General features: G+C 35.0%; 3 protein-coding genes across 5 annotated transcripts in view; all 3 read right to left on the reverse strand.

The window, feature by feature from the left end:
• Positions 1-23,152, reverse strand: part of UBA6 (ubiquitin like modifier activating enzyme 6) — a 68,230-nt gene extending 45,078 nt beyond the window's left edge. The window contains exons 1-6 of one of the 2 annotated variants that reach the window (XM_037530724.2): positions 23,037-23,152; positions 19,515-19,577; positions 5,834-5,928; positions 4,986-5,014; positions 1,565-1,659; positions 941-1,052 (exon numbers count right to left, since the gene is read on the reverse strand). In XM_037530724.2, the coding sequence (XP_037386621.1) occupies positions 941-1,052; positions 1,565-1,659; positions 4,986-5,014; positions 5,834-5,928; positions 19,515-19,577; positions 23,037-23,107 (465 nt within the window). In that variant the 5' untranslated portion in view covers positions 23,108-23,152. Of the gene's footprint in view, positions 1-940; positions 1,053-1,564; positions 1,660-4,985; positions 5,015-5,833; positions 5,929-19,514; positions 19,578-22,699; positions 22,856-23,036 lie in introns of those variants that run through there. The other variant, XM_054688494.1, reaches the window with a different exon arrangement.
• Positions 23,153-28,955: 5,803 nt separating this feature from the next.
• GNRHR (gonadotropin releasing hormone receptor) lies at positions 28,956-40,209 on the reverse strand. 2 transcript variants are annotated; one of them, XM_037529821.2, is made up of 3 exons: positions 39,661-40,209; positions 32,563-32,782; positions 28,956-29,359 (listed from the first exon to the last, which is right to left on the reverse strand). In XM_037529821.2, exons 1-3 carry the CDS (start codon positions 40,174-40,176, stop codon positions 29,115-29,117), a joined length of 981 nt encoding a protein of 326 aa, XP_037385718.1. In that variant the 5' UTR covers positions 40,177-40,209; the 3' UTR covers positions 28,956-29,114. The 2 variants fall into 2 exon arrangements, with proteins under 2 accessions (XP_037385718.1, XP_037385719.1); XM_037529822.2 differs by having other exon boundaries at positions 29,117-29,359; positions 32,563-32,654.
• An 8,664-nt stretch (positions 40,210-48,873) lies between these two features.
• On the reverse strand, positions 48,874-103,111 carry LOC119260304 (transmembrane protease serine 11C-like). Its single transcript, XM_037529290.1, has 10 exons — positions 103,056-103,111; positions 92,182-92,304; positions 79,448-79,562; positions 73,672-73,739; positions 69,840-70,003; positions 56,759-56,797; positions 54,025-54,196; positions 52,639-52,898; positions 51,481-51,623; positions 48,874-49,035 (listed from the first exon to the last, which is right to left on the reverse strand). Exons 1-10 carry the CDS (start codon positions 103,109-103,111, stop codon positions 48,874-48,876), a joined length of 1,302 nt encoding a protein of 433 aa, XP_037385187.1.
• Between the last annotated feature and the right edge of the window lie 8,772 nt (positions 103,112-111,883).

The following is a 111,883-nucleotide window of genomic DNA, read 5'->3' on the forward strand; positions in this document are numbered from 1 at the left end:
TCTACAGGGGGAGGAATCTTGTGAAATTGAGCCCTTAACATATGGGATCTGATGTTATATCCAGGTAGATAGTTAAAACTGAACTGAATTACAGTTAATATTAGAATTGTATTGAGATCCGGATAAATATCAGCAGAGTTGGAAAACTGCTTGGTGTGAGGGAAAAATTCACACACATATGGTCTCAGTAATGCCATAAGTATTGACAGTAGAGGGAAAATACAGGAGTGTTCTCTCCTAGACAAATGGGAAACATAATTTCATCACAGGGAAAATCAGAGTCAACCCAGTCACTTTTAGAATATCCAAAATGCTGAAAGTTTTTTGTTGTTACATAAGGAAGATTGAATTACTGATCCATGTGTTTATTTCTCTGTAATCACATTATGCATCACTCTTTCCTTAGGAAGAGCAGAGTGTACTTTCCTACTCTTGACCTTGGATGTGACATATTAATGGAACTAATGTGAACCAAGTCTTGAAATGTGCTTAGTTGGATTACCATTTTCCATTTTTGCAAGTGCCAAAAAACCATGTCCTAGGTAGCCTCCTGATCCCAGAAGAGAGGCACTTAAGCAGATCAGTGTCTGGAGTTCAAGTTCAGTCTACAACAGCTGAACTCTAACTCTTGTAGATGCAAAGAAAGAAAGAAATGCATGTTGCTATAATGCCATTCAGTTTTGGGCAGCTTTTTAATAAATAATACTGTGAAAATGACAAACTACTATAATTGCTTTGTACATAGCCTTTTCCTGAACTGGAGTATTTGAAAGGTATTATTCTAATAGAAGTCTTTTTAACCTGAAATCTTTTGTTCTGGATCAATAGATTAGGTTTAATGAGTTATACCATTTTAATATTTAATTAATTATACCATATTAATATTTAATGATTTATTTGGAATCTGCTAATAACCTCTAATATAAAATGGAGTACCAACCTGGTATTTATTTAAGAGGGAGAGATCTGTGGTTTCATTTAAAGGAACAGAAGATGATGTGACATGAACGTATGGATTTAGTTCTGCAATATGTTGAAGTACAGCTTCAGCCCTAAAAAAATAAATAAGTGACCTTTGTTATTCTTTTTTTTTATATACTCAATCTCTCAAATTTGGACACTTTGCTGACATCAGAGGAAGCTAAAAGTTACAAAATTTCAATGGGACCATAATGAACTTCAGAACAAGAAAGTGGTCAAGATTTATTTATCTTTACAGATAACTACATGATTTTGGAAAGTAGCATACAACCACACTCTATAAAAAGCCACACAATCTCAAAATGTGCCTTTTATAGTTCCAAGGCCAAGCTCCTTAAGCCTTCTAATGATTCACCAATAATAAAGTCCTCCTTTAACAATCTTACAAAATATTCATTCCTAGGTAGCAATGTGAGCATATCAAAAATTTGAAAAACATAAAATAAGTATTTGTCAATACTTATCTATCTATAATAGCACAAATTTATAGTGATGAGTTCAATAATGAACTCAATTAGATAAAGAAAATATTCTAATTGTAAGAGTAAAAAAGAAATCTTATAATACAACAAAATATCTTCACCTGTTTCTCATATTAACAACATCATCTTCACAGAGAAAGAAATTGGTTCCTAGATCCCATGCCTGACACTTTTCTGTATCATGAATTGTAAGTGCCTTCAAAAAAAGAAGAAAATATCTGTTAAAGACAGGAATAAGACAAAGATGTGCAATCTCCCCAATACTATTTATACTGTAATAGAAGTATTGTAATGTTACACTAGATAACACAAAATATTATGAATTTCCATATTAATGGAAAAACTACTTTATACAGCAAGAGAATTTAAATTTAGGAAAGTAGCATGCTATAAAAATCACCATGCAAAAATGAAAATAATTTACATAAATGAACATTTCCAAATACTCCATGTTCAAACTAAGAAAGATAAGTGGCTAACTGAATAAAAATTTTTGTCATTTATATTACAAACCATAAATCCTATAGAAAATGGGGCAAGGTATATGAATACGGAGTACACTGCAAAGGAAATACATAGGGATCTTGAAAAGATGTAAAGACATTTAACCTTTCTAGAGAGGAATAGCTTGTCTCATTCTGATGAATGAGAAAAGTTTGACTATACGCTCTATTGGTGAGAGTGAGTTTAACTAGGCATTCTTATACATTCGTGGAAATGTAAAGGTGCAGAGGAAGGCATTTGGTAATTTCTAGCAAAATGACATTTCCATCGACACAACAAACTCATTTTTAAGAAACTGTACCGAAGACACACTGGGTGATATACCAAAGACATATGTACAAGAGGATTAACTCTAGCACTATGTCTAAGAGCAAAAAGACTGGAAATAATCAAAATGTTCACCAATGGAGAACTAGGTGTAATAATATATGATACACTCAAACAATGTACACATAGCTATACAAAAGAATAAAATATTTATGAATCTAAAGCAAGCAAATATTAATAAGTATATGTAAATATACATAAATATAAATAAATATACATGAATATATATATATTTATCACTATGGAGTAATTCCAGATACACTGTTAAGTGATAAAGCAAGGTGAAGGAAAGTATAGCACTTTAAGAAAGACAGGTAGGAATAAATATGCACACATACATATACAGATATGCACATTGATATGTATGCTTTTTTTAATGTTTAAAAACCGAATGAAAAGATGTACCCTAATAAGGGAAGGAGGACACATGGGAGAAATAAAGTTAGACTTGTTTTAAAAATTTTACCTGTAGAGGCCTCCCTGGTGGCTCAAGGGATTAAGTCTTAACACTTATGAGGCTGTCCGCAGCCAGTGCTGCACCAGTTTGATACCCGGCCACGGAGTTGACCCACATGGCCCAGCAGACTTCTCCTGTCTCACCTGCTGTTCCCCTCAGTCTGCCTGATCTGCTCCCCACTCTGTCTCTGGTGAATCCTCTCACTCCCTGCACCTCTGGCTCCTATTCCAGTTATTGTATGCATAAATAAATCAATCTTTAAAAAAAAAATTTGACCTGTGAAATTCTCAAGTAATAGTAAAACTAAACTAAATTAAAAAAAGAAAACCATTCTTAAAAATCCAAAGCAAAATGCCATCAGGACCCAAATCCATATAGTTAACAGGAGAGATAAAAATATAAAATCAAAGAAATAAATGCCCTATAATCCTAAATGTGAATCAGGAAGTTTAGGGTTTACTCATGATAAATATTCTAACTCTGTTCAACCTAGAAAACTTTATAAACATTGACAATCAAAGAGCACTAGGATTGTGTCAAAAGGACCCAAGAACTTGAATATCGCAACAAGATGAAATCATTTGTGTATCAACAAGAACTACAATGCATCAAAACATATCAAATAAGTTTAAAAAATGAGCTTCAGAAAGACCATACTCCCACCTCTAATATACAAGTATACTGGTCACTATTGCGGAGTGATCACAAACCACTTAAATTAGAAACTGGTAAGAGAAGTGGAGAAATACCCTGCTTTTTGATCATGTATAAACTATAATGAAACCAAATAAATGACAAACAGAAAATTTTCTTTCTAAAATATTATTCTATTCCAGCTAATAAATGAAGAAGCAATGATAAAATTACAATATCACCACTATCACTAATAAAATAAAAAATCCAGGCAATGATCACTAATGACTAATAATAATTACAAAAAGAGGGAGAATTGAGTATTATATCCTCCCAATTCAAAGTACACAGTATCACTTGTGAAGCATTCATGTCAAAAGAATCAAATCTAAATCTGACTCTCTGGATATGACTACCAGTTTATAAGAAATATAGGGTATAGATACATACAATAAATGACCTGATTTCTCTGGTAAATCGCAAGGGAAAAAAAAAAGTCAGGGGAAAAGAAACCTAGGTGAAAAGAAATCAAGTTCAGCATAGACTTTACTTGGATCCTGACTATAACAATTTTAAAGTAATTTTGTAAGACAACCGTGAAAACATGTAGCAGGCTTCTAAGAGGGCCTCAATCAGTCCTACTTACTGGTATTCAGGTTTCTGTGTAATCCTCTCTCAAGTATAGGGATTAGTGACTTGCTGTTAAAGTGATGATGGACTGTTACTTCTGAAATAAGGCTATAAAAGACTGTGCTTAATCTCACTAGCACATTCCTTCTCTTGCCTTCCTGCTTAGCGTACTCTGATGAAGTAACTGATATTGTGAGCTGGTCTATAGAGGGGACCACTTGGTAAGGAACTTAGAGTCACCTTTAACTAACAGCCTCAGTACAACCACCCATGAAAAACATGAGCAAGTTGGAAAACAGATCACTCTCCAGTCAAGACTGGAGGTGACTACAGGCCTGCCAATATCTTGACTGGAGCCTTTTAAAAGATTCTCTAACAGATGAAAACTAGCTAAGTCATGCCCAATTTCTGACACTGAGAAATGAGATAATACATTTAAGTTGCTAACTTTTAATTATAATTTGTTTTGCAGCAATAGACAACTAATACAACAACATTAAGGAACTGTTAAATTTTGGGGCATGAAAATGGAAATATGGTTCTGTTTTCGAAAGGTACTCTTATCTTTTAGAACTATATATGAAGATATTTAAGAGTGACATAAGAGGATGCCTGAGATTTACATCAAAATAGTTTGTTGGTTTGGGTATAGTGGGGAATGGGGGTGAGATACATTAAACAAATTTGTCTGTGGGCTAATGTGTGTGGGTTTGGGACTAGGTAAGATTTGTCTATGGGATGGGATTGCAGCTGTGTTGGGTACATAGAGTTGTTAAAACTAATCTTTAGTTTTGCATATGCTTTAAATTTTCTATAATAAGTTTTTTTAAAAAGAGGAAATTACAGCATTGAATTTGCGACTAAATGGAGAAGCAATAATTAAGCCAAAGTGTAAACAAAATGACAACTACTGATTGGGGGAAGAGGGAAAGACATAATTACAATTCTTACCAAGGACATTTATCACTTACCTTAATCCCTGCAAGAACAAGATTCTTTGCTACAAAAGAAAAAAGAAATTGAAACAGCTTAATGTGTTAGTTTAGATATCCAATTTAGATATGTCTTCAAGGAGCTTGATCACATCTCTGACTGAAAATTTTAATTTTTCACTACTCAAGAAATATAAGTTCCTGGGCCTCCCCGGTGGCGCAGCGGTTGAGCGTTGGGTTGCGAAGCTGCCCGCAGCCTCTGCGACGCCGGTTTGATCCCCGTCTGCTCCCCGGCCACCGGAGGAGGGTCCCACATGGCGCGTAGACCTCTCCTGCCGCCCCGCTGCTCCCCTCAGCAGTGTACTTCGGTCCTTCTGCCTGTTCTGCTCCCCGCTCTGGCTCTGGTGAATTCTCTCACCCTCCCGCACTTCTGACTGTACCCAATGCATGTATAAACAAACGAACAAACAAAAATAAATAAAACATGCCTCTACTAAAAAAAAAAAAAAAAAAGAAATACAAGTTCCTTAGAAAATACAGACAAACAAAATGGAAAAAATGTTATTTTCCACAATCATAATACACTCAGATAATCACTCTTGAAATTTCATTCTTCCAGAATATATAAGTATGCTCTATCATAATGAATGAATGGATAGGGAGAATAACCATTAATGGTTAATAACATTACAAAAAGAGAAACTGATGCTCAAAGAGTCAGTACTGGTTTCTTGTGGAAAAATGTAACAATATAATAAATAGCCTTGCCAAAAGAACCAAAACTGAACCTCATCAAAGTTCTGAAGCTAATAAAAATATAAAATGGAGTTAAATTCTTTAAATATTGTTGCTCAAAAAGTCAAATAAAATTATGAAAAATTGCTCACCAATTTCCAAACCAAGACCACCCATACCACTTAAGAAAACATGGGACTTGGCCATCTTCTGCATTGCTGTGTCTCCAAGAACGTACCTCTGTCGACTACATGTAAAACACAAAGAAAAATACATAATTATTTCATCAAAATTATATACCCTTTTAATGTTGTTTGCAAACTAATAGTGTGGTAACTAGATTCTTAACCACAGTCTTGATTTGTATTACTTGCACAGTGTTTAAAATTTCTGTATTGACAAATATACGACATATTTTGAAAAATAAGATCTGACACCATGGATCCACATTCCTTCATGACAACAAACAGATATAGTTTCATTAGGAGGTGGCCTGTTAGACAATGAGGATGACTACTTATGATAGACCTGCAACAGTTTCCATTCTGCTCATTAACTCATTGGCAACTACTGGCACTTGAGTATGATCTCCACTTAAGGTATTCATTGTAAACATGATACCTTCTACTGACTTCCTTTTTGAGTAACCATTATATTTTGCAGAGCATCTGAGTCATTTTTGCTGTGATTTGTTTGTGAAGCATATCTTTTAATTTCTAACTGTATGGTTACCTAATTTTTCTACTTATCTTTTGTATTGACTTCTAGCTTAAATGCACTGTAAAAAGACATCATAATCAACACAATTTCACCCTTTAATATCTGAACACTTCTTTGGGCATTTTACATTACAAATGTTCCATGTACTCCTGAAAGAGTATGTACCCTCTAGTTGTTAGATACAACATTGCTTATATGTACAATAGGTACATATTAATAAACATGTTGATAAAACTGGCATCTCCTCTGATTTTTTGGTCTGTTTGTTCTTTTGATTCCTAAAAGCAACATTAAAAAAAAAATACCCCACTAATACTGTAAAATTGTCTGTTCTTTTTTATCAGTACCTGAACAGTCTTGACATATGAAACTAATAGCTTGGGCCTCCCCGGTGGCGCAGCGGTTGAGCGCTCCGTTGCGAAGCTGCCCGCAGCCTCTGCGGCGCCGGTTCGATCCCCGGCTGCTCCCCGGCCACCGGAGGAGGGTCCCACATGGCGCGCAGACCTCTCCTGCCGCCCACTGCTCCCCTCAGCAGTGTACTTCGGTCCTTCTGCCTGCTCTGCTCCCCACTCTGGCTCTGGTGAATTCTCTCACCCTCCCGCGCTTCTGACTGTACCCAGTGCATGTATAAACAAAACAAACAAACAAACAAATAAATAAATAAAAACATGCCTCTGTAAAAAAAAAAAAAAAAACAAAAAAAAAACCTAATAGCTTGGAGAATTACGAGTGCTTTAGTAGCAGACATGGTATGGCAACATATATTTGAAGAACTGTGAACCTATTCTCCTAAAACCTATTGATGTTATTAATGAACATTACCCCAGTAATCAGGTAATATAAAAAACAGAAGAATTAAAGCTAACACTTATTGAGTGTTTATTATACAGTCACACATTGCTTTAGTGCTTTACTTGTATAATTCATTAAATCCTCATAAAAATCCTATGAGCTCTGTCATTCCTCCCAGTTTTATAGATAGGAAAACTCAAGCACAGAAAAATGAAATAATTAATAGGTAGTAGAGACAAGATTCAACCCAGGCAGTCTACCTAAGCATCTATACTCTCAACCACTATACAACACAATGTGAAAATCAAGAAAATTATATAATTCTACAAGGTTTACTGGAGAAAAATAATGATCAGTGCCTCTATCCTGAGTTCAACTCCCCCAAAACAACTTCTTTTTTTAGTTATGTCTTCTAATATTTAACTGCTTATTTCTCAATCACATATACGTACTTTTATTTCTTGATTTTTCAGTTTTATATATTACCTGTTAACTCCTGACTAAGAGAATTGAATGATCTTTCTTAAGTACAAACCCGGTCAAATGATTCTGCTTTAAAAATGCCGACGGTTTCCTACTTCCTTTATGATAAAGTTTATACTCATTAATATTAGTCACAAGACCATGTTCTTAATCTAATCTCTGCTTAACTCTCATGTTATCCTCCTTTGTTACTACTCCATCAAACTCCATGTTCCAGGAGTACTAAAGGTTTTTAGTTTCTTAAATGTGACATGATCTCTTTGACCAATAAACCTTTTTCTGGATTATTCCTTTCCTCCAAATATTTATCACTGAATAACTGTCTTTCAGGCCTCACTTATAAAATCTTTTCCCATGAGGCCTTCCCTGATACCTCTATCCATTCTAAAGACAGTGTTGAATCACATTTTATGTATGTCCTTAATATCCTCTATTCAATCTATCAGAATACTGATCATAGTGTGTTACCATTTTTTATATCTAATTTTCCTAGGGGATTGTAGATTCCTTAAGGCAGAGTTCAGCATTATTATTATATCCTCAGGGGCCTGCCACATTTGTAGATACACAGAAACAATTCGTTGAATGAATGAAATAAATGGTCTGGCACCCAAGAACAACACCTTTATGTTCCACTAAGCAGAAGACCTGAATTCTTTTCTTCTATATTCACAGTCAGAGAAAACTATGTTAAAAGTATTTTTTCATCTCATGCCCTTCTCATGAATTATTTCTAAGATTACCTATACAAATAACTATGACATAAGTGCCATTACAAAGGACAAAGAGCAAACAGAGACAAGAATAAAATTAAGATACACGAATCAAAGTTTTCTAAAGAACTGTAATCTCAGACCTACTCTCATCAATCACCTCACATCTATCTTCTCAATGCTTAGCCACGAAGGAAAGGGCACTAATCACATTGTGCTGGGCAATAGGCACTTTGCAATTAATTGACAACTAAATCCCATGAAATTCATACTGTCAGTAAGTAATAAAAATGGGATTTAAAGAGCTGAGAGTATAACTTCAAGTCCACCATTATTACAGTAGAACTGACTCTTTTGAGTAGACCTGTAACATATTGGTTAAATGCATTCAGCGAAAAAGAATGACCAAAGCTGTCTACTTTATTTTTACAGTCTATTGATTAAAGAGTCTCCCTTTTATGAAGGTACAATGTCTCCCTACAGTTTTCACCCACTAATCCTAATTTTACCTCTGTGGGGTCAAAGGAAACTCGTCTAATCCCTCTTCGATGTGACAGCCCTCCAAACATTTGAAGATGGTATTAAGTTTCCAGAATCTTCTTTCTCCAGGCTAAACATCTCCAGTCCCTTAAACAATTCCAAACATGACATTATTGAGTCCTCCTCAACACTCTTAATTACTTTCTTCTGGATGACTTCAATTATCTTCTTCACACATTCATAACTTTATTAAAATATCTATTTCAAGTCAGGTATTGGCACTGTGGAGGGATCATAATAGCAACCAGTGGAAGTAATGGAAAACTTCACAAATGAGGTTTATCCAAGTTAAATTCCTAAGACTTAACACAGTTAAAAATTAATAATAATTTAAAAAAGGGTAAAGCATTCTAGGCCAGGAAAAAAGAAAACTTTGAAAAGAGCATATAAAAGACACTAATACATACCTAAGACTTCTACTTGCTATGAAGAAGTTATGGGGCCCAGATTTACTTTCTGCCTACCTTAATAATTCACAACTGGACAACATGAATGAAACAACAGATTTCAGACAATGGTCAACAAGCAACTGAGGGTACTAATCTGAGTGAAGAAAAAACAAATGATGTGAAATTTATGATTGCCCTAACAACTTCCAGTGGTTTCCACCACAGGAAGAAAAATGCAAACAAGAGCTGGTTGTCTCCCTGAATTGAAAGGACAGAGCTGTGAATTCAAGGAGGCTAGAATTTGTGAGTAGAGGCACAGAGGGCTAGAGATGGTTCTTCCTCTACTTCTGTTAAGTACAAATCAGCATATGCATATGATGAAACTACCTCAAACAGGTGAAAGAAATACAATGGGTGGAATTAACAACAGATTCAAAACTGCAGGAGTGAACTTGAAGATACAGCAACAAAAACTTTCTAGTGAGACACAGAGATTAAAAAGACTTAAATAAATAAGAAAACAAGCGAGCTGTGGGTAACTTCACTTAGTCTAATATACGTGAAATTAGAATTCCTGAAATAAACTGGAGGAATGAAGAAACAATATTTGAAGAAGTAATGGCTAAACGCAGTTAAAATGTCAATATTCCCAAAACTGAAATACAGATTCAACACAACTGCAAACAAAATTCCAGGATTTTTTTTTCTTTTTAAAGAATTGACAAGCTGATTCTAAAGTATATGCGGAAATTCAAAGAACCCAGAAAAGCCAAACGAATTATGTAAAAAATTCAAAATTGAGAATTACACTGCTAGATTCTAGACATGAAAAAGCCACCGTAATGAAGACAGTGTGGTACTCGAGTAAAAAGAGATGTATGAAACAAAAGATTCCAGAAATAAAGCCACAGCTATATAGCCAACTGAATTCTGCCAAGGTACCCAGAGAATTCAAGAATGGATAATCTTCAACAAATGATGCTGAAACATTAGAGAGTTCTTATATAGACAAAAATTATACGTTGGTCCAAACTTCCCTTCATATGCAAAAATTAACTTGAAACAGACCACAGACTCAAATTTAAGAAATTAATACTTTTTAAGAAACTTCAAGTAGGTAACATTAGAGAAAATCTAGTGTTCCTAAATTTTGCAAACATCTTAAAAACGGGACCAAAAAAAGCACAAATTACATATAAGATTGTGCCTTAAAACAATTAAAATTTCTGCTCCAAAATAGTTATAAAACAAGCCACAAACTAGAAGAAAACATCTACAACCACACATATATGTATCAAATGATTTACATATATATTGTGTGCAGAACTCAACATGACAAATAACCTAACAAAAAAAGAGGTAAAAGATTTATAAAGACATTTTACTGCAGCAGATAGATAGCCATTAGGCTCTGAAAAGATGCTCAAGATCACCAATCATTAGGGACAGGCAAATCAAGATACAATGTAATACCACCACACTTACAGTAGAATGCTAAAATTAAAGACTGACCATACCAGGTGTTAAGTGAACATGAGAGGCAATTTGATCTTTCATACACACTGGTGGGAATGTAAAATTGTATAATCACTTTGGAAAACATTTTGGCAGTTTCTCAAAAAGTCAAAAATACACCCATCATACAAGCCAGCCATTCATCACTAGGTATTTATCCAAGAGTAAATAAAAGCACATGTCTACCCTAAAACCTGCATAATAAATTCTCATGGTAGTCTTATTTGTAATTGCCAAAACCTGAAAATAAATGCTGGCCAATTGTTAATAAATGGATAAATTATAGTGTAGTCAATATTCAATAGAATACAATTGAATAGAATACAATTCATCAACAAAAAGGAACAAATTACTGTTATGACAATATAAATGAACCTCAAAATGATTAGTCAAAACCGGAAATAAATGTTCATCAATTGTTAATAAATGGTTTAAATGTAGTTTATCCACATAATACAGTAAAAAAGAACAAATTACTAATGACAATATAGATAAATCCCACAATTATTATTCTGAAAGAAATCAAACCCCCAGAAGTGTATATACTTTATGATTCCATTTATGTAAAACTCTGGCAAATGAAAAATTTCTATAAATTTTCATTTTTTGAAATGAAAACAAGCAAAGCAGTGGGGAAATGGGAGCTAGAATGAGAAGGGAAGAAGGTATTGCCAAGGGACACACAAGAAATGTTTGCGTATAATGGATATGTTTATTATCTAAATTTCAATTTTTTTCAGAAGTATAAACACATGTCAAAACATATCAAATTATATTTAAAATATGTACAGTTTACTATACAACAATTATACCCCATTAAATCTTTGAAAAACATATTTATGAGAAACCCCCTCACGGGTCTTCCACACTTCCACAAGTCTTTCTAGGTATGCCTAGAGGGCAAAGTCCTGACTGTCTTGTACATGGGCCACTCCCCAGGGTTGTGTTTGTAGCATGTAATTCTGAAGGATGAAGTTAAGCCTCCCAGACAAAGAGCAGGCCTGCTTGCTATTTGCCATAAAATAATTGTTTTTCTCCTTCCTAGCGCCTCACCCCCCCACCAGTTTTAGTGTTCCTTAGATGTGATTTAGTATCCACCTGGACAAGGCATAGGCCCCCTGCAACTTGGCAGCAAAGGGAACCTAATACTATGCTGATGCCTAGTTGCTGTGTCATAAGAAATGAAATATTTTGTCTATCACTCCTAAGTCAGCATCCATTAAACAACAGTTGGCCAGCTTTTATTGTAAATAGAGTAAAATCAAATCCTAGTAAAATCAAACATGCAATGCTTGGCAAAATTAAAGAACAGGATTTTGTAGGATAGAGTGGTGAGAAGAGACAGAGACTGACACATAAGATATGGCCCTAACTCAAGGTAAATAAGTAATAGAAACTATTGTTCTCTTAGATCTTATTCTTCATAATTAATTTGCAATTTGTTCATTTTTCTCATTAAATATTGTTGAATAAGTAAATGAAAAAAGGAATGAATGAAAGTAAAGATTAGACTTACAAGTTTAAATAACTTGGCTAAGATCACACACATAAATGGTGAAGGATGATCAAACTGAGCTCTAATACCAAAGTCAGCCAACATGTTATGTTGCAAAAAGGGAGCTTAAGTGGATATTACACAGTTTGACTGCACCAAAGTAGGGAACTATTTAAACACTTAAACTGAGAAGTCATGAGCTCTAAGATAAAATTCAAAAATATCACTTTGGATAAAGTATGGAAGATGGAAAAGCAGTAAGAGCGGTTCTAAAAGAAAGAACACTATAATAACTTGATTGAGAAATGAATGAAGTAGATGAGAATGAAAGGCTGTTTAGCAAGAACTGAAAGCATTTAAAAAAACTAATAGAATTTTGAAGATGAGAAATAAGAGAAAAATTTGAGATGACACCAAGTTTCTAGCTTGGGTTACTGAGTGGATGTGGCAGTATTTAATTAAGCTTGGAAAGGTGTTCAATGCTACTTTACAAGTCCAAAACGTTTTATATGGACTGTTTTTTACAAAAAGTCTTTAAGAGTAACATGCTATTTTAAACATATGCTATTATTCTTATTTACACATAAAAAATAACAAGCAGCAAGATGTAATAAATATAGCATATACATCATAAACAATAAAATGACAAATAACCAGTTTCAGTTTATATAAATGTCAGAATTGGGCTGTGAAGATTCACCTCTATTTCCACAGACCATTGTCCCACAATGTTCCTCTAAGCAGGTATTTTTTGAACATCTTCCTGATTTACATTTCAAGTAGTTTGTATGCATTTAAAAACAAGATGAGTTTGAAAGAAGAAAGCCCCCATAGGAAGAGACCCAGGTATCATTAGCTAAAATCAGATAGTTAAAATCATGGGGATGGATGATACAGAGAAAGAACAGAAAAAAACCTGAAAGGTGGGAACAAGTATTTTGCAGGCAAAGCAAGAGCAGTGTAAGAAAAAGTCTGAGAAGGAAAAGTCAGAATAAAAGCAAACCCCAAAAGTCTGATACCCCAGAACCAGAGAAAAGTTTCCAGAAGTATTCCACTAAAATAACCACAGGTTTTTGATACTATTAAGATTGTATTACACAGACGGGCCTCCCCGGTGGCGCAGCGGTTGAGCGCTGGGTTGCGAAGCTGCCCGCGGCCTCTGCGGTGCTGGTTCGATCCCCGGCTGCTCCCCGGCCACCGGAGGAGGGTCCCACATGGTGTGCAGACCTCTCCTGCCGCCCGCTGCTCCCCTCAGCAGTGTACTTCGGTCCTTCTGCCTGCTCTGCTCCCCGCTCTGGCTCTGGTGAATTCTCTCGCCCTCCCGCGCTTCTGACTGTACCCAGTGCATGTATAAACCAAACAAACAAACAAATAATAAATAAATAAATAAGACATGCCTCTAGAAAATTAAAAAAAAAAAAAAAGATTGTATTACACAGAAATTCAAGAATGCTGTGATTGTTTTTGATATTCATCCCTTCTTCACACAGTGATCTCTACACAGAAACCTATATGCAAGGAACACAGATCACCACAGTACCATTTATTATTATCTAAATGAGCCCTAATATCCTCCAGAGGAAAGCTCTAGAGTTAGAAAGCCAATGCTGGGGTCCTAAATTGGGACTCATTCATATCTTCAGATAAATCTTGGGGTCAGTACGTTTAAGCACATCTTCAGAGGGCAAGAAAGAAATGGTTAAATCTATAGAATTGGCTTGAATCTAACTCACCCAACAACTTATAGACAATAAAGACGAAAATAAACAGAAAGGTGGTACAGAATACTGTCAGAAGTGGTTATCCCTCAAGAAAAAATTCCTCAAAACCCTTTCTTTTTATTGTAAGAAAATTAAAAAACAAAAAATGAAATTCAGAATGACACTTTGTTCGACTAGGTACTGAAATTATTTAAAAAATATTTCCTACCTAAATATATACGTACACAAAACAATTAGAAACATATTAATAGTCAAAATTTGTAGATTTTGGGCCTCCCCTGGTGGTGCAGTGGTTGAGCACCGGACAGCCTCTGTAGCACCAGTTTGATCCCCGGCCACCGGCAAGGGTCCCACATAGCGCCACAGACCATTCCTGTCATGCCCGCTGCTCCCCTCAGCAGTGTATTTTGTCAGTCTGCCTGTTCTGTTCCCTCTTCTGGCTCTGGTGAATTCTCTCACCCTCCTGTGCTTCTGACTGTACCCCCAGTGCTTGTATAAATAAATTAAAAAAAATATTAAAAAAAAATTTGTAGATTTAAAGTTAGTTTTTATAGGAAAGTCTAACTGCTCAAAAGTAATTATAACCTGAGAGTTACTTTTATATGGGAAAGCCTGCATATCGAGTATTTTTTTTTAAAGATTTATTTATTTATGCGAGTATTTTTTTTTTTAAAGATTTATTTATTTATGTATACAAGAAGAGGGCAGAGGTGCTAGGGCGTACAGGCCAGAGGTGCTGGAGTGGGGGCGGGGTTGGTGTGAGAGGATTCACCAGAGACAGAGTGGGGAACAGAACAGGCAGACTGACTGAAGTACACTGTTGAGGGGAGCAGCGGGCAAGTCAGGAGAGGGCTGCTGCGCCATGTGGGTTGCTTCCTGGCTGGCCAGGGATCGAACTCGTTCTGCAGAGGCTGTGGATTGCTTCATAGGTTGTGTCTTAACACCTTGCGCCACCAGGCAGGCTCCATATCAAGTAAATATTAACCAAATTTCAATTATGGTATTTAGGAGGAAAGAAATAATATTTCAAATACCAAAAATAAGATGCAAAAATGTTACACTTTCTTTTTAACTTTTAGGTAAAAATGAATTTACATGCTATCTAGTCTGTTAAAAAGATACTTACTTGCTCAAAATGCCCCAGTTCCAGAGAAAAGAGAAACTGTTTTTCTATCCTTTCCATATGTAAAAAAAAAAAAAACAAACAAAAAACAAACCTTACTGTAGCAGTGTAATTCCAGACACCAGCAGAGGATAATGCTTGATACTGGTTTCTGCTTCTCAATGAAATGTGAAAGTATCTTCTTAATATCAGTAACTCATAGTGTTTGTAGCATATGCACCTTTTTCAGACTTTTCTGTCATATCTTTTGATTTCTAGTTTTGGTTTCTGGCCAGTCTCTGCATTGCCAATCATCCAGGCTGCCACACCCAAGTTAATCTTAATCCTCTTGTCTTGCTCTAGTCATTCAATAATCCTCTAAGGATAATTTAGAATTAGATAATGTACTATGGTCCTTGATTTTGGGAAGCTCATAGTCTGAGACAGCTAAGCAAATACTGTGAGACAATGCAATGAGATCTTTAATATTTAATAGCAACAAGAATGATGTGCTTCAGGACTGAGCAGAAAGGAACAGAAGTAATTCAGGAAAGATATCAGAATAGATATTTGGGTCTTAAAAGTTAAATCCCCGGCTGCTCCCCGGCCACCGGAGGAGAGTCCCACATGGCGCGCAGACCTCTCCTGCCGCCCGCTGCTCCCCGCTCTGGCTCTGGTGAATTCTCTCACCCTCCAGAGCTTCTGACTGTACCCAGTGCATGTATAAACAAAACAAACAAAAAACAAACAAACAAATAAATAAATAAATAAAACATGCCTCTATTTAAAAAAAAAAAAAGTTAAATAGAAAATGCTTTTAAGCACCAAAAGGTGTTCTAGGAAAAGACAACTGAACTATAAAGGTATAAACTGTGCATGGTAAGAAAGTAGCCTAGTATGGTCATTATATTTAGAGGAAAAGGTAATTTGGGGGTTTAACAAATGGTGTCAAGAAAACGATTTCTGTGTGCAGATGACAAAATCGTATCTTTATCTTACACTACACAAAATCAACTGAAAATAAGTTAAAGACTTATACATTAAAACCTGAAACTATAAAACTCCTAAAAGAAAGCAGGGGAAAAGCTTCTTTACACCTTGACAAGCACTTCCTGTATATGAAAAAGCACAGGCAAGGAAAAAAAAAGACAAGCAAAACTTTTTCAAATTTAAAAGCTTCTGTACAGTAAAGAAAACAGTACCAAGTGAAAAGGCAACTTATGAATTAGGAAAAAGTATTTATAAACCATTAAACTGATAAGGGGTTATTATCCAAAAGATAACATAAAAATCCCAAACAACCCAAGTAAAAAGTGATTAAGGACAAAAATAGACATTTCCTAAAGGTAACTAACATATAAATGGCCAACAGGTATATAAAAAGGTGGTTAACATCATTAATCAGCAGCAGCAAAAAAAACAACCACAGTAAAATATCACCACATACTTGTTAGGATGACCATATTTGAAAACAAAAAGCAAAAACCTTCCAGAAAATAACAAGTGATGAATTCTTGTACACTGTCATTGGAAATGTAAAGCCACGCAGTTGCAGAGAAAAACAGTATAAACATACCTCAAATAATTAAAAACAGAACCTTGTGATCCAATAAATCCCACCTCTGGGCTTTTATCCAAGAGAAATGAAAATAGGATTTTAAAGAGATATTTGCACTCCTTCATTCATTGCAGCATTATTTACAATAGCCAATAGGTGGAACCACCAAAATGTCTCCTGACTAATAAAAAAAATGTGATATGTATGTGTGTGCATATACATATATATTTACATTCACACACACACAAAGACATAGACACTGAAATATTATTCAGCTTTAAAGAAGAAGGAAATTCTATCATAAGTTAGGGTGTGAAATAAATCTTGAGAACACTTTAAGTGAAATAAGCCAATCATAGGAGGGGAAGTACTGTATGATTTCATTTACATGTGGTATCTAAAGCGATCAAACTCCTAGCATCAGAAAGTAGAATGGTGGTTGCCAGGGGAGAAATGAGATGCTGTTGCATAACAGGTATAGTTTCATCACTCGTTCAATATGAAAAACATTTTACAGATCTGCTGTACAAATGTGTATACAGTTTACAATATTGCCCAATACACTTAAATTTTTAATTGTGTTTTACCACAATTAAAAAAAAAACAACATTAAGTTGAGGTCATATTATGAAATAACCCTGTTATATTAAAATACTTAGATTTGTATCATAAAGCAAAATGGTCAGAACTGTGGTTGTGTGAAAGACAACTTCTGTAAACTATTTTTATTTTACTCTATCTTCATCCGGCTTACTACAGAATCCATTTCCCTTAAGCTGGTAAAGGGTTAAGGATTCTCTTTTCACGCCATTTCCCTAAGAAAATCACTGTCTGAAGTCCTGAATCTAATGAAAGTTCCCACAAAACATCATACATTTAAAAATTTTTTAAAATTTCATGAGGGCCTCCCCAAAGGCGCAGCTGGGTTGCGAAGCTACCCACAGCCTCTGCAGCACAGGTTCGATCCCCGGCCACCGGGTGAGGGTTCCACTTGGTGCGCAGACCTCCCCTGCCGCCCACTGCTCCCCTCAGCAGTGTACTTCATCAGTCTGCCTGCTCTGCTCTCCCCTCTGGCTCTGGGGGATTCTCTCACCCTCCTGCGCTTCTGACTGTACCCAGTGCTTGTATAACTAAATAAAATAAATCTTTAAAAAAAAAAAAATCTCATGAGTTTTCAAGTTCAGTCACTAATAGTAAAAAAACCACAAGTCAGTAAAAATAATTTTTAAAATCTAAGAAAATCAAAGCTATTATTTTGATGTGGGAATTTCACATTTTGGCCTTTGTAATAAATTTATCTTTTGCATTTTTAATAGTTTTTTGATTTTGCACTCACTTTGACAAATTCATAGGAAAGATATTGAAATTTAAATAATCACATTGGTAAACAAACAAGATGTAACAAACCATGCATTCAAAGTGCAAACAAATGCATCAAAAGATAATCTCTATCAGGAAAAAGAAAGGGCTTACCTCTGATCATAACAGAACTGCTATATACTGTTACTTTCAATGAAGCAAAATGTAGTCTACTTATAAAGAACTGCAAATAATCTCTAGTTTACTGAAAATTGTGTTCATTAATTAGCCATTACTGGTTAGCAGGATATAAAAACAATTCACAAAGATTCTAACTAAATAATGAATAAAAATTACCCAACGCTATCTCAAGGAGCTGCCAACTGTAATCCTAATAATATAACTGAAAGGACATTAACGGCATCATAATTATACCTGAAGAGTCCAAACTTAAGGTGACTTCTGAGTGTATTTATCAGGACTCCATATGTTAAGCAAGTTAAATTCCGTCTTTCATCACCTTTTCTAGGTGTATAGCACAAAACATTGAAATCAACACACCAAGTCCCAATAAAGTGTTGAAAACTGGCTGCAACCCACATAAAAAAATAAAAAGAGGAATTCAAAATACATAATGAAACCATCTTTCCAAATTCTACCTACAATAGAATGTATTTTTATGATTATATATAGAGAAAATTTAAACACATTCTAAGACTGTACTATCTTCTGGTGTGCATGTATACACCGGTAGAGCTTTGAACCTACAACTCATTGAGCAGACACTAGACTAAATTGGAAAAAAAATTCTTTTTTTTAATGATTATTTATATTAATTTTTTATTTTTTACATCATTGTTCATTTTTAAACAACATTTCCTCCCTCCCACCCACTCAGGTGTAGTCCCCATAGAGTTGGAAAAAAATATTCTAAGGTGTGATAGTATTTTTAATTTCTCTTTCATTTTGTAAAGAATATTTTGATTTTATCAAAAAATATGGTAAAAAATGTCACACTAAATTCCACTTAACAGCTCTTCAATCACATGCTTCTTCACTGTCTCTCTCTCTCTCTCTCTCTCTCTCTATATATATATATATATACAGCAAACATGTAATATTATTAATGATTATACTGATGTAAACATTCTCTAGATGTTACTGTACAACTAAAACAAGTGAAATAGATTGTTTTTCAAAAGAAACATATTATCAGAGCATAAAGTATTCTTACCCCAATAGAACAGGTATATTTTTCAGTGGAGAACAAAATCATTCTTTGTTATATTTCCTAAACCTAAAGCAGTTGAGATTTAAATATTATTCAAGCTTTTGGACTTAGGGGGAAAAAATCACAGACATCCTTATTTTAACTTGAAAGGAACTCTGAAGATATACTTACAATATTCTGCATAGATATAATTAAAGGTCTTCTTCAAAAAGAACACTCCATTAATTGAGAACAATGAATGGGGGAAATAAGTTTCAGTTTCCATAAGTTCTTACCTGTATAAAGCATCATCAATCTCCACCGATTCTGTTGACATGATGGGTAAATTTGTATTTGTACTGAAAAATAAAACATAACTTATTAGGACAAACCTGGTTACTGGATATTCACATTTTATAATGTACTACTTAATTATACATGGGATCAAACTTACCAGTTACGAAAAGAGGTTTTATTATCTGCCACTTTTAGATTTTAAAAATAGGTCAAAATTAAATTCACTGACTCTCTACTCTGTATGTATTATAGATAGCTATTTTATTGTCAGGTGTTGTTATATCATTGTTTCATATATTCTCATATATTTTAGCAATTTTGTTGTAGTTGCCCATAAATTTTCTCTAATATAAACATTCTCCCTAGATAGTCATTCTGTCCACAGAAATCACCATATACTGTGACGATATTTAAACTTATTTCTCCAAGTTTGATTTTACACCTGACTGCCAGATTTTTACACATCTGCAAAAACAATCTCTCTCCTGTATCTAATTTGTAGCACAAACATAACAAGTGCAAAATAAAATTTCCCTTGCTTAATCTATCTTACCCAGTCTTTCCCAACTCCACTTCTGGTAGCACTATTTACTTAGTTGCTCATGCCAAAAATCTGGGAGTCTTCTTGCAAAATTCAGTCAACTAATTTTCTCCATCTGTGAGACCATCAAGATATCTCAAATCTGATCACTTCTTATAACTTCAACTAGTAAAATGTCAGGTCAAACCATCACAGTTCATCTGAAATACTTCCAAGGCTTCCTATTTCTACTCTCGCCCTTCCCCTTCAGTTTATTCTCTATTAAATAGCCTAAGTCTTTTAAAATGTAGTCAGACATAACTCCCTTAGAATTCCTAACTCCACTGAATTCCCTTTACTCTCAGAATAAAATCAAACACCTTACCATGCTTAAAAGGGTCCACATGCTGACTCCCAATTACCTCTCCAATATTAAATCCCACCTCTCTTCCTCTTGCTCACAATTTTCACACTGGTTTGCTTTTCAAAAAGATAAGTTTGCTATCATTTCAAAGTTTTTTATACTCACTCTTCTCTCTGCTTAGAATGTTCTTCCTTTGTATAACTAAGTAGCTGACTCCCATGATTTAAGTCTCTCTTAACATGTTGCTGCACAAAAAATTACCATTCCTGATCACCATCAATGGAATGGTTCCTCTATGTCAATCCCTAACTTATTAACCTGCTGTATTTTCTTCTTCAATCACTAATCATTAACTGTTTACTGTCTGCCTTCTTCTATAGAATATATGACCCATTAATTCCATTACGAATTCACTACTGTAGGGCCTCCCTGATGGCGCAAGGGTTTAAGACACAACCTATGAAGCTAACCACAGCCACTGCAGCACAAGTTCGATCCCCGGCCAGGGAGAAACCCACATGGCTCAGCAGACCTCTCCTGATTTGCCCGGTGCTCCCCTCAGCAGTGTATTTCAGACATTCCTCCTGTTCTGTTCCCCGCTCTGTCTCTGGTGAATCCTTTCATCACCCCCCCACCTCTGGCCTGTACCCCAGTTCTTGTATGCATAAATAAATAAATCCTTAAAAAAATTCACTACTGTAATGCACATATCTGGCAGTATCTGACAATTAGTAATGAAAACAATTAACACTATGGCACACATTGCCTTAAGTGTTTTAGATGGGATAACTCAGAATCCTTACAACAAACTTATGAGATAGGTAGACACTTTTAGCATCGCCACTAAACAGAGTAAAAAACGAAGGCCAAGAAAGGTTAACTTAAATAATCTGACAAGTCAGAGCAGAGTCAAGCTCTGAATCCAGGCAATCTGAGTTCTTAGCCACAATGCCATGCTGCCATTTATAGTAGGCATAAATAATACAACCAAAAATTACCTCTTGAATGAATTTAAAAAATAAAGATGGACATACTATTGAAACAAGATATACTTACAGAGATGTATGATTTACATCAGCTCATCCCATTTTTTTTTTCATATCATGGTATACAAAGAAAAATGATAAACACTGGGAAACAGATGGCTCATGGGCAGAGGGAACCAGTTTGGGGCACTTGAACTTGAGCCACTGTCACAGCCAAGATCAAAATGATCTTAACAAAAGTATAATCCATTCTAGATTCTAGGAATCTCTAATTATCATTTACATGATTTTCTAAAAGCAATGTGACAGTATGAAAATCAGTTTTGGAATTCAATTTCCTAGACATGGTAAACACTGATTGGTATCATCAAATGGTATCAGCTTTGAGTTAATTAAATGTACAATTACTAGAAAATACTCCTGACTACAGTTATGAAAGCAACTACAAAACAGCCATGTCTAAGAGATCACTTATCTAATAAACACATACCTATATCCTGTTTTGGCATTGTAACAATATGTGAAAACAAGCAAAATTTCTTAGTTTTCTTATCCCCACTACACGTTCATTTGTTATCTGTTTGCAAGGAAGGCAGCAGCCTAGGGGTAATGCCTTTTTTTAAAAAAAAAGTAATTAGAAAAGCTATATTCTAACCAACTCTATCACTAAATGACATGGCTAGCACTTACTTTTCAGAAAGTTCCACCCTACTGGAAGGTTTCAAGAATCATTTTTATAAGATCAACAAGTAAATCAATGATACTTTAAATAATGGGTGGAGCAGAATTTGCATCATATCTGCCAGTTTTGGCAAAGGCAAGCACTACCGTTGTCCCAAAAGTATCCGTTCAATCTGAAGCAGATAAAACCACCACAGGTTTATGGTACAGTATCACATTAGGTCAAATGTCATATAACTCATTAACTTTTATCTTTGGAGTATTGTATTGAGGTAGTGTGTCCTGGCAGTGTGTTCTGCTAGTATTGTATGTGACCACCTGATTGATCAATTATGAAATGACTGAAACAGGACCTACACATCCCCCCTATCCCTAATTTTGTAGGAATAGAAAAGACGTGAAGACCCTAAACACCAACTGGAAAGTAAAAATTGGTAGATAACTCATGCTTTTTTCCCCCTGGCTATGTTTTTTTAAAAAGTGTAGGCAAAACCGAGGCCTCCGGGTGTCCTGATTCCTCATTACCAAGTTCCCTCTGGTAATAGTTTTCAAAGGAGCTCAGTGGAGGATCACGCACAGTAGAGGTCCCGGCTTTCATTTTAGCAAGGAGGGGTAGGGAAGAAGGTGTCTGACCGGGTCGGGGAAGCTCACACCAGGTGTCCCAGGCCACAACTCTCCACCCGTATCTTTTGACTGGGAGGAAGGAGGACCGCAGAACCCAACCGGAACTGAGAAAGAGCTGAAAGAGGCGAGGGCGGAATTTCTCCTTAGCAGAGCCGGGGAGCCGCAGAGGCCCCGGGTCCCCCCCGCCACACCCACCCCGCACGCTCCCCGGCCTCCCGGGGCCCGCCCGGGTCAGCCCCGCGGCCTCTCGCGGGATCCCTGCCCGCCCGCTGGACAGAAGCAGAAAGCGGACGCCCCGCTCCTGCCCGCCTTCCTCGTTGCTTGGCGCCCACACTCGACTTCTCACCTGCCGGCCCCCCAGGAAGAGCAGGAGGCCTCGCCCCCGCGAGGGGCAGTCACCGAATGGGATCCCTCCATTGTAGCCGGAGACGCCGCCGCCGGCTACCGGGAGGCAGAGGAGAGGGCGGGACCGCGGGGGGGGGGGTCAAGGGGCGGTGACGTCACCGGAGGGGGCGGGCCGGAGGAGCGTGCAGCCCGCCGCGCCTTCCTGTCTGCACCGGGGCACATCCGGGTTACTGGTTAGGGTGTGGCCACGGGGCGGACTTTGTCGCAGGTGGGCAGCGTGTGCGGCGCGGCCGCCTCCCGCCTCCCGCCGACGTCGACGGGAGCAAAACGCTCCACTCTGAGTCACCTGTACCTCTACAGCCCAGCGCGAAGGAGTCAAGTGACCAGAGAAATGACGGCATTACGTGGCAAAATCCCTCAGTTTTGTAATAAAAAGAAAGGCCTTTATTTTAAAAATAAAAGAATCAATATTTGGGAAGAGTCCCAGGTTTCCAGTCTGGGATCCCATTTTAAGACGTTTTATTGTTTAAAAAATTGGGGTGTCTACTCTATGTCAGGCACTGACAGATTTCATGTGGTCACGTGCTTTTTTTAGAACTATAAATCACATCAGGTTATCTAGTTTGACCACTTTATGCACTAGAAGCAACTTCAGTGTAAGTGACTTGGTCAAGGTCACAGAGCTAATTGCTGTTATATATAACACATGTCTAAGGACGTTTCGCCTAACTCCTCCATTGATTTATTACAAAGAAAGAATTTACATTCCAGGAGGTCCATGGAGTGCCTCATCAAACAAAAGAAAAGACGAGTTTATATTGCAATTTCAGGAAATACAGAGTTTGGGGGAATTAAAATGTGAAGTAGTGTTTTGAAAGTCTCAAGAAAGCAATACTATGAGAAGAGGTTACTGTTAAGTCTAGACCATAAGGATGGACCCAGAGCACTGTTTTCGTGAAAACTTGTTATATGTACTGAAATTGTAATGACGCTAACTGATTAAGAGATGGGCACAATTGAGATAGAGCTACTTAAGTTATTGATTAAAAAGCAGTCACTTTTTAAGATGATGTTGATTATAAGACATGTCAAAGGAAGGGAAAAATAAAAACCTGGCTGGGGGCCTCCCCTGGTGGCGCAGCAGTTGAGTGCTGGGCTGCGATGTCCGCAGCCTCTGAAGCACCCGTTGGATTCCGAGCCATCATGAGGATCCCACATGGCACACAGACCTTGCCTGTCGCACCCGCTGCTCCCCTCAGCAGTGTACTTAGTCTGCCTGCTCTGCTCTCCCCTCTGGCTCTGGTGAATTCTCTCACCCTCCCGCGCTTCTGACTGTACCCAGTGCTTGTATAAATAAATAAATCTTAAAAAAAAAAAACAAAAAACCTAGCTGGGCACAAACCTTGTCTAAAATAAAATTAGTAGGTGGTACTGATAATATGCATCTGAAAAAGTGATATGTGTACTGAATTAAGTCAACTTGAGATGCTTATGGATTCCATGACCATTCCACAGATGGACAACTGCCAGGAATTCTCCAGAACCAGGCCCCATTGGCTTTAGGTCCACAGTCTCCCAACCCTTGCCCAAAGGTTTATATCCCTCCCCACTTTTACTGCTAATTGAACTGTATGCTTATATTGTTGAAATGTGAATGTCCCCAATAAATTCATATGTGATTATATGCATTTGGCTTGCATTGTGTATTAAATGTCTCTGCTGTGGTGGTATTTAGCACTTTTGAGATGTGCACTTAATATTACAAAACTGCAAAGTTAAAATAGATATGGAATGTGTCCATGAATCCCTTCTCTGAAGTTCTGCCCCTATTTGGAAGCAGAGGCTATGACTCTGTCAAAGTGACTTAAGAATTCTAGTCAAAAGAGGAATATTTCAATTTCAGTTTTAAGAATTTCCTAGACCAATTTTTTTGACAATCTATAATTTTAGAGAAAAGGATACTCTGTAATAAAAAAAAGCAGTAATAAGTGGGAGTTTTTGTGACACTATAGCATATTCTTGATAGAAATCTTTTCTGTTACCTTACAGATGGCCTTGTCTGTACCTATTACCTATATCTAAGGAATGACAAGCAGATTTTTACTTGTCTTAGGCCAAGTTGATTTTTCCTTTCTTTGGGTGCCAGGAAAACTTTTCTAAACTTAGAGAGCTGCTTGTTCTGTAGCTTTTGTGTAGTGTTTGGCTTGGTTTCTGTGATTTCTTTACTCTTTACCTGTTCACTTTGATCTGGATTCTCTTCTTCATTTTGTTGTCCCTATGCTGTATGTATATACATATGTATAGAAGAATGAATACATAGTTACATTCTAAAGGCATGTAAAACTAATTTTATTTTAAAATATTTTGTAATTTTTTAGGTCTTGAGAAAAGTTTTAAAAATAAGACACAAAATAAGACATTGAGCTTCCCTTGATGATAACATCTTCTATAACCACAGTACATTTGTCAAACAAAGAAGTTAATAGTGCAGCAATACTATTAACTAACTACACACTGTTAACCTTCACGAACAGAACAGCAAAGTTAGTGGACAAGCTGAAATGAATTTGTTTGGTAATAGTAGAGAATCTCAATTTAAGGCACACAGATAACTTAATATATTAACATAATACTTAAACTGATTATTTAAATGATTAATTTTAATTAGAGAGTAAACTGAATAATATTATTTCGTTTCCTATGCGCATAATTTATAGTAATCAGACAAGATCAAGGAATTGGTTGAAATTAGGCTAAGGGTAAAATAGATGAAATTCTAAATATATTTTTACTGCCCATATGTGTTACTACTTTGTGTCTATCAAATAAATTCTGAGACCTGGTCACTTTAAGGAAATTCCTAACTCACAGAGATTTATGGCCTCTGACAGATAATTTTTGTGAAAACTTCCTGCCCTGTATTTTTCCAGTTATTTCTTAAGATAAAATTGAGTTAGTGAAATATTTGTTCAAATCATTGTCACTCATCATATCAGTTCTTTACTAAATTGAATTGCAAGAGGAAATCAAATTTTAAACCAGTTTTATACACTAAGTAAAGGAGACAACCAAGACAGAATATTAATTACCTACTATATTGGATTTTCTCTGCAGGACATAATATTCTTTTTTATAAGGAATTTTCATCTTTTATATGACTGGAAATAGAGTAAATGACTAGAATATTGAGTATTAAATTCTGTTAAGAGTTATATCTTTAAAAGTCAGATTTACCTTCTGGTCTATGAATTTTGCTTTGTAATTAATGGATCACAACAGTCATATTATTATTTCTGCCAAATTTTTCATTATATTTGGAGACTTACAGTTTCTAAGTTTGAAAATAGTGATTAAGCAAATTGTGACACTAGTTTCTTCCAGCCTGGCTCTATCTATAAACTCCTCTTAGGGTGATGCATAACATGTGTAAGATAATACAAATAGGAATAAAAGAAATGTAGTTGCTTTGAAATACAGTTTTGTACGTGGGCCATAAGTTAAAGAGCCCAGCATTCAAGATTTTGAATAGCCCTTTAGGTAATATGTCAAAAAATGCATGAGATAATGTCTAACTAGCAGAGTTTGTTGAACATATAAGAGCCAAACTAAGATACATTCATTAAATACGTATTTAACAAAGCCCTTAGATTGTGTCTTGTATCTGTGTGTGATGAGGAAAACAACTTTTGAAAAAAATAATTTTTGAGCAAATCAGCTTTGCTTTTTCTGGGTTGTTGCCTAGTCAGCATCTTATAGTACAATAATGCTATTCATACCCAGAGTATGGATGGAATTTAGTCTTTAGGAAGTTTGTCATAAGTTCCCATTTTGTTTTCCCCAGGGCTACTATCAAAGCAACAAGTTAAAGTTAAGTCCTCAAAAAATTAGTAATCTCTGCTGCATATACTAATTTGAACATATATAGGCACCTTGCTATTCATTGCAGCATTATTCACAATAGCCAAGATATAGAAATAACCTAAATGTCCATTCATGGATAAAGAAGGCAGAGTACATATGCACAATGGAATACTACTCAGCTATTTTTTTTTAAAGCTGAAATTTTGCTGATAGTGACAACATGGATGGACCTGGAAAGGATAATAATTTGTAAAATAAGTCAGACAGAGAAAGATAAATACCATATGATTTCACTCGTATGTGGACTATAAAGAATGCAAGAAAGCAAAGAAAAGAAATCAAAAACAAACTCTAATTACAAAGAACAAATTGGTGGTTCCTAGAGGGGTAGGTGGTTGGGTATTGGGTAAAGAAGGTCAACCGTACAGTGGTAGATGGAAACTAGACTTTTGGTGGTGAACATGATATGTACACTGATGTTGAAATATATGAGTAATGCATACCTGAGCTTCACACAGTGCTATAAACCAATGTTCCTTTGATAAAAATATATCAAAAAATATATAAAATGTATGCTTGCTGTCTTGTGCTCTATCTCCTGTTTGCAGTGAGATGGTGCAGAGGATGCCCTTTCCCTTACTTCTTGTATCTCCCACTCTTTCTTCTGCGATCTGTGAATAATGAATCTTTGTAACTCTATAGTCTCTTTTATTTTAATACACTCTGCTGGATGAATTGAAATGGTGCCACACAGTACAACACTAAAAACTGAATGTATGATAAGAGAAAAATAATGTGATACCTACCATGAGTCTATTTAGCATTTACTTTTCATAATTCTACAGACCCTGAAATATTTAAAAAATACATTTTATCTTTGTGTGACACTCTCTCTATATAATATGAATATGATAATATATTAATTTTTGAAATGTTAGAAAATGGTTGAATTTCTTTTGATTCCCTTAAAGACTTGTCTCATTCAATGGATATTATAGTTCCATTATTTTCATCCTCTCCCCTTTTTCATGGAATATGTAGAAAGAGGCATTTTCTGAAAGCTATTGTGTGGACATATCACAGTGTGACTATCAGGAAATGTTATTTACACATTTATAGAGAGTTTTTCCTTCTATTTTTTTCAATACTCTGCTGTTTTCTTTGACCTGTATATATCAAAATTGTTGTTTTCAGAGTTCCTTTTACATATCAAGTAACTTTTGGCTTGTGCCTTGATTGATTTCTTATTTATTTTGCTCAATGACTTATGGATTATGGACTTGGTAATATCAGAGTATAGAAAAAAATCCCTTATGTTAAGAGAGAGGACATATCATGTATAAAGCATAATCAGTATAGGTCTTTTTGTAGTTATATTTTAAAGCATTTATTATTACTAAAGTTAATAATCACAAATTCCATTGACTATACAGCCTAGAAGAATAGTCTACTCCTATGTCCAAATTCTAACTCCCTTTCATATGACAGCACTTCATGACCTGTAGTAGGTAAAGAATGGGATGAAGGAAAATTAGTAAGTCTTATCAGATTAGTGGAGAGAATGGTGGTTAGGTTACTGAACACCAGAACCAAATACCAGAAAACTTTTGAAAACAAAGAAAGTTAGATTTATTTATTAAATCTATTAGATTTAATAAATTTATTGTATTAAATTGTATTTAGATTTATTGTATTAGATTTATTGTATTAAAAAAACAACACAGAAAGAGGTTGATCTATGGGCATGGGAAACACTGCCTCTGTGTTCTGTAAATTATTGTAGTTCAAGATGGTAATTGCTGCTAAGCCCTTTTAGAAAAAAAAGCTCTCCCAAAAACATTAACGTTGAGATCAAGACTGTGTTGTCCTTTGTTAGTCTTACTTTCTGGAATCTTTTGCTTCAGGCAATGGCTGTTTTCAAAATTTGTACATTGTTATTCAGGGAGAAAGCAATAAGGAACCTGTGCAATGTGTTACAGTTCACAGAGATTAATTTAGAAGTTATGATGAAGGAAACATATTCTATTATTATTTCTCAAGAATTTTTCCCCCTTGATTTGAGCCTCAGACTATGCAATTTCTTAAAGAATAAAGTTGATAACCTTAAACCTTGAGTTTTTAATGTAGCTGTGGGGCACCTTTTGTGTTTATCATTCCCAAATATAGAAATTCATTATCTTTGTCTTTTCTTAATAGGATACTCTATGAAGGCTATCAATTACAGAGAGAAATATCCATATATAAGTGGATCAAAGCATGGGTTTAAAAAAGCAAAGAGAAAGAAGAAGTGATTTACTGGATCTGAGACCCTGTTTAACATTTCAGGATCAAACCAATACCAAATTCCCAAGACGTAGTAGGGGGTCCAGCAGACAGTAAATGAAGTGGCAAATGCAACTGTCATCTTTAGGGTCCTCAGCCGAGCTCTCGGTATATTGTTCATGGATTGATTCAATTGTAGTTCTATTAGAGAAAAGAGCAGATGTTTAAATATTGGTTTTATTATAAAACCAAAATGGATAAAAAGGAAGAAATAATCACTAATTCAAACTAATGAACATAACGGGAGGAAATTTCCATTATTTTAATAAATAATAATAATATGTTTGAAAATATAAGGGAAAACTTTATGGGATTTCTCCCTCCCCTATTTGACACAAGAGAGATTAGGGAGAGAAAAGACAAGTTTAATTTTGTATGCATGGGGCCTCCCTGGTGGCACAGTGGGTTGAGCGCTGCGCTGTGATGCTGTCAAGCTGTTTGCAGCCTCTGCAGCGCAAGTTCGATTCCTGGCAAGCCAGGGAGATACCCACAAGGCATGGCAGACCTCTGCTGCCTCGCCTGCTGCTCCCCTCAGCAGTGTCTTTGGTCTATCTACGTGTTCTGCTCCCTGCTCTGTCTCTGGTGAATTCTCTCACCCTCCTACGCCTCTGACTGTACCCCAGTTCTTGTATAAATAAATAAATCTTTAAAAAAAAATATTTGTATGCATGGAGGTCCATAAAACATGGAACCTACTAAATGACCGTAGCAAACCATTTATGTGGTTTGTAGACAAAGAAGCAATAAAGCATCAGCTTTTTCTTTAAAGAAATGGACAAATACATCACTAAAATTTTGTTTGGACAACTAATTTAATGAATTAAGCAAAGCTTGTTTAACTTCTTGTCCCTGTGTCTATCCATCTTCATGCAAGTGGGATACCTTTCACCTAAGATTTATTTTCTGCTTGCAAGGAGAATAGCTAGGAGGAAAGTCAAAGAAAAATCCTGTTTTTAGAGAAAGGAAGATTTAGGGTATCATTCATTCATTGACCGTTTCTTTATTTCAAAGTAATCAGTGTACTGTGGTGGCATATTTTGGGGCAATCTGATCTGGACCTGGACAAAAGGCATGTTTATATTCCAAATTCCCCCCCCCCTTCCCATGTCACATTAATGAATGGAAAAGATTAGAGATAATAGTGTTCTTAGAAGTAAGTTTCCACTAGACTAATTGGATTTGAAATATGGCGAGCTCTCCTGCCTGCCTGCATCTGTGCAGGCATCGCTTTTAACAGACCTGTCACTTTCAGAGGCAGCTCTTTCTGCCTGCTTGTGTCTGTGCAAGCGTCCTTTTCTTCCCTTCCCTTTTAAAAAACATAATAAATTTGCCTTTTTGGATATATTAAAAAAAAAGAAATAAGGGGGTGCTCAAATTCTTAAAACATAAATTTGAGAGTAGAATGAGTTTGAACCAAGTTGAATTTTGAATTTAAACAGAATTATATTCACTACGTAAATATATCTGACAGTAGAATAATGAGGGTCACACATGGATGGAAGTGTTCTGGCCAAAATTATCTTCTTTCTGGGATATTCAAAATAACTTCACTTTTCATATTAACATGTCCTTTGTAAAGAAATTCACTAAATTTAATGGAATTCTGACTTCAACAGAATCCTACATGGAGTTCTTAAATTTAGTTCTTTAAAGAAAAAACCTGAAGCTTTAAAATACTCAAAATCTGTTGTACTTCATAGTCCAAAACTGCTATTTAATAATAAAAAATTCACTTCAAATACTATGAGTTTTTGAGGGGAAGAGATAATGTCATTCAGAAATAGTCATTTTGTAACTTCTTATTAAAGATCACTAAACAGTAGAAATAGGGAGGAAAACAGTTACATGCATGATATTTTAATTATATACTTTTTTATGAAAAATGATAAGTAATTTATAGAGTACAGACTGATACTGAATTTTTATTCACACAAATGTAATTACCATTTACTATGGACCTTGTTCCTTTCACACATTAATTAATTAATTATATTCCTGAAGTTTTAAATCTGCACTACGGAGTTAAAGATGAAATAGTTAATTAATATTAATCCTTAATATCTGTAAACTGTAGTGACATATAAGTAATAAAGCAATCCACAGAGTGAACACATTAAAAAGGTGAACACAGGTTATAGACTCTCCTACAACACACTGTACTTCTGCCTTTTTTTGAACGGTCACTTTTCATGGTTGGATTTCAGTTTGCAATCTGACTGTTCTGCTATATTATAGACTTTGTGAAACCAGGATAGTTACTAAGCAGTTTTATTTAGCATGTTAGCCACATCTAGCACAATTTCCAGCCAAAAGGAGTAATCGGTAATTATTTGTTGAATAAATAAAAAGTTAAATGACTATATCTATGTTAGTATTATTTAGCTATTCCCCTTTTCTTGATTTTTTTTTCAGGTTTTGGATAACTCACATTTATTTAGATTAATTTTTATTTGAGGATATTTTTCATATTCACAATGTGCCCTTTTCAGTATGTCTTATAGTACTGAATTTCTCTAGGATAAGATTTTGAAAGCAAATTATTTTGCAATACAGTATACTTTTTAGGAAATATCAAATATCATTTCATGCTGGCAAGTGGGAGCTCCCCAAGTATCTATTAAAAGCATCACGATAATTATTTCTATTTGAAAGTGTTTACTGACAGTAATCATGCCATAACAATTTCCCTGTTAAGTGTACCAGGGAATAACATGCATTATGCTGCTGATAGCATGTCTTTTGGATATCATACCAATATTACCATGTTTACTTTGTATAGTTTTTGAGAATGTGCTTGATTATTTAACCCCAAAAAGGCACAACTACATATGTGATGTTGAACAGGATCAACTATATATTCAACGGTATTTCACATATCTAATGCGTGCGCACGCATACACACACACACACACAGACATACACGTAGTTATATTGGATGCAAAGAGGTATTTTGAATGTGAGACAGAATAGCTTAATTTTAAAAAGTCTGTTAGTAACTAGGCTTATTACAAAGTACAAAGTTGTATTTTGGTATATTTTAGAAATTACGTCTTTGGTACAGCAATGTGATGACCCAGCAGGAACAATTTGCCAATTCTTCATTGTCATTTCATCTTTAATACCACGGTACAAATTTAGAACATTTGAATATATTAAATTGTAATTTGGGGATAATGAAAGTATAATTAAAGTATTATGTCATGGGGGATTTTGAATACTAGTGAGTTAATATATGTAAGCTGCTTAGAACGGTAGCTGGCAGATAGTATATGATACTTTGCTTTCAGCATTGCTGTTTCAAAACCATTTATCCATAATTGGCATCAAATCTAAGGAATACGTACTGTGGGGATCCTGATGAAGGACTTGTGTCAGGGTGAAGATTATTTTTGCATTGCAGATCAACATGATAAGAAGAGGGATGATGAAGAGGCAGCTGAAGGTGAAAAAGTTATAAAAGGCTTGATGCCACCACTGGGGAAAACTGCAGTGTGTTACACATTGAAAGAAACCTTTAGTCTGTCCAGAGCTGTCTTCTAAATGGATCATCTTGAAGATGTATAACTGTATGGAAAAACAAAACTAATTGAAAATTGTTACTTTTTTCAAACACTATTTGTATGTTTTTTCTGTGAGTTTTCTCTTCTATATCCTGTTATTCTTTTAAGTTTTTGCCCAGAGTAATTACTAAGCCCTTGATAAAAGATTGTGGTCTTTTGGAAATTATTTTAACATTGCAAAAAAAATGATCAACCAAGGATTTAAAGTAAGAATGAGTTCCACACTGATAAAAATTGCAACACAACAAATAAATGGGGAGAGAAAAAAATTCTTTGTTACTGTACAAGAATAATACAAGGACTGTACAATTTGTACAAGCTGGTTTATAAATGTAAATGGAATAATGAAAGTACTGACTAACAAATGGTCATAATAATGTGATTCAGGTAAAATTTATAAATGGATGGCAAAATATTGTTGAAAATTTGACAAAAACTGGATATTTACATCATTTCAAAGTATCTACCTGCAGGATAATTATTCATTACAAGGAGTAAAATAGTAATTTTTCAGTTTCCACAACTTGATTATTGTAATTTGTACTGCAATGAACTTGAGTTCATTTTTACATATATCCTTTCCAGTTAATGCTGAGTTCCTCTCAATTCATTATATGAAGAAGCAGAAGTTGTTAAATACTCCACTTATTGGCAATGTTAACTTAATCAGTTAGGTTTCTATTGTAAAGTTACTATTTTACTCCCAGTAGATATTGAACTTCCATAATGCTTTACTGCATCTCTCATTCAGAACTTATCGCACAACCTAGGTATCACATACGTGTTAAACCTCCCCCCAGAGTATTTAATTATCTGATAGCAGGATATATCTGGTTCGTATTTTGTGACAGAGAACATCTAATATATTTCTTAGACAAAGGGGTTGCTTTAAAATAAGCATCTGTTTAGTAAGTAAAGATTATAACCAAAATCAAACCACAGTACAGGTTTTTCCATGTAATTTAAGAAAATATAATAAATGGTATTAAATATAAATCTTTTAAAAATTTGTAAACAAAATGTTGATTTTCAGTTTCAGAGCATTTTTTTTCAGCTTTCAAGGCAAAAAAGAAATCTAAAATTAATCCACTAGAGGGCGCCAAATGACCACATGATCAACTGTAAAGCCAGGAACCGCAAACATGCATTTAGCTAATTCTATTTTATGATTCAGAAGCAAATTGTCCCACAATATAAAGTGGACATTTTCGTTTCGATACTTCTTTGCAACCTGAAGTTATTTGAAATTCATTTTTGAACTTGAGCTGACAAATGATGGGATTTGAAGTCTTCTTTTCACATAGAACTTGAGTCTTACACATATATCTCTAAAGTCTTTACCCCTTCTCTCTTCACCTTCCCAATTGAAGTTGGGACCAGATGATGCAAATTTGACGTTCTACTCTGCATTGAGCCACATTTTCACTTTAATATTTCATATTTTTAGTCATAATAGGAAACTTTCAATAAAAGTTCAAGCTACTATCCTTCACTTTTACAAAAAAAAAGTTAGCATCTATTTTTGCTAACCAGAGTAGTTTTATTTTGCAACAAAAAAGGAAAAACTGTGAAACTGGATTTCAGCATTTTTTTGCAGCATGTGATCTAAAGGCAGTTGTGTGCTGAGCTATGATAATAGCCCACCAAGCTCGTTCCCAGGGAACTACTTCATTAAGGTTAAGAATATCACATCATTCTTGCTTTTACTATATATTAGTGTTGTAGGTTTTAGATTGTTTGCTGTGACGTGGTGGGTTATTTTTTATATCTGAAAATATGCAATAATTTTTCCATATAAATCAATAATAAGGTCCTCCCTCCTCTAATCCCCCACACCTCTGACCTATACCCCAGTTCTTTTTTTTTTTAATAGAGGCATGTTTTTTATTTATTTATTTAGTTAGTTAGTTTGTTTGTTTTGTTTATACATGCACTGGGTACAGTCAGAAGCGCGGGAGGGTGAGAGAATTCACCAGAGCCAGAGCGGGGAGCAGAGCAGGCAGAAGGACCGAAGTACACTGCTGAGGGGAGCAGCGGGCGGCAGGAGAGGTCTGCGCGCCATGTGGGACCCTCCTCTGGTGGCCGGGGAGCAGCCGGGGATCGAACCGGCGCCGCAGCTGCGGGCAGCTTCGCAACCCAGCGCTTAACCGCTGCACCACCTGGGAGGCCCTATACCCCAGTTCTTGAAAGCATAAATAAATAAAAATAAAATCTTTAAAAAAATTAATTAATTCCTGATAATTGCTTCATCACCTTAGGTCATTTTGACTGATGGAAGTTTTCATAGGACCATTCTCTTTCCATACAGGGTTAAACCTATATTGTGATTTGATTTTGGTTATCATCTTTACTTTCTAAATAGATTATTTTATTTATTTTTAAAGATTTATTTTTATGTATTTATGCGTACAAGAACTGGGGGGTAGGCCAGAGCAGTACTCTGTCTCACAAGAGACAGAGTGGGGAGCAGAACAGCTGATCTACTGAAATACACCGCTGAGGGGAACAGAGAGCGAGACAAGAGAAGTCTGCTGTGCCACGTGGGTCACCTCCCTGGCTAGGGATCAAACTCATGCTGCAGTGGCTGGCAATAGCTTGATAGCACTGAGACTTTAACCCTGGGCCACAGGGAAGCCCCAGATGCTTATTTTAAAGCAACTCCTTTGTCAAAGAACTATATTAGGTGTTCTCTGTTATAAAAAATGAACCAGACATGTACCGCCTTCAGATAATTAAATATTCTGTGTGTTGGGGGCGGGTAGTACATACATGACACCTAGATTGTGTGATAAGTTCTGAATGAGAGGTATAGTAAAGCATTATGGAAATTCAGTATCTTACTTGTGATAAACTAATTTGTTTCAGACTTACTTCTGTAGTTTGTTATTTACTCCAAGTTCATATTCATTTCAATGATTAGTTTTGGGGTCTGCTTAACTTCCAGTGGTTCTTTTGTCCTTGGGTCTTGTCTCTTTAGTTTTTTTATGTTTCTCCCCTTCATGCCTGGCTCCAGTTTTCGTCAGTGTTAGCTTAATGTTGCCATAAATAAGAGCAATCTGTTTTTCTTCTTTAAAGTCTGCAGAATTGAATATTCCTAGAATATTATTTTAACCCTCAATTTATCCTACATTAATTTTACCGTTACCTTATATTTTCTAAAGGTAATTATCCTGAAATGACATATTTCATTTTCTTCAGCTATGAAATGGAGATTTTAATAGTAACACCTCTAGGGGTTGTCATAACAATTAAATGAGTTAATATTGTAAAGTACTTAGAATAGGGTCTGGCACTTAGTTATTTATCTATCTGTCTATACACACACATATATATATGCATATAATATACATGCATAATACATATATAAATTTTAGCCATTATTATAATAAAGTTTTGGAGATACACAATTTATAAATGTTTTCATACGTATTTATCTATATATGCACAAATGTATGCCATATTTTTTTCTTGATTTCTCTTAACCATCTATTTTCAATTTGAGATTTTCTTGTCTTTTCTTTCTCCAACCTCCTGCAGGAAGAAATAGACAATATTTCCCAATGTGGTGTAGAATAGACATTAAAAGCTCTGGGTGTGTGGTTAACTGGTTGTGCTGACACCTCCATTTACTAGACAGTAATCTTGGTCATATTGCGTAGCACTCTTAGCTTTAGTTACTTCCTGACAAAAACAGTATAGTAATTGTACCTACGGGATTGTTGGGAGACTGACATGAAATAATGCATGCAACTGCATTAGCATAATTCCTGGCAGGTATTTATGTCTTCGATAATGATCATTTACCATTGCGACCATTATTTTTTCATTTTTGTTTTTACTTATTGCTATTACTATGTTTCAGTACAGTTTTTGGCAAATGGTACATATTGTACATATATGATGAGTAATGAATTTAATCTGGTCAGATTCAGCAGTACATTCTAGCCCTGTAAATTCAGTTTGTCAAGGCAAGCCTCCACACATCTTCAGACCACACATCTTTACACCAAATACTGAAGGAAGGCTCATACATCTTCCCTGAAGCTCTGGGGTAACTATAGAATTAAAGGCTGTCACTATGATAATGCCCTGTATTAACACAGATAAGCTGGTGGCATGAACTCTTTCTGCAAATAATCTGCTACTCTGGAATTCTTGTGGTCTTGGATGACTGTCACTGGAAACCATGTGATTTTTAATTAGATATGGACACACCCAATTAAAAAATGCTTTCCTCCCAACATGTACTTACCAGCCTAACCACAGATCATTGAAAGTCAGATCTCCTCTCATGACATGTTTATTGCCTTTTCCTTTTTCTTTTTCTTTTCTTTTCTGCCTAACCCTCAGTTCCCTTCTCCCTCACTCCTCTCTGTTCATTCTTTTACTTTTAGAAACAGTGCCTCCTAGACTTGAATTACTCTGCTCCGGCATATACATCAATAGTTTTCAGAGTAAAGAAGACAGTTTGTTGACTAGGCTTTAGGTTGCCCATGTTTTACTTCTCAGTTAAAATGAGTGGTATAATTTTGAGAAGTTTGAAATAATCAACCTTTACAATGCAATTTTCTTTGCTATATTTTTAAAGAGACATCTATGTTCATTCTCATATTTTTTCTGTTATTGTCGCTCCTGACTTAAAATTTCCTATTAGGATGGAAGGAAGAAAGGCAAGGAGCTAGGAAGGAATGCGCCTTAACTGAGGGTTTAGGTATAATGTCTTATTCTAAATGACTTTACTTATCTTATTTTTATAATTTATTTATTTTTTAAAATGGAATTTAGTCTTTTTCTTTTTTTTTTTAAAGATTTATTTATTTATTTATACAAGCACTGGGTACAGTCAGAAGTGCGGGAGGGCGAGAGAATTCACCAGAGCCAGAGCAGGGAGCAGAACAGGCAGAAGGACCGAAGTACACTGCTGAGGGGAGCAGCAGGCGGCAGGAGAGGTCTGCGCGCCATGTGGGACCCTCCTCCAGTGGCCGGGGAGCAGCCGGGGATCAAACAGGTGCTGCAGAAGCTTCTGGCAGCTTCGCAACCCAGCGCTCAACCACTGCACCACCGGGAAGGGGGGGGTCCTTATTTTTATAATTTATTATTTAAAATTACCCTTTAAACTTAAGTAATTTACTCAGTGTCACATAGATGGTAAGACAGTATGGATATTTGAAACCAACTTTGCTTAAATTCAATGCCCAAGCTATTTCTGCTATTCCCTTTCAAATTTTGTTGTGGGGAGAGCTGACGTTTAGAGACTATGACTGGGTGTAGAAAATGGCAGAGCAGAAGCCTAGGTCTTCCTTTTCCCCCATTTCATCAGAGCAGGTCTGCTTATAGCTGTTCCATTTATTGGGGCTCTACATAGAATTTTGCTTTTTTAAAAAAAGTTCTTGGCTCTCATATGACTTGAAAGTATGGCTGCAGTATCCTGAAACTTCTGAAAATAGATCCCAAACTATCATAGTCTGTATTTTCTGAGGTTACTAATCAGGAAGGTGGAAAATCAAAGCGATCACTATGAATTTTGGTCATTCTGAATTCTTGTAAAATGTCATCTATCCTAGATTCCCAGACCTGAGTTATGACAACTAGCTTATTGGTTGTTTAAACCAAGATATGAATTCCTCAAATGCTAAAAAATAAATATGTAGACAAAGGATGAAGATTAAATGTAATCTTTCTCCCTTTCAAGATAAATCAGCCCTGACAGGAAAGCCTTTGTTAATGGGCTAAACCATAGCATGTGCTGAAGCTTGAAACACAATGGACATATGTCACAGTCTATAAATGAAAAGCCCTCTTGCTCTCTTCTCCTTCCCCAACAAATGCATGTAACAGTAGTCACAGGGCTGAAACCTCTAATAAAAACTGGACTTAGTAAAAAGACATGAATTTAGCAGGCCAAGAGACACTGGGAAAGTCAAGAAATGTCTTTCAATCAGTAGTTTTCAAACTGCAGACTGCCCATCATTGATTGCAATCAACATTACAACATGAAACAAAACCAAGCAGATGTTTATTTCATGAGAACCTTTTCTTGGGCCTCCCTGGTGGTGCAAGAGGTTGAACACAGCACTATGAGGCTGTCTGCAGCCTCTGCAGCACAGATTCTATCCCTGACCAACCAGGGAGCTGCCCACATGGCGCAGCAGACCTCTCCTGCCTTCCCTCAACAGTGTATTTCAGTCAACGTGCTTGTTCTGTTTCCTACTCTGTCTCTGGCGAATCCTCTCACCCCCCACACCTCTGGCCTGTACCCTAGCTCTTCTGTGCATAAATAAATCTTAAAAAAAAAAGAATAATTTCCTAAACTGCAGTGACAGACTACTTGAAGTTTCCTCTCAAGAAGTCTCAAATATGAAAAGTTAGAAATACTTTCTATTATATAAAAAAATAAAGAATTTATAACTTTTCATATTTGAGACTTTAGAAAGTTCTATTTCAGAAAGTTCATAGTTCTTAAACATTCTCTCTAGCTACCACAGAATCGATATCAATCAGAGTAAAGGAAAAATAGATGGAAGAATTAAATGGGGATGAGGTCAGATTTGAAAGTAACTACATTTGGGGGAAAATTTACTATGTAGCAGAGACTATTAAAGGATTAAACACTTGAATACATATTTCATTTAATCATCCTATCACAAAGGTTGCATAAAGTAGGCATTACCTTCATTTTATAAATGAAGGAATTGAAATTCAGAGTGATTAAGAAATTTTCCCATGGTAACAGAGCAGACACAGGATGAAACTTAACTTTTTGACTTTCAGAGTCCAAACTATTAAAGATAATATAGTACTGCCTTTGACAAGACCTTCATGTAAGTTTAGATAGGAAACCGATACTCTCCACAGCTTAACAAATTCATGGCAATGGTTTACCTGTGGTCCAGCAAAAACACTACTGAGGATCCAAGCCAAACCAATCATGGACTGTCCGAGCTTGCTGTTGCTTTTCAGAGCTAGGGGTCTCGTGATGGCCAAGGAGCGGTCCAGGCTGATTACTACCATCATGAAGGCTGGGGCATACATGGAGAAAAGCTTCAGATAGCTGAGGACTTTGCAGAGGAGCTCCCCAGCATACCATTGGACAGTAATGTTCCACATTCCATCTAGTGGCATGACAATCAGAGTCTCTAACAGGTTGGCTAAGGTCAAATGTTTTAAAAGCACTTTCATTCTTGAGAGCTTTTTACTTTTCTCTTTCTTCTGAATCCACTTCTGAAGTTTTAACAAGAAAGATGCATTAAAGGTTGTGGAGAGTAGAAAAAGGAAGAAAGTAACTGTCACTCGGATCTTCCCAGACAGTGTCAAGGTGGGGAGGTTGCCCTCCATCAGAGGGCTGCTGCTGTTGACTGCTGAGCAGTGATTTTGATTCTGTCCAGAAGCGCTTGCCATTCTTCCTGCTTGTTAGAGCCTCAAGACTTGTGTTTCTGGCTCCTATGATATGTTATTATAATCAAACCCAAAGTCTCATTTTATTTCTGCTTTCTTTAGATAGAAATGTCATGGGTTTAGATTTATGTCAGATTTATCCCTGAGATATTTTGTATTTAATGTAAAAGATCAAGGTGAACTTGTTTTGTGGGTGTATAATTCAACAGAGTGCTAAAACAGAGTGTGCCAAACATCCTCTGAGGGCCAAGTGTAACTATAGTACCTCAGCAGATGGCCTAATTTTCACAATATTTTCCCTAAGACAAGGACATTTGAAGCTTAATTTTAATTTGAAAATTCACTCATGATAGCATTCAAAACAATGAGGCCATTTTATAAAAACTATGAAGTGTTAGTATTCTGTCCAACAGACAAGATGCAAAATGCAGAAAAATACTAAAGAGTAACTTGCTCTACTTAAAAATCTATTGTCGTAAGAATCGATACATTTTTCAAAATACTTTTTTTTCATTCAGACACTGAACATTCAAATACTAGAAAAATACATTCATTTAAAAGTGTTCTTGGATCTCCCTGGTGGTGCAAGGGGTTAAATACAACACTGTGATGCTATCTGCCGCCTCTGCAGCATGAGTTCAATCCCCAGCTGACCAGGGAGTTACCCACATGGCATAGCAGACATCTCCTGTCTCGCCTGCTGCTCCCCTCAGCAGTGTATTTCTGTCAGTCTGCCTGTTCTGTTCCCCACTCTGTCTCTGGTGAATCCTCTCATCCCCCCCCATCTCTGGCCTGTACCCCAGTTCTTGTATGCATAAATAATTCTTTTTTAAAAAATAAAACTGTTCTCCACAAAACACCAAATTAATATTTTAACAGAATCAATTTGATCCAATATAAATTACACTGCATTAAAATTTACCAATCAATCTTAATGATCAGATTATCCAGTGACTGGTTGGATCTGAAAACAGAGTCCAGCTTTCTTCTGTCTCCAGGAAATGCACCTGCGGCTCAAAATAAAGGGTTGGAAAACAATCTTAGAAGCAAATGGGACTCAAGGAAAGACTTGGATGTAAGACCTGAAACTGTAAAACACACAGAAGAATCATAGACACAACATGAGCTAGCCTTCAGTAATGTCTTGTGAATTCATCTCCAACAGCAAGAAAAACAAAAGAGAATGTGAAATTCAGACTACATCAAATTAAAAAAGCTTCTGCATTGCAGAATAAGCTCTCTAAGACCAAAAAGGCACTATACTGAATGGGAGAAAATATTTGCACACCATACATTTGACAATGGGTTGATAACCAAGCTCTACAGAGAACTCAAACAATTTAACAAAGCAAAACTAGCAAATTTCCTCTTCCTTCTTCTGTATGTACTGTATTGTCATAAACATTTAACTCATGGCTATTAGCACTACAGCTCATGTTTGAACAAAGCTCATCTAACACAAGACGTTGCATATGAACCATTTTTTTCTCTAAAGAACTTTACAGTCTTCTTGTGCTTAGAAATACCGGACAGCACTTCCAACTTTAAACAGGGTAATAAATAACAAAAGACATAAATTTTTGATAAAAATGTAGCAGCAAATAGATCACAGAGAAAGATGCTTGCTCTTAACAGTATGAGACTGAAATGAGAGGGCAGAGTACCACCTTGTTTGATTTCAGCAAAGAAATTGCATTTTGGGCAACTCAAATATTTCCCATGCTGTACATAAAAATGTCTGGAAATAATCATGAAAGCAATATAAATATTGATTTTGGAGTTACAAATAATTTTTTTTTTACAAATAAATTTTATCAAAGAGATAAATTCACAAGTATGGAATTTGCAAATAACAACTACAAATAAGAATCAATAAGTAAAACCAGACATGCTAAAGAAAAATTCCCACTAGAATTGCCAAACAAATTAAAACATAAAGCATTCATAATATCAAAAGACAGTGTTTTAACCCAGAAGTTCACAATAGATTGAAAGAAATACTCTTTGTTGAACACCCAGCTATTGAGATTGTAGGGGAAAGTGTGAAATTATATTGGATATTAAAGAATGTAACTTTTTCATATCTGAGATTTGTGACCATAAATTTGTACCTACAATATTAACTATAAGAGTTTATAATTGTCTATTATTTTGAAGAACTCAAAAGACATTGCATCTGCGGCATAACAGTTAATCTGATCTTGGGCCTCCCTGGTGGCACAGGCGGTTCAGCACAGTGCTGTGAAGCTGTCTACAGCCTCTGCAGTGCAGGTTCAATTCCCAGCTGGCCAGGGAGATACCCACATGGTGTGGCAGACCTCTCCTGTCTTGCCCGCTGCACCCCTCAGCAGTGTATTTCAGTACTTCTGCCTGTTCTGTTCCCCTCTCTCTCTCTGGTGAATCCTCTCACCCTCCTGCACATCTGGCCTGTACCCTGGTTCCTGTATACATGAATAAATAAATCTAAAAAAATAAATCTGATCAGAGCTCTATGCTTGAAACAAGGTAGTCACTGCATGGAATTGTACATATTTGAAAAGTTTTATATGAAGAAATAATTGTTAGGAAAGAATTCTGTGAATGCAAATGTAAGAAGTACATCAAGACTGGGAAGAATTACAGAGGAAGGAGGAACCAGAAGAGAAAAATGTAATGAAAGTTTTATTTATTTATTTTTTTTTTAATTTTTTTTTTTTTTTTTATAGAGGCATGTTTTCTTTTTTTCTTTCTTTGTTTTTGTTTATACATGCACTGGGTACAGTCAGAAGCGCGGGAGGGTGAGAGAATTCACCAGAGCCAGAGCAGAGAGCAGAGCAGGCAGAAGGACCGAAGTACACTGCTGAGGGGAGCAGCGGGCGGCAGGAGAGGTCTGCGCGCCATGTGGGACCCTCCTCTGGTGGCCGGGGAGCAGCCGGGGATCGAACCGGCGCCGCAGAGGCTGTGGGCAGCTTCGCAACCCAGCGCTCAACCGCTGCGCCACCGGGGAGGCCCTGTAATGAAAGTTTTAGAAGAAGAATTTTAGGAGGAAGAGAATGGTCCATCAAATATCTGAGTTAAAAAGAGTTAATATGATTTAGTAACTTGGAGGTCATTGATGACTTAACTAGAAGTAGTTTTAGTGCTTTGGTGAAACTAGCTATTAGAAGAACAAATAAGATTTGAGGGTGGACAAAAAAATTCAAAATAGATTTGTAACTGGAATTTTGTACCTCTTGCACCCCTTCACCCTTTTTTTGCTCCCTCCTTTCTAGCAACAAGCAATTTGTTTTTCTGTCTCTATGGGTTTGTCTTGTTTTTTAGATTCTGCTTATGGGGAAAAAATGTACTTACAGCATGGTGTCTATAATCAATAGTGTCGTGTTGCATATTTAAAAGTTGCTAAGAGAATATATATTGAAAGTTCTCTTCACAAAAAATATTTTTGTAACTTTCTGTGATGACAGATGATAATTGGATTTACCACAGTGATAATTTTTTTTTTTAAAGATTTATTTGATTTATACAAGCACTGGGCACAGTCAGAAGTGCGGGAGGGTGAGTGAATTCACCAGAGCCAGAGCGGGGAGCAGAGCAGGCAGAAGGACCGAAGTACACTGCTGAGGGGAGCAGTGGGCAGCAGGAGAGGTCTGCGCGCCATGTGGGACCCTCCTCCGGTGGCCGGGGAGCAGCCGGGGATTGAACTGGCACTGCAGAGGCTGCGGGCAGCTTCACAACCCAGCGCTCAACCGCTGCGCCACCAGAGAGGCCCACCACAGTGATAATTTTGCAATATATACAAATATCAAACAATTTTATTGTACACCTGAAACCAATATAATGTTAAATGTCAATTATACTTGGTTAAAAGTATTAACTTTGATGCTAAAAATTAAAAATAGGTTTTTAAGTCTTGAGGGGATTTAGAGATTTAAAGATGGAACTATAGAGAAGGGAGCAGGTCAGTGGATTAGAGAAAATGTAGCAGAGAGCAAGGAGGAAAGCCAATTATGCAGCAAGTCACTAAGGAGTTAAGGATTGATGGAGGAGGTGGACTTATGAAAGGGAATGAAAGTGAGACTAGGCCAAACAGAAAAGGGGGTTCAAGAGAATGATTATTTTAATGGAGTCAAGCCAAATTACAGTGAATTAAGAGAGTCATAGATGGATGTAGCTAAAACTTTTAATTTAAGATTCCAGATGTGAATTTGTTCTGATTAACAAGAAAATGCAGGGTGTGGCCTTGAAAGTGTGTAGATGAGTTAGAGGGTGAATGAAGTTAGATACATTTCAGAAGCTCAAAGAAACTTCAAGTGAGGCTGTTGGATGGGACAACCACTTGGATTTTCAATCTGTCAACAATGATACTATTAACAATATTTAATATTTATTGTGTACTTAATACATGTCAGGCACTTACCTAAGCATGTTATACATATGCAGATTAATACAACAACACTGGAAGTTGGTACTATTGTTATTTTCACTTTTTTGGTTGAGGGAAGTGAAAGGTAAAGAGCAGTTTACATACCTGATCCACGTACAAGTTAGGATTGCTGCTGCCTCTAATGTGCCTGTGCTTAACTACTTTGCTGTACTTTCTGGTAGGAGTGGATGAAAAGAAATAGTCAGCTGTCAAAGTTCTTAGCGAATGAAAGGCCATGTTCAGTTGCTCGTAGATAATGGAGGTCTGTCTCTTTATTCTATGCAAGGTCTAGAAAGTCAATTTCCTCTTAAAACAAGAATTAATTGGAGTCTACATTAAAATCCTTGCTAAATGAAGGGTTAAAAGAATGTGACAGGGTTATCCTATTTTCTGGCACTTGCAAATGTATGTAGTATGCTCTTTTTTTTTTTTTTTTTGTCTCTTTTAACAAAAGGATCCTCAAAAAAAAACCAAAATAAATTTTCTAGAAAGGTCTTTGTTTTCATTTTGTATGGTTTATTTGCAAAAAGTCTCAGGGAAAGTTATTGAGAAAGCTAGTCTTTTGCACTTAAACTATGAGATCTTCTGAGGGGAGTAAACAATTTATGCCAAGGTGAGTCAATGTCAAATGCATTTTCCAGCTGTATAAACAAATGTGGTGTGGTCAACAAAGAACCCTGAAGAGCAGCAGTCTGAGTAAAAAAATGAGAGAAATCAGAGATTAAGTGAAAATATTAATCTGTAGGAGGGATTGCTAATTCTAATAAAACTGGTTGTACTAGGTACTGAATTACCTGACAAGTGAGTCTATAAGCCACAGCTAAATTCAAACAATCACAAAGACGCTGAAAAAGATGCTAGATAATTCAGGTGGCAGGAGTCACAAAGGCATGGGGTTAAAAAAAAAACAAAAGAAGAAAACAATTGAGAAATGAACCTTAAGTTCATTAAAATATTACTCTCTTACTAGTAAGGAGGGATTGACAGAAAAAGTATACTTCAACATATAGTACTTACAGTGTTATCTGTAAAATATGTAACTCACCTACTTAATAAATACGGTAATCATGTATATTCAGTGAATTGAGTTTTCATTGCTATTTCAGAGTTCTCAGGAATTCTTGCCAATATTATGTATGGCAGAAATGCCTGAATTTAAATAGACTGAGTTTTTAGGACACGGTACCCAGATAGGAAGCCTCTGTCAGAATTGACATTACCTATTATTTTGTCTCTTTTGTCAGGAGACTAAGAAGTTGATCATTATATAGTATATCTCTGGGTAGAAAGGTTTCCTTAAACCAACACTATTTAGAAGAGGAATACTTCTTAGATGTACTTACTTAAAAAACCTGTCTTCATGTCAAACTATTTTCAAAAATAAAATTTAGGCGATTTTTACTTTTTCCTATAGGAATTTTATACATTTTCTACACACAAAGGAATGAAGTAAAGAGGTATACTGGTGGATTAAATCATTATTCCATCTTACCCTTTCTCTAAGATACCAGAATATGCAGGTCAGGATATTGCTTTTTGGACATCTGATTAAGACAATAGACATGAGGGCCTCCCCTGGTGGTGCAGCTGTTGAGTGCTGGGCTGTGGGGCTGCCTGCAGCCTCTGCAGCACCGGCCCGGAGGGTCCCACACAAAAAAAAAAAAAGACAATAGACATGAAAATACAGAATCTCTGTTGTAAAGTAATATGATTTTGAATATCACTGTAATGATTCAAGTGATAGAACATTTTTGCATTAGGTGATAGATAAGTATTATTATTATTTTTTTTTTTTTGTCTACTAGCTACATCTGTTTTGTTGTTGTTGTTGTTGTTTTTCTGGAACTGCCTCTTCCTGACTTGAGGAGTTCTCAGTCAGGACCAGAAGAGGTATCCTTTTCCAAACAGGGTCAATCATAGGTGCCTCCAAGCTTTTCTTTTCTTTTTTTTTTTCTGTTGAAATAAGTGGGTTGTGAGTGGATAAAAGGACTAATAGTTTAGTATTAGGAAAATCTAGGCCTGCAACCAGTAAGCTGATCTTTATACCTGAGGGAGTAGCAGCTGGTGAAGAGTGAAGACAGAGGAGAGGGGAGTTAAGATGTGGCTAGAGATTAAATTTGGATGTAGTCTAGCCTCAGCTTTGCCATATTTAGATTCCCTAGAATTTTAGTTAGATAAGTCAGTAAATTTCCTCTTTTCACTTACGGTGGTGTTGAGTTTTGGTCATTTGCAACCAAAGAATTATAAGCAGTATGCATATAGTTTTTTGGTTTACACTGAATTTCAGAAAATAAAAAAGTTGAAATATTAATCTTAAATAATCAAGTGATGATATTAACTCATCTATAAGTTTATGACAAATATTACGTTTTAGAATACTGTGCTTAATAGATCTTTTGTTATAACCATACCATATAACAGAGCTTACGTGTTAAAAGCATTCTATGATTTCCCAACCAGCAATGGAGTCCTCCTTAGTAAACTATAATCCATATATATTCATAGTAATACCTTCGGTCTGGAAAGGAGTAAAAGGGAAAATTGTATGCTCTGGTCCATTACTGTTACCAGTTCAGTCAATTATAAACCTTCTTATATTGTCTTTCCCCTCCTAAGTTTCTTTATCTGTAAAATTAAGATTGCAAGGGCACCATTCTTATAGATTATTGAGAATTAGTGTAACATTACAGGCATCCCTGCTTTTTAAAAGTTCACCTTATGACATATTGCTCTTATGAAAGACCTTCAATGAGTACCTGATTTTGCCAACCAAAAGAAATCTGAAGAGGATTTTTGCTTTTATGATAAAAAGCAAAAAGAGAAGCATCTGTTTTTCAGCAACTGCTAAAGAGTAGCATGCACTTGAGCAGCGAGAGCAGCATTGCTAACTTCCTTTCCCAGGAACTACTGATAGTTTATATATACTAGGCTATGTATGTATCATATTATATCACTATTGCTTTTACTGTATGCTAGTGTTATTATGGCTGTTTTAAGTTTTTAGGTATAATATGGTAGGTTATTTTGGGGGTTCAGGAATTCTCAAAAATTATCCCACGTAAATTATTTGTATTTCCATGTAAATTTCCATGTAATTGTTTCTTCATCTTATGTCATTTTGGCTGAATAAAGATTTCAGAGGAATTTACTTTTGGAAGGTGGAGGAAATCTGTATGTGTAGTGTGCCTAGCATATGGGAAGGGGTCTATAAATGTTAGCTACTTATTAATGCAATTTTTTGAGGGGTATATACATTAGCTATTCTTATTAATGAAATTACTTTTTGGGTCCATGAACAAAATTTACATCACAGTGAAGGATATTAGTAGTAGCTGTCACTGATGAAAAGAGATAGGTAATTTGTTATAGAGCTAAGTATAGACTGCTATCTGGAAAGTACTCTGTTGAGGTAATATTCTGGATAAAAGCCAACTGATCTGCTTTTCTGGCAAATTAACATGAAGATTAACAGGGCATTTATACACACCTCTGCTCTCAGCTAGGATGATCTGCATGAGTGGAAAAAAAAAGTAAAGTGAAAACAAAATTTTCATATTATTTCTAGTATTGTTGAGAAATTTTAAGAGATTAGAAATACGTAATAACACTATTTGCATAGTACCTTCAATCCTCTATAGTGAAAATTTGCCCATATGGGTCTGAGAATAATTTTGCTATTATGTGTGTACATGTGAGATACATCTTCTGGACTCACTTTCAGACAAAGAGAAACAGGGACATTTCAAACACCATCAGGATCTATTCAATGCATCCCATGGGATTATCATGCTATAGTATGTCTTTCAAGGTGTGTCAGCTGTAAATAGACAAGGGATTAGCATAGGCACAAAGACTAGAAAGAAAACAGGTAGACAGATATTCCTCAGAAATTTTTATAGTCAGTGTAACTAACCTAAAACACATGCTGATCTTGTGGAATCCATGTGGTTCCGCAGGGTATTATTTATATTCGAAAGTGAGTTCATTGCTACCACCTATTCTATTATTTCCAACCAGAAGACCTCCTTAGTAAATGATAATCCATATTTATTCATATTATTACCTTTAATCTGGAAAGGAGTAAAAGGGAAAATTGTATGCCCTTATTCATTTACTGTCACCAAACCCTTATCAAATTCTAATACTTAGATTTATCTTAGTTCTAAACAGTATGCTTAAATTTGCAACATTAAATGTGCATGAAGAGAGATGATATTAAACTAAATGTGATTTTGGAAATATAAACATATTTAACAAGGAAAGAATCTTCAAGCTTTAATCTACAAAAAACTTCTGCTCTAGACACCAGTTTTGGACTCGATCCATTTTTGATAGTATGCCACTCGAGTGTAGACACCAGGCTTGTTTGGAAGAGCACATTCATCTCCCCAGCTTACAATACCAGCAAGGAACCAAATGCCTTTATGATCTGCACTAACCAGAGGTCCACCAGAGTCACCCTAGAGAAAAAAAGAACACATACAATTAATATAATTTAAAGGTGAATACTGCTTATTTTTCTCTTGTGTAGTAAATACAAGGAGACACAAAGAAAAGGGCAAAGGTATTTCAACATTAAAGTGATTCTAGCCTTGAATATTTTTGTGTTCTATAATCATTTATTTAAATAAAAGAATATCAGTATATGCTTTGGGTATAACAATGCAATAATAGAAAACGTGTATGAAAAATTTCAATTATTAACCAAATGAGATGCTGAAGGAACAGTTATTCATGTGATGATAAGTATGTTGAGGAATTTTTGAGAATCTCCCACAAACCCCCTATATTCAGGATGATCCTGGAAAAAAGGGATGATTTATATTTACCCACTACCATCACTACATGCTATCTTTCCATTCCTGTGTCAACATCCCTTTAATTTTCAGAATTGTATAAGTTGGCTAAACTATCCCATACACTCTTTATGGTGTCATCTACTGATGTTTAAGCCATTTTTACAGAATGATGGAACACTTTGGCATCTGAATTTTCCTTTGGTTTAATCCTTCCCATGATCCTGTTTAACTTCAAGATTTACTGGGTGATATATTTAATATCTCAGTCCACAGTCTGTAGGTTTCCTTGATTCTGATATCTACGTATTTTTTAACATTTTCATGCCACTTCTTGTCATCACTTGCAATTTCTCCACCTCTGAAACACCATTATTCAGCATTATGACTGCATGTATCTATCCCTTTATTTTCCTCATTCCATGACCTTTTGCTCTCCATCTGCTCTTCAACTTCATTAAGAATGTAATTCTTGGCTTCTTCCTTTTCTCTTAGTGTATTAGGTTATTTCCTGCCACCCATCTTTCTCTATGTAACTATATTTCATTATTTATCCATACCACTACTCTTGCAACGAAATTCTCAGTTCCTTGTTTCCTCCCTACCATAATCTGGGTCAACTCATACATAGTGAAAGATGACTCCATTCCAATTTTATATTCTCAAACCAATGCCTCTCTGTAATAGTTATATATCCCTAGCCATCCTTCTCATTTTTAAGAACAGCCAATCCAATCTTATCTGATTTTGCAATTAAGAAATATTATTTATTTATTTTTTAATTTTATAAAATATACATCACATAAAATTAATCATTTTTACTTCTAAGGTGAAGACAAGTACAAATACAAATATATCAGGTAGGAAAAAATTGAAAGCCATTCTTTTATAGTAACTTTCATTTTTTCCTACTTAGCAGGAGGAAATGTCATGTGCCTATGGCTGTGCTCAGGAGTTAGCATATAAAGGAAAATAAAGTAGACAGAGTGTTCTGTGGTTGGAGGGTGGGGAGGTACAAGTGGTGATATCATTGAAGGTGCTGTCAGTAGAGTGGCTAAAATAATAAAACATGGATTCTAGGATGCATGAGATTAGAAGAGAGTTATGGTGCTGGAGTTATGGGGCTGAGAGAAAACAGACAAACGGATTTAAGTTTGTCAAGACATTGAAGAAAAAGTTTATGGGAAAAATTATTAATGGGAATCATTACTTAGAGATAATAATTATGCATTACAATAGTTATTTGCATGTCTCCTAGAATATAGGAATAATGTTCTATTCACTTTTAACTTCCCTGACCTAGCACAGGGTCTGATACAGTTAGTAGTTAATAAATAATCACTACATAAGACAATGAATGAATAAAATTAGAGTCCTGCTGGATTTATCACTGATTCTGCCTTATAGGTAAAGACAATAGTACTTTTGCTAGCTTTGGGACATTTGTTTATAAACAGTATAGGAGGTATCTGAAGCATACTGAGCATAAAGAAAGGCATCTTAGTATAGAATTCAGAGAATGGGTGCTGGGGCCCAATTTCTTGGGTTTAAACTTCAGTTCCGCCATTAAACACCTGTGTGAGTTTAGACAAACTGCTTGATCTTTTTGTCTCAGTCTTTTCATGTGAGAAATAAGGTTTAGAATAGCACAAACATATATCTTAAGATTGTCATAACTTTAAGAAATTAATATTTGCAAAGATTTTCAAACAGTTAATGACATATGGAGATGCCATAAAAGTATTGTTAAATAAATAAAATATTTAAGGTGTTGGAGTTAAATTAAGAAAGTTTATGATCATTAAATTTGGTTTGGGACCCAACTGAATGTTTCTCAGTGAAAGGGTCAACCTAACTAAAGTTGGCAATAGTCCATTTCATGTCTGTATTGCTTATTCCAAATTGAATCTCTTCTACATTCCCATTCACAGTGGTTTAGCACTTTAGTTCTTTAATGAGAACTATCAGTTATTAACACAATTTACTTACTTTGGCTATAAAATATACTTCAGTCTTTAAAAATTCTCTATATTTTGATAATTTAACTGGTTAATTGGAAATTAAAAACTACAAGAAAGAATATCTTGAAAAGAGAATAAGCAGATTTACCTGGCAGGCATCCACCCCTCCTTTCAAGAACCCAGCACACAACATTCCAGGTGTGATCACACCACCATATGCCTGCTCACCATTGCAGATCTTATTATCTATAATCTTCACTAGTCCTTTTTGAAGTATATTAGGACTTTTTCCTAAAGGAAGAAAATGATATAATTTTTGCTAAAGTCAGTATTAATTTCTATGGCTAGGCTATTAGTCTCTAAACCTATGTATAATTTCCAAATCAAAGTAACTTATGTTTGAATTAAATTTCCTTTTGTTTCCTTTAGTAACTTCTTTCCTTTGTTACTTTCAAGTCACAAAGAAGTAATTTATGAACGAACTCATTGCTAAAAATGACTACATCTAGAAATAATCAGTATGCACATCCATTTGTGATTTTTTTACTTTGCATTATTATGGAGTATTCTATTTATTACATATATACCCTAGAAAGCAAAATAAAAATTCATATCCTATAAGTATACATTTTATGATCATTTCTGGATTTTCTAATGATTGTTACTGTAATTCTGAATCTTAGGGTTACTTTCAAGATTTTTTTTGTTTTCAAATGCATTTATGAACACAAATATCCACCAAATTTTTACATTATTAGGGTCATGTAGATGCACATGTTTTAATAGTTCTTGTATACGTACTGCCTTATTACAGGGACTATTCATTTTACCCTCACAAAAATGCTCAATCCTTTGTAATTTCTATGGTACTTACTTGCATAAAACTTGTTGTGTAATCAATTTATTTATTATTTTTCATGATTATTATCTGTTTTTATTTGCTAAGAATGTAAGATTCATTAGGGCAGGAATATCTACTATTTCATTCATAAACCAAACCACCAACAACAGGTGGTGGTCAAAATAATTGTCAATTAAATGAATGAAATGGAGGAAATTAAATTTCTTATTCAAATAATACATTTCTGTAGAAGTTGACATTGTTAATGGAAATTATGGCATACATCTTTATGAAACTGCTTGCATAAAAGTTGTAGTAGATAATTTTCAATCCATTGTATGTGGATTGTGCAAGGATCCTCTAAAAAAGATCCATAGAAAATATTTCTCAGGTTTCACTATTGCTCTGTTTATTCATGCTTAACTTCTGATACTCAAACCATTAAATGGAAAATTAGAAACTCACCATCATTTTTTAATGTTCCCCATCCAGTGACCACTGCATCTGAATTGGGTGGGAATTTATGAGAGTCCCCAGGAAGACACACTCTTCGGATTTTGCTTGAATATAATACCGGTGAAGACAGACGCACAACAGCAATGTCATTATCATGTGCGGGGTAGCGGTAGTCTTCATGAACTATAATATCCTTGATACCTCTCTGTACTTGTGGGTCACTTAAAAGAAGAGCGAAACTAGCTTTCCATTCCTTAGTGTTATTGGCGCTAAAGAAAAGAAATTTATTAAAAGTTCTATATACGAGAGTTGTAGAAACCAATCTCATTCTTTTAAAAACAATTGGATATGTTTTGAATTCCCATAATCCTTATAATCATACAAAAATAAGGCTACATGTGAAAGAAAACAGTAATGATAAAATAACATAAATAGACTTTGTAACTCAATATACTATGTTTTAAAAGATAACTCATAGAAACTATATTTTATTCTTTATTTTGGCTAGAAAAAACCCAAGGGGACTTATACACATAATTATGACAATATAGTTTAAAAAAAAAAGTGGCAAGGATATGGGACAGAACTTGTGGAAATTGGGAACAAACTAAATCTTCCTTAAAACCTTTAGAGACTGTAAATAGGAAGATATGTGTGACTTTTACTATTATCTGTTAATCAATTACATGTACACCAAGCACTGAAAAAATAATGCTGCTAGAACACATTCAAACCCTCAAGTTTGATCAGGCTTTGTGGTTATAGGTAAAATCTATATAGTATCACTAGAAAAATGATAAGGAGTTAAAAAAACTGGTTAAAAAAGCAAACTTTTGGTGTGACGATAAATGATTTAAAGAAATAATTATTACCAATCGGACTATACTATGTATGAAAGGACGCAGGATGAATTAAAATTCTCATTACTGAATAACTAAAACCAAATGGAATAATGATGAGGAAGAAATAGATGACCCAAGTTCAGTTTGGGATTTATAATTTCTTTATAAATTTGAAGTAAATGACCCTAGTTTAGTGATTCTCAACTGAGGGCTATTTTGCTGTCCTAGAGACATTTTTGGTTGTTAAGCTGGGGTGATGCTACTCAGCATTTGATAGGTAGAGGTCAAGAATGCCATTAAATATCTTATAATTCACAGGCTAATTCCCACAGCAAAGAATTATTTGGCTCAAAATATCAATAGTGCTAATGTTGACAAACCCTGCTCTAATCTGAATATATTTGCTATTTCGCAACTCATTGACAATTTGGAGGCTACACCTTCACAATATCGAGTGGTTGGATGCATAGTTGTGTGGTCAAATTCTTGAAAGATATGTGTATATACTTTTTAGGTACTTGAATGGCTGTGAGGTTTTTGAGCCAGAGCTTACTTTACGAAGCAATGAGCAGCAGTGACAAGCCAGCTATTACTAATCAGAGTGGCTCCACATCGGTGGACATTGTTCTGTTGAAGGCTGACTTGCCAGGGCCATTCCCCTTCCTCAGCATTCACGCCGCCTGCTATTTTGTTTCCAGAAGGAGTTATTTCTCTTTGTCCACAACCTGCTCAAAATAGAGTTCATTAGCATATAATGATATTGCTGTTGTTTAAACATGTATTGCTATGGTAAATATATAATACACGTCACTATTAATTACTGATAAGGGAAGTCTTAGAGAAATTAGGATTGACTTGGTTGTGACAGATTTTTTGAGAATTCATTCAAAATTTATGTCCTTCTCTCTTATTCTCATCACTCATATGATGAGTGTAGAATTAAATTTTTGAATTTGGAAGTTACTTATTTTATAACAAGTTACTTAGTTGCATAGAGAAATGTATGCTTTTTAACTTTTATTAGTAGTTGTTTCAAGCAATGATTATAATGAAATATTCATAGAACATGTGAATGAATGTGAGTGAGATCTCAATGAGTGGACAAAAATGTGTTCTTACTCAAGTCACAATATACAATACTTGAATTGAAGAAATAACATATAAAGATAGTAAATAATAAACAGTTCTCTGAATATTTATTCTCTCAATAAGACATAGTGTTTTCTTTTGTCTACTTAGATCCACAATTGTCCTTGTAGCAAATGTGCAGTAATAATATACCTTCGCTAGTATTCTTTCTGTCTGAGTCACTCTCTGATACCTCTGACTAGCAATTCTTACTCCAACTAAAGTATTTAATTAGTCCCTAACAATTTATGGTATCTGTCACTATAGATGGCCTCTCATTGATAAATATCTTTAGATGCATATCCTTTGTTTAATGTCTCTCTAGAACCTACCACAAAGATCCTGTCATAGGGAAGAAGCTCAAGGAATGTTTGCAGAAATTTGTTAAGGCTTTTCACTTTGTAAAATTCACTTCACTGAAGCAGACCCTTTGTCTTTGTTATTTTTGAATGAGTAAACACTCACATTGACTCACTGGTTACTCCCTTTCCTTTTCCTCTTTCTTCCCACACCTTTATCATGGATGCTACAAAGGATAAAATAAATAACCCAGAAACCAAAGGTATAATAATGGTTCCTCCCTATACTTCCTTCTGTTTGGACAACTCCTAAATGAAGTTGGCTTTTATTCAACTTCCTTCAGAGGAATATAAAAACAAAGAAATTCCCCAGGTGACAATACTTCCCTGTTTCTGCTCTTACTCAGAATTTTAAAATATTTTATATTCATGCATAACATATTCTGAGTTCTCATTTACTCGTAATTTGTTGAGGTGTCAATTGCCATCTCTGCAGTATTATTTTGTTATTATTTTTGCTGTAATATACCTGGTACCTTGTAGCTTTTATATCAAAATAGGTGATAGGTAAATTTCAAGGATTTAAGGAATGTAATGAAGGCTTGCTGAATGATACTTTCAGAAACATCAAAGAATCTACCATGGACTTACTGTCTCCTTAACTCTCTAATTTCTATTCCACCACCTATTCATGTACTTTAACACATCTTATATCACATACCAAAACTCTATTTTCTTCAGCTCTCTTTGGGTTTTTCTTATCTACCTCTCCCTTCTTCTCTTTTATTTAAAGTACAATCAAAATCTCAGAATGGCCAAATCAAACTCAGAGTACTGATTTGGATAGTTGTTCCATCTGGGAGATAGCCAAATTGTTCGATCTCTGTCTTACCCCTGCTTTTAATCTTGCCTTTGCTACATGTCTTCTATCAACCCAATCAATTCCTTATTGTGGATTTTGGTCGTGTCAGTACTAACCTTTTCATTGGAATACTTGACTTTAAGAGGTTCTATTAAGTTGCTTGAGGATTGCATGATTGAAATATAATATATAGAAAAAAATTACTACAGCTTTGTGTTTAAGTTTTGCCTAGGTTGCTCAGAAATAAGTAAATATGTTGTGACTGTAGGACAATAATAATAGTCAGGGTCAGTGCCAGTGCCAGTGTCACCTGGCTCTGGAAGGTGATTCTGTCTCAGTTCCAGATATGAGTTATGGTTATCCTGATAGCCTGTTGCAGCCATGGGATCATATTTCTCAGGGGGCTAGTGGAAGCAGGGGAGGATGGAAGCAGAATGCCTTGGCCAATAAGGCAGGCTACATGCAAAAAGACAGAGTCAGTATAAGAATCTTTGCTTGTAGAAACATATTTTCACAGTGAGTTCCAAGCCTGCACTTTTCATAGGCAGAATAGAAAATGCAAAAAGCTAATATCATTGAGTGCTTTATACGAGCCATATTCTCTAGAAAGTACTTTACTGCTGTGACCTTCTTTTATCTTCACGGCTACCTAGAACTGAAAATTTGAAAAGTTAAATAGCCTATGTAAATTTACCCATTTTGTAAGCGGCACATCTGGGGCTCAAAACCAATGTGCAGTTGTTTTAGAGTCTAAGTTCTCAATTACCACTGCTTTTCCATAGATCCAATCCTCCATTATGGCATGTGATAATGTGTTCTTCATATAAAGTCTATATCAGTCAATTTAAGACCAACTACCGTCATCTTCACATCAGATTCTAAAAGCAGACATCTCATAACACCTTTATGGACTATGCTTTGAATCTCAAGGGGAGTTCTTTTTTGTCATCCTAGGAATTAAGTTCCACTAGAAAATAAATCTTTATTGATGAACTTACAAATATGGAGAAGATTTTCTGCTGTTGGCATTGCAATATCTAAAAGTCAAAGAAAAAAGAAAATGAAAATATATACACTTATAACATATTTTAATCTTAATTTAATTATTTTGGGGTTCACTTTCTATGGGCATAATCATCTTATTCAATCTTGACTATAATATCTATGTCTATAGATGATTGTAGAGTAATAAAATCCTAGTATTTCTTTTTTTGTTTCTAAAAAGACTCAAGTTTTCATTTAAGTTATTTAAAAATGAGGTTTGGGTCTTGGAATGTACTGAACTGTATGGAAGATAGTGATCTTCTACCATATCTTGAATCCAAATGACCAGATAACTGAATGTATTTGGCACCTTTTGGGTCCCACTTTAAATACTCTTGACCTATCTCTTATTCCAGCCTAGTATGGTGACCAATATCATGCAGATTTGGATCTACTTGGCTGAGGAGTAACTTGACAGATGCTTTTCTCAATTTAGCACCTTAGATGTCTCACATTCTGCTGGAAGGCACACAATGGACATTCCCAGATGGACAAGACAAAATGTGAGAGTTAATGTTGTTGGAGCCAATGTAAAGGGGAAGATGATAAGTAAAGCTTCCCTCTTTAGTCATGAACAGTTTTGAAATATAATTCATAAAGCTCAAGGGGTTGGAACTAGTTTTGCCCATAATGATGGTCAATTCCCCTCCATTTTTCTCTTTCAACCCTTCACTCTTTCTCATATCAGTTACAATGACATTCAATGCCCTGTCTGATGCATTGTTTTTTGGGGGAAGGAGGCCAAGACACTCAAATACATATACCATATAAATCATAACAAATAATGTTAATAACTATGAGATACAGTACACACAATGTTATATTTATGCACTTTTTGGTATTGAGTACTTTTTGCTATATCTTAATCCTCTGAAAATGAATACTATTTGCATCACTAAGTTTCAGTTATTTAAAACATTCAACTAGCATGCCATCCTATTTCCCATTCATTTGGATTAAAACAATTTACTTTAGTAATAAGGCAGATTTCAAAATTGTCTACTCAGTCATGGACATCTGGGAAATATTACGGGAAGTGATTTACTCCAGACAATTTTGCTATGGGCCTCACATCCCTATAGGATTACCAAGTACACTTAAGAGGAGCTTCTCTTAATATTACTCAGCATTCAAAAAAGATAAACACATGCAATTTGCAGCAACATGGATGGCACTGGAAGGGATCATGCTCAGCGAAATAAGCCAAAAAGAAAAAGAAAAATACCGGATGGTCTCACTCATAGCAGGAATCTAGAAAACTTAAATAAGGGACCAGGAAAATGAATATAAGAAAGTGAAAATCAAAATCAACAAAAAACTATGAACCAGAGACACTTTTTGGGGGGTGGGGGGCGGAAGGGGAAGGATTGGGGTCAGAATGGGGCGTTTGCAATTGTATGGGGGAATATAAAAATAAAATTTAATATTTAAAAAAAAAAAAAAAAAGAGGAGCTTCTCTTCAAAAAGGAACCACCATTTGCTCTATAAATTAAATGCTATAAATGCCAATGTAGGCTCATTTTTATTATGCTCCTGGATTTCTATAAATCCAGGAGGGAGTATCCAGTTCTATACGTCAATTATAGTCATACACACTTACATTAATTAGGTTGCACAACAAATCAGAGACAAAAGACTCTTTTACCAGAAAGTCAACTTGTCTGAACAAAAAGCAGGAGACACTCAACAGTCAGATGGACTATGAGTGGATAAGAGCCACACCTACTTAAACAGAAAGGTGGCACTTTTCCATCCTTTCATAGCTGCCTTCTGAGGCTAATTCTTGATTGCCGTAATACTCTTTTGTTTGATTTTGATCACCATGTGGTAGGTAAAATATCTCAGACCATATTAAGATTTGGGGAAATAAACTTTTAATTTGACAGGAAGCTGTTAATTCTTACAACATAAACACAAATTACTTAGAAACCCCATTGTGTTCACAAAACTTCTTTGTTTGAGGTTTTCTTTATTGATGCGTGACTTGCTAAAGGGAAGAAATGTTTTGACCTATAATTTACTTTTAATAGTTGCATTATCCCAGAGCTTAAAAAAAATAACTATCACTTGGGTAGGTGGAAGACAGATGGGTACAATGAATGGGGAAGTGATTTAAGCTGTCACTCCTTTGGACTGAGTCATTGCTATGGCTGTTTGTGTTCCTTTCTTTTAAGTCCTTTGACTCACACACAAATGCTGCAACTCTTGACAATTTGTTTCTGAATCAAGAGTCAATAATGTAACCCAAGATATTCTATTTACTGTATATGTAAGCATACCAAATATACCATATAAAGGAAGTGACAAAAGACAATGGCATTGCCCCTGCTAAGAAACAGATTCTATCAAAGTATAATTTGATAAAGCAGTTTTTAAAAACAGATTAGTAAATCTGAATGGGTCTTTTTTTGGAACCGGTAATAAATAAGAATAAATATGGACCTTGCCCTCAATGAACTTGGAGTTAGTGGAGGAGATCAAAGACCAAGTAAATAATTCAATATAATGTAATGAGTGCTATGGCACATCTATGCACAGGCAATTGGATGCACCAAAAAAGATCGCTTAGCATAGATGGGTGATAAGGAATAAGAATAGCTGATGACAAACATTCTTTTGGGAAGGAGGGAACAAATTAATTTTACTGGGGACAAAATAGACATATTTCACTCACGGTTGAAGATTAGATTAGTTAGGATGTTAGATGCTCTATTTGTGGGCTTTAGAGCTATAGTGTTGCAGATCCATGACCACTGTTTCATATTTGGTGTTTTTCTGGGGTTAGGAAGTAAATATAAGTAGAGACCCAGGTAATAAAAGGACTCCCTAAAAGCATATTAGACAGTGAATATTGTATTCCTTGAAGAAAGTCTGTAACATAATAATACTAATGAAAAAATAAGCTGCATGATTCTAAAATATAAGAAATAATATTACAAAAAAATGTATAAAATTCACAAGGACCACATATTTTAATTCTATTCAGGTGAATGTATTACTTTTCCTGAGTTCAAATGTTAAATTAGTTGATTAATGCTACTACAGAAATTTTTTTCTACGGTTCTAGCATTAAAAATATAGAGGAGTTCAACTGAATTCTCTTATGGAACGTATTTAATTAAATATTTTAAAAAGTTCATGTGGTAGATTTCTGAAAACCTTAAAACTATAAGTGACATGGTAACTACTATAAAATTGTCATGACACACAAATGATCATATTCTACCATGTAAATTCATTCACTCTGGATTGCACTCTGGAACATTAATATGGTTGCTCTGCATTAAAAGACAAAGAAACAACATGCACCTGGATTGTGGTTGAACAAAATCTGGATCCTTCTCTTACTGCAGATTTTGATTAGTCACCTGACTGCATATTTAACTTCAATAAATGCTTTTCTTTGTTTTTAATTATACTGAAAATTACATCTGTGGTTAGACATTACATATCATTTATTATTCGTTAGTGACATACATAAGTTTTATACATAATATATCTTTACTATGTTTGCCAATTTGACTCTACAGGTAAAATTTAAAAAGGAATTTTATTATGATTTAATAACTTAAATCTTTATGATTTAATTAATAGCCGGTTGAATCTGTAGGTGGTAGCTTTTAAGGTAGAACTATGTTTCATTTTTTTTTTGCCTCTATGCAGATTTTAAGAATTATAAAAAAAATAAGTATCTATTTTTATTTGGATATTGCATATGCTTCTTCTGTGTCTTAGTCCTTGTTGATTTTAGAAAAATCTCTTTTACTGATGTAACATTAGGTTACATCATTGTATATAGTTTAGAGATATAGGTTCTACCCTTTCGGGAGAATTACACCCATCACAAAGACACCTATAGACCTTCATCATAGTCCATTGTGGATTTTAAGCTTTGGAAGTAGTACAAAAGTTCACTGTTATGATGAGAAGACAGGCATTCCACAAGGAATATATTTAGGCTGTTAAGCTGATACAGTAAGCAGTGGACAATGTAAGCAATAATATCTGTCTTGTGCATTTGAAATATCATCCATGTATTTCTAAGAGGTTCTTTTGAGGACACATATTGGATAGGTAATTAATATTTAGGATTAGTACTTCCAGTTAGGAAAGTTTCTAGTTGGGTCTCCCAGGTATCTGTACACATTGTTAGGGTCTGTATTTTGATGTCCCAGCAATGATGTTTCTCCCACGGGCCAGGAATCAAATAACAAACACGGACTCTGTCCTTAATAAATTTGGAGTGCAGTGGTGGAGAAGTAGAATCCTTTCAATTTATGCCTATTGCTTTCTTTAAGACCCATCTTATGAGGTAGTATCTCTAAGTATCCTTTCTCTTTTTTTCCTTTTTATTTTTATTTAAATTTTTTTAAAAATAAATTTTATTTTTATATTCCCCATACAATTGCAACCCCCCCCATTCTGACCCCAATCCCTCCTCTCCCCGCCCCCACCCCCCATAAAATGTCTCTGTTTCATAGTTGTTTGTTGATTTTGATTTTCACTTTCTTATACTTATTCTTTTTCCTGGTCCCTTATTTAAATTTTCTAGATTCCTGCTATGAGTGAGACCATCTGGTATTTTTCTTTTTCTTTCTGGCTTATTTTGCAGAGCATGATCCCTTCCAGCGCCATCCATGTTGCTGCAAATTGCATGTGTTTATCTTTTTTGATTGCTGAGTAATATTCCATAGTGTATATGTACCACATCTTCTTGATCCAGTCATCTATTTTTGGGCATTTGGGTTGTTTCCAAAGCTTAGCTATTGTAAACAGTGCTGCTATAAACATAGGGGTGCAGGTGCTCTTTGGAATTGATGTTTCTGTGTTCTTTTTTTCCTTTTTAAAGATTTATTTATTTATACAAGCACTGGGTACAGTCAGAAGCGCGGGAGGGTAAGAGAATTCACCGGAACCAGAGCGGGGAGCAGGACCGAAATACACTGCTGAGGGCCTCCCTGGTGGCGCAGCGGTTGAGCGCTGGGTTGCGAAGCTGCCTGCGGACTTTGCGGCGCCGGTTCGATCCCCGGCTGCTCCCCGGCCACTGGAGGAGGGTCCACATGGCGCGCAGACCTCTCCTGCCGCCCGCTGCTCCCCTCAGCAGTGTACTTCGGTCCTTCTGCCTGCTCTGCTCCCCGCTCTGGCTCTGGTGAATTCTCTCACCCTCCCGCGCTTCTGACTGTACCCAGTGCATGTACAAACAAACAAATAAATACATAAATAAATAAATAAAAATACATGCCTCTCTTTAAAAAAAAAAAAAAAGAAATACACTGCTGAGCCGGGCAGTGGGCACGGAGAGGTATGCGCGCCATGTGGGACCCTCTCCAGGGGCCGGGGATCGAACTGAACTGGCACTGTAGAGGCTGCGGGCAGCTTCGCAGCCCAGCGCTCAACCGCTGCGCCACCGGGGAGGCCCAGTACCCTTTCCTTAGATAATTCCTTAGCTTTATATCCCCTTGCCAACTTGCATATAGTATTTGTCTCAAAGTTACCATCATCTAGTAAAATTCACTTGTTCATTCGAATAAATTTAGTTTTTCTTTGCAATTTACTTAAGATTGCTTGTTTTAAATGTTTTTTTCTTATAGTAAAAAAGATATTTCTTCTGTAATTTATACATATTTGACAAAATGCAGAAAAATAAAAACATTCAGATAATGGTTAATAGAGCCAATTACAACCATAACAGAATTTATAGACTTGTTTTATGCAACACTTATGAGTAAATCCATAGCAATTACATGGTTCTTGAAGTTACACTAGTAAGCTGTCATTAAACACAAACCACAACTATTTTTTTTTCTATTTCGGAACATATAAGGCTCTAGTGTATTTATTTGGAAATCCTACATAAAAGACAAAGAAGGTAAAGGGCATAAAGAATGGAAAAACCGACTTGGAAAACATTTCTGAAATCTTTAAATTTCTTCCTCACCTGAATTAACAGAGTTAATAAAAATGTGTCCTTCTTTATTTTTTTCAAAGAGCTGTTAATATTTTGTATGCCTATTCTTGACTTGTCCCCTATTGATTTTCCCCCATACCACATCATGAGATTTAATAAAAGTTCCTGGATGCATATCTTATGAGAAACAGAAATCACTTGAAAGGGAAAAAATTAAAACTGACATTTAGTCTATGACACTTTTAGCTATTTAATGTTTATTTCATTAATAGAAACAGGAAAGAAACAGTCATATGTGATAACTAATATTAAAGAAATCAGTGTTTTTTCCTGAGAACTTCAGTGCTTTCACATTTTCACTATGTCTTTTTGAATAAGATTTCAGAAAGATTTCAGACCACTGGAATGGAAGAGAAGATATCATATTTTAGTAGGAGTAGTTTCATACTGCTAGCTTTTCAGCTTAAAATGATTTCCAAATTTCCCAAAGACATTTAAAAAATTCACACTATAACTTATTTAAATAATGTTTGATATGATAGTAACTCATAAATCTAGTAATATGAGAGATAAGGAGACAAATTCAAATAAATCTAAGATCTAACTGCAAGAAGTTTTTTTGTGTAAGTTTTTATAAAATAATTTTTAAAAATCCAATATTTTATTATGAGATGATAGTAGATTCAGATGTAATTGTTGTAAATAATATTTATGTACCCTTTATCCAATTTCTTTGAAAGATAATATCTTGCAAATGTGTTATAAAGGTAATATCTTTCAACTACAGTACAATATCAGATTGACATTGATGTTGTTCAAATATAGAACATTTCCATAACCATAAGTATTCATCATGTTGTTCAGTTTTAGCTACATCTGCTTCCTGCTGTATTACTTCATCCTTAATCTGTAGCAACAATTAATTGCTTTCCCTTTCTATAATTTTGTTATTTCAAAAATGTCATAAATTCATATAAATAAAATCATACAATATATAAGTTTTTGGATTGGTTTCTTTCGCCCAATGTGATTCTCTAGAGATCCATCCAAGTTGTTTTTATTGTTGAGTAGTATTCCATGGTATGCTGAGCCTGAGTTTATTTAACCATTTACTTGAAGGATGTCTGTTTGTTTTCAGTTTTGGGTGATTAGGAATAAAGATACTGTAAACACTGAGGTATATGTCTTTTTTGTTTGTTTGAACACAAGTCATTGTCTGGGATAATACCTAGGAATGGAATAGCTGGATTGCATGGTGGTAGTATGTTTATTTTTTAAAGAAATTACCAAACTGTTTTCAGAGTGAATGTACCAATTCACATTACCACAAGCCCTGGATGAGTGATTCAGTTTCTCCATAACCTTGCCAGCACAAAACTCATCACTTTAAATTTTCATAGACGTAAAACTTGCTTGTAAATATGTAAGAACATCTCATGGTATCCCTCCAGTTACTAATGTTAGTCAACCTCTGTTTATGTGCTTGTAAATGCATATTTTTTGTCACATATCTCTTGACATATTTTACCCAATTCAAATTGAATCACTCATTTTTTTTCACTGCATTAAGAGTGTTCTTTACGTATTCTAGGTAGCAGTTCTGTAATATATGGTGTGCAAATATTTTCTCCCAGTTGGCAGCTTGTATTTTTATTCTGTTACCAGGGTAGTAGTTCACAGTTTGAAAGGTCATGATGAAGTATAATTGAGAATTCATCAAAATCCAAGCAGATTGTCAATTCAGTCAAATAGTGTCAAGGAAAAGATGTTATGCTAATGGCAAAAATTCAAAATACTGGATCTAAATTGCAAGTTGACAAAAAGTAGAGGTCTAGCTCTAGAAATTTGTTTTCTGTTCTATTACATTCCACATAGTATCTAATTTAGTAATCTTTTGCTGCAGTAACAAACAATCCTGGAAATCTCAACCTTAGTACAAATGTCTATTTCTCGCTCATTTTACATTAAAGTTGTCGTGTATATGTTCTTTTCTTGGTAAAGTACAAAGGCACACAAAAAATAAATAAATTGGCAAGTTGAATTTAGAACTCCATTGAATAAAGTCAATTGTGTTTTGATCTACTATTTTTTTTTTAATTTTTTTTTTTTTTTTTAGAGAGGCATGTTTTTTTTATTATTTATTTATTTGTTTGTTTGTTTGTTTTTTGTTCATACATGCACTGGGTACAGTCAGAAGCGCGGGAGGGTGAGAGAATTCACCAGAGCTAGAGGGGAGAGCAGAGCAGGCAGAAGGACCGAAGTACACTGCTGAGGGGAGCAGCGGGCAGCAGGAGAGGTCTGCGCGCCATGTGGGACCCTCCTCCGGTGGCCGGGAGCAGCCGGGGATTGAACCAGCACTGCAGAGGCCATGGGCAGCTTCGCAACCCAGCGCTCAACCGCTGCGCCACCGGGGAGGTCTTTTGATCTACTATTAATCTACCTATTTAGGTCTGGAGTCTCAGAGTCTTTTCTGCGTCTAGAACTGAGTCACTCCTGAAGGATCTTTTAGTAGTCCAGGCAATTAACTGAACTAAGTGGAGTTCACAAGATGGATTGTTCTAGTATGAATTGTTTAAAATTAGTTTCTGACTATCAAAAGTGACTTTTATAAAGTTATTATGGCTTTTCCTCTTACAGAGATTAGAAAATAAGAATGATAGTTTGGTAAAGTCACTCTTAGATTTTGGATATTTTTGTGGAAACATGTTGTGTGTCCTGTTGACAATGGGTCCTTTAGTGCAATAACCATTGATATTTAAATCTCTTAGAGTAGCTGGAAAGCATCTAATACATAGCTGATTTATTCAATAATATATATATTTTGGCTTTAAGCTCAAAGTTTCATTTGAAAAATACTTAAAAGAAATATTATTTTAAGTAAATTCCTGAATTTATTGATAGATATTTTGGAATATCAGCAGAAACAGTGCTCCACATCTTTCCAGAAGCCTTGGCAAAATTTCCAATAATAAAGTCAAGAATCAGAAGACAAGATTGTCTAAGGAGCCCGAATATGTATCATAATATCAATGCACTAAAGTTCATATGATGTATGAGGATGCCCAACACACCCTTATTCTAATTTTTGTATGTAAGTTACTACAAAATATTCAAGTGAATTGGAAGAAGACAGAAGAAAGGCCACAAAGAAAATAGAAATAACAGCAAGAACTATGCTTAAAATCAAATATGACAAAGAAAGAAAATACGAGAGTTCAAAAACTCAAGTAGTGGGGTCATTTGGTGATGACGCCAATAACTCTAAGTGCCCTGATCATTAATATGTCTACTGTATTTTGATGATGTCCACAGAAATGTCAGAAATATACATGGTAAATTTGAGAAAGATTTTTTTAAAAAGGTAATTTTAAGGAAGCCTTATAGTTAATATATGCACTGCCAAAGTGAGTACTGCAAGTCTTCATATTTGTTAAAAAGATAAAATATAAACTATATTTTGAAATTACCTATTTAGAAAGACTTATTTCTAAGGAATTGTCAATGCTCATCTTATACTCCTTAGGCTATTTCAGGAAATATTTTGCTCATAAAACATGTTGATAGAGCTGAAGATTGCTTCTTGGTTAAGTAAGGACACATAATCAATAGTATCCTTTTAAAAAATGTCCTCCAGAATTTATCAGAAAGTGATTGGGTAGTTTGGTTGTTTAAAGCACGGTACAAACAAAGCGATGCAATGTGTCATGGCCCAGTGGCATGAAAAGGTGTGTTATATTAACATAATCCATCCGATATTGGTCAGCTGCTCATAAATGAGTGCTAGTCAGAGGGTTATTCTTTTAAAACTCTGGGTCAAAACAGGGGAGGGAAGAGCACAAGGAACTGTGGTGATGGATCATGTGTTGTATGGTGGTGGGGGAGAAATCAAATACTGTAAAATTAACAATGATGTAAGAAAATAAATAATTAAAAAAAAACCCTCTTAGTTGCGGGTCAGGCCCATCATCCTCATGTATAGTATTATTCTTTCTATTCTTTCTATATAATTTGAGTTTTTATTTTAAGCAATCACATATTAGTATAAGTTTTAAAAATATTTTTCATACCTACTCAATTCATTAGGTTAAGTGTACCAGTATATACAAGGCATTAAATAATCATTAGTTTTTAAAAACAAATTACAGCAATACCTTAAATATGTTCATTAAGTTTATGAGCATTCGATTTTATAAGACATCCTATTTAAAATGTTCACTTTAGCTTATGAGGCACATATCTGTTTACACAAGAACTGATTTGAAATTTTCCTTCCAGAATTTCCAGGAGAAGTTTCCTTTCTTTGTCTCTTTTCCTCTCTCTCTCTCTCTTCTCCTCTTTCTTCCCTTCCTTTTCTCTCTCCCTTCCTTCGTTCTTTTGTTTCTGCATTAAATTTTGAATTACATAAACACTTAAGTATCAGATTATGTTCAGTTTTGATAGTTAAGCTATAAAATAAATTAATGGAATCATGTTAACAATCATAAAATAATAAAGCAAAATTGTGTTAACTAACTTGAACTTAAAGGAGTTGTTTAGGCATAATTTATTATGAATTTTGGGAATATATAAAAACTTTCCCCAAGGATGTCAGCAGTATTAGACTAAGTGATCTCTTTCTGAGAGATTTTTTTAGGAAACAGTTCTCTTTTGAACAGGGAAACACCATACTCTCAGTGGTTTTTCTAGGTTTTATACTTTATATTAACTAGTCAATTTGAAGATCTTCTCATCTAGTGAGTGTAGAATTGGTAGAGAAAACATCGATCTTTCACTGAAGTATGTACTGCAAAAATACTAATTTTGTTAGTACCTTGTAAGTTAATAGCATTGTTATTGTTATCTTTCATGGAATTCAGGAATTCAGTGAGTAGAAAATGAAGTTACGTATTATTGTTATGGATCTTAATGATTATTATTATGAGTAATATGTTTAAATAGGGTAACAGTAGTTTACAACACTGTATATGATTCAGAAATATAGAACCTTCCTCTTCAATGTATGTTACCACACTATACCCACCGCCAGGCACCTGTAGTCTTCTACCATAATCCATTGTGCTCCCTCTCATTTCTAGAGTTTGTGTTTTTCTGACTTTTTGTCAGACTGTATTCCACATATGAACAAGATCATACATTTTTCTTTCTCCTGCCTTATTTTATTTAGCATAATCCCGTTTTTCTAGGCTTAGTAACTTGGGGACATTGGTGCTGTATCTAATCATTCATTGTAACTAAAACCACTGATAATTGATGTCTAAAGTCACAACTGTACGAAATGGTCACTTTTCTTTCTATGTTAAGAGGCTTTTATGAATATGAAATCCAAAGCCTTGACATACTTAGGACCAAGCTCTAAATAACCAAATAACTAAACAACATAAAAAGGTCAGACTATTCAATAAAGATGTTATGACAGCAAGGTTAACTACTTAAATAAACTTTTCATAGATCCCTAAATCAGAGACTTATTTATGTGGTGAACAATGAATATTCACAATTCCTCTCTGTGAGGGCTGTTTTGTGAACTTTGTGTTAACTCGTTTCATTGTTGCTTTGGGCCTGTGGGCATCTGGGTTTGATCCTGCACCTATGAACTGTCAGGCAGCTTCATGCAGTATCTAACTTGTGATGAAAGATAAAGAAGGGGGTGGGGGGAGGGAGTTACTAAACAACAGGGAGAGGTTAAAACAATACCAAAGCACCATCTGTACTTCAAACATGACATCCTTAAAAGTCACTGATCTTCATAAAATTTTAGAAGATCATTATAATAAACAAAACAACCAAGAAAAATCTGGAAAAGATTCCTAGAAAATCTTGTTTCTTGGGATCCTAAGTAATATTCTTAAATTTTTGGAGAATACTTGGAACATAATGCTATGTCTTTACATGTTAGCACATTTTTTTTAGTAGATGAATTTCCAAAAACCTATCTTTGGTGTCAACAATAAACTGGAGAGTTGCTTTGCTTCTCTGTGTTCTTTCAAAGTCACACATAGGGTAAATTGTGTGAGAAGGAAAGTTCTGAAAGAAAGTAGCTAGTAAACCAAAGGGAGTCACATTTCAACAACATAATGGCCTCTTATGCAGGAGAAGCATGTTCAAGGTTTGTTTTTTGATCCTTTTGATGTTCCATGCAAGTGAACACGTGGCCTAGAATTTTTTTTCCTCACAAGTATTTAATCCTTTTAGTCCTTCCTGCAGGGGTAGTGATACTTTTATGCCCTTGGTTAAAACTGTTGTAGCAGAGAACTGATAGCCTAGCTTAGCTGTGCCAGGTGTTGGCTGTACTGTTATCAGAGAGACACTTTAGATCCTGGGAAAGAAGGGAGAGCTATCCCTATTTTAGAGGAAATTGCTCTCAGTGCTGTTAGGCAACCAAAATAAGGAATTTATTTTGTATATATGATTGCAAGAGACAAGATCCATTAAAGGGCCATCAAGAAAAAGTAATGGGGACTTCCCTGGTGGCATGGGGGTTAAAGTCTCAGGGCTATCAAGCCATCTCCAGTCACTCTGGCATGAGTTTGATCCAGGCTAGGGAGCTAACCACATCTGGTGTAGCAGACCTCTCCTGTCTCCCTGGCTGCTCCCCTGAGCAGTGTATTTCAGTATATCTGCCTGTTCTGCTCCCCGCTCTGTCTATGGTGAATCCCCTCACCATCACCTGCCCCCTCTGGCCTATACCCCAGTTCTTGCATGCATAAATAAATAAAAAATAAATCTCAAAAAAGAAAAAGTAATGCTATTGCTATTAAAGAGGTTTAAACCTAATTCTGGAATTTAGGTCTAGATTCTTGAGACACCCAGAGGAATTGAGAGAATCATGAACCACAGAACAAACCATAAGAGTTTATGTTTAATGGTACTTTACTAAGAAATGTTATTTGGGACATTATTTACTTAAAAAAAGAAAAAATCACCAATATGGTTTAATTCCATGGATACATAAATAATATACCCAAGAAATTGATAAACATGAACCCTGATTACTTTAACCTTCATTAACAGCAATTATCATTGCATATGAAATGGTATTTTAAGGGAGAAGTGCAGTTTTCACTTGCAGAACCAAACACAAAAATAAAAGATGTAAATCTTTTTATAGCATATATAAAAAGGCTTACCTGAAAATCTGAAAGAAGAAGAATCTATATTTAAAGTCCCAGTTTCACCCTTTATCTTCTGATATAAAATGGTTTGTATCTTATCCCAGAACTTTGCTGCATTATTTTTATAATAGGATTTGAACTTCAGCACAGAGTGAATTATTACTTTCCCCTTGGCGCGGCTGTAGAACAGAAACAGAAAAATAAATTATGCTTTTTTTTTATGGAGCCTTTATCACTCTTAGTGGTCATGCTAACTTTTTTAAAGCAGATCTGAGAACTATTTCAGTTCCTCTCAAGGAAGTGGGATTGACATTCTATGGATATGGTGAACAGTAAACAGAGTGACTTAGAAGCAGGAGCACTGAATAGTGTTTTGGATTCATCATTTGGCAACTTCTTGATTATAGCATGCTGTTGGCATTCTCTGTGCTTATGTTTTTCTCATCTCTATAATGGGATAATAATATTATTAGGTTATTGTAAACATCATATAAGATAATGGGCATGAAGGTATTTTGAAAAAGCTAAGTGCTATATAAAAATTACTGTTAATATAAATGTATCTATGCATTATACATCCACTATGGACTCTGTAGGAATAGCCAGTAGCAAAAAGCAAAATGAAATCTAACAGATAAGATTATAGAATTATCACTGCTTTTTTCTTTTTTTCAGTGGATGTTTAATTTGCAAAAATGTGTCATTTCTCTCTTACCTTTTGGAAATCATGACTGAACAAAAATGCTAGACTGAAGTTATTTGTAATTTGGGCTTGAAGATGCAAATGTAAAGTCAGAAATTTTAAAAGTAAATTACTACTAACTTGATGGAAAGTCTATTCGGTTGCATTTTTTGTTTCCATTTCTCCTCATCTATTCCTAGGCATTTCTCTACATTTGTGCATTTGGAAATCCACAACAATCCCAGAGCTCTAAGTAACTCAAGAACAACCCCAGAAGTTTCCACTTTAAAACCTTTATATACGCATGAACAAAAAACAGTAACCATGGCCAAGATCCAAGATTTTCTAAGTGATTAAAAATCCTTATTATTTCAATATTTTTTCCCAGGATAATTCCAAGTAAATGGACTAGCTAATTTCTATGTCACCCCTTATTACTTTATGTTTTAGGATGAATGCTATACATGATCTTCCTTTGAGTGCTGTAAATGTATTATTTTTATTGCTTTTTAAAGTATTAAGCCTTTAGTAATTACATGTCAATTTTTTAGCATTTTCACCACAGCTGCCTTTATGCAATGTTAACTTTTTCTTATCTGATCTGTAGGGATAAGCCCTCTGTTCATTATGGAGCAGACAAGGACATATCATATTACTCTGTTTATTTTAAATATTTTGTCAAACCATCGATGTTACTCTGAACTTTTCTCTTTGGTCAAATAATGAATTAAAACCAAACTAAATATAGACAGATGACTTCTTAATCTGACATCATTCAAGTCATATGATCTCTTTCACTGAAAACATGACTCGACAGTTACTTGAATTTTACCTTTTCTTCACTTTAAAATAATATTTAGTTTTGTATGACAAATATCAGTAATTTTTTGCTACAGGTAGTTTTCCTTTCCATTGCTGAACTTTCTATTTGTTGATTGATTTATTCATTCATTTAACAAATATGTATTAGTTCAGGAAATATATCTGACAGAGCTTTAGGTACGGAGTTATTTTAACATATTAGACCAAAGGTCCCTGCCTTCATGTCAGTAGGTGAGACAAATAAACAAGGAAACAAAGAAATAAAATAATCTTTAAAATAAGTGCTATGAAGAAACCTTAACATTCCCTTAGTTCTGTTAAGTGTCTAGTAGTCTTCTTTCTGGCTCTAGATCTCTGATAACCCACACCCCCCTTTTTTTTTGTTTTTAGAAAATTTACTTTAAAAAACTTGTAAACTTTTTCACTGCCCTCTGAAATATTTGAAAATCTTAAAGGCCTTTTCCAGTTTTGTAACTCCAAAAATGTCTTCTTTAAGAATCTGAAAGCAATGTCTTTGAATGTCAATCAGAGGAGATAGTACCTTATCTCACAGTTTCCATGTGAGAGTGGAAGTTTAACCGTGGTGGTTACCCTGCTCCATCTGATCATAAAGATACAAGAAGTTTATCTTTCTTTGGGCAAAACCAATTGGAAAACACAGAGAGAATAAGATCTCCCTCTCACTTCAGCCTTTAAATATGAAATTATCCTTCACTTCAAGGGAATTAGGACTTCGTTCTCACCTTTCTCCATTATTGCAACAACCTTGCATAAAGTCTTTTTGTATGCTTAAATTTGGTGCAATTTGTGTTTTGACAGTGTGGTAGGAACAATTTTGGCATGCTTATTGGAAGAATAGTAATGGGTTAGTAAGGATTTAAAATCATGAGGGAGAAACATGGTATGAGATGAGGTCAATGAGTCAGGCCAGGTCAGTCAGAGTTGTAGGGACTATGTGGAGATTGGAGTTTGTGGGAAATTGCTAAGGTGACTCATGCAGATGAATGATGTGCTCTTCCAATTCACTTTGATTGCTGTGTGGAGAAAGGATTGTAGTGGAGTATAGTTAAAATAATCACTGGAGATTAGACAAATTGATGCAACAATCCATATAAGATTGCTTGACTTCTGGAATCTCCCTGGTGGCCTTGTGGTTAAGTCTCAGTGCTACTACCACGATGAAGGCTTGAGTTCGATCTCTGTCCAGGAAGCTAACCCACATGGCCCAGCAGACCTCTCCTGTTTTGCCTTAAGACTTCTCCTCTTTTGCCTCCGCTCCCCTTAGTAGTGTATTGTAGTAGAGCTTCCTATTCTGCTCCCCACTCTCTCTGGTGAATCCTCTCACCCCCACAAACATACCTCTGACTGTACCCCTGTTCTTCAACTGCACAAAAATAAATAAAATCTTTGAACAAAAAGATTGCTTGCTTTGAAACTACAGATTTGTTATTTTTTAAATTTGTGACCCTGCAAGTCACTTAACCTATCTTTGCTTCAATTTCCTCATTGTAAAGTGGAAAACTAATATATACAGACATTTCAGGGTTGTTATCAGGGTAACTACTCGATTCAAATGACATTCTCTGGGACATGGATTATTTAGAAATAAACCAAGAAAATAAAATAGCACAAGTTGCAATTTTAGACACAGGTAGATTCCAATGCATATTAACTGCTCTATTTGTGCTTGTGGTTTTGATTTTTTAAATATCGTGCTCTGCTCTCCTGTTCCTCACCAGTGTTGGAAAAAACAACTTCTTTACTAGACAACAGCTATAGAATTGGATTTCTATTGGGACCAGAAAGGTAAGGTAAAAGGTGAAGCTGGTTGGAGTATATACATATGTATATATTGTGTGACTATTTGGGGCTGTTACAAATTGAACAGCATCAGTTTCAGCCTGTTAGTGTTATCAGATCTTTTATTTTCCAAACCATTCTGAAAATTCTGTCTTTTATGTGAAATCTCCAAACTTTTACCTTCATTCCACAACTCTAAGGCAGATTTGGCCCATTAGTTACTAGTTTGACACTCCTGGTTAAGACATTCTGGATATGTCTCTCTCTTACCCATTGTTTTCTTATGTTGAAATGATCACCTGCTTTTAGATTTGCTTTTTTGATTTTTGTGCCCTTTCACCTGATGTAATCAGTCAATTCTTGGTTGTGGTTTAATAATTTCCCAACAGACCTTGAATATCTTCTTTCATTTTTGAAAGTGGTTTTGAAACCCCTAATTCAAATTTATTTTATCCTTTTAATTGTAGGCATTACAAAGATATTCGGTTGAGTGTGAGACATAAAGCTGACAGATAAAAACAGCTTCTCAGGCTATTTACCTACCTTACTTGCACAACATGAGAGCGGACATACTGTTTTCTTAGTTTGGAGCCATGAAATGTTTCATTTATCTGTTAAAACATAAAAGAGATAATGACTTCTTTTTTCCTTTTAAATTTTCATTGTGGAGAACTTCAAATTGACACAAAAGCAAAAATAGTATAACGAACCCCATGTATTCATCATTCAGTTTCACCAGTTATCAATAAATGGCAAATCCATTTTAGTTTACATCTGCCCACATCCCAGGAATGAAATAATTCCTTAATATCATCAAATACAGATTGTAAAAAAAAAAAAAACTATAACATATATATAGAACACTATAAAACTCATTTAAGAAAATGATACAACATATTAAACTTGTGTCTTTTTGAAAAACATCTTTATGATGGATCAATTCATTCACACGATTCCTTTAAACCAAAAAATTAAATGGCAGTGATATTTTTGTGGCAATTTGTCACACAGACATTTCCTTCCTAACAGTAGCATGATAAGGCAGGTGAATTCAAAGGGCCAACTGACTTAGTTTGTCTTCCATGTTCAGGCTTTTATTGAACATCAATATCATAAAGTCTAACATATATACCCCATAAGGAGGAGGTGTTGATTTTTTTTTGTACCCATATCAATTCCCTTTTATCTCTGAGCTCCAAACCGTTTCCCTTGTTCTTTCAATTGTATGATATTGACAGGTTCAAAATGGGATACCAGAGAAATTTTATATAAGAATTATTTTCTCAACTGCTCCTTACTTTACCCTAATGGATGATTCTCCAGAATAGGATTTTACAGAGGATCACATGACAAATTATATTGGACAAAACCCCATGGTTTTTGCTTTGACAATAGATAGGCCTTTCAAAACAATGACTTGTTGGAATTGCAGATTTCATTTATATTCTTCCTTTTGCTACAAAGCAATTGGGATGTCTTAATTTTTCAATAAATATTCACTGAACTAAAACTATCACTAGATACATGCTTTCTTAGAGATCGAATGGATAAAATAGTCTAGGAATAAATATCTAAATATGATAGTGAGATTGTGATAGATGATACAAAATGTATCATCGTATAAACTAATATTATGAATTAGGGGACAGTATTTGAAGAGGGTGATATTTGAGTGAGACTTGAAAGATGAAAAACTAACAATTCGTGTTTAGTGATATAGTTTTATACAACACAACAAACTAAAACAAAAATAAGCAGACAACTATAAATTAGAGACATTCTGCAGGGAAGGGGGAGGAAGAGGGATCAAAATGAGGGCGGGAAGAGCACAAGGGACTATGGTGATGGTGCCTGGGTGGATTGGTGGTGGGAATTCTATGAGGACTAAACCTGAGAAACAAAAGCAAAAACTGTAAAAAGAAAAATGAACAATGATGTAAAAAACATATAAATTATTTAAAAAGTAATATTTTATAGTTTTATTCATACTTTTAACAACGTTTATTTTTTTAATCCATAAACACAGGATATCTTTCCATTTCTGTGTTTTCTTTTACTTCCTTTGACAGTGTCTTACAGGTTTCAGTGCAGGCATTCAGTTCCTTCACCTTCTTTAGACTACATCTATTTTCCCAAGCATCACAATAGTTCAAAAGATTATAAAATATTTTGAATAACACTAAAACCTGTTATCTTTAAAGTGATTAGTAACTTTAAACCTAGGATGTTCCATAAACTACATGGTGGAATGGGAATTTATCCAGTAATACTTACGCAATTTATATTTTTAAGACTCTTGTGTATTGGAAGACTTTCTAAGAAAATAACTGCTAGATATTTGACCTAAAACCAATGCCAAGTTTTAGAAACCCATGTAGGATAACAGGGCAGTGCTTTGAGCAAGGATTTCAAAAATAATTTGCCAGTAATGAGGAAGGACAGATTGGAAATTCAAATGGAATTCAAAAGATACACTTATTACAACTCCAAATCTTTCTCTTTCATATCAAATGGACCTAATTTTTACTTTTCCTAGCTTCTTCACCTCATTCCATTCTTTGTATTCCATTTCATCCTCATTCCCTCATTTCTTCCTAAAGAAAAATACACAAAATACTTCCTAAGTTACCATTAGGAAAGAAGGTAGAATGAAATTCTGGACTATGTTGATGGAAACAAAATTTTTGGACTCAGGATGGATTTATTAACTGCAAAAATCATAATCTCTACAGTATTAAAATAACCTTTATCAATTCACAATAGCCAAGTTGACTTGGACTAAACACCCATTGACAGATGACTGGATAAAGAAATTGTGGAGTGTATACTCAATGGAATAGTACCCAGCTATTAAAAAAGATGAAAGTGTTTATTGGGACAAAATGGATGGGCCCTTAGATAATTATACTAAATGAAATTAATGAGAAAGTGAAAGACAGTTACCAGATGGTTTCACTCATTTGAAAATTATAAATAATAATATAGGCATTGTTTTATTGTGCTTTTCAGTGATTGTATTTTTACAAATTGAAGGTTGGTGGCAACCCTGAATGGAGCAAGTTTATCTCTGGCATTTTTCCAACAACAAATACTCACTTTGTATCTCTAGGTCATATTTTGGTAATTCTTATAATATTTCAAACTTTCCCATAATTATTATATCTGGTATGGTGATGTGTGATCCTTGATCTTTATGTTATTATTGTAAATGTTTGGGGGGGTGTGCTACAGGTATGCCCACATAAGAGTTAAATTAATTGATAAATGTATGTGTTCTGATCGCTCTACTGTCAGTCCTTTGTTTTAGATCCTCTTTCTTTTAGATCCTCCTTATTCCCTGAGTCTCAATCCATGTTGAAATTAGCCCAGTTATAAACCTGTAATGACTTCTAAGTGTTTAAGAAAAAAGAAGAACCCCATGTCCCTCACTCTAAAATAAAAGGCTAGATGTGATTAAGCTTATGGAGAAAAGCACGTAAAAAGCTGACACATTGAAAGGCAAGTCTTGAGCAAAACAGCCACATTGTGAATGCAAAGGAAAAGTTGTTGAAGGAAATTAAGAGTACTACCCCAGTGAACATATCAATGATATGAAAGCAAAACAGCTTTATTGTTAATGTGAAGAAAATTGTGGTGGTCTGGATAGATTAAAACTTCAACCAAAGCCTAATTCAGGGCAAGGTCCTAACTCTCTTCAATTCTGTGAAGGCTGAGAGAGGTGAGGAAACTGTTGAAGAAAAGTTTGAAGCTGGCAGATGTTGGCTCATGAAATGTAAAGAAAGAAACTGTCTCCATAACAAAGAAGTGCAAAGTGAAGCAGCACATGCTGACATGGAAGCAGCAGCGAGTTATTTAGATGATCTAGCTAAGATAACTAATGAAGGTGGTTACAGTAAACAACACATTTTAAATGTGAAGTATTATTGAATTAAGGTATGTACATTGTTTGTTTGTTTTTGATATGATGCTATTTCACACTTAATAGAAAAAGGATTGTCCTTTGAAAAATTTTAGACTTAAGTGGATGTTCTGAAGATCAAATGAAATAACCATATTAAATGAAAGAGTGAAAAGAATTACAGAAAGTAATTGGAGCCACTTTTCTGAAGAATTCCTGCTCTCTAACTACCAAATTTTAGTGTAGTAACTGCATATAATTATTTAAGAAATTCTTAATAATTTTTATAAAAGTAATTCAGATATTAAACTTTTTTTTCAAATCAGCTATGTATACATTCATGAATTTATCAGTGTTTTTGTTATTGTTAAGTTATACTGGGTTACAAAGAATTATAGGATGACATGTCACAGAGGCAGGAAGATGCTATCTCTACATGACAAATACACCATAAAGTTGGATATAAAGGAGGCAGCACACATGTTTATTTTTTTCTATTCAACACTGGAAAAGAAAACCTACATATCAGTAGTTTATGTCAGTTGTCTTCAAGTCATTTGAAATATGAACAATAGGTTTTTAATGTTGATTAAATGTTTTGAAAAACCTTGACATTTCTTAATTATGACTGGAAACAATACATACTGATTTCCATTTACTACACAAACAACATATTTTGTTTTCAAAATTTTGGATTAAAGAGTACAGTATTCTTGAATTTAGGATCACTGTTGAAACTCGACTAAAGATTTCCCCCCAAAATTAAGAAATGATGTAAGATTTCTTGATTTCTCATTAGAAAACCATGTATCTAAAACATGGAAAGGTTTCCTATGAAGGCCTATCTCTTTACTTAAAAAAACTTTTTCATAGTAAAGAACTTTTCTTTATACAATTCCTTTCCTCTTTTTAGAGTCAATCATCACAAGAATTATTTAATGAAAATGGAAGAAAAGTAGGCTCTAGTATTATAATAATGACTAGTTAGATGCATGATTCACAACCCTGGTACATACTATTATCATCAGTGTAGTGCTTATTAACGTGTGTCCCTGTTAATACTTATAATACCTAGAGCATCATTGTATTAAATGAAAACATAAAGGCATGTAAAAGCAGGTACTTTGATGCATATAAATGAAAGAGTATGAGAAATATCTGGTGACTTTTAGTTCAGATGAGTTAGAAACTGGGAAGGAGGGCTGTTAAAGTTTCCTATAGTAAGAGGGCAGGATTGGTAGTAGACTGACTAAGAGGATATTATAATTGATAAAACTGACAGTTTTAGAATATTCGTTTGTGAAATCAATATAGATTAACTGATTTAAATGAATTGCTTTGAATTTATGCAGAAAAGGTGACTTTCTTAGTGTGTTGAGGCTGTAGCCAGCTTCACAGCACTCTGCTCAACTGCCTGCGCCACCAGGGGAGGCCCTATCTTCTTGAAAAGAAATTATCTTGTTGCAAACCAACATTACTTCAGTAAAAAAAAAGCAATTAAAACAAATAATAAATAATAGGACTTACAGTCTAATTTCTAATCATTGTATTATAATACTCCTTTGTCATTTTTTTTGACATACAGCTGAACTAAACTGAAATTTTCTTTTCCCATTTTCTATATAATGTTAGTATAATGATAACTATGCACTAAGACTTGTATAGACTTAATTTATTAGAAACTGGGAGATAGTGGAATGTCATGAAAAGACAACAAGCTTTAGTTAGAGCTGGATCTAGAGATGCTTTCAAGAATCTGCTCAAGGAATGGAAGATGAATGATGCTACCACTGTGCTTTGTAGGATTTGGTTTGATCAACAGAATTGCTTGAGCTAGGGTGGTATCTATGATAAAAGAAGCTTCTTTCCCCGGGTTTTGAAGAGTGTTTATTGGATCTTTTGTCAGGTAAAGAATAACTTAAAATAAGGTATATTATACAAATGCTTTACATCTAAAATTAAATTTAAAATTTAAATACTTTAAAATTTAAAATGAAAAATTCACTCCACACTAAGTTAAAAGATGATCTTTATTTTGGGCTATGCATTCTTTCCTTTATCCTGTATTACTCCTCCTTGAAGGACTGTGTAGTTTCAGGAACAGAAACAGGTATATTGAAGGTAGGATGCATTTTTTTCATTTAGTTTATTAATATAACAGAAATATTCATTAACTATCTTGCACATATCAGGCATTTCTAAGAAGTTCTCAAAATGTGTCCTTTTCACTTTGTTTTATCTTATATGTTTTCTAGCTAACTTTCTGAAAGGGTTAATTATCTTAATTTAGACCAAGGTAATGGTAAGAAAATAATGTGAAAGTATCAATAATTTCCAATTTAGAAGATAATTGCTAGGATTCTGGCACTTCTAGAAGCATACATTTCAAAAGAATAATGAGCAGAAAATATTTCAACTTACCAAAGTCTCTATCTTCTTACTTAGGCTCAAATATTCTTGTGAATATGGTTTTTCATATTTGCTATCATAGTCAATGTTTTTGACTTTAAAGCTGATGTGATAGTAGAAAGGTGTCCTCCCTGAAAAGGAGAGAAAAGGAAAAATAGTTTCATTTTGTCCTTTATGTGACTACTTTCATTCTTAAGAACCTGAATAAATAGAATACTCTGATAAAATTTCAGATAACAATATTTGAAAAGTCTTGCTTCTGAGTGATTATTGAAATAACTTTGACAGAGGGATGTTTATTAAATTATAACTGTAACCCAGTTAAATTATAACTGTAACCCCACGCTGAATGTAGTCCAAGTTCTTTCATGTAAAATTTCAATTTGTCAACTTTCAGGTTTGGGTAATCTAGAGACTTTCATTTTACTGTAAGAAGAAATATTAAAACATAGACAGTTTTCTTAGTCTTTGTGATCATTACAGATTACATTTATGAAAATCAGTGGATTACTGGACTTTATCATTTATGAAGTACCTAGGAAGTGAAAATGAATAAAGGAGAAAGTAAAATGTGGCATGACTTTTAAATACTGAAAATTAATTAAAATGAACAACAAAAAAAAGTAAACCTACAGCCTTAGAGATGTTGAACAAAGGAAAAGATGAGTGTTAGGGTGAATTGTACTCCTTTACTATATCAAATATAATGAAAATTAAGATTTTTTGGTAATGTTTCTCAAATACCCCTCCATTCCGTAGACTGGGAAAGCACAAAATGTGTGTGTGTGTGTGTGTGTGTGTGTGTGTGTGTGTGAGAGAGAGAGAGAGAGAGAGAGAGAGAGAGAGAGAGAAAGAGAGAGAGAGAGAGAGAAAGAAAGAAGGAGGAGAGAAGAGGATGGGAAGGGAAGGGAAGGGAAGGGAGGGAGAGTCAAGAAAAAGAAAAGAGAAAAGAGGGACTAAAAGCATTTTGTAGTATCCTGAGAAAATCTTTTATGTCAGTGGCTACAGATAATTCATTGGAAAAATCTACCTGCACATTCAAAAATAATAAAAAAAATGCAAAGTAAAATGATCTAGTACTTTTCATGTATTAAATTGGCAAAGATGATGAAAATAATAAATATGCATACTAAGTGCTTATACTTATATTAGAGAAAATAACTTTTAAGGTGAAAAAAGTAATAAGAGACAAGGAAGACTATTGCATAATGATAATGGGGTCAATTCATCCAATTTATCAAGAAGGCATAATAACCATAAATATATATGTATCCAACATAATATCTAAGTATATTAAGCAAATACTCTTAGATCTGAAGGAAGAAATAAACAACAATATAATATTAGAGGATTTCATTACCCCACTTTCAACAGTGCACAAATCATTCAGACAAGAAATCAGAAGGAAATATTGGACTTGACCCATACTTTATATCAAACAAACCAAACAGATATAGATGAAAATTCCATGCAAAAATACACATTCTTCTCAAGTGCACAAGAATATTCTCAGGCTAGATCTTATGATACATTATAAAGCCTATCATATGATATGTTAGAAAATGCTAGCAAATTTGAGAAGATTGAAATTATACCAACCATATTTTCTAACCACAATAGTATAATAACAATAGTATAATCTAATAATAGATCAACAACAGAAGGGAAGCCAGAAATTTCACAAATATGTGGAAATTAAACAAAACACTCCTGAACAATCAATAGGTCAAAGAAGAAATTAAAAATAAATATTTTAAAACAAATGAAAATTGAAATGCAAAATACTAAAACTGACAGGGTGTTGCAAAAGCAATTCTATGAGGGAAGTTTACAGTGAAAAATGCCTAATTAAGGAAAAAGGCAGATCTAAAATAAAACTCCCTAAATTTATACCTCAAGGAACTAGGAAAAAATTATATAAATTAAGCTCTAGGTTATTAGGAAGATGGAAGTAACAACAATTAGAGCAGAAATAAATGAAATTGAAACCAGAAAAAATAATAGAAAAGATCAACAAAACCGAGTTCCTTTTTTAAAAAGATAAACAAAGTTGACAAACTTTTAGCTAGACTGATAGAAAACTCATAATCAGAAATGAAAGTGATGTTATAACTGATAGCACATAAATGCAAAGAATCTCAAGAAACTACTATGAATAATTATGTGATAACAAACTGGATAACCTAGAAGCAATGGATAAATTCCTAGAAACAGATAATCTACCAAGACTGTATCATGAAGAAATAGATCTTAATAGACTAATAACAAGTAAGGAAAGTAAATCAGTAATAAAAAAAGCTTTTATCACAGAAAATGATCAGATGGTTTTACAAACATTTAAATAAGATTGCTGATTCTTCCCAAAATTATCTAAAAAAATGGAAGATAGGGGAACATTTAGAACTATTTTATGAGATCAGCATCACCTGATACCAAAACTAGATAAGGATACTACAAGAAAACCATAAACAAATATGTCTAATGAATACAGGGGTAAAATTCACAACAAAATATTAACAACTGAATTTAACAGCACATTAAAATTATACACTATAAATAAATAATATTTATCACCGGGATGCAAAGATGATTTAATATATGTAAATCAACAAATGTGATAAACCACGTTAATAAAATGAAAGATAAAAGTCATATCATCATCTCAATAGATATAGAAAAAGTACTGGACAAAGTACAATATCCTTTCACCTTATGAAAATGTTCAGCCCCTTTTTAGAAGGAATATACCTCAACGTAATAAAGGCCTTATATGACAAACCCACATTCATTCCTGAGAATGAAAATTTGAAAGCTTTCCCTATAAAATAAGACGCACCAGAAGACAATGATGCTATTCACTACTCCTATTCAACAAAGTACTGAAAGATTTTCTTTTTTTTTTAGTGCTGAAAGTTTTTAACCACAGAAATCAGGTGAGGCAAAGAAATAAAATTCATCTAAATTCCTGCCCCATCAAATAAGCATTCCTATCTGTTGCATTTAACAAGTTTGTCTTCTTGCATTCTAAGGAAAGGAAGAACAATCCTAAGAAGATAATAAGGAAGTTAAACAGCAGGTGTTCACAAAGCAAACTGGAGCCCACCAGATATCTCCATAGGCCTGCATCAAAAGGACATGCTGACCCTTGCCCTTCTCTCCCCCCTTTTGTATAAATACCCCTGCATTCTGCTGAAGAGCAGGATGGTGGTCTTTCAGACACAAGTCTGCTGCTCTCCTCAGTTTGTCAACAAATTAAATGGCTCTCCTTCTCAAACTCTTTCCTTTTATTGGCAGAGGGGACCTGAGGCTGGCATTCGGTATCACTACCAGTTATAATATGAATAAATTTTGGGGATCTAATGAGCAGAATGGTGACTGTGGCTTATAATATTGTATTATATACCTGAAAGTTGCTAAGAAAGTAGACATTAGACATATTTGTTTATGGTTTTCTTGTAGTATCCTTATCTAGTTTTGGTATCAGGTGATGCTGATCTCATAAAATAGTTCTAAAATGTTCCCCTATCTTCCATTTTTTTAGATAATTTTGGGAAGAATCAGCAATCTTATTTAAATCTTCTTACCCCAAAAAAGTAATTTATTATGTGACACATTGGAGGTGTTAGCACAATGGTGCTAATCACTTTAAGTGTATAGTGGTTATCATTTTGCATTACATAAGTACATCAAGTCAGCACATATATCTTCAATTTTCACAATGTCATATGTCAATTTATTTTAGTAAAGCTGAGAAAAGGAGACAATTCCAAAGGAAGATATTTTTCATTACATGTATTCATTTACAAATAAGCTATAATTTCTAATTTTTCTGGTAGAATATCAGGATTCAGAATTTGGGAAATGAGGGACTATTAGGTTATATTTATTTGTTGGATATATAATTATACATATATATATATAATTTCGAACACTAGGGATGAAAGTCTTTCCGTAGCTGTGTTATCCTATTAGAGCACTGAGCACTGAATTAGAAGATATAGAGGAAAATTGAATATACCAGTTGGCATTCACTGGCACTAGCAGACTGTTATAATAAAAGATTAGCTCCTCTCCTTCAAATGGGAAGTAGGTTAGAGGAGAGAAAAACAATTATGACCTAGTAGCTCTTCTATTTGTTATTTTCATTGATATTCTTTCTTGGAAGGAAGGGAACTCTATAATCTAGGTCACTTTCTAGATTAGTATTAAGAGTGCCAGGGAGAAAACATTCAGATTAATTCTCCTCTTCGGATTTCTATTTACGTTTTTATTTTTACATTTTTGATCTTCAAGTGATTGTAAAAAAATGAGATATTATTAACATAACATTATTTCATTATTGACACAACATTCATTTCAGATGTACATGATTTGATATATGTATATATTGCAAAATGATCACCACAAATCTAATTAACATCCATCAAGGTTTTTTTTTCATGCACATTAAAAGATGGAGAAGCAAGGCTTAGATAAGTGGGTTTCAGTTCAGACTTCCAATTAGGAAGGAACACACGTGAAGTTTTGAGATCTCGCCTCTCTTGTGTTAACCCCCTTCTCCCCAGATCCTGTCTTTTGGTTTGGGTGGGAGTATCAATGTTGGAAGTAAATGCTCCTGGTGATTTTAAGATGAGGCTAAGGTTAATTACGATGAGGGCTTCCAGGTGTGTTATAAGGGTTACCTCAGCTTTTGGTCCTTTGGGAGTTAACAGCATCGACTTTACAAGAATTTGGTAGGGGCAGAACATTATCTATATTGAAGCAGGATCCTGGAGTAAAGTGAAATAGCTCAGGCTTTTACACCGCTAGCCTCTGGCTATCACCTGGGGCCTCGAATGCAGAAAGCGCTTGGGAGGCTGTGCCCGGGGCATACAGGTCTGATTGTGGACACCCGGAGCAAGATGTGGGCAAGCATAAGTGTGCGCTCCTGCCTGGGGGCCGGGCATTGAAAGGTAGCGGCACTCAGAGACAGAAGATGGCAACGGCTCAGGCTCACGGCTGCGAGAGGAAGACACCGTGAGAGAACGCCAGAGACACCGCAAAGGAAAAGAGTAAAGATTCACAGGGGGCTGGGTGGACTGCCAGCCTCCTGGCCTTCCTGCCTGGCCAGCCTGCGAGCTTGCCCCACAGCGATTGGCGTAGAAAGAGCATTAAAGCCTGAAAAAGCTGCTGAGGGCTCCAGGATTCTCCTTTATCCATCTGGCTGAATCGAGAGAGCCAACCCTGTGCTTGCTAGTAAAACAAGACTTCTTTTTGGCTTCTGTGGAAGGGATGGCTCCTGAGGCCAAGGAAGAGACACTCAAAGTTTCATTTCCCTGTGGGAGCTCATTGTTCCTGAAATTCCCGAAACAAAGGAAGGAAAAGGGTGGACTTTTGTGTGTTTAATACCATTTTGCCTGTGGATATGGTGGCAGCAGGCAAAGAATCTGATGAAGACTATGTCAAGATGGAGATAGGATTTTTGCACATACTCTCCTGAGGAAGAAACCCAGAAAAGAAAGAGGAAGCAATGTCAGATTCTCAGGTAAATGTTACTTCGTCTTCTCTCCCCACCCGCCTGAAATGCAATGACTTTAGAATGTGCAAACATTTATTTCTGTACCATGTTGGTCTCACCTAAAAATTGTTTTCAACTATTTTTCCCTTTTCCTACAACAGCTAAGTTTAGTTATTCAGAACACTGCTCCCATATTCCAGAGTCCTCTCTCCATCTTGACATCTGCTGTATCTCAGTTCTAATCATGAATTAACGACAGGTAGCTATGAAAATGTTCTCTTTGCGACAAAGCAATTTGGAAGCTTACATGGGATGGTTGGGGTTGGGAGATATCAGTGAGAAAAGAATATGTTGTGTTTAAGTCACTTCTGGATGTTCCACAAGTCTAAAGAGACTGGGATTAAGAAAATGCACATCTAGGCAGGGTACATATAGCCCAGAGTTAATTCAGAAAGTTCTAAAAAGAGAAAAATTAGAAGGAGGTTCTTTAGAATGCTAAAGCAATGTTAATTACCTATCACACTATAGGCTATTACAGTGGGTGCTATTTGTGACTTGATACTTGAATAAAATGTTTTTCATGATTAGATTTAAATCATGATTTACTTGTTTTTCTAGTTGACCACAGCAATGATTGTGTGGGTTGGCAAACACTAGGCACCTCACCTGATAGCAATTTGTACCATTATAGCTTCTTTCAACTGTTCTCTGCCAGATTCCTCCACTATTCCCCTCTATGTTAAAAAAATACTCAATTGAAAAATGTTCAAGGAAATATGTTGTTTTTTTGACAATGTCACTTATCCAGCTGGAAATACAATAATTTTTGGTCAGAATGCTACATATATTTTGTGATTATGATTAAGTTTCTGTGCACTTGTCCCTGTATACTGTACATCTAGATCTTTTTAACACATGGTGACTTATTTGCTCAACATCAATTTCTTGTGGCAGCCAATTATTTCCACTTTCCGCTGCCATTTCATGATAAGATGAATCACCTTAAATACCTTCAGCTTGGCCCTCGGCTTCTGTTGTGTATATTTCAGTGTTGCTGTAAGTAGTTTTCTAAGTCAGGGCCTACCAAACTTGACTCCACAGAATCTAAGGGATGTCTTTTATTGAATCTTTTAGAGTAAACATTGACTTTGACACTGAAAAGACAGTCTAGGAAAACTATTTTATTATTTTGGTCCTTGGATAAGAAGCAAGAAAAACAAAGCAAATAAATTTGAGATGGAATTATCTTTTTGCCTAGAATCTGATGCTTTCCCTTTATGTCCTATTCCTTGAAAGTAACATTGCTATATTAGAGTCTAACAATTTCCATTGACAGCATAGGAGTATTTGGACCTAAAATCGTAGTAGTGATGAAATGAGCAGAAAAGATGAACTTACTCTGTACATATCCAGAAACCTTTTTAATGGCAATCTCATCTGCTAATTTTTTAAGTAATTACAGGCTAACCTACTATAACACACCTCTTGAGGTGGGAACTGTGTTCATTTTTTTCTCCCCTTTTACTATTGAAACAATTTGATTTTTTTGAGTGTGCTAAACATTCTAAGTACCTTATTTATTAACATCCATGATTATCATTATTAAATCCAGAAGGTAGCTAATATAACTTCCTTATTCCAGATGGAGAAAATGAGAATAGGTTAAACAAATATCCCAAATCAAACAGTGTAGGGTAAGGAAAAATGTCAGGCTTTTCTGCCCTCCCGCCATCAGGATAGATGATGGATCCTTGCGGTCCTGAATGCGGGCCTGATGGCGGGCACCTGGAATAGGGTGTGGGCATAGGTAGATAGGATTCACCTGGGCTGAGACTGGGCTTTTAAGGGCGGCGTCACGGGGACACCAGTAGAAGCCAACAACAAATGGAAGCCAAGAGAAGCAGAGAGAACGCCAGAGAGCGCAGATAGAGTGAGGATTTGCTGGGGGCTGGGAGGCCTGCCAGCCTCCCGGCCCCCCAACACCCCTGCCTGCCATATGCCTGGTAAATCTAAATAAAAGAGCTGCAAAAGCCACTGAGGACTCTGATTCCTCCTTTGCCGGGTCTGCTGGATCAGAAAACCTGCACTGTGTTCCTTCCTGCCCCTACAACAGCTAGCAGGTGATGGAGCCATAATCCCGGCAACTACTGAGTTTGTGTTGTATAATGCTAAAGTATTCATTGTTACCTAAATAGTGTTATTTATTTCATTCCAATACCCATGAATTATTCTAAGAATGAGAATCATAATAGTAATAGTGGTGTGGAATGTTTTATGTTGTGTACTTTATATATACTTTATATCCAATAGCTCAGTATGACATTTTGATGAGGATGATCCTTTTATAATTTTCAATATACAGGTGAGAAAACTTGAGAGGCCGAGGTTATGTGAATTACCCAGTTCACAGCATTGGTAGGAGAGAACCAGAACTCCTACCCAATAAGACAGTGGTCTTGATGCAAAGCTAATACTCTTTACAGTTCTCATTTTCTGTGATTTTTGTTCTGGCAGAGTGCATATAGGACCAGTGTTATAAACATAGGTCACAGAAATCTGTGACTTTTAGCTGAAAAGATGCTGTAAAAAAAAAAAATCTACATTTTCCCAATTCTGTTAAATCTAGGAATGATCTAGTGCATTTAAGTTCTGACAAATGAGAGAATGGGAAAATAATTTGTGCATTTTCTGATATGTTTTCTTATTAAAAGAAGGTATGTTCTTTCCTTATTCTGCCTTCTGGTTGAATGGAATGTATATACATGATGAATAGGCACAGTTACTTTGGAAATTGGGTGTAACAACTAGGTCATTGTAGGGTAAGGAAAAATGTCAGGCTTTTCTGCCCTCCCGCCATCAGCATAGATGATGGATCCTTTCGGTCCTGAATGCATGCCTGATGGCGGGCCCCTGGAGTAGGGTGTGGGCATAGGTAGATGGGATTCACCTGGGCTGAGACTGGGCTTTTAAGGGCGGCGTCATGGGGACGCCAGCAGAAGCTGAAAGAGAAGCCAAGAGAAGAGAAGCAGAAAGAATGCCAGAGAGCCCAGAAAGAGTAAAGACTTGCTGGGGGCTGGGAGGCCTGCCAGCCTTCCGGCCCCCCAGCGCCCCTGCCTGCCATGTACCTGGTAAACCTAAATAAAAAAACCTGCAAAACCCACTGAGGACTCTGACTCCGCCTTTACCCGGTCTGCATGGGATCAGAAAACATGCACTGCGTCCTTCCTGACATTACAGTCATGGACCCAGGCGCCTTTATTTTTGACATCTTGAAGTGACATACTGAACTTTTGAAATATTTGTCTCTGAATCTTGTATGTTTGTATTCCTTTCCTAAATCAGGAGTTCTTAACCTTTGCTGCACTTTGGAATCACCTGAGGAATGTTTAAAATGATAATTTTCACTCCAGGCAGCATTTTTGAAAGTGATACTATATATACTAATACATTTTTAAAAAGCCTTCCAGGTAATTCTAAGTACAGCCTGGGTTAAAAGTCACTGATCTAGATCAGGGGTCAATAAACTATGAAACCTAGCCTGTTGCCTGGTTTTATATGGTCTGTGGGCTAAGAGTGGCTTTTGCATTAAAAGTTGAAAATCAGAAGAATAATATTTTGTAACTTAAAAATTATATGAAATTCAGACCTCAGTGTGCAGGAATAGTTTTAGTAGAAAACATTACACTCATTTATGTTGACTAATTTAGTACTAACAGTAGCCTCAAGCAATGGGATAGCAATTATACCAGTCCAAGAGGAAAATGTATATTACCTGGCTTTTAGCAGAAAGTGTGCTGACTCTGCTATAGATACTGAACAATTTTAGTGCAAGGATTGGTATGAGGCTTTAGAAGATCTTCATTACTGCTAAATCCCCATTACAGTACTTAGCCTAGTACCTGCTATTAAGTATCTAGTAATCATCCAGTGAAGGCTTGAGTGGAATTTGCATATAGTTTCATAACCTTTATTCTTTCTCCCATTGTACTATTTTCAGGAAATTTATTCCCTCTCTTACAAAGTCAACCAAACAGAAGACATACCATTATCTCGGGATTAGAGAAAGCAAAGTAAGGTATACATCTTGTAGTGAAAATTTATGCTAGATTTTGGTTTGTTCAGCTGTTCTTATTTAAGTACTGATTACTAATTAATTGTATGGAGATGGCTCCTGCTTCCAGGTTTGCAGTCTGGGGTAATGAAATAAAAAAATCATAAAATGGTGATGAAATCTGCATTCAAAAGGAGTTATCACAAGGCTGTCTCTATAGAATGCCAAAAGATAAGAATATAAGTCTCAATTTGTTAGATTGAGATTTTGTTTATTTAGTAACAAATAGGTAGATTCTCAAAGAACTTTTAATTTGAATTCATACAAGATATTGTGGCATCCTTAAGGTGAAAATCATACAGTGACTTTTAACAAGACATGTAATTACACCTGAAGTTGTTATGTCTTTTATACATTAACAAAAAAAATATAAAGACAAAGGAAATAAATTCTAAGACTGGGGAAACCCTATTAAAGTACTTTATACAGCCTCAGGAGGGTCTATTCTTGTTCCTACAGGTTCACTGACTTGTGAAAATTTACATTATTAAGAAAATTTATTCTCATGCAGAGGCATTTAATTTTGAACTTTTTGTTTTTATAAGCTGCTAAAGTTTATAATTTCTGGGAAGTAGGTATTACTAAGACTACCTTCAAGAGTGAAATTTGAAATACATTAATATTCATATTTTACATGGGTAGTTTTCTGATATTACTAAAACTACAGGATTGTTTCGGCACAAACTTAAAGTGGTTATTATATATGAAAAAACATGTATATATTGTGTGTACATACATTTATGTGTGTGTATATATACTGGTATTTAAAACAAGTATATTTTATAGGAGGTTATCACAAAACAATTTTGGTTTTAGTTTTTTTTAGGAATGAAAGCTATGGGCACTAAGTTACAAAACATGGTCTCAGTTCAATAATTATCTGAGTCTGTTTAGTAATCAAAATTTGAAATTGATTTAAAATTAATGTTTTTCTCTCCCCAAACTCCAACTTAATATTACTCATTCTCCACAACATGAGCTGGATTCAGCTCTTTCTAGTCTTAGTGGGTGAGAATTTGGCAGCTATCTTAGGTATTCTAGGAACATAGTGCATGATTATAACTGACTATTCTATGTTTTTCTGAACTCAATGTATCTTTTATTCATTGATGATGTCTCAATTATAGTTCACTTGGAAATAGCCCACCTTGAGTATTTAAGCATCAGGAAATATTTCACTTCCCTAACCTGAGATCCTATTATCCCTCCAGGTGCTCTCTTGGATAGCACCTAAGATGAGTGGGTTCCCCCACCCCCACAGGTGGTCTGTATCTGTTTCATGGAAACATTTATACACTTTGTCTCAAAGATCATTCAAGTTACCCAGGGTTACCACATCCTCTCTACTCTTCTAGACAAGCAGCAAGTCTCTTGTACATCAGATACATTCTGGGTGTAGATCAGACTCTAGTCCACTGTGTGCCCAAATTGACCAGGCTATTTCCAGGGTCATATTGGTCTTTCAAGGTGCATGTTTCATGGAAAGGGGAAAAATAAAATCTGTTCAGGTATTGGAGTGGTTTTAGTGAAAGAAAAATTATACTATACCTATTTTTAAAGTTACTGTCTTCAAATATTCTTATCTCTTTTTCTGGGTCTTTTATACCCTTTATGAAAGGTGTAGGTTGTATGTCTATTTCTTGAATGCATACCTCTTACTCAAAGGTTTATAGGCATATGCTGTGACTGTAACTCTTGGTCTGACAGCTAAAGCAGCTTGCATTACAATCTATCTAGTCATCTTGTTCACTTACACAGTAAGTCTGTGTCTATAATAAAAGGCTATATTTGGAAGATGAAACAGAGATGGTTGTAAATGCTTAATTCTTGGGGGGTATGACCTCTTTACTCCACTATACGTAGTTTTATTTCTGTGTGTATTTTTTTCCTCATAAACTGAAATGGAAGTTTGTTTAGGTACTTTTTCCCCTAAATATGATTTTTTTAAAAAAGATTTATTTATGCATATAAGAACTGGGGTATAGGCCAGAGGTGCGGGGCGGGGGTGTGGGGAGAGGCGGCGGAGATGAGAGGACCCACCAGAGACAGAGTGGGGAAAGGACAGGTGGACTGAGTGAAATACACTGCTGAGGGCAGCAGCGGGCAAGACAGGAGAGGTCTGCTGTGTCATGTTGGTAGCTCCCTGGCTAGGGATCAAATTTGTGCTGCAATGACTGTGGATAGCTTCATAGGTTGCGTCTTAGCCCCTTGTGCCACCAGGGAGGCCCTAAATATGAATTTTTTTTTAATTAGAAAATACTATAATGTTTTAAAACAGCAGTTTGCAGTCTGTGAGTCATGAATTTTACAGAATGGGGCAAGGTGATAGCAGAAGAGGATCCTACAGAAAAATGTTTATATACATAAATGTAGTATTCTTCTAGACTTAGTGAACACTGATTGTTGTTCTAGACCTGTTGAACAATGATTTTTGTACATATTGCTAATTTTCATAGGTGTATATAATTGAATGCAAGTTAATTGAAGGTGTTACTAAATTTATAGTACTTGTTTGTCTCTTATTCAACAAAATTATTCTCATGGCAATGTACGGACCGTTTTTTCCCTATAAAAAGGTTCTCAGTATTGAAGAGATTAAGAAAGAGTAGGTGAAAGACAATATATCAAGAACAGAGTACATAACACAATATATCAAGAACAGAGTACATAACATTTAAAGGGAAATCAAATCTGAGGATCCCATAATTTTTTCCTTTTTATTCTTCAATAATAAGGATGATGTACTTTTGTGGAGAATTTTGAGAAAAAAAAAACATAAAAAATACAAGTTTTGGAATAAGAAATTTAACTTAGAATCCCAGATTCTAAGTTTTTGTATTTGATTATCTCTTCAGAAATTTGTAGGTTCAGCAAAGGAAGGGACTGTGACTACTTTAGTCATCAGTGTTTTCACAGAGCCTAGATGTATACCCAGAGTTGAAAACATCAAAATCTGGGTCAGAATTCCTTACACCAGATATCACTAACAAAATCTACAGTACATGCTATTAACCATAAGACATTCTCTCTGACAAATAATCTTGTTTGATTCCTTTCCTTCTCCCACTCCCCATATCCCTAAATTTCCCAATAATGGAATGAATTCTGTTTCATAGGAAAGCCAGACATAATTATTACTTACCATAAATGACAAAATAAGCAATGAGTCCGATGACTGCTGAGGCAATCAACAACATTAAGATACCTAGGGTAATCTTTCCACACCTTGTGAGTTTCATTTGTGTTCTGGAGTCTGTTGTTCTAAGCAGAAAAGACAGAAAATCAAGTGTTAATATGAGCAGGATAGAAGAATCTCAGAAATAAATGTGGATTTAATGTTAATTGTAAAAGTGAATCATGTTACACTCATTCTGTATTCACTTTGACTACTGGGTTTGGAAAATAATATATAGAATTAGTGAACATAATATTTAGTATGCTTGTTTTTCAGTACATAGGAATGATGGAAATACTAAAATAAAAATTTGTTCGTTCAGCCAATATTTACAGATGTTCTATGGCTAGGCACAACTGTAGGAGCAAAGACTCTTCCCTTATAAAGCTTATATTTTACTGAGAGGAGATAGGCAGCAAACAAAGAGCATAAATAACAAATACATAACTGGTAAGAATATATGGGCTGTGGGGGAAAAATGTTAAGCTATGCAAAGATCATAAATAGGAGATGGTGAAATGTGAGATGGTGGCAGCTGGATGCAACTAAAAGTGGTCAGACTAGGCACACTGAAAAGGTAAAACCTGAGCAGACTTAAAACATGTTTGGGGCTTAGCCATGCAGATATCTGGAATATTCCAGGCAGAGGGAGCAATTCAAAAAAGCCTCAAGGGAAGATGTTATGAGGATGATGTGGCTGTAGCAGTAAATGAGGAAAGAGGTGTAAGAGCCTAAATCTGGAGTTTGGGATTGAGGACTCAACTGGTAATATAAACCCACATATAGATTAGGTTCTGGGATGAGAAGAGATTATGAAAGGAGTAAATGTATGTAGACAAGATCAAGATATGATCACCTGGGTATTCCCATATTAAGAGATTAGGGAAAAAAAAGAAACCCATGTAAAAGCAATTGAGAGGAAGAAAGCAGTGAGTCCAGGAGGAAAAATAAAATATAGAGAAATGTGTCCTGGAAGTTAATTGAAGATAATTGAGGTTGATGAAGGGGATAAACTGTTTAAGATGTTGCTGATAGCTCAAATAAGGTGAGCATATGAAAGCTGAAAATTGACCATTGAATCATCCTTATGGAGGTTACTGGTAATCCTGATGAAAGAAATTTTAGGAGTTGAAGGGTTATCAAACTGATTAGAGATTGGTTTAAGAGAGAATGGAGGCCTCCCTGGTGGTGCAAGGGGTTAAGATGCAACCTATGAAGCTACCTGCAGCCACTGCAGCATGAGTTTGATCCCTGATGGCCAGGGAGCAACCCACATGGTGCAGCAGAACTCTCCTGGCTCGCCCGCTGCTCCCCTCAGCAGTGTGCTTTGGTCAATCTGCCTATTCTGTTCCCCACTCTGTCTCTGGTGAGCCCTCTCACCCCCCACACCTCTGGTCTGTATCCCAGCTCTTGCATACATAAATAAATAATTCTTTAAAAAAAGAGAGAATTGAGTAGGGGAATGAGACAGTGACCATGGGCCACTATCTCAAAGAATTGGCTGAAAAGAGGACTGAAAAATAGGACTATAAATGGTGATAGCAATGGGTCAAGATAAGTTTTGTTTTATCATGAAAGTTTATATATAAAAATAAAATGTATTCTATATATTCATTTTACTATGAAAATTTATATATATGTACAGTTGTAAGGAATAATAGAGAAGAGCTTAATGAACCTCCATATATCCATCACATTTTATAATTTTCTGAAATATTTTAAAGTACAGAAAAATGCATGCATTGTGACAGTCACTCCTTTATTTTCCATCTAAAATTAAGGACATAAATTAACTATTTTTTATACCTAATGAAACTACCAAAAACTTCTCAATATTCTCAAATACCAAGTTCATATTCAAATATCTCTTTCCTCAGACTATCACAATTTTTTTTGTTGTTGAACAACAGTCAAATAAAAGCCTCCACACTGTACTTGGTCATTATGTTTCTTTCAATCTAGAACAACTTCCAAATTTGTCCTCTGTTTATTTCTCATGTCACTGACTTGAAGATACTGGGTTAATTATTCTATAGAATGCTTTACCAAAGAGAAGTTTGTGTGTTTACTTTTCAAAAAGTTATGTTTTATTTTGTGATGAATATTGACTGAAATTCAATTGTAACAAGAATGCCGAGATCTTGTACACCTTATCCATTGTTTCCCCATGGTAACAAATTGCAAAACTAGTGCAATGTCACAATCAGAATATTTACATTAAAGCAGCCAAGATACCTATTTCCAAGACAAAAGGCCCACAAATTGCCCATTTTATAACCACGCCACCACCTGTCCCCTAGTCCTCTTCACTTAACCCCTGGGAATCATCTGGCCTGTACCCCAGTTGTTGTATGCATAAATAAATAAATCCTTTAAAAAATCTGTATTCCTATGCATAATTATATCATTTTAAGAATGGCATGTCAATAAAATCACAGAAAATGCAACATTCTGAATTTTGCTTGCTTAGCAAAATTTTCTGGTAGTTCATCCAGGTTTCATTATCAATAATTCTTTTAAAAACATTTTTAAAGTTGGGAAATAAATTTTATTATAGCTATACTACCATTTGCTTACTTATTCATTGAAGTATATCTAGATTATTTCTGTTTGGCTGTTGTGAATAAGGGTTCTATAAATGTGTACCCTTTTTATTTTTTTATTTTACATATTTTATACATCATCCTTCATTTTTGTACAATGCATGCTTTCGCATCTCAGTTATAGTCCTCGTGAAACTCTCATCCCCAATTCACCCATACTTTCTTTTTTTAAAATTAATTATTTATACAAGCACTGGGTACAGTCAGAAGCGTGGGAGGGTGAGAGAATTCACCAGATCCAGAGCGGAGAGCAGAACAGGCAGACTGACAAAGTACACTGCTGAGGGGAGCAGCAGATGTGGCAGGAGAGGTCTGTGCACCATGTGGGACCCTTGCCAGGCGGCCGGGGATCGAACCGGCACTGCAGAGGCTGTAGGCAGCTTCTCAGCCCAGCACTCAACCACTGTGTCACTGGGGAGGCCCACCCATACGTTTTTGTGTGAACATATGTCTTCATTTCTTTGGGATTAATTTTCAGAGATAGAGTTGCTGAGTTGTGTGGTAGTGGCTTATTTAAGAAACTACCAAACTGCTTTTCAAAATGATTAAGACATTTTATATTTCCACCAACAATGAATGAATTCCTCTGCATCCTTGCCAGTGTTTGTGTTGTGACTAGTTTTTAATTTTAACCATTCTGTACAATTATGCATATTCTTATGATTTTAATTTACATTGAATAATGATGAACATCGTTACATGTACTTATTTGCCATCTAGTCCTCTGAAATGTCTATTTTGGCTAATTTCTAGCTGGATTTTTCTTTTTTTTACTATTTTGAGAATTCTTTTTATAGTCTAGATTCTGGTCCTTTGTGGGATTCCTCTTTTGCAATCCACCCTCCCACCCAGGTCATAGTTTTTCACTGTCTTAATGTCTTCTACAGAGCAAAAGGTTTTAATTTCGATGAAGTCTAGTTTCTTAATTTATCCAATGTGGACTATGCTTTTGGTGTTAAATCTAAGAATTCTGACTAGCCCTAGATGTCAGACTTTATTATACTTTTTTCCTAAAATTTATACATTTTATTTCATTTCCCTTAGGAACTATTTTTTTTTTTTTACATAAGGTCAGAGACTAGGTTGAGGATTATATTTTGCTGAGGTTGATTTTTGTTCTTTTGAATGTCTGCTTGATCTAGCATCATTGCTGAAAAGACTTCTTTCCTACCTTGAATTGCTTTTGTCCCTTTGTCAAAAATCAGTTAGACATATTTATGTGGGTCTATTTCTAGGTTTTCTTATGTTCCATTGATCTGTATCTCTCCAACATTCAATACCATGTAATTTTCATTATATATACTAAGTCTTAAAATTATCTAATTGGATTCCTTTTATTTTATAAAAATTGTTTTTAGCTATTGTTCCTTTGCTTTTCCACATAAAATTTAAAAAAGCTTGTCAAAATGTAAATAAGTCTTGTTTGATTCTTGATAAACAGGCCAGTAAAAGTATGTCAATTTGAATATAGTTGACATATTTACTATGCTGAGTCTCCCAATTCATGAACACGGTGCATCTTCCCTTTTCATTAGCTCCTCTTTGGATGTCTTTCATCAGTATCATATTTTTCAGCATACAAGTGGTATACATGTTTTGCTAGCATTACACATAAATTACATTTTTTTAAATAGAGGCATGTTTTATTTGTTTGTTTGTTTGTTTGTTTTTGTTTATACATGCACTGTGTACAGTCAGAAGCACAGGAGGGTGAGAGTATTCACCAGAGCCAGAGCGGGGAGCAGAGCAGGCAGAAGGACCGAAGTACACTGCTGAGGGGAGCAGCGGGCGGCGGGAGAGGTCTGCACGCCATGTGGGACCCTCCTCCTGTGGCCGGGGAGCAGCCGGGGATCGAACCGGGCGCCGCAGAGGCCGCGGGCAGCTTCGCGCAACCTAGCGCTCAACCGCTGCGCCACCGGGGAGGCCCATAAACTACATTTTAAGCATTTATAAATGGTATTTTAATTTTGATATCCATTGTGTGTTACTAGTATACAGAAGCAGAATTAATTTTTTTTAGTTTATCTTGCACTTGTGACTTGGCTCAGTTTTTAGTTGTAGGGAGACATTTTTTAGTAGATTCCTTGAAATTTTCTAAGTAGGTAATCACATCACTTTCAAATAGATTTACTCCTTACTTTCCAACCTCTGATTTTTATTTACTATTCTTAATTAGCTACTGGCCAGGACTTACACTAGTATGTTAAATAAGAGTCATCAGAGTGGACATTTTTTGTCTTATGCCTGATCTTGGGTGGTTATAAATTTTTTTCAAACGTGCGTATTTGAAGTCCAAGAGGTTTTTCTTTATTATATTTTCCTGAGAATTTTTGTTAAGAAATGGTGTTGATTTTTGTCAAATATTTTCTTTTTCTTTTTTTACATCAATCAAAATGATTTTTTCTTTTTGGTCTGTTAATTGGTGGATTACATTGACTTTTTAAAATATTTAATCAACCTTTCACCCCAGTATGAATAAGATTTGGTATTTTGTTTTTTGGGAATTTTATTTTTTATTTATTTTATTTTATTTTTTAATAGATTTTATTTATTTATTTAAAGATTTATTTATTTATACATACAAGCACTGGGTATAGTCAGAAGCGCGGGAGGGTGAGAGAATTCACCAGAGCCAGAGCAGGGAGCAGAGCAGGCAGAAGGACCGAAGTACACTGCTGAGGGGAGCAGCGGGTGGCAAGAGAGGTCTGCGCGCCATGTGGGACCCTCCTCCAGTGGCTGGGGAGCACTCGGGGATCGAACCGGCGCTGCAGAGGCTGCGGGCAGCTTCGCAACCCAGCGCTCAACCACTGCGCCACTGGGGAGGCCCTTTGGGGAATTTTAAATATAAATTTCCTTAGTAATCACAAATCTGTTCAGGTCATGCATTTCATATTGGATGAGTTGTGGTAATGTGTGTTTTTCCAAGAATTGATACCTTTTGTCTAAGTTGTCCAATTTATGATTATAAAGTTGTTGGTAGTATTTCATTATCCTTTTGACAGCTACAGGTATGTAGAGATAGTCCCCATTTTTGCTACCAGTAATTTGTGTCTTTTTCTTTATTAGTCTAGTGGTTTACCCCTTTTATGGATCTTTTCTAAGGACCATTGTTTTGAGTTTTTCCTGTTTTCAAATCCAATGATTTCTGCTCTATTTCTTTCCTTCTGCTTACATTGGATTTACTTTATAGTTTTTCTGGGTTCTTACAGTGGAAGCTTAGGTTATTTCCTTTGTAGTTGGAAAATATACCATACATGATTTCAATTATCTTAAATTTAGTAACGTGTGTATTATGGCACTGCATATGATGTATCTTGGAATATATTTCACGGATGCTTAAAAAGTGTGTTCTGCTGATGGTGGTGGTGTTTTCTATAATTACTGGAGCCTGTTTATGATGATGTTGATGTTATTGTATATCCTGTTTTCCTGTGTAGTTGTTTAACAATTATTGAGGAGAGGTATGGAAGTCTACAACTATAATTTGAATTTTTTTTTTATTTATACAAGAGCCGGGGTACAGGCCAGATGCGTGTGAGGGTGAGAGGATTCACCAGAGACAGAGTGAGGAACAGAACAGGCAGAAAGACTGAAATACACTGCAGAGGGGAGCAGTGGGCGAGACAGGAGAGGTCTGCTAGCCATATGGGTTGCTCCGAGGCTGGCAGGACCGAACCAGTGCTGCAGAGCAGCTTCACAGTGCTGTGCTAAACTGCCTGTGCCCCAATAATTTGAATTTTTAATAATTACTCCTTTCAGTTGTATTGGTTCCTCCCCCCCCAAACATATTTTGCTGCCCTCTCTTTGGTTAATACACTTTGAAGGCAGATTGACTTCCTTTACAATTTCCTTTCTGGTAATTTTCTTTGCTCTGAAGTCTACTCTGTTATCAGACAGCTATTCCTCCTTTCCTATGAATAATGTTGCATGATATGCCTTTTCAATCCATTTACTATTAACCTGCCCATATTGGTGAGTTTCTTGTAGACAGTGTGTGAATGGGTTATATTTTTAAGTCTGTTCTGTCAACATTTTCAATTACTGGTAGATTTAGACTATTTACATTTAAAATAACTACGAATATTTTAAGACTCAAGTGTACCTTTTTAATGCCTTCATCAAGACAGTGTTTAGAAACTCATGAAGTTTATTCACAGATTGAGATTTTTATAGGCTTTAGATGATATGTACTGCTTGGAAGTAATAGTTAAGACAGAGTAAGAGAATACCAATAATAAAACCTTTTAGATAAGGTATCATTTATGGATTGGGAGGGAAGTTTATTCCACTGTAGCTGTGTTTCAATATTGTTAAATGTGCACAGAGGTGGAGGAAATGTCTCTTTAGAAGTTAAATAATTTACTGTTCATGTTTATGAGCATTTTTTTATGTGCAAGTCATTATGTTAGGCAAAGGGGAATACAATAATGAACAAGATTATTAAGTGAAGATTAAATAATGAATAAGGCTAGTAAATGTAAAATGCAAGAATTGTAAAAGTTTAATTTTATATACTTTATTAGTACCCTAGTTTGCAAGCATACTAGTAGTACTAGTTTGCAAGTGCTGCCGTAACAAACTACCATGGACTGGGTGGCTTCAACAACAGAAATTTATTTTCTCACAGTTCAGGAGGCTAAAAGTCTGAGGTTAAGGTGTTGACAAGTTTAGTTTCTTCTGTTGAGGCCTCTCTCCTTGGCTTGTAGATGACTGTTTTCCCCTTGTGTCTTCACATGGTCTTCCCTCTGTACATATCTGTGTCCTAAGTTCCTCTTACAGACAGTCCCACTGGATCATGGTCCACTCTAATGATCTCACTACAATATAATTACTGCTTTAGAAACCCTAACTTCAAATATAGTCACATTCTCTGAGTTTTGAGGTAACATAATTCAGTCCATTACATATTTTAATATTTGAAATATATATTAATATAAATATATTATATTTTCCACATTTTCCGTACTAAATACCATTGAGAACAACATTTTACGTATGCTTGTATGGTTGTAGGCATGTGGAGATGTTTCTCTATATATTGTATAAATATATATAAGTAAACACACATTGAAATGACTTACTAAATATTAATTAGTTTGAAACACATACATTAATATTAGTTTTCTATTTGCAAACAAAATCAACTATTACAAATTTATTTTTTAGTTAATAGTAACTTCCTGAACAAATGATATTCCGTAAAAGATAATACTAATTAGATTTCAATGCAGGTAAAATTCCAAGTCAAAATCTTTTTTTAGAAATTTCATTTGTTAAAATATTTTCACTATTTAAATATATTGTTGAAATTATGTTTGCACCATGTACATGAAATATATCAACATTTTCTGTGTAAGTAGATGTAAATTGACTTTTTTGCCATAATAAAATAAATTAAAATTTTTAAGACAAAGTATGACATCTTGCTGTGTATTTAGGGAACACACTTCATGTATAGAAAATAAGTGACCTACTCACTCTGTGAGTCAAGAATAGTGTTTAAAGTTTTTTGAAAAATAATAGTCTAAATGATATGTTAAACCTAGCAAGTAAAATTCCTACAAATGAGTATATTATCCTATAACATGTACCATACCCACAGATATGTCTGTATATTTTACTTATCACAGCTAGCCATGGAATAAACCTCAATGAAAATAGGATAAATGAAGTATGAAATTTTAATTGGCAAGTGTTTGCAATTCTCAACTATGTTCTTTTTCAGATTAAACCATGTAAGGATCCTGCTTTTATAGATTAAAAATTGAATGTTGGCAACTTTATAATAATTCAATCTATCAAAACACAGATATTCTTCATTGTTTCTCCTTATTTGTCAAAAAGTGATACAGGAATTTGTTTACAAGGGAATAGTGTTTGACTTTATACTTCCTTCCAGTAAAGTTCCTAGAATGAGAAATTTGTGTTTTGTAGCTGGAAGGGACTTTGCAACTCACCCATTTTACTTTCCTAATTTTAAAGAAGGGGAAATTGTAAGATAATTTATCTTTAGGGAACTTCAAGTCTATGGAAGATAAGTATTCTAGGTAGACATTTCTTCTCTGGTTATAACCAGTATATAATAACTTGTAATAATCAGCATATTTAAGTTAGGGGTAAAGTTAGGATTAGGGTTATTTCTTGATCGCTAGAAAGAAAATTAAATTATATTGGCCACTCTAACTTGCAACTCTCATTTGTCATTTAGCCAAAATATAAGAACACTACAGTGCAATCTATTTTGATTCACAAATGTAAAATCATGGCTTAATAAATAAAAATTAATTTTAAAGGCAAATGAATTAAGTGCTCATTTCTGTCATTATCATCTGAATTTTCTAAGATGTAGATGTTCTAGTTGCAAAAGGTTTTATTGATTTATGATGTTACTGTGTTCATAAATTAACAAGAAAAAAAATGAAGCTTTGTTAAATCTATTTTCTTGAAATTATTTTCTAAAAACAATGCCAGACATATAAATGCCATTTTCCTAACCTGTTTTTATGTGGAATTTTGCCAGAAGCATACACTTACTCTCATCTGGGATTGGATCTTGAATGGGAGTAGATGTAAAGAATAGAAAAACTCCTTTTGATTTTAACAACATGCCTCAATTTTCCAAGGTGTTTATTTACTAATGTGTATCCTGAAGTCTTTCAGATGTAATATTAACAAGGAGGTAATGAAATTGAGACTTACTTAGCAATTTCAGAGTGGCTTTTTAGCCAGTTGTAGTTAAAAAATTTCCTGAAAGAATGAATTGGGAATTGGGATCCCCCTACACATTTCTTAAATATTATTTATGGAGTTTTAAGAACTGAGCAAGTTAATGTGGACATAAAACACATTGCTTAGAAGCCAAGATCAAACATAGTTACCAGAGATTTTGCTAGTAAAATCATAGGAATTAACAGTAAAAATTTGATGGAAACGACTTCAAGATGTCTCTTATAGCTAATTAAGCTAAATTATTAATATGAATGTACAAAGCGACTGATTATTAAAACAGTTTATTGGGAAGTTACATTCTGTCCAATACTATACTGCTCATCAAGAAGCTAAGTACTGGTAAAATACCTAGAAAATTTGTCTAAAAATTTTGTTAAAAATATGGGTCACGGTCAGTAGGTTTCTCAAGGCCTGCATTTTGTTAGAGTGCCAGGAAAGACAGTAATACGTGTGAATTTGTCCTTTGTGTGCTAATTCGGTTAGCTTAAGAATAAAAACATAAAATGATTGCCCACCTGTGTGTGCAATCAGTCAGCATTATTTCTTTGATTTATAAGGCCATTGCTCTCTGACCAAGTGGCATTGCTAATGGGAAGGAATAGAATCCTCTTTCATTGCTGCTGTTCTTGTTTCCAAATAAAATGTTAAATTACATCACTGAAAATGTATAGCGGTGAAACATTGTGCTTTAATACCTAAAAATTAAGATTTATACTTGTGTCTTCTATTTCCTATAGGTAAAATAGTAAACATATGTAAAATAGTATATGTAAAAATAACATAAATATTAATACTCCATTATCAAAATACAATGTTGGAGGTGATACCTATAACTATCTTGATACATATAAATACCTTGTATTTTTTCAGTTTTCAAAGTAAAATTATTTAGAAGTAAAATTCCCTAATTTTATTTCAATTCCAGCAATTGTATACATGTATACATGTGTGTCTGTCTTCTCATATACTTTTCTAATGTGTAATGGAAAGATTTCTCACAAAATAACAAGCAGAACAAACCAATTTCATTCTGGGGCCTCCCTGGTGGCGCAAGGGGTTAAGACACAACCTATGGGGCTGTCAGCAGCCACTGCAGCACAAGTTTGATCCCCAGCCAGCGGGGGAGCCCACATGGCTCAGCAGACCTTTCCTGACTCGCCCGCCGCTCCCTTCAGCAGTGTATTTCAGTCAATCTGCCTGTTCTGTTCCTCTCTCTGTCTTTGGTGAATCCTCTTACCCTCTACACTTCTGGCCTGTACCCCAGTGCTTGTATGCATAGGTAGATAAATCTTAAAAAAAAATCTTTCATTCTTAAACTTTCCCCCCCTTTCTTAAGCATATATATTGAGCATGTTTCTATAAAAAAAATTAGGGAAGTAAGTCATACTTGAGGGCATTAAAATGCAAAAGAAGCTACTTTAGCTAATCTCATCCTTTCAGAGAGTTTACCAGAGAGCAATGACAAACCCTCCTGCCCTCCTGCTGCCCACCCCCGACAAGCCCACCTGTTCTGCAGCTGTGTCCATGCCTGCTCCCTCTGCTGAGCTCGTCCCTTTGCCATCTTCTCTCCAAGTGCTGGGCAGCACAGTCATTCTTCACCTATTTAGCTTATGAGATCCTGTGGGTTTTATGTGTTTTATGATAATAGTATAATGATAATACTTAACACTTGCACAACTTTTCATCTTCAAAGCGCATTCTGAACATTTACTAATGAATATTACATTAGTAAAACATGAGCTGTGTGTATGCTACTCCGTAATTAATCATATGACCCAAGTGGAGGCAAAATTTAAAACTCAAAACTCACTGTGACTGAGATGGTAATAGTGTCACTGGGTTTGAGGACAGTGAAACTTTATTAAGGCTTACATTTTTTGGAGATGAGCATCTGCACTTCTCACTCCCTAGAATCCACATCCAAAAATTGTGGCAGATTTCTTTATTGCTTTTTGGTGGAAGGCCAGTTGTTTTTCCAGCTCTAACTATTGAGATCTGAATGCTTCCCAACTCTTAAATCTCTTGTCACCTTCGAACTGTACATCATCCTTTCATGAATTCCTCCTTGAAATTTTTAATGCTACCCTTAAACTAGTGTTCACTAAAGAATTTTTTATGCCTTGAAATCCAAAATGTGCTGATTTTTTAATTGAAAATATGTAGATATACGCAGTAATTTTCCAAAAATTTCGGATAGTGTTCTAGTTCATAGCAGCCAATTTCGATATTAGTGTGGACACATCCTAATGTTTAGCCACCTGGAAGAAACATTTGACAGACTAGAGGCAACCAGTAAGGGAGAATGCAGTTATATGCTAAGCTAGAAGACTTCTTGGGTGACAGCATTTGTTAAAAAGACTCAACCTCTTTATGTAATCAAATAGAATCACTATGCTACTGATCCTATGTCCTTTCTTCCCAAAACATGTACAGGGGATGATAATCATAGAAATCATATTTGTATGATTTCTGCTCTGCCCTTTTTGTCAAAATACCTAGTGTGATCCTTTGCTCCTTTCACTCTCATGTGTCTCTATAAATACTACTCATTCTTTAAGGGTAGCTCAATCCTTCCTCCAAAATAGCTCAATCCTTTCTCCTTTCTCTCAAAATACATTGCTTTGTGACTTGAAGCTCATAAATTTATGGGAGATTGCATCAAAATGTACAGAGTTTGGGGGTAAATAGACCGGGGATTATAAACTTCCTGAATTGTTATAGAATGTTTTTGAAGACCAGGAAATAGTATTTTGATGCAGGATATCTTCTTTCTTTGATCAAAAATATATATTGGATAAACTATGGTACATTCAATGTACAGAGATGAAAGAAACAATCTCTCAAGTCATGCAAAGACTTGCATTTTACTATGTAACACATTTTACTATGTAAAAGAAGCCAACCTATAAAAGTCTACTTATTTTCTGATTCCAACTACATGACATTCTGAACATGGCATAACCATGGAGATAGCAAAAATACCAGTGGTTCCCAAGGGCTAGGAGAGGGGAATGGATAGGTAAAGTACAGAGGATTTTTAGGGCAGTGAATATGCTTTGTATGGTGCTATCCTGATTACTACATGTCATCATACATTTGTCCAAATTCATAGAATGTTCAAAACCAAGAGTATACTCCAAGGTAAATTATGGACTTTGGGCAATTATGACTTATCAGTGTAGGTTCATCAATCATAATAAATGTTGCAATTCAGTGAACAGTGTCAATAGTAGGGGAGACTATACATTTCTGGGAGTTAGGGAATATATGTAAAAGTTCTGTACCTTTCAGTTGTGCTGTCTACTACTCTACTCTAAAAAATAGTCTTTAAAAAAAAGTGTTGCATATCTGCTATGACTTTGGTACAATACTAATTATTATAGGATTAGAAATGGCACCCTAAGGGGCTTACAAACTCACAATGAAGGCAATTAAATAATCTGGCAATTAAAAATATCAGAATACACACTAGATGGAGCATTCATGGAACACCATGTGAACATGGAAGTGAAACCAAACACTGCTTTTGTGGGAGGGAGTTGGAAAGGAGTACTCAGAAGATGTACGATCTAACCCAAAACCTGAATATGTTTGACATTTTGTTCAAATAACTATGGCTTGCTATGTGGAAAGGAGTGGATTATGGAATTGGAAGGGAGCAGATAGAAAGTTATTTTAGTCATCCAGGTGCAAGTGCTTTGAATTAAAGCATGGAGATGAAGATACCTAAATTTAGTCAAAAGACTTGATAGGGTTTAATGAGTGATTACATGCAGGTGTGAGCACTTGGAGGCCTCAAGATCAATACTGATGAATAATTTCATGAAAGTTTTGATGAAGGCACTTATGATACCTTGGAGTATAAGAGTATACAATAAGCTATGTGGCAATGGTTATCTTCCTGCTTGTTCAACAGCTCTTTGCAAGTAGTGCTGATGAATAATTGGACATGAATCTCTTGAGATTACATGGTCTATAGTAGTCTTTAGACTTGAAATATTTTCAATTCAATATTTTAATCAACAATTTAGGAAAAATAACATTTTCACAGGAGTAGCTAATATGATAGGTCTACATCAGTATTTGAGATAATAAGTTAAATTGTGAAATCCTGGGGAAAATAATAGGTAAGAAGATACATATTTGGTATTCATATATTACATGATTTTGCACTGAACTTAAAGTATAAATACAGAATGAGGGAAATGTTTTTTAGAAGTGTAAACACCTAATCATCTAACTAATGTATGCTGCTGCTGTGTAAAAATTTCTCCAAATGCTAACCTTTATTTTTTTGGTAAGATTTATTTTATTTATGCATACAAGAGCTGGGGTATAGGCCAGAGGAGTTGCAGGAGGGTTGGGGGAAGGATTCAACAGAGACAGAGTGGAGAGCAGAACAAGCAAATTGACTGACATACACTGCTGAGGGGAGTAGCAGGTGAGACAGGAGAGGTCAGTTGTGCCATATGGGTTAGCTCCCTGGCTGAGGAGCGAACTCATGCTGCAGTGACTGCTAAGAGCTTCATAGTGCTGAGACTTAACCTTTTGTGCTACCAGGGAGACCCCCAAATGCTAACCTTTAAAAACAAGAGTGTATGTTCCTAATCACAGAAAGTAGCATTCCCACTGTTTCCCATGATTATTAGAACCTACGTGGAACATGCAATTCTGGTGCTGTAGTTTCAAAAAAATGACAGGTGAGAAGCTGAAATTATGACATGACTAGAAACCTTAGAAAGAGAGGTTAAAGAAATTAGAGAGTGTTGTCTCCATCTGATAAGACTACATAAAGTTTTAGGGACTAGAGGAGGGAAGAGACAAAGTATTAGAGTGAGAGCTGAAAGATAGGTCCTATGGCTCTTCAACTCTTCTACATCTCCCTCCACTTAGTTCTGGAGAGTAGGAATAATAAAAGTGGGGTATGTGTGAGGGGTCAGAAAGAAGAGAGGTCTTATGTTCCTCTTCACATTTGGAGTGGGAAAATGACAGCCTTGCTGAATTTCTTGAGCAATGGTGGTGCTCGAGAAATTGGGTAGAGAGACTTGACAGTGTATTGAGGAAGAGAGACACCTGAGGTGGCCTTGCCAGATTTGATGGTGCTCAAGAGTAGTGGGCAAGAATAGTCCATTCATTCTATGATTCTAGAAGTGCGCAGAAATGAGTTTGTGTGAAATTGACTGACCTGGTGGACATTGGGCCAGCAATCAGCAGCATGATCTGTTGAGTCTAAGTTGGAGACAAGATTCACATTGCCCAGAATTCTGACAGGACAATTATAAATGGGACAGTGTGCTTTGCAGGAGGTGATAGTCTGGACAGAGGATGACTGTAGGTCAGCCCATCAAATGCAAGTGCTTTGACACCGTGTAAGTCACTTAGAACATAGAGAAGGGGGAAGAATATGGTAATTTACCTAAAAAACCATCAAACTGTTTGAGAAAATCCTGAATTGACTTAATCTACCAAGTTTAAAGTGTAGAGTTGCCACCACTAAATAGAATGGGGACTTGAGAGAGAGATGTAAATAAGCAGGTTTCTTTTATGGGAGGAGGGCATGCTTGAGGGATTTTTACTATTTTTTTTTAAATTGTATTACTTTATAACACTGTATATGGTTTAGGTGTATAAGTTCATACCTCTTCAGATATCTATTACCACATCACACCCACTACCAAATTACCCATATTTTTCCACCATATACTTATTTGCCCTCTCCCTCCTCCCTCCCAACCCCACCTTCTACCTCTAGTAGTCTCAATTCTACAGTCAGATTTCTAGGTTTGTTTTGATTTAGTTTTTTTCATGTGTTGAATACAAAGAAAACAAAGGAACAGACAAAATTAAGTCACTAAATATTTAAATCAACAAATTCAAGTCTTCACGAGGCAAACATTATCATGAATAGTCTTACGTTATAGACACTTTAGTTTTTATTCCTCCCTTTTCCTCATTTACAGACTTTTTATTTGTCAATTTTTAATTTAATGTTTTTCAATTTTATTTTTAAAGTTTAAGAACAGAGCATAATGAAAAATTGTCTTTCTCGAGGCAGAAACTATCCCTTTAATTAGAGGGGTCTTTCTAATGAAAAAGCTGTTTTCTAATTTTCTTAATGTTTGGCATTGAGGAGTGTCCTGAAATATAATTATGTCTCTGTACAGGCATTTATACCTGAGATTTTATGAAACTACAAAGAAACAGCTTACACTCACCTCAAGGTATTTAGTATTGGTACAGAACGAAAGTCTTCAATTTCTCTTACATGTTACCAAAATATCAAGGATATTTTCTCATGTAATTAGTGTTTCTTGTGTGAGGTTGGAGGAAAAAGAAATGAAGCTATTGTCACTCTATTTAAAACAAGTTTGACTTTCTTCTACATAAAAAATATTTACAGAAGGGATTGTAAAAAGCTTCAGTTATAGAAGAAGAAACATTTCCTTGTTCTGATTAAGTTCTAACAAACTTAATCTAACAAACAAAATGATGCTTTCTTTTTATTTTTTACCAGGATAATATAATTAAATAGACCACAAAATCAATAGAATGATAGTTTTCTTAATTGGCCCAAGTAGGTGGTATAAAGTTACCTTTGAAGCTAGTGTTGATTTTTTATTATCCTATTTTTATTGCTTATGATTTTAACAGTTCATTCAAATTTATCTCTCTCTCATTAAATTGTTCTGACTCTCCAGAGTAAAAAGAAAGTGATGCATTTAAGGTCAAAAAGTAACAGGATTGCATCCTAAGCTGTTGAGGGTTGCATCCTAAGCTTAGGTTGTATCGTAAGCTGTTAAGTTGATTCTCTATGAGAATACATTAAAAAAAAATCATGTGAAGAGCAACATGCAGGATTTTGTAGAGGATCAAGATGAGTTTGAGTGGTCCTGAGGGAGATTGGGGGAAACAGAAAGGAAATTTAGGAATTAATGCTCATATTGATTCAGTTAATGACTATGCAGAAAAAGCTATAGTTTATTTAGTTAATGAGTTTCCAGATTATTTTTTGTTCTGTTTTTTATTGAGATATCATTGGTTTACAACACTATATAGGAGTTAGAGGTACAGGTTCACAGTGTTCAAATGTAGTAGAGCAATATTTTTAACTTGCTTCAAGCACAGAAGCTTTTAGCAATACCCATCATACCTCTGCCCTCATCTGTTTTTTATTATACTGATGTGTATGGAAATTTAGTTCTCTTTCATTCAGAGGAGGGAGTTTTATTGAAAGCTGTGACCAAGGGAGTATAGAGGATGTATCTGCTTCTTTGAACTTAGTTTTTAGAGAATTTAAGGCCCCAAACAGAACATCATTTTCTTATAAGTGGAGTTTGATGATATTTTAAGTAAGAAGTGATTAGTACAAGCTAGATAAAATGTTCAAGAGATCTTTCTTGAGACTTTGGAGCCCATCAGGTTTACTGTTGTTATTTTTTTTTTTAAAGACTCCATTGATTATTATTATCAAGTGTGGCAAAGATTTTAGGAGAAGCCAGTCTTTCTGCTCCTGAGTAGATATCTCCATTATTCCCAAAGTTTGGAAATATAAGCAATCTGGAAACAGTGATATAACTTATATTAATGGTTTCATAAGCATAGGCTGTGGGTATTTTTGAGCTTAGGAAAGAAAGGAAAATAGCCAAATTTTATGTGATGGAAGCAGCATGGTTTACATAGAAGGCATTTGTGGTATATCATCACACTAAGAGTGAGACTAGAATCAGAAAGCCATGAGGAAAAACAGACATTTCCTAAGCCATCTGAATGCTATGGTTCTGAAGTTTCCAGTTTGAATTAGAGATGGTTATGTATATTTACTGATAATAGGGCATATGATACAGATCTCTAGAAACTTTAAATAATGAGAACATGATGATTGCCATAATGTGGGGAGTACTAGTAAAAGCATGACTATAATTACAAGGTAGAGGCAACTGTATTTAGACAGTCTGATCCTTAGGTTGAAAACTCAGTTTGGAAATTAAAAACAATACATGTGAAAAATTCAAATCATGCTTAAAATAGTTTCTAAAGAATAAGTGAACAAACTCTAGAATCTGAGAATCTATCTTTAAATTCTAATTCTGTCACTTTGCAGCTCTGTGATTTTAGATATTTTACTTCTGTGAACTTTATAGTATCCATCTTAAAAATACTTGAATAATAACAATAAAAATACCTTTCATTGGTTTATTACATGGAGACCTGATGTTAGCAAATGCTTCATAAGTATCAGCTATTATAACTATTATTATTACTCTTTATTCCAGATCATACTTCACTGATTAGATTTTTGATCTACAAGAGGATGTTTTATTTTTGCTATGAAATTATAGTTACTCTTTTATTGTTAAGATTTGTTTCCTCAGCTTTATATTCTTTCACATATAAAACATGATATTCCGGAGATATGAAGAAATGGTCTTTCAAGAGAGAATCAAATAGTGATTCATGGCTCTGTAAAATAAACTCAGGAGTTAAACAGTCAGCAATATTAAGTAGATACACCTTTGTATGTGTGTATGGGCAAACAACCAAAAGCAATTAGTTAAAAATGAATCAGTAAATTGTTACTTTGACTTTATGTGTGAAAACCAATTCTGGGTTGCCTAATTTGGGAACCAATCCTACTGACTACATAAGATATTTGGGTATCATTAAATGGCAAATATAAAGGACATTAGACTCTGGTAACGTTTACTTTGTCCATCATCACACATTATATTAAAAAAAAAATCCTGGGAAAACAGAAATTTTGCTCCCATGGTTTTATTAGCAAAGATAGATACCCCAATGAAATAGAACATTTAGTGAGGAAATGTTTATAAATTTTATATTAAGGTAAATTTTATTAACTGAATTATAACTTCAAAATTGGTGAAGAGACTGAAAACCATTTATACTGGAGTAACCCAGCAAATAAGCTTTTTTGGGAGTATTCTGGCAAAATCATTTCTGTCATGAAACAGTCTTATAAAATGATTTTATCTAGAGCAAGTTTTAACAGAACAAAGAAATAAAAAATAGAGTAACAGAATAAAGATACAAGTCTATAGACTTTAGTAGTAGGATAGATTTGAAAATGTCAGCTATTACAGTTTCAATATATTAATGTTCAGTTTTTCGAGAAACTGTGTTTATATCATGAGTTTTACCCATGAGTTTTGTAATATTACAAAAACTCACCTCATAATGTTATAGTTATGCTTTATTAAAAAGAAATCCAGATGGCATTTTAATAAGAAATTAGTTTTACCAATAACTTAAAGTACTATATCTGATCTGTGTGCATTCACTTAATGAGAAAATATGAATGTTAGTGAGAAAAGGGTATAGCATTGGAGATTTCACACTTTAATTTTTCACAATCAGATTTTGTTTGGTATGAAGTTCAGTGCAATCCATTCAAAAAAGAAAAACCTTTAACTACCCTGTTAGTCATATTCGAGGTAGCTGAAGTCCTTCAGTTTATTAACTGAAGCCCTTCAGTTAATAGGATTGGGAACTCAAAATTCAAGAGGATTTTGCATTTCTGTTAAAAAGTGGTACTCTTTTAGTGTGAGAAAGACATCTTGTGAAAGCTGACCATAGATCTGAGGGTCTCTGACGTGGAGGGGAAGGGTTTTTACAGGGAGGTGGTAGAAATGCACAATGGACTGTGGTGGCAGACTGTGATTGTAGATGGTGGCAGGGCTATAGTGACTACACCTGAGAGGAAAAATCCTGTACTGTCAAAAAACTAGCAAGGATGTGAAAATTGGTATTTCAATAATTTTTAAAAAAGTGAGGAATACTATAAAAGTTTCTAAAAGGCTTGTAGAATGCACAATTGGTTGTGAAATCAATTACCTGGTTACATATCTCCAAGCAAAAATTCCCTTTTAATTTTTATGGTTTTGAGTTATTCTATTTTTAATTTTAATTTTAATTTTTTGTACTACATTTTTGTTCTATATGTGCACATGTTCTGCTTACTCTCTACCACAAACCACCTGTGCCAATACCCTAGTGTTATTCTATTTTCATCGATCTAAAAAAATACATCAGAGGTTTACATTGCCTATTTTGTACAATTTATTAAAAAAATTAATTTTTCCTGAAGTAAAATGGTCCTTCAGTAGAGCTTTGTGAGTGGAAGAATAGTGTGAACAACTAAGTCACAGAACCAGCAATTGAGCTGTGTTCTGCCATTTCCAGCTGTGAGCTTGGTCATATCACTGAACTTCTCTAACATTTTGCATAGCCATAGAGTTGGGCCATTATTCTTGATAGTTTCCTTTCTTGTTGCAAATCAAGTGAAGGAACAACTAGCTTATAGAAGTCCTGATCA

Source organism: Talpa occidentalis, unplaced genomic scaffold (assembly GCF_014898055.3).
Source record: "Talpa occidentalis isolate TD23 unplaced genomic scaffold, MPIMG_talOcc4v2.1 talOcc4.6, whole genome shotgun sequence".
Lineage (NCBI taxonomy): Eukaryota > Metazoa > Chordata > Mammalia > Eulipotyphla > Talpidae > Talpa > Talpa occidentalis.

Excerpts from the sequence above, each read along its gene's own strand:
- LOC119260304 (XM_037529290.1), bottom strand. The coding sequence starts at position 103,111 with ATGGCAAAGGGACGAGCTCAGCAGAGGGAGCAGGCATGGACACAGCTG. Across the intron at positions 92,305-103,055 it reads TGGACACAGCTGCAGAACAG|AACAACAGACTCCAGAACAC; the intron begins GTGGGCTTGTCG and ends TTTTCTGCTTAG. Across the intron at positions 70,004-73,671 it reads TCTCATGTTGTGCAAGTAAG|CCGCGCCAAGGGGAAAGTAA; the intron begins GTAGGTAAATAG and ends TCTGTTCTACAG.
- GNRHR (XM_037529821.2), bottom strand. The coding sequence starts at position 40,176 with ATGGCAAGCGCTTCTGGACAGAATCAAAATCACTGCTCAGCAGTCAAC. Across the intron at positions 32,783-39,660 it reads GTGTTTTTGCTGGACCACAG|TTATACATCTTCAAGATGAT; the intron begins GTAAACCATTGC and ends TTTTCCATACAG. Across the intron at positions 29,360-32,562 it reads CCTTCATCAGGATCCCCACA|AACTACAATTGAATCAATCC; the intron begins GTACGTATTCCT and ends TTTCTCTAATAG.